The sequence below is a fragment of the Oryza sativa genome, chromosome 10 (genome assembly GCF_034140825.1).
Source record: "Oryza sativa Japonica Group chromosome 10, ASM3414082v1".
Lineage (NCBI taxonomy): Eukaryota > Viridiplantae > Streptophyta > Magnoliopsida > Poales > Poaceae > Oryza > Oryza sativa.
Window position 1 is genome coordinate 20,813,647 of NC_089044.1, and position 117,411 is coordinate 20,931,057.

Here is a 117,411-nt window from a genome sequence, read left to right on the forward strand (position 1 = left end):
ATAAGACAGCCCCAATAGTATGAATCTTAATAAGACTTAGGCTGTGTTCGTTTGGACGTTTTTCCAGCGCGCTACAGTGTTTTGCCCCCGCGCACGCTTTTCAAACTACTATACGGTGTACTTTTTTGCAAAAAGTTTCTATACAAAAGTTGCTTAAAAAAATCAAATTAATCCATTTTTGAAAAAAAAATAGCTAATACTTAATTAATCACGTGTTAATGAACCGTTCCGTTTTCCGTGTTACTGTAGCGCGCTGGGAAAACGTCCAAACGAACACAGCCTTAGAAGAACAAAAAAAAAAGCGAGCACAAAGAGTAGCAAACCTAGCACAAGATTGATTAGTGCCGCAAACTCGTAAACAAAGTATAGGAATAGTCAAAACATCTATTACTTCCTCCGTTTCACAATGTAATTCATTCTAGCATTTTCCACAGTCATATTGATGTTAATGAATCTAAACATAATATGACGTACTCCCTCCGTTTCACAATGTAAGTCATTTTAGTATTTCTCACATTCATATTGATGTTAATGAATCTAGACAACATTAATATTAACATCAATATAAATGTGACAAATACTAAAATGACTTACATTGTGAAACAGAGGGAGTACGTCATAAGTAGTAGTACTTGTTTCTTGGGTAATAGCCAAAGTGGTTCTCCAAGTTTCATTTGAGGCTCAGTTTAGTCCTTGATGTTTCAATCTATCCATATTAGTCCTTCAAGTTTTCATTTTAGTTCAAACTTATCCTTGAACCAACAACTCTCTTCATAAATGACACTTATACACCTCATCATCACATATATAAAAGAAAAATTACATGCTTAAATTTTTTATAGATAATACATAGTATATTATGTAAAACGAAAAAAATTATGTACTAACGAGTGTATACGATAGCAATTGCTTAAGTTTCATGTGCACATGTTAAAATAATAGGAAGTACATCTGTAATGTTGTTTATTCATGTTGGCTTTCTCTTTTCTAGTATATAGATGTATACAAATTAAGGGCAAAAATGACATTTTCTAATAGAAATATTGACTAGAAATAGCCATATGGCATATTAAGTGGACCCAAAGATGATTTCAAGCCAAAACAAATATTTGAAGGACCTATGTGGACAAAATGAAACGTGAAGGACCAAATTGAGCATTCGCTGAAACTTGAGGGACTAAATTAGCTATTCACCCTTGTTTCTTCTACAGATTGTTTGGCAATGCATTCACATAGCACATTTCAATCCACAACATAACAGGAAGACCAAAACAGTGCATCCAAAATTGCTTTACGTGAGAAGTTCTAACATAATACCTACATGAATAAAGTCTACCATACAGTTGGGTTGAAAGAAATCAAATAACTGATAGCATGGGCGTTGCACGCCTTCAAACAACACCTCGTATCATAATTAAATACTCCAGCGTAACATGGATGTTAACTGCAGAGGATAGCAAGGAAAAAACCTGGAACCATTACACGAAGTCACACAACCAAGCATCATGCCTGGTAAACTGCTAAAAGAAAAAAACAAAAGGAAAGTGCGTATTCATATTCAAACTGAGTTAGTTTAGCAGTAGAACTAATGGTTCTCATGAGGGGTCTTAAAAAAGTCACTCAAAAAGTTTTAAACTGATAGGATAACAGCTCAACAGAAAAGAATACAGGCAGCTTCATAAGAACTAGTAAAATTTCATAGATGAACATGAGACACTAACTAGGTAGAAAGAACATAATATGGGCTATTTCAGAAGCCAGTAGGTAGAATATTAACTAAACAGTGATTGGTCCTTGGTAGTTTGGTGCACTGGAATTACATCAAAACAAACATGACAGATAACAAAGAGTGGATCAAACTGCAAAAATCACCACAGCATATTCTTGTAGCACAAATAACTCCAACTAACATTTGCAGCAACTCAGAACCATCAGATAGCACAAGTGACAACCTACTGAGAATTGCAATGCCAAAAATTGCCGTTTATAGGTGGTGCTGCCACCCATGCAGCAGGTCCATAGTCTTGGGCTGACAATCCAGGTGGAAAAGGTATGACTGATACCTCATTTGAACTGATATCAAAAGCCAAGACCCTTGCATTACGAACAGTTCCATCATCATCTTCAACATAGATTGTGTTCCGACGGCGAATATATTAATTATCCTCAGCAGGCAACACCAGAGGCTGATTGCTACCTAGATAGATAGCAAAGTCCCCAACATCATTTGTTGGAACAAAAGCATTCTCACCATCAATCTGCTCGAGAACAAATACAGATGATCTCACAGAGCTCATGTCCTGTCCAGACCGAAAGAACACACATAAGTAGATCTTTTCTGAGCATACGAAGATGTGATTATTGTTCAAGTTCCAAAGGTAAAATCCACCATTCTCAACAATAAAAGCACGCAGGATCAACAAATCATGCCCAGGTTCTCCTCCCACAACATCAATGACAACTATATTACTAGCAGTAGCTCCAACAAAATGAGTTCCACTATGAAAACCCACTGAACTCATATGGTATTGTCCAGTGCCAGGGTACTCATCCCATCTTGGAAGTGCATCCATATTAATCCTCTCAAAATAAAGCCTCGGATAATCATCACACACAATAATTGCTCGAAGTTGAGTTGGGTATTCATCAAAGTAGATCCCCATTGGAGTCATGCCATCAGAGAGAGGTGGAATCCAGGTATCTCTGCCACAATTCATGCAATACAAAAACACATTATTGGTTCCATCATGCCTTGGTGTGAGTGAGCCATAAGCAGCACCCCAGCAAGAAGATGTGGCAGGTGGTGGACATAGACATTTGAGTAAGGCCAGCCTAGGATCTGCTCCATCTCCATCAGGTGCAACTATCTCAACAAATACAGTCTTGTCACTCCCACGAGGTAGATCCTCCTGCAGTCGCGACTTACAAGCCAAGGGCCGCTTGTCTTTGGGATAGCTGCTCTCCACCGTGTACAAACGGAGCGCATTGCTTGGACGTCACGACGGGAACCCCGAAGACAGATATGCAATTAGAAGCAATAACTCAGGCATCAGATATGCAAAGTTTGCCTCCATATACTCCTTGACCTCAGCGGATGACTCAATCTTAGGCTGGACCTCGTAGTATGCAGTCCCATCATTTGTCTTGAAAGTTTTGATGGCAGCAGTGCCAGCGGAGGAGAAGACGTGGTTGCTGGTGGCTTTGGACGCTGAGCCATGGACGGTGGAGGCGCCAGCGGCAGGGCCGTGGATGTCCGTGTGGTCGCCCATGGCAGCGAGGTCGGAGGCGTGGACTCCCTCGGCGGCGAGGTCGGAGGCGTGGACGCCCGGTGGCGGCGAGGGCAGAGGCGAGGTCGCCCGCGGTGGCGAGGGAGGAGGCGAGGTCGCCCGCAGCGGCGAGGGCGGAGGCGAGGTCGTCCGTGGTGGTGAGGGAGGAGGTGTGGATGCCCGCAGCGGTGAGGGCGAAGACGAGGTCGGCCGCGGCGGTGTGGGAGTAGGCGTGGACACCCGCGGCAGCGAGGGCGGAGGCGAGGTCGCCCGCGGTGGTGAGGGAGGAGGCGTGTAGGCCCGCGGCGGCGAGGACGGAGGCGAGGTCGCTGTCATGACCGGCAATGGTGACACTGAGAAAGAGGTTTAACTGTGAATGATAGTGTGTGTGTTTTGGGCTAGACTTTATCAAATAGAATGCGGCCTGCGTGCCTTAAATCGTTTGGGCCAACGGTCCATGTAATCAGGAGATAAATACTCGAGAGAGAGAATGGCTGTGGCCAACCTGGCAAAAAGAAATCAAATCTATCTCTCTCCAAACTCTGTCTCTCCTCTGCCTCAGCTCTGTTTCTCTTCGTCCCCAACTCCGATCTCGTCTAAATATCTCTCTCTCTCTCTCTCGTCGGCGGCGAGTTTCGCAGTGGCGTAGTGTTACAGTGGTATCAGAGACAGGTTGTGGGCGTCGCCGTGCGTTGGATTCTTCCTGATTCGCCACGGCGCCCGCAAAACTTTCAGCCCCTTTGAAGCAAGCTATGGACTCCATGGAGTCCAAACTCTTGGAGAAGTTGGAAGGCATCATAAAGTGGATGCACGAGATTGATCAGTGGCTGGATTCCCAAGGTGGCAGTCTCGAGAAGGTGACTACCAAGGTGGATCTCGCCATGGATTTCGTTGGCAAGGTGCAGCAAGAGTGTGCTGAGTTGGCCCGTTCGATGAAGCGGGTGGCCAACTGCTCTGATCAGGCCGGGATTTTGGGTTCGCCTTCCGGGATCTCGCAGGTTAGTGCAAGTGGTTCCGCGACTCCTCCGCCGTTGAATCCACCTGTTCCTCCTGTGTTGGATGGGGTTGATTTGGGTCGTGGTTTTGGTGATGGGATTTATCGGCGTCATCAGCCACTTCCTAAAATGGATTTTCCTCGTTTCGATGGTTCTGATGTGCGGATTTGGTTGAATATGTGTGAGACTTATTTTGACATGTACCAAATCACTCAAAATTTCAAAGTCTCTGCTGTTGTGTTGCATATGTCGGGAAATGCGGCTCAATGGTATCATTCTTATAAGTTAGTGAATGAGGTTAACTCTTGGGATCAATTTAGAATGGCAGTCGCAACAGAATTTGAGGGTGTTGTGGAACGTGAGAAAATGTCTGCACTAGATACTCTGACTCAAACTGGTACAGTGACTGAGTATAAACAACAATTTGATTATCTTGTCTATCAGATCAGAGTGTTTGATCCATCTGTGGGGGGTAAAATGTTAGTGACTCGTTTTATGAATGGTCTTACTGAAGAAATTCGAGCTGCTGTTGTTGTTCAATTGCCTGACACTGTACAGCAATCATCTGCTATTGCTCTTATGCAGGAATCTGTCTTGGCTAGTAGAGCTACCAAAGCTCTCAAAGGGAAATTTGTGAAACTTCCTCAGTACAAGAGTGATGTCAGTTCTGATACTACTCCAGGTCAAGTAGATAAAGGGGATCTATGGAAGGCTAAGCAGTTGAAAGACTATCGACGTGCTCAGGGTCTTTGTTTTAAGTGTGGTGACAAATATACTCCTGAACATCGTTGTGCTGTTGGAGGCCAAATCAAAGCTATGCAGTTGGAAGAGGTGCTCACTGATGACATATTGGATGCTGTTATTGCTGCAGAACAATCTGATGATGAGGAGGACTGTCATATTTCTCTAAATGCATTGACAGGAGCTCACCTTCCTACTGCTATTCTTTTGAGAGCATTGGTTCACAGTAAAGTCTTGTTACTTTTGGTGGATTATGGCAGCTCTCACAGCTTTATTGATTACAACTTTGCACAGATGCTGGGTTTACCTCTAAAACCAATTCCTTCTACTCTGGTGAAAGTTGCTAATGGTGATTGCTTACCTTGTCAGTATGTGGTTCCTGGTTTTTCTTGGTGGATTCAGGGGCACACATTTACTTATGACATGAGGGTGGTCACTTTGGGGGTTCACGATGCCATCTTGGGTATGGACTGGCTTGAGCAATGGGGGGAAATGTCGTGTCATTGGGCTAATAAAACACTCAAGTTTCAGTATCAGGGGTCTTGGATTTCTCTTCAAGGAGTACAAGATGCTGCAGTCCCTTCTGAAATTGCTGCTGTCACTCTACCACAACTTTTGAAATGGCATAAGGGTTGTGAAATATGGGCTACTGCTTTGTTGGAACATTCCTAGGATGATGTCCAGCATGTGATTCCTTCTTCGGTGCAACAATTGTTAACTGACTTTGACGATGTCTTTCACGATCCTAAGTGTCTTCCCCCACACAGGGTTTTTGATCATGCTATTTTTCTAGTACCTGATGCTACTCCTGTCAACTGCAGACCTTATCGCTATTCTCCGTTACAAAAAGACGAGATTGAGAAACAGGTGAAAGAAATGATTGATGCTGGTTTAATTACACCTAGTATGAGTCCCTATGCATCACCTGTTTTACTTGTCAAGAAAAAGGATGGTAGTTGGCGTTTTTGTGTGGATTACAGAAGATTAAATGCTCTCACCATTAAAAGTAAGTTTCCTATGCCGGTTGTTGATGAATTATTGGATGAGCTCTCAGGCACTAAATTCTTCTCTAAACTGGACTTGAAAGCTGGGTATCATCAAATTCGAATGGTGGAAACTGATGAAGCCAAGACAGCCTTTAAGACACATCATGGGCAATTTCAGTTTAGGGTTATGCCATTTGGTCTCACGAATGCACCCTCCACCTTTCAGTGCCTTATGAACTCAGTCTTTGCACCATTTATCAGGAAGTTTGTGTTGGTGTTTATGGACAATATCTTAGTTTATAGCCCTGACCTTGATAGTCATTTGCATCATCTTCAGCAAGTTTTTGTTATTTTGAGGCAGCACCAGTTATTTGCTAAGAGGTCTAAATGCACTTTTGCTTGCACTCAACTGGAATACTTAGGATATATCATTTCTGACAAAGGAGTTAGTACTGATCCTGAGAAGACAGCAGCAATGCTGGCTTGGCCTGTGCCTACTTCTGTTACTGAATTGAGGGGATTTTTGGGACTGACAGGCTATTACAGAAAATTTGTTCAGGGTTATAGTATCATAGCACGACCATTGATACTCTTGTTGAAGAAGAAGGCCTTTCTTTGGACTGATTGTCACGCCCAGAAATTCCCGAATAGAATTTCAAGTAGAATGTGCATTAAAATCCCCGTCCAGGACCAGCCGGGGTACACAAACGACAATGTTGACATTCAGATCCACGTCTTACAAACATTACTAAAGTTTTACATAAATGCAGCGGAAGAAAAGAAAGACAACAGGAGCTAAGCCTTGACTAGAACTGCAGCGGGAACACCACTCCACAGGCATCCTCGACGGCACGGACGAAGCCTACTCCTCAGAGAAACCTCCATCTGACACATACTCGAACTCTGGGGTTGGGAAAAATAGAGCAAGACTGAGTACTACCCACTGTACTCAGCAAGTCATACCGGAATAGGGGTATGATGCAGGGAATTATCAACGGAGAGCCAGAGTGATTCATTTGCATAAAGCGAGCATTTATAAACAGAAGTTGAGAGACTTAAACAGTTGTAATAATTAATTAATATTAACTATCCACTGTCCAACGCTATTCCACGTTGCAACAGGCCCAACCATCCACCTAAACTATCCAAATTCAAAAGATTACACTAGGGTGAAACTAATCACGGTGAATCTGGTTGACCGCCCATAACCGCGGGCACGGCTATTCGAATAGTTTTACTCTGATCAGAGGTGTACAACTGTACCCACAAGACACAGCCCCACGACACGTTTCTGTGCGCCGACATGCCACCACGACATACCGGAAAGAGGCCGTGACAGGACCCTTCGCATAACCCCCTCTAACCAAGCACACCACACCTCAGGTTTCACCCCCACTCCTCGCAAGGCAGCGGGCAGTCCCCTCTCGTGCCTAGGTGAATCCGGAAGCCGCATAGGCCGTTGCAGGGCCCATCCAAACTCCATCACGCCCACCCTTGCCTGGATGCATCGGCTAGAGGAAAGCTACGTTACAAGCCCAGCCGTTGCCCACGCTGGCTTGTGGTAAGTACGATAAGTTCTTCCAGGGCATCCCGCGAACCGGTCCTTAACTGCCATGGGTGCCACCAGCAAAACCATGCACCCACAGCCCACCATGTGATTTATTTTAATTAACCAACACCAAAGCGGTGGCACTAATCCAACAAAACCATTAGAACCAACAGTCTAAACATTAATAAGATCTTCCCCATTGTGCACTAGTTGAACTAAGCATGGCTAAGCAATCCCTAGTCCAAACTCTAATCATGTTATAACCCCAAGCTGACAAAGAGACATGGTACAACAATAGCATGGCTATGACAATAGGTAAACATCCCATAGTAACATTATAAAACAATGCAATATTTGAAAGAAAACAATAGAGCATTTGCAATATAGGATCAACATGTTCAAGTGACAAGCATGACTTGCCTTGCTCTGCTGCTGGAGGAACCTCGGCGACTATTTCGAAGTACACCGGAGCGTCGGAGGAACCGGAATCTAGCGACATACAAGGCAAACATTGCAAACAGACTATAAGACTACTGAAACAGGGAACAAAACCATTTTTAATGGATTCTACACATTTTTCTTGATTTACTGAGACTTGAATGGGCTTAAACGGAGCTCGGATGAATTAGTTATGAATTTTAGAAGATACACTGTGTTTATTACTATAAAAGAAAAATCTTAAATCATTTATTGCGCAATAAATCCCAGGGCTGACGTCAGCACGGAGGGGGTGCGGCGCCGGCAAGCGGGGCCCACCGGTCAGCGACTCGGGAGAGGGAGGAAAGGGGCGGCGGCACGCGGGCCCACCGGTCAGCGGCTCAGGGGGAGGGAAGGAAGGGGCGGCGGCACGCGGGCCCACCGGTCAGCGGCGCACGGGAGAGGAAAGGGCGGCGGCGACCCGGCTCGGCTTGGCTCAAGGCCGGCCGACCGGTCGCGGCGATGGCGACGGCGCGCGCGCGCGTACGCGCTACCGGCGATGGCATCCGGCGGCGGAGGCGACGGCGCAAAGGCGTCGCGAAGGCGGCGGCGGACGGCGGCGGCGACCGAAGGCGACGGCGAGCGCGGGTGGCGACGACGCACGGGGAATCGGGGAAGGAAAGGAAAGGGGAGGGAGTCCTCACCGGAGGGGACGGCGGCGACCGGCGACGAGGAGCGACGGAGGGAGGTCGACACGCGGCGGACGGCGACCGGGACGACCTAAAGAACGAAAAGAAAAAGATTAGAGAGGGAGAGAGGGACCATAGAAGGCGGGAACGCCGGCCGAAGGCGGCGGGCATGGCGGCCCTCACCGTCGCACGATGGGAATGGCACTCCGGCGGCGAACCTCGACGAAGGAGGGGTGGACGGGGTGGATCTCGGCCACGCGAACCCGACGGTGGCGACGGCGCGGTGCGGCGGCGAGCCTAGCGGCGGCTAGCGGCGGCCGGAGTGGCGGAAACGGCGGCGGCAAGAGGTTGCACGGCGCGGGAGCGATGGGAGGCTCGGGAGAGTTCGGCGAAATGGGGAAAAAGCGAGAGGGGGCGACGGCGGAGCTTAAATAGGGAGAGAGGGGGCCGGACGTGGCCGGGAGAGGCGGGATTTCGCCGGCCAACATGGGGGAAGTGGGGGAGGAGAGAGAGGCGGGATTCGAAAATCGAATCCCGGCCATCTCGGGCGCGGGCGCGGGCGGGAGAGAGAGGGGAGTGGGCGCGGGGAACGCGGCGCACGCGCGGCGTGGGCGACGTGGCCCGGAGGAGGCGGAGACGTGGGCACGGCGGCGGTTGCGGGCGCGGCGGGGCGGCGGGAGCGGCGGGAGGTTGGGGGAGGACCCGACAGGTGGGCCCCACCTGTCGGCGACCCCGGGAGAGGAGGGCGGCGGGGTGGCCTGGCTGGGCTGGGGCGCGGCCTCCGGCCGGGGGAGAGAGGAGGGGAAGTGGGCCGGCGGCCCACTAAGGAAAAAGGAAAAAGAAAAAAAAGAAAAAGGAAGAAAGGAATTTCGAGGGATTTAAATATTGCTTATGCTCAATTTTAATTGGTTAAAATTATTTCGAGAGCTCTGAAAATTCCACTAAAAATCCTGTTAGTGAATTTCGACATGTAGAACTCAAGAAAAATTCCACATGCCCATTCCGATTATTATTTGCATTGATTTAAAAGGGTTTACTCTTGCTTTGCACCGGTATTTTCTTAGGGCCTCTTATAAATTAAATTTTAGGCTTGGGAGGAGAACTTCGGGGTGTGACACTGATGCTACTCAGCTTGCTTTTGATCAGTTGAAGACAGCTATGAGTAACACTCCAGTGTTAGCTTTGCCCTATTTTCAGCTTCCTTTTACTTTGGAGACTGATGCATGTGCTTATGGTCTTGGTGCTGTTTTAAGTCAGCAGGGTCACCCTATTGCTTATTATAGCAAAACTTTGGGTCCTGTTAATCAGAAATTGTCCATTTACGAAAAAGAGTTTCTAGCTATTATGATGGTTGTGGATAAGTGGAGATGTTATCTGCAGAGAGGTCCATTTATCATTAAAACAGATCACAAAAGCTTGTGTCATTTGGATGATGAAATATTGGGGACTGAATTACAGCAAAAGGCAATGACTAAATTGATGGGTTTGCAATATTCTTTTCAATACAAGAGAGGGGTTGATAATATTGTTGCTGATGCTTTATCTAGAATGCCTTCCTCCTCTCAATTTTGTGCTCTTTCTGTGGTCCAACCGATCTGGATTCAGGAGGTGATCAATTCTTATACAGTGGATCCTCAAGCTCAGCAGCTACTAGCTGAGTTGGCTGTGCATTCTCCTAATTCTCAAGGGTATTCATTGACACAAGGGATTATTAGATTCCAGAATAAGATTTGGATTGGATCCAATGCAGGACTGCATACTAAGTTGATTCAAGCTTTTCATGCTTCTGCACTTGGTGGCCATTCTGGGATTGCTGCTACTTATCATCAGATTAAGAAATTATTTGCTTGGCCTGGTCTCAAGTTGGATGTTGAAAATTTTGTGAAGCAATGTCAGGTTTGCCAACAGGCCAAACATGAACACTGTCGGCTTCCTGGACTGTTAGCTCCTCTCCCAATTCCAAAAGAGGCCTGGCAGGACATCTCCATGGATTTTATTGAAGGTTTACCGCGCTCTGATGGTTATAATGCAATTTTGGTGGTGGTGGATCGTTTTACTAAGTATGCGAATTTCATTCCTTTGTGTCATCCATTCACTGCATCACAAGTGGCTCATCTGGTGGACAAAACTGTATTTAAAACTCATGGCATCCCTCGTTCTATTGTGTCTGATCGTGATCGTCTCTTTACTAGCAAGTTCTGGACAACTCTTTTTGCTACTTGGGACACTCAATTACAGATGAGCACAGCATATCACCCGCAAATAGATGGCCAAACAGAGCGTGTCAATCAGTGTTTGGAAATGTATTTACGATGCATGACTCAGGCTAACCCTAAGAAGTGGAGCCATTGGATTCATTTGGCAGAATTTTGGTACAATACAAATTATCATACATCTCTTGGCTGTTCTCCTCATAAGGCTCTTTTTGGGGTGGATCCTCATTATTCTCAAGTTCCTGATCTGACATTGGCTACTCTGCCTGATGTGGTGGATGTTCAGACTGAAAGGCAGCACTTGTCTGAATTTTTACAGCAGCAGTTAACTCGAGCCCAGCTGCGTATGAAGAACAAGGCTGATAAAGGTCGTTCTGACCGTGTTTTTGCTGTGGGTGATGCTGTTTTCTTGAAGTTACAGCCTTATGCTCAGTCCTCAGTAGTTAATAGACCATATCCTAAGTTGGCTTATAAGTTCTTTGGCCCTTTTACTGTTTTGGAGCGCATTGGAGTGGCGGCTTATCGTTTGGATCTACCTGCCAGCAGCACTGTGCATCCGGTGTTTCATGTTTCTCAACTCAAAGCTCAGGTGCCAGATCATACTCCTGTTTATACTTCTTTGCCATCCCCAGTGGTTCTTGATGCTGCTGACGTTGTTCCTGAGGCGATTTTGGAGCGTCGACTAGTGAAGCGCGGCAATGCAGCTCATGTCCAGGTGTTGCTGAAATGGTCTTTATTACCAGCAGATCATGCTACTTGGGAGGACTATCATGTTGTGAAGACTCGCTTTCCAGATGCTCCAGCTTGGGGACAAGCTGAAACTCCTGCGGGCGGCACTGTCATGACCGACAATGGTGACACTGAGAAAGAGGTTTAACTGTGAATGATAGTGTGTGTGTGTGTGTGTGTGTGTGTGTGTTTTGGGCTAGACTTTATCAAATAGAATGCGGCCTGCTTGCCTTAAATCGTTTGGGCCAACGGTCCATGTAATCAGGAGATAAATACTCGAGAGAGAGAATGGTTGTGGCCAACCTGGCAAAAAGAAATCGAATCTATCTCTCTCCAAACTCTGTCTCTCCTCTGCCTCAGCTCTGTTTCTCTTCATCCCCAACTCCGATCTCGTCTAAATATCTCTCTCTCTCGTCGGCGGCGAGTTTCGCGGTGGCGTAGTGTTACAGTCGCCCGCGGTGGTGAGGGAGGAGGCGTGGACGCCCGCGGCGGCGAGGGCAGAGGCGTGGTCGTCCGAGGCGGTGAGGATAACCGCCGGCTTCGCGGACTGGATCTCCTGGAGTGGACTCTTCTCGGAGCCATCGAGCTTGCTCGGGGGATCACCTTTATCTTCCATAGCTTAGCCGACGGGCGGAGTATCCGCCGGCAGCGAGAGAGGCGACGCGCGGCGCGGTGGAGTGGCGATCTAGGGTTTAGTTAGGGTTTTTGGTGGAGGCGGAGACGGCGGGGGAGAAATGGAGATCGCGTTCGCATGGAGGCGGATTTGTCTGGGCTTATGGCGAGTACGGGATAGCTGGCACTTGGCAGCACAAATCACAAAGCAGCGCACTCGCGTTCCTCTAACGTGAACTGCCACGTGACGTAGTCACTGACAGGTGGGCCCGCGAGCAGTGGGGCCCACATGTCAGTCACCACGACCCTCCGACTTCACATAGAGAGGATCCCAATCCCAGCTATGGATAGGTTTAACTGTACAATATCACCTCTATCTTCCACAGCTTCAGCAAAATGTGGTACTCGTCTGTGCAGTATTCGTCTGTGCAGTATTCATCTGTGCAGCCGAAAACAATTGTAATTGAGATCCGATTACAATTTTTTCTCATAGCTCAATTGTACATTGAGGTCCGATTACATTTTTTTCTCATAGCTCATGTTTGAAGTCAGACGTTGGGTTGTGGAGACCCTGTATTTTTTTTTCAAGACCCTAGCACGTTACATACATACTCCCATGTATTGAGTAGATTTTTTTTTCAAACAGTTGTTTTCCCATTGTTAAATCACGCGTATACACTTCATACTAAGGCATGGAGAGCCAAACTCTTGCCAACAAAATCAATTTCAAATGTATCATTCCGTCTGCTGCATTTAAGATCTCACTCAATACCACGTACTAGAGGACTGAGTCTCAAACATGGCCACATAAACGTATATTTACAAGAACATTGCTCAAGTCAGTTGATCTGGGTGAAGGTGAATTTATTGAATATAAATGAGAAGCACAAAAGAAGATTTGCATCGAAGACATTTCTCAGTATAATGTCATACAAGAAGTTCCTCACTGTTGTTAAATAAATTGTAAAAGGAGCACCTATACCTGCAGGTTTCCGTTCAGAACTTACAAACTTAACACCTCATTGTTCTATCTCAATAAACAAGCTCGCCTGCGGATGCAAACCTGCTTCCTCCAGCGTTTGGGAGAGTTTTTCTGGACCGTATGTCACCCTCGGGAAGTTCGAAACTAGGCTGTACTTCTCTGCTTTCAAGCAGTCCAAAGAATCAACATAGTCATACAGTGAAGTGATGGTAGTGGAACTGTTGAATCTCCTTTCTTTGCGCTCTCCAGTTGGAAATCTTATAAGAACCTACAAAATCATCAGCACGGTCCTTTATTAGTTCCAAAGAATTTGCAGATACAACGCAGATCATCAGCAGTTTAGAAATATCTGTGCTAACATCTAAAGAAAATTACTACTAAACAAACCACCTATACGTAGAATGCATGGTTTGTGAAGGTACAAATCAAAAAATTAGTCATGATGTGTTGCGTTCAAAGCTATCATGTAGCTCCACAGAGATGAATAAGCTTACTGAAGCCTTCTGCATCACTAATAAAAGCAATCTAGCATAGCTGCTACTGTATTGTATTTAGTCATCAAAAGTAGACAAATGTGGTTGTAACTTGTCAGCACATTATCCTAGAATAAGATCATAACAGGTTGATAAGGAAGATGGACAAAGAATGTGAACATACTCGAGTAACATCTGGTCCTTTCTCAGGTTCTGCTCCAAGAGCCATGGCCTTCTCTTGTCTCCTCCTTGCAAGAGCGGCTTCTTTCTCAGCTGCTTCTTGGGCAGCCCTTTCTTGAGCCTCCTCTTCTTCTTTGCGCTTTCTCTCAGCCTCTGCAGCCTCTCTTTCACGCTTTTCCTGCTCCTCTCTCCGTTGGCGTTCCCTGGCCTGGTACAACAACATCCATTAGGACCAACCAAAATCGTTTTCCCCTAGACTGGTAATTTTACCAAAAAAAAAGAGAGAAGGAATTGCTCAATAAGTTGGTGCTTCAAAACATTCAAATACTGGCAGAAAATCTGTATGCACCGTTCTATGGTCTGCTTTAATCAGTTCACTAACTAATGTATTAGTGTGCCCATTACCATGCACAAATACTGTCCTTAGAACGGTACAATGCCCTTAGCTGAAGAAAATGAAAACAAGGTGTAATATATAGATAAATTAGTTCCCCATTGTCATGTAACTACCCCAGACCCTATCGTTGAACCCATATTACACAGCATGCATACTCTTGTACTAAAGCGCATCAATAATATAAGAACAGAAATGGCCTCCAGAGTTTAGCATACCTGATCAGCTTCAAGTGCAGCTCTATAAGCAGCATCTTGTTCCTCACGCAAGCGTTGATTGTTTAGCCTCTCTTCAGCATCAATCCTAGCAGCAACGAGTGATGCACTGCATTCTTCAACTGCCCCTTGAAGAGTTGTTATCATCTCTTCAGGTGATTTGGGCCCCTCAATCTTCGGAACACAAAATGAAAATGCATGAGCAATATTGATCAACTATATAACTGTACGGTAGCAGAAAAAAAATACTAAGGTACTTTGAAACGACAAGAAAAAAGAGTACAGAGCTTTGGATCCATTAATGACTAATGTTATGCCAGTAACGATGTGGGGCATAGTAACTGCCTTGAGCTGATGAGCTCTAGGGGTATAAATATAATCACGCATGATGCACAAATGCTGGGAAGGAAACAAGATGTTTGCACGATTTTGATCTAGAATAAAACATCGTTAAGGACTTAACATAAGTCCTGGCAATAGCATTCAAATACTAATGAGTGGTGCTAACAAACAGTAGGATTACTTGCGAGTAAGCAGCAACACTGCCTTGACAGAAGCTGGATGATTATATTATTGCACAATGTATTGTTGATAGAGAATACACGCACTACGAATTCTATGGACTACAATATTAAATAAAATGGGGTATCAGAGAAAAGCAAGTACAGCAAGTCAAGTTTTAATAACAATGCATATATTTGTTAAACAGCACAGTGAACAAAACCTGATCTTTTACTCTCACCTATCAACGTAACAATCTAGAACAACAAAATATATCACCTGCTAGTTTCAACACAGTGCAGTAGTCAAGCAAACAGAATTCGATACTGCCATAATATTATGTGTGAAATTTTATCTACAGGAAAGTTTTGTGAATGTGTACAAATTTAAAAGAACATAAAGGAGAATGCCTAAAAAATCTAAAATGAAAAGGTAATGATGAAAATTTGGAATTTGTCTTGCTCATTGGTAAAACATTTTTTCCCCAAAGCACCCTTCACACATTCAATTCAGATAAAACTCCAGTTTGGGATATGTATTAACTTAGTTTTCTAGGGTACTTTAAGAGGAAAAGATAATTACCAAATTTCTAGTATCATCAGCAGTAGTTGCTGAAATCCATGAGTATTGCACAAAATTCCAGCTAATGCAATTATCAAGGATGATGTAAATGAGTAAATGACAGAGTGTCCTATATCATGTTTTGCACATGATAGTTGGTGGGTGGGAATGAGATAAGGGATTGTAGTTCTTAAAGTGAGGGGATTTTGGCTTAGAAATTTGAATGCCCAACTCTCACCATTTAATCCCATAAAATAGTTTGGGGACTAGGAATTTGAGTATATATAAAACAATTCCACTAAGACTCCCATCTAAATCTCATCCTAACCAAGCAAATCAATGAGAAACAAAATCAGCTCCCAAAGTCACAACAACTCTAATTCATGAAACAAAATCACTTACAGAACATATGACACATCTAATTTAAGAAAGCATATTGCAGACATACCAAATCCACAAAATGGATTTTAAGTTATAACAACATAAACACTTCGAAAACAATAAGCTGAAACAACTATGATATAGGAAGCAACTATACTCAAAGTTAATCCTACTGTAAATGGCAACCGGGTCTGTATGCATAACAATGGCCTAACTCTCGCAACTGCATCTCAATGTTCTCAAAGCGCAGGAATGGCATGTCGTAACCAAATAAAACATCGTAATTAATACAGATGAGAACTTTGTAACAAATGGTGCATAACAAGTTGATCTAATAATGGAAAGCATTGCCGGACTAAACCCCCAACAAATTGAATTGTTTCACACAAACGCCTCTCTACACTATAGTCAATGTGATAATCCACAGTCAGAAACCACATAAACTAAGGAGCACAGCAGCTGATCTTAGATAACAAATCCAACATATTTCTCAGACATTATAAATAGCACATCAACACCATACCTGCCGCAACAACACAATTCTCTGGTTCGTAGACGCCATGACCACCGCGCAGAAAGGGAACCTCGATGCATTCAGGCTGTTGCTCATCTTGAACCCTTCAGTCCTCCTGATGCTACCACCCCACGCAACGAAGTTCTCATCTATGAAGGCCGCGACTGGCTCAGCGCAGAGGCAGCCACCGCAGAAGGCAGGGGTGTCCGGGTGATCAGGGGAGTGCAGGTACACGAAGAGAAGCTTGTACTCGCGCTGCGCACGCTGCAACGCATCCGCGAAGCCCTCGGCGACGAAGTGGGGGCCACGGCCGGCGCCGAACTCGCGCTCGAACTCCGCCACGAAGTCAGCCGCCTCGGCCGCCGACGGGGGCAGCTCGAGAAGCCGGTCGCCTCCTCCGCCCCCGCCCTGCGCGAGGCCGAGGATGGAGAGGGAGCGAGACAGCACACCTCCGGCGACCCAGGCACCGAGACGGATCGAACCGGCGATGAGCCCAACCCCACCGGAGACCACGTAGAAGGGGAGCGTCACGAGCTTCCACGCGATCCCCGGCTGCTGCTGCTGCTGCTGCTGCTGCGGAGGCGGAGGCAGGTGCGGCGCGACCAAATCCGCCTCCCTCGGTGCCAGCGGGGGCAGGGGCGCGGAGGGGGCCGGGTCGGGGGAGGAGGGGTTGGCGGTGATGGAGGAGACGGCGAGCTGGAGGTCCCAGTTGTGGGCGGCGAGGATCTCGGTGCAGAGGTCGTGGTCGGAGATGCCGGTGACCGCCTGGAAGTAGCTGACCTTGTCGTCGACGGTCTCCGCCATGGCGGCGGGCGGCGGCGAGGCCGAGGGCGGAGCTAGGGTTTGGGGATTTGGCGTCGGCGGCGGCGGCGGCGGCGGTAGTAGTTAGCACGAAGGAAGAGGCGAGAAGGGGCGGAGTTAATCGTGGGGCGCGACCGAGGTGGGAGGAAGACGAGTCAGTAGTGGTGACGTCTGATCTTCCTTTGCTCTCGTCTCGCGATCGGATAAAAACCACGAGAAGCAACGGAAAATATACGCGTATAAAGTAATGAAATAATCGTGCGTGAAAACACATTGAAGTAGTTTAAGTTTCCTTTAAATTTTGGGAAAATTTTGGTAGGATTCCAAATTGTAATAAAAAAAGTCCATGTTTGGTCTTTGAAAAAAAGATTGGATTGAAACTTCTCAGGTCTTATGAACTTCCTTAAAAATGTCTCAGTGAATATAGATTTTCACGGGAAATTAATAAGAATTGTAATCTTTTGAAAATTTTGTTTTGATTAGTCTGTTTCTTTCCGTCCAATTCCTATGTTGTGTTTTCATGTGGTTTATTCAAACCACTACTATCATTCTTCTTTGCGTTTTGTAATTTTTCTGTTTCCTTTATGTTTGCTGCGTTTTACCAAGTTTAAAGGGGGCTTATTGATTGTTGGTTAAAAATCTTCAAAGTTGACTTTTTAAAATCAAAACACGTCCTACAAAAGTGAAAAGGGTCTTGACATGTTTAAAAACAAGATGTAAAATTTGACTACCGAGTTGATGACTAGTATACGGTTGTACCCGGAACAGAAAAGTACTTTGTACTTATACTACGGTTTCGTGCTGACGCCGATTGGAATCGGTTGAAGCTTACCACCAATCAGCATCAGCCAGCAGCGGCCACAAGCGTCACAAAGGCGCAAACTGTGGGGACTAGAACCAGAATTTGCTTGCCTCTTCTAGATTGTTCTTCTTTTCATGAAAACTACGTAATGCAAGTTTGCAACTAGCCAGCTACTCGTACTGATCAACAAGCAGTACGAGCGAAACTGCCACCATAAGGTTCAGAAATAGTTTTCAAACACAAAATCTGCCAATAGAACAGACAACAAAACCTGATCAACAATTCAGAATTGCAGAATTTGGCATCTGAATTCTGCCAATATGGCTTTCATATCAGGATTTCAGAATTGCATACAACTCCTTTAACATATCAGATTTGACATCAGAAACTCATGGGGAAGTAACATCCGAAGTTCTTTACAACAAAGATTATACAGCCATACATGATACAGCTGATATAGGGGTAAGAAGATTATGAGTATCACTTGCATCAATACATTCTCACGCTCAAATCTCCTCAATAAGAACCTTGGATTGGGCATCGTTCTTTCTACCAGCCCTTTGAAATTGACTCCCGCAATCCAACTCCTCCAGAGATGCTTTCTGCACCTCAACGAGGCGAGCTAAAGACGACCATGCCTCATTTGGTTGCTCATGAACCCAGCATGTCATGAAGTACAACTTCCTATCTGCGGCACGAAGCTTTTGGGTGCTCCGTGATCGCTCCGCCTTGCCCAATTTCTCTGCCTTGAGCATCCTCTCACCGATATGAATGAGCCTGCGGAAGTCACAGAGGGCACAAACAAGCGCATTGCCTCCTAACGTGAGAAGGCTGATGATATCATCCACGAGAGCTATAGCAAACCTGAAACCTCCGGTGTGCCTGTAAGCCGGTGAGCATGTCTCCTCTATACATGCCGTGAGGGCTTCAGATACTGTCTCAGGTTTAGCATCCTCCCCCATGACTTTTGACACAGACAACGCAACAGTAGAGGCACCAAAAGGATCAGAGCGCCAATCGCCATTGTGGAGGCGAAGTGTGAAGCAGTAACTGTACAGTATATCAACCAAGTGAACCGCAAGCAGCGGAGATGGCTCCGCTCTGGTTAGCTGTTCGAGTGACGGGAGAGCAGATTCTGGCCCTTCTGGGATTTCACTGATGCTAGACTCTGGGTCAGCCATTGGATCTGACGTATCAGTGTCTTCTACACTCACTTGTCTGATAAGCTGGCTTCCATCTGGACTGAGGGAAATCGATCTAGCGGAAGGTTTTTTCCACCATGGTGTCCATGGCTCGATCATCTTGCTGAGTTCACCTGAAGCCAGAGCTTGACGAAATCGTTTGATTTCATCATCAGAGAGGTCTTCAAGCTTGATCTCATCTCCTGTTTGAAGAACAAACAAATATTAATCTAATGAGAGCTCAGCAGAAAACTTGAAGTACATAACAATATTTGCTTGTTTAGAAAAGTTCCATCCCAAAAATGACAAGGCCAAATTATCATCCAGCATGAAAATTGAAAAAATGAGCCACATGAACAGAACTTGAATACTGTATTTCAAGAAATGAAGCAATTACTCAACATGAAAATACAATAATCAGAGGTAAATGTAAAAATGACAAAAAAGGACAGCTTGCCAGCATTTGGCAGGCTAAGTTATCCTTATACTACAGATGCAATTTGTTTGATCCACAACCTTTTAATGGAAAGGAATACTGAACGTAATTCTCACATGAAAATTTACATTGGTAAGTCTAACTCTGAATTCCCTTCACAAGCATTTGTCTATCTTAAATCAGTTATTTGTTTTTTCTTATACTAGTTGCAAAAAAAATTTAGTTAACAAAGGTGTTAAGAAATGATTGGTTAGTGCAATTGTTTAAAGAATACCTAGGTTTTCATAAATAAAAATAAGAGCACTGTGAAATGCTATGGTTTATTCACATTAGGAAGGCATGAGAAGTACACACATACCAGACATAACTTTTTGAATAAGCTCCTCTGACAGAATTGACTCTGCAGGACAAAACATGTATGACATGTCAAAAGAAAAGATCCTCACATATCAAAATATAGCATATGCACCACTCAACAATCATAATCACCTCAACCAATTCACAACAGGTAGGCCCTCATAACTCATTAAATCATAACCAAAACTAGACAAGCCCAAAATCTGCTAGATGCGCCAAACAAAGATTTGATTATTGAAAGAGCTATTGCAAAAATTTATACAATCCACATAATCACATAGTTAGCAAGGGGATCATCCTTCCTAATAGTAGGAGGTAATTGTAATTCAGTACTAGGCTTTTGTTCATAATATTTTAGTGATATAGAGTACAATTAACTGGCAGGAGTCACAGCCTTCCGTGTCTCTGGTAGGTCAGCCCGACCATAACATTTTATGTATAAAACAGAGATGACATAACAGAATAATCTCCTTATGAAACTGAACAGAAATGGTAACTTTCACAACTAGTAATAAGCACTGACCAGACAATATATTATCACATATTATCTGTGTTAGAGAAAGTATGATCTTCTAGAAGAGTACTCGAAACCATTTAGATGACAAATAGGTAAACAGAAACCAGTCAGGCCTTAAACTAATGAAATTATAAGTTTAGATGTATTACAGTCGTCACATCTTCTATTGTTTTCCATGATACAAACATCCATTCCTGTACTACCAAGTTCAGCAGTAAGAGTACAAATATTAATGCTGACAAACTAGTAGATGATTTTTCTACCACTACCAGCTTTGAGAGTGAAATAGCATGCAAATAGAAAAATTAATAATAATATGTTTTCAGAGCAAACAAACTAGGAGAGAATGATTAAAAATTCAATTTGACCATAAAATCTTAAATAGTAATACTTCACGTAAGCGCAATATAAATAAGTAGAAACACAAGCAATAATTCACGCTTTATAAAAATAATGGTTTCAATAAGAGTGAGGCAGATGCAATCCTAAGGTGGAAAATCTGAGCACTTGCAACATCCTCATCACCAATAACAAATCCCGATCATTTATATTTACAGAAAAGGATAGCTAATGGTTTATAGACTATCAGACATAATGTAAAAGAATGCATATCAACCATACCATCTTCGCCTTCTGAATCCATATCTTCTTCTTCCAAGTGGAACCTTTTAAGTATGTCTAACATCTTCTTCTTTGATTCATCTTCAGGTTGCATCTGCTTAAGCTCATCCATAACATTCTCACGCATGAAGGATTCAGTGCACTGAACACTATGCCCCTACAGAACAAGAATTATATAAGATATAAGAGGTTACAAAAGTAAAAGGTGCAATAATGTAAACATCATTATTCCTTGAGATCAATATGCATAAATTCACTAGTCAATTATGTAGATGGTAAATTCCTCGAGTTAGATATATTGCACCCATATAAGCAGACCCCTTAAATCGATGTTGTTGTTTTGTAGATAAACATGTATTCTCTTTCAACAATCATTTGACAGTCTCAGTCACACTGGTACAATCCACTCAGGGTAGCATTAATGCTGTTGTATGGTATATTGGTGGTATCTAAATGAATGTGAGAAAAATTCCAACCTCCTCAGAAAGTTTACACCATGTGGCCATTTGAAATGTTAACAGACCCATAGTGAGGAACTAGAATAACCTATGCCGTTGGAAAGGACAAATGCGCTTTCAATTCATCTTTTCTGTTCCATATGATAGTTGAAATTTCTTAAGTTCAGCACATTAGCCATCCAGCTAGTAATGCAACCCTTTTCATGAAACTACATTGGACAGCACAAGGAGGGAATTTCTGCAGCCTAATTAGCAACGGAAATGCACCATATCAGTGTGACTGCAAGTAACTTAACCATTTCCATTTGTACCAGACTCAGATATACGCTTTTAGCATATAAACCAAAATTACTCTTCCAAAAAGTATACGAACTCATTGCTGCAATTCTACAAACACCTTGTGTGCGTCAGCACTAACTCACTGAGACACCCACGACACCAAACCAACACGAGCATGAACCCTCCCTGGAGGTGTTCTACAAGCAGCGAGCCTCGAAGAGCACGAAGCCCGCAGTACGGGAGCAGCAGAAGCGAGAGGGAAATCGCACGCACCTTGTAGCACGGGAGCGAGCAGTACCGGGCGTTACAACGGGGGCAAGTGTACTGCGCGAACTGCTTCTGGCACCTGCAACAACCGTAAGCTCACACGATCACGATTAGGCACGTAGCGCGAGACCGGGGAGGAGGAACGCCGAGGCTTACACGCGGCAGATGACCCTGGTTTCCGCGAGGGAGAACGAGGCGGCGGCGGCGGAGGAGGAGGAGGAGGAGGAGGAGGCGGCCGCGTCCTCGGAGACCACGACTTCCCTCTCCATCGCCGGCACCTCGCCTACGACGCTTCTCCCCCGCGTTCCTCACCCCCTCCCTCGGTGGCGCCGGAGCGTCGGCGGTGGATTCCGGTGTGCGCCGCGGCGGGTTCGGAGATTTCTCTCGAAGCTGGAGGAAGAGGAGCGGAAGTCAAGTGGGAATAGGCCTCTGGCCCAAAAGAGCGCAACTTTTTGGAAATGGGCCGTGAGTATAATTAAGCAGTAAGGAAAAAGTCCACTTAGACTCCCTTAATTGTTCACCGAATCTAATTCGTGACCCTTAACTAGAAAACCGGGTAAGACGACTCCCCCATTTAGTAAAACCGGTACAAATCGACTCCGAAGGCAGTATTGTGGGCGGTATCCGATGACGTGGCACCTTGACCGTGGTCAACACTGCTAACTCAACTGAGGATGGTGAGAAATAGATAGCTGACAGTGGGCCATCGTGAGCTCAGTCAGATCAGGACTGGCATGTGGGCTCTTTTTTTCATTGACCGATGGGGCGACGGCTTGGGCGGCACCGGGGGGCGCGTGCGCGTCGGTAGCAGTGGACTGCGGCCGTCCCTCCTCCTCTTCTCATCCAGATCCAGTGATGGCGGCGGCGGTGGAGAAGACCGGCGCGAAGGCCGGGTGGAGTGGTGGCGGCGACGGTGGCGGCCCCCTCTCCCTCTCCCTCCTGGGGGCCGGCGTTGCATGCGAGAGGAAGAGAGGGGTCGGGCTTGGCGACGGCGGCGACGGGCGGGAGTGTGCGCGCTGGAGCGGAGGTGGTGGTGTGAGGGGCCGGAACAGTGGTGGAGGGGCGCGGCACCGTCGTCACGATCCGGTGATGGCGGCGACGGTGGAGAAGGCTAGCGCGAAGGCCAGGCGGATTAGTGGCAACGGCGGTGGTGGTGGTGGCGACGACGGCGGCGGCCCCCCCTCTCTCTCTCTCTCTCTCTCCACCGTCGCTCGAGAGGAAGGACCCAGCCTCTCCACTTCAGGATGTCCGCGCCACCTCGCCGGCGACCTCAGCCCCATCCACCCCCTCTCTCTCTCTCCCCGTCCGCGCCGGCCGCCGCCACCTCCCCCCAGCCGCTCCTTGTGCCTTCCTCACCGCCGCAGCTTCCTCGCCCCGCCGCGCTGCCTCTCCACTTCACCAACCGCTCTCATGTTACCGCCGCTGACGGTATCCTCTATCCCGTCGCCATGTCCTCCGCCACCTCCTCTCCCCTCTCCCCTACACGAAGATGAGCAGCTGCGCGCGGTGTCGGCTGGCGGAGAGGCCGATCTGCATTTGTGTCGCCGTCGTCGCCACTCCGGCCCTCGCCTGCCGTCGCCGCTGATTCGGCTCCCGCTCCCGGGGTGCGTCGAAGGGGAAGAGAAAAGAGGAAGAAGGGAGAGAGAGGGAGGAGGAAGAAGGGAAGGAGAAAGATGACATGTGGGCCCCATATGTTAGTGGGTCTCACAATATATTTTATGTGTGAATGACAGATGGGTCCCATAGATTTTTTTTAATTCTAATGCCATATAAGCGCTACGTGGGACGAAGACCAGGTCAGCGCCGCCACGTAAGCGCCACGTCAGCAAAACCGCCCTCCAAAACCGCTAGAGGAGTCGATTTGTACCGGTTTTAGTAATTGGGGGAGTCGTCCTACCTGGTTTTCTAGTTAAGGGTCCGAATTAGATTCGGTGAACAATTAAGAGAGTCAAAGTGGACTTTTTCCAAGCAGTAATTAGGCCTAAATGGGCCAATAGTAGTTTGGATTGGGCCTACGATATGGCTCCTCAGTTGGACCAACCAAGAAGTCCAGAGCCAGGTCAGCGGGTCAGCTTCCAGTTCCCTCTAAAAAAACTCAGCCTCCATTTGGAACAGGAGTTTTACGGGGAAAAAAATCAGATATAAAACGGAGTAGTACTCCACTAAATTTCCGGTTGAACTTTGAAATGCAGAAATTCACAAGAGATTATTCAATTCCCTATATTTCAGATATGTTGTAAATTTTTCTCACGTTTTAATTAAACGCAAGATGCAACCGAAGATAGTCCGGCGCAGGGCTTTCAAAGCACAGCCCGTGGAACAAACATAGGACCAAAGTAATGATGTGTACCACAATTTCTAGAGTCTAAAAGGCCATATTATGTTATAGCTCGTGCTTTGGTCCAAAGACATAGCAAAATTTTAGCCTTTTTGAAAATGATCTTCTTAATCTCTGAACCGAAGATGCCAAAGTCCATATTTTGTACCAAGAAAATTCAGTGACAAGTGACAACCCCCGCAAAGATTATCACTGTAGAGGTGTCAACTGTCAATCTTTGATTGTGTGAAGTGATACATTAGAAATTAGTAGCTGAAAAATAATTCTAGACTCGCTGTCAATGTCTATTAGTTAGTGCTCCCAAAGAGAGAAACTTCACGTATAAGAGAACTTCTTCAAAATGCTGTACTTGTACATCGCTGACATGCCTAATCGAATTCTTGATTCTTGATATTCGGTCTCTATATTACATAGTATGTCTCAAAATATAATAATTTAAGATTTCATTAGATACATTTCAGAGTGTTACTTCTTTCATCTCAAAATAAGTTAACATAATACTGGATGTGGCATATTTTAGTAATACAAATCTACATAGTGTTTATCCAAATTTTGTAGTACTATGATATATCATATCGCATATTAGATTAACTTGTTTTGGAATTGATACAAAATGACAGTTATTTCAGTATGTTAAGGATACATATGTATCCATAATTCATTTAGAGTTACTTAATAGCCTATTTCTTATACCATAACTCTACACCGTGAAATTCTCGAGCTAAGAGATAGATGCAATATACTATGTTTCATTTTGCTAAATGATATCAATTAAACGGGATATCAATTCTATAAATTGGATATAGCAATAAATAAAATCAGCAAAAGTCTTTTATTTTAAATGGAAGAAACTCTCCTTCCATCTAAAATAAAAGAATGAGAAAGTAATACAATTTATTATTCTTATATTTCTTAAGGGATTTGCTATAGAACAGCCTGCTGAAATTCTTTGTTTTTACAGCCGAATTTGTGGTCGTCCGATCGATGCCAAGATTCCTGCTCGCGTTATCCGGCCCGCCAAGGCTACTGGGCTGAGACCCGTTTGTTAAATCCAAACCCGCGAGAAACACAAGTCCTTGACCGGTCACCCGGGCCCACCCGGCCGATCAAAAGCGACAACGCGATCTCTCCCGCGTCTCATTCCGCGAAATTAACAAACGACACGCCGCCTCGCCTCACATCGCGCTCGCCATCACTGTGCCTGTGCGCGTTCGCGCACGGTGTCAGCCACCACCGCGATGCCGGGAGCGGCGGCGGGGGATGAGGCGGCGGCGGCGGCGGGAGGGAGGCGGCCGACGGCGTCGGAGCGGCGGCGCATGTACCGCGACCTGGCGCAGTCGCTGCGGTGCGGCCTCCGCGACGCGTCCGCGGGGTTCTCCTTCCTCCGCCTCCGCGGCCTCCGCGCGCTCCTCCGCGCCCTCCGCTCCGCCGCCGCCGCCGACGCCGACGCCCGCCTCTTCCGCCACTCCCAGGCCCTCCGCGACCTCCAAGGTGAGCGACACATCTCCTCCTCCTCCTCCTCCGCCTCGCCGCGGTGATCTGACCGGCCGACGTCATGGAATCGATCGATCGATCAATGCATGGGTGCAGTGGTGCCGGTGCTGTTCGAGCACAGCCTCCGGAGGGCGCAGGGCGACGCGGTGGTGACGGTGGGGCAGGTGCTCGGCATCTCGCCCGCCGTCAAGCTCAGCAACCCCGCCACCGACTCCGAGGTGGCGCTCGCGCTCCGGGTGCTCGAGGGTTGCTGCCTCCTCTGCCGGGACTGCGCCGCCGCCGCGCATCGCTACGACGCCGTCAAGGTGCACTCTCTCCTCCACTCATTTGCTTCCATCAGATAAAAATTAAAATAAAAATAAAAATCATCACGCACAAATTAGAATTAATTTCTGCTGCTGATAATGCATACGTGCAATTATCAATTTATCATTAGTTGGGGAATTGCTGTCACGTAGGGTTAGTCGTCTTAACTCTGATGGTGTGTGAGCGATCAGTACGGTAGAACTGTGCAAGTACGACCCTTCGCTTGCGAAGTTGGAGAGAGTCCTCGGAGAGGTGGGCCAAAAGAACATCTGATTCATTTTTCTGGATGCTTGCTTTTCTTCAGGATTTGGTCCATTTGGCCGAATGGTAGTACAGTAGTACGGTCTTTGCGTGTTGAGGCACAGGGATTTCGTGGTCCTGGGGCTCCTAGCATGAGGCGTTCTGATCAAATTCACTTCTGGTAGGAACTTAGGATTAACTTGTAGAAGGGAGGAGATATCAGAGATTCAGAACAGCATATCAACTTTGCATCAGTCCAGCTTTGTTGGGTAGTTCATGGCTTCATGCCACTTGTAATTTTGTGAAGTTGCAATGACTGGTATATCAGTGTATGTTACACTGAACATGGTTTGGGTTTTTTCTTGAACACAAAGCCATGGTTTCCTACTCTAAGAGCTACTGAACTGGTGTGAAACTTCAGGTTACGGTATCTGCCTTTGATTTCTGAGCACGTTTCTAATTTATGCATCAGTCCTGCAGCTTCTTTTTAAACATATCTAAGGTAAAACGTACAGGATATGTCACTAAACTAAGCAAGGAGTACTGGACCGATAGATAGATAGTTATGAAAAGTGTGCTGCGAAACAATGAAAATAAAATAAAGAAGCGAAGGAAGGGCATACATGAAACTCTGGTTTTGGCATGTAATTCTGCAGGTTAATTTTAGATGTTTACAGTATAACGAGTGGTCTTACTGCATTCAGTCAAAACTGTTTCTTGGGGAATCGGGTCCTTATTTGAAGTGAAAAAAATGTCCAGCTCCTTGGGAAGTACAGTCACAACGATCAACAGCTCCTATATCAGCATCAGAGTTGTTCAGGCACATGAATGCACTATTGTACCATAAGGAGAGTATGTCCGTTGTTGCGTCTATGTGCCATAAGGAGAGTACAGTCCTGTCATTTGTTGAAAAACAGAAAAGGCAGATCATTCATATACGACGACGTTTTAGGTAGTGACCAATTGACCTTAGGCTTATCATTTGTTGCGTATTATTGCGCCAAAGTGCACTGTTGCACTTTCATTGCTGTTGATGTTCCATCAGGATCAATCGATTAGAAAAATACTGTGATTTTTTATCCAATTTTCTTAACAACAATTTCCGTGCATTTCCTACCCTTTTCTTTTTCAAAAAGGGTACAGGAGATATTTTCTTTTGATTCAGAGAGATTGATATAAGGTTTTAGATATGCATTTCGCCGGGCTTTATTTGAAAGAATTTTTTCGAGGTATGCATTTCCATTTCCACTTTTGTGTGAAAGCATAGCTGGTTGGGTCACTTGTACTATGGTTGCTTGTTTTGTTGCTCATTCTTTCTATCAGCTACGAAAAATTGTTCTTGCCGTGATCATCTCATACTTATCCTATAACTTCCTCAGGTACTTCTGAACATTCTGATGACTCGGGGCACGCTTGAACAAAAAGCTTGTCTGGACACCCTTTTGGCGTTGATGGTGGATTCTTCAGAAAATTTGATGGTACCCTTTGGGCAGCTCTGTGTGCTGCATCTCTTCTTCCTATCTCTTTTTTCACCTCTCGTCATTTTCTTTTTATAGGATTTCAAGGAACATGAAGGACTAGATAAAATTGGTGATCTTGTTAAGGACACACAAAGAGATGACAATGTAAGGTCTGTCCATACAATACACATTGCATTATAATACCATATGATACTTTTTACATAAATTTGCAATACAATTCTCGCCTCACATTCTTTCCCCCCCCCCCCTTTTTTCAGGCTAAAATGTGCAGAATTTTTGCTTCTGTTCTCTAGAAGTGCAAGTGAAAAGGGTGATGCTACCTTCGTTTCATGTATGCAAGAGGATCTTAAGAATATTGTAGGGGAGAATTGTGCATCTTTTATCTGCTCAAAGATTTTTTTCAGCTCAACACTAGATTCAGAGGTGACAGAACCTGAACTAAACATTCATGCGAAGCATGTATTGGATCTCTTAGACGGCCGTCAATATGCTACTGTGCCTCAACAGGGTGTGGTCTCACCTTAACACTGGGGATTCATTTGCGTCAGAAACCCATCGTATATAACTAATTAATAGCAAAATGCATCAAATTATTACTTGCTCTATAACGGACCACTTATTTATTTCATTTTGATAGATGTTCATGCGACCTATATGTACTAAAGTACATCGAGCGGTTTAATGGGTCAGGACTTGCAAAAAAATCACTCAGGTTTGATATTTACATTATTTGCTAACAACTTTAAATATGTGCCTACTTTGTGAGTAATAAACATTTTTCCTTGTTTGTCCAGCACAACATCAATGTTTTCAAGCGACAATTATTGAGATAGTTGTTGTTGTCTGATAACAACATGGTTGAAGATATGAAAAAGGAACTAAACAAGATTGTCGATTCGCTCTAGATTTTATATAGTACAACAATAAATCTTATTTATTTATTTATTCAAGGGATACAAGTTATTTATTTATTTAAGGAAGTGATCATATTTACTTGTAATAACACATTTGAGATTTTCACATTTATAATTTATGGATTTTGGTTAGGCCATATTCGGTTTGGCTGGAATCGGCCGGGGTCATGGCCCAACCCCCGTGGATCAACCCGGCGAGGAAACAATCCCGGCCCATAGGAAAAGTTGTATTCGGTTAAGCCCTGTCGCTTATTTTAACCCGGCTCACCACGGGGTTCCCCTATTGTCCAGACCTGGGAAAAGATCATCTAGTCCGAAGGCGTGGAAAAAACCCTCGAGAGGAGTGGAAAAATCCAACACTTTGGCAAGCGCAACATCTGATAACCTCCGACGAACCTATAAAATCGAAGCTTCAGTCGAGAAAAGCACTCCAATAAACAAATTCATCTCGCTGAGGACAACAACAATAAAGAGAGTTGTTCTTGGACCTCATGGAGCACACGGTGGCACGCGGCATAGATGGCCAGCATCCGGGAGGCAACGTACGTGACCGTCTCATACTCGCGATACTGAAGGCCAATATCTCCATAGGCATACCGCACCTTCCACCGCGCGGCTTGCTGCTCAGAGCCCGAGGGCGCACGCAGGTCATCGATGAGCACGCCGCCCGTGGCAGTCGCGGCTAGCTCGGTGCAGGTTCCCTTGGTGCGCTCGAAGGAGGCCGAGAGCAGCAACACCTTCAGGTTCATCTGTGCCTTGTCCTGGTCTACATAGTCAGTCGTGCAAAGTGTCGTCAGTGAGGCCAAGCAATTCATCGAGCGGGTGATGTGTGGGAGAGCGGGAGGGGGGTAGCGGAGGGTGTTACCTCGAAGGTACCGCTTGATGGCGTGGCGGAGGGAGAGGGGCACGAGCTGGATGCCTTGGGACTGCTTGCTTTGGCCGCCGCGCGGATGGTCTTTGGTGTCAGCAACCTCGGTGTCGGGAAACTGTTTTATTGCATGTCATATAAATGGTTGTAAAAAAATATGAAAAAAAAGAACAAGATAGACCAATATGTAATATATCACTCCACAAACATGCAAGTTAAAATTCAACTTCTATAAATTGTAACAAAAATAACAAACAAGACTCAAATTAATATATGTATATTTACAGTTAAATTTGTTATTTTTTTTACAACTTGTATAAGTTGAATTTAAACTTGCATGGTTGTGGAGTAATATATTATATATTTATATATCTTGTCAATTTTTTTGGAAATTTTGCGCAACCATTTAGTTGACATGCAATAAACGGGTGGACGTCCACTCGAGCTATCAGAATCCATCTCCCCTCGGTGCCGTCTCCGTAGGAGCGCCGCCGCCATGTCTCCCCTCTCGTGGCGGGTGGCGTTCTTTAGAGCTAACCCCCTTTTCTCACCCTTGTGCGAGTATCATCTTGGTTAGGAGTGGGAAATGAACTGGTTCCATACTCCGATTTACCGTTGGACGTCATTGGACGGTTCAGATCAAGAGGTTGAAAAGTGTCACGGCCAGTTTTACACAAGAAACCATAGTGTGTGATTTTTGTAGGCGTCGATATAAATCAAGTTGATCGCATATGATCGCTAAATAGATTGATCATAGCACCTTTTCTATATAGACCTACCACTTTAGTTCATGCACAAAAATATTTCAAATTAGGTTTTCATCATTGGTACTGATTCTAGTGTGATCAAGTTTTAACCATCCAATCTAAATAGCGTGACTTAGATTGGTTTGATGAGTGTTTCCCTTTATCTAAATACTACTAGTATTTGAGTTATGTTATGGTAAATATTCTAAATTGGGTCATTACCATTGTTAGCGACTTATGTTATTGAATATCCTATTCTAAATCCACATACAACTTTTAGTGCTCAAGTCCATGTTAAAAAATATTCTAAACAGTATCACTAAGAATGCAAGCGACTTGATTTCAAGAATATCTCAAATTGTCAACCATCTATTCAAATATAGGACTGCTTATGTAATTTTGGCAAGAAGACCCTTCATCCCAATCAATTTTCACATCCATCTGATCAAAATCTAACCGTTCAGATCAACCAACACATTCATTTATATACCAAACCCTACCCCTCCCCCATCTTACTCCCTACTATCGCCGCCGCCACCCCCACGCCTTCTACTTCAATTACTCCCTACTATCGCCGCCGCCACCCCACGCCTTCTACTTCAAGCGCGTTGCCTCCAATCACACCTGCCAATGAGCCCTCCACCAACCATCACCCACCATGGTTTCTCGCTGAGCTACAGCGAGCACCCCCATCCCATCCTTCTCCGTCTTTGGTGGCTCTCGCCGCTGAATCCACCACCACCGCTCGTCACCATCTAACCAATGGTTGAGTTTCTTTCGCTGCTACCACTGCCTACCACCGTCCTCCATCCCTGCGGCTCCACTGGCACCCTCTTCGTCCTCCTAGCACCAGCGCCCACAAGGCCTCCCCCGCCTCCCTCTAAGCCGAGGAACCCTCCTTTCTCTAACCCTATCCCCAAGATCTAACCGGTCGGAGTCACCACCGTCGCTCGTTGGAGTTTGTCAAGATCATCAAGAGTTGAAGGAAAAACTTAATAGAGCATGAATCGTGAAGCAGATCTGAAGGTCAGTAATCTACTCCCTCCGCTTCGAAATGTTTGACACCGTTGACTTTTTAGCACATGTTTGACCGTTCGTCTTATTCAAAAACTTTTGTGAAACATGTAAAATTATATGTCTACATAAAAATATATTTAACAATGAATCAAATGATATGGAAAGAATTAATAATTACTTAAATTTTTTGAATAAGACGAACGGTCAAACATGTGCTAAAAAGTCAACGGCGTCAAACATTTTGAAACGGAGGGAGTATAAAATTTTCACCTTTAATTTTCCATGAGCATAGGTTAGCATTTGCATTCAAATATAGGCGGATCTGATCCATCCAAGGTGAATTGGCAACGGCACTTTGCAAAACAATCCCCTTTGCTCGGACATCCCGCCTCGCCGCCGGCGCGCCGCCATGAGCCCATGACCAGGGCCATGCGCCTCCTTCCTCGCTGGCCGGCTCTGGCTCCTCCCCTCTGCTCCTGCGAGGCACGAGTGCGAGCTCGCTGAGAGATTCTACCGCGTCCGCCGGATCGCGACCGGCGGCGGCGTCCATCAAAGCGACGCGCTGCGGCCTACTTGTTTGCGGTAGTGACCTTCGCCGGCAGCGCCCTACTCCCCGGGCCATGGTTTTGCCGAGGCAGAGGCGACTGGAAGAGCGAGTAATAAATCAACTAGATATGTTGTTTGATAGTTTCAGAATTCAGATACAAATGTACAACATATCAGATACATGAAGATTCTTCTTGCTTTGAGCTTTGATACGAGTTACAGCAAAGGGCAAGTTACAAAAAAAGAAAAAAAAACACAGTTGCGGGTGATGCTCTGAAATCTGAATGCAAATGTTTGTCAGATAAAAACTACAGCAGAATTGCAGAATGCCTCTTCAACTTTGCGTGTAATGCACAGCCGTGTATATACAGTTGCACACAAAAACACCTGCCTAGCCTAGCCACATTCTGCATCTGCGAAGATGGGGTTTAACATTCATCATGATGACTAGCAGTCTATCTTCTTGTCCTGAGGCCATCCAAATTCATCCAAGAATGATAATATCACACCGTTGGACCAACCAAAACCAGTCTGCGAATAGAGATGTTCAACAGCTCAAATTAGAAGAAAAGGCAGGGTAAGAGATCACGGTTTCTGCTTTTATTGGTGTCGTAATCATTGTATGAGAGGAAAAGGGAGTCACAACATGAGTAATTCTGTACTCATGTTGTGAGTCACAACATGAGTACAGAACTGTACAGAGATGTTCTATTGATGCGTGAGCACAACACAGGAAGGATTTTTACTTGAATTTAGAAGAAAACAACCATACCTGGGGTTTGTATTCACCCCCACCTCCAGATTTTCCACAGGTCACCACATCGTACTTCTCATGCATCGCGCCGGTAGCCTTATAGGCATCATAGTTTGTTCTCACCCACCTCGTGGCAATGTCCTCAGCAAGTTCCCTTGCCTCTCCTGAACCAGACCTCAACAATCCCTCGACTATCAGATGCTGCAACGGGGCCCATCCGTTTGGAAAATCCCTGTTCAAAAATAGAGGAAACCTGTTTAAGCGAAGGAAACCACATGGTTTCAGGGAGAGAATGCTCTTCCAGTGAACTGACCATTGTTGCCCTGTGTTTGATAAGGAAGTTGCGATTCCTGCAGGTTGCAGTAATCCTGATTTCTGGAGGCTTCTCATGACTCTCACTGATTTTGCCTCATCGACAAATTGCTCCAAGCCTAATTATGTTTCAGACAATATTATTCAGTAACTATGCAAGAAAAGGGTGAAAGATTTTTTTTTATTTTTTTAAAAAAGAGTAAGAGCTGTGATGTGATCACTAGAGTTATAATACTAACTACTAAGAACAGCTCCAGCAGTTATAAACATGTAATGAAGAAAGCAAGTTGTAAGATAAATGACAGACCGACGCACATCATGAAGTATGAGCATGATACAGAGACAAACGTGTTAGATACTTTCTATAAGATTTGTCTGCATTAACTGTTCAGTTTCTAGCCATTTGGTGGTTAAAATTTCATGGGATACTCGTACTAGACCTCATAAAAGGAAATTCAGGACAAGGCAGCCAACTCATGAAAAATATGTAGACAGATACTACCGTGTAGTTTTAGATATTCCCAGAATAAAGCATTACACCCTGGCATTAGAAGATAAGCACAAGGATGGGGGGTCTACAGGACAAACCTGAATGTTGAGCATTTAACCACAAAGGTACAAAATTAGAAGCAAAGATGGCGCGGTTCTGTGAGATAGATTTCCATTGGTAGACTCCCTGTAAAATAGTAGTGTCATCAAGTTAATAAAATCAAGGTTGCTTGCACAAATGGAAAAGAATATAGGAGATCAACAGATATCAATTGGGAAAACCTGGCAGTTTCCATCAGTAGGAAGCCAGTAGTCAAGCCATTGCTCCATGTCAGCGTTCCACAGAACAGAATCAATTGCATTATGGCGTGCTTTTGAAGCCTCTGAAAATATTTCTGATGTTGTGCTCTCTCCAATGAGTTTAGCAAAGAAAGCTATGTCCTGTTCCATCTGAGTTGTGTACAAAGTGAGGACCATGTCAAATTTCTGAGCATTGTTGACTTTACCAATTAAGGATATTTTTCCCAACAAGCATCTCTAGCTATTATGGGCACATTAATATTGAATAAGCGAACTACAAAGCATTCTAAACCTGATGCATACAAATCATGCTGAATCTATAAACTATGTGTTCAGAATTCGAATATCATGACAAACTCCATACTTTGCTGAATCTGTATGTCATGCATGTTTGGAAATCAAATATCGTGACACGCTATATGTCATACCTTCAATATGAATGTGTTCAAGTCCACAGGTATTATGCAAGATGTTGTCAGAGTTGTCATGTCAGTAGAATCCCTGGATAAGCAGTTAAAGAAAAACTGAAATCAGCATGTGGCATCACAACAGTGAATTTGATATCATTGGAGCTCATAATGTCTTCTTTAGTACTGTGCACGTTAACTAATTAACAGTCAAACAAATACATTTCTATCGGTAATAACAAGTTTTTTACATCCAACCTCATCCATCGAGAGCTAAAATCCCATCCTGTTTCAGCTGTAGAAGCAACTTGGTGGTAGAATTTTTCTTTAGCAGCCGTAGAAAGTTTTGAAGCAAATTCCTCATCCTAAATTCAGAACAGACCATAGTTAGTTAATCCTTGAGAAGCTGCCATTGCCACCAGCAAGTTAACATCGTGAACATCATCAAAACTTTACAATTGTTGCACTTTCTGGCCTAGGTTTGTTCCACATAGCCTGGTAGCGACTCAAATTATGTACCCGTCCATGATTGTCCATTACTGCCACATTGTGAACCTCTGCATGAGTACATGACAGGATCATTGTATAGGGAGATTGGTTCAATCATGCAAAATTGTAAATATGCTGTAAAGTGGCTTCAGTCATCTGTTACCTGACATCCAGAAACTATGCTCTTTCAGCAGTGAGGGAAATACCCTCCTCACAAAAGCCATATCACCAGTTGCCATGTATATGTCTAAAACCATGGAGCTTAAAAGTGGTGGCTGGCTGCACAAAGAGTCAAAGACAAGGTCTCAGATAAGGACCATATAGTAATACATTGCATTCTAAGTTATATATATTTAGTTTGCAGTATTAAGACTGGAGGTAATTCTCGGTGAAGGAAAATTAATGAAGGTCCATTAAACTTCACATAAAAAAAATGTATTTACTTCCTTAGCAGCAGATAGACAACATGACAAAAATGAACTACTTTGTGTTGAAAGCACAGAGTACAGACCATATTTACCAAACAGTATGCTATGGCAGAGAGGCTATCACCTTCGGTTAGTGTAGTACGATCTTGCCCCGTTCAGAACAAAACCATATTTCTCAACAAGATACACAAGATTAAGCACGATATCCTTTGCCGTCTCATACATTTTGCTCACCAGTAAACCTCTGCATCCAATGACATAGCAAACAAGAAAAAACATTGTAAATCAATACTTTTATCTGGGAGGCATATTTGATCAGCGCGTACTGTACACTTGTACGGTACTACGGTATTAGCAAAAATGTAAGCATGAAGTCAAGACCTGCATCATTTTCTGTGGAAGCCACTGAATTAGAAACCAAGATCTTCAGTATTTACTGACACTCTGAGAGCCACTATTACATTGCCATTTCCATGAAAATGCTACTGACAACAACCTTTTTTTTTTAAAGAACTACGTCATATCCAAAAAAAAATAAAAATCCTAGGGATGAATCTGATTTTTTTTTTGATAGAGGGGTAACTCTCACAGCAATTTCCTAAGAAATCTAAAGACAGATCACCCTGAGCTTTGTCAACGCCGGCGTCAATCAACAACCTCATTCTGGAAAGCTAAAATATATCCCCATAGGCCATGGGCACAACCAGGCCGGTCAGGAAAGCGCAACTGCCTGTAGAATATTCAGCCGCCCCCAGTATCCAGCAGGTCGTGCCATAGAAAGAGACAAGTGAACCTTTGGAGATTCGACACTTGCATGTTCCCCCGAAATGGCCATACCTAACAAGACAACAAGTGCAAGAACACGTGTTGTGTACTATGTTATGCACTATTGGTGGAAACCTGGATTCATCAATTATTCCTCTCCACGCAAAGATGTTCATCAATCATACGTGATGATCTAGCGCATTCGTGATGACCAATAATGGAGCAAAGCGGGACGGAATCATGGATGGATGCGGAGATGCAGGGTGTACGGTACGGACCTGACGACCCAGTAGGAGTCCCAGTAGTAGACCTCCCGGAACCTGGAGCCCGGCACGACCACCCTGCCGGGGAGCGGCAGCAGCGTGTGCCGGTCGGGGCGCGCCGCGACGGCCGGCGCCACCCGCCGCGTCAGGTCCTTCCACAGCGCGTGCACCTCCAGCGCCCAGGCCCGCGCCTCGGCGCGCTCCACCCTGGGCAGGAACCCGGGGGGGTCGCGCTCGAAGTCCGGCGGGTCGGCGGCGGCGACGAGGTCGGACCCGGCCAGCGCGAAGTACCTCGAGATGTAGGCCTCCATCTCGCCCCTCGACGGCGCCGCCCGCGGCAGCGACGCCAGCGCGGCCGCCGCGCTGGCGTCGGCGGCGAGCGGCAGGTCGACGTAGAGCTTGGGGTCGAAGTCGTTCGGCCCGAACGCCCGCAGCGCCTCCGACTGCACCCGCTGCAGCAGCCCCAGCAGCGCCTCCGCCTCCACGCCACCCCCGGCAACCGCGGCGGTGGGCGCCATGTGAATCGGCCGGAGTAAGGGGACAGAAAAGAGGAAGAGTACGAGGAAAACGAGAAGTTTGTGAGGACGAGGAGGCCGAGGCGGCATTCGCTTCCGTTTTTAATCACCCCCGCGGCTGTGGGGTGGGGACAAACGTGGCGCGCGTGAGCGTGAAACCGCTCGAATTCGAAACGGTCGCGGTTGCGTTGCGTTGGTTGCGTCGGCGAGCGAGACGACGACGAACGACAACGCGCGCGCGCCGCTCCTCTGCTGCTGCCGGAAACTTGGTGCGGGCCGATCGGCGGAATATTTGGGCTAATGGGCTGCCGTGCCGCGTGGGTTTCGGCTGGTTTTTGAACCCCCTCGGGCGGTAGCACATTGGCACATCGGCATCGCCGATGCCGATGGATTCGAGATGCTTTGCTGCTTGTCGCAACATGCCGACCACCGTAAAAAAAAATTGCAGCCTCATTTTCTCTTATACTTATACTCCCTCCGTCCCACAAAATAGCAATCTAATATCGGATGCGACATATTCAGTATCCAGTATTAATATTAGGATGTGTCTAATCCGGTCCTAGGTTGCTATGTTCCTAGACGGAGGGAGTACTTATCATCTAAAATTTAAATTTTCAAGTTTAAATTTGAAGTTTATTTTAGGTTTTTTTTATTGAAGTTTACTTTTAGATCGTTAAGAACATTTACAAATTAATTTTTGTTTGTAAATATGTGTTTTGGCTTATTTGGTACCAAATGATGGGGGCCCTGGTGTGATGGGTGGCCTTGCCGGCGGCCACGGCACGGCACCGCACCGGCCATGAACGGTACGGAGTACGTGCCTGGGTGGTCCGTCTGTTGGGTTTCATCAGAGCCGAGGTTGGAGATCTGGGTGGCAATGCACGAGTTGATGACCACCACCACCACATGCTCGACAGCGACCGCCTTTCAAACTTTTTAGTGATCATCTACCGGTGGTCGGTGGTTCGTGTCGTCACTGGAGTAGTAGTTACAAACAGGTCATGTCTGCTCGTACATTTTGTATACCTACAGTAGCTGTCTGGTGTTTTTGTCAATTTCGTGGGCTGTGGCTATCGAACTATATATCGATGAAAGCGTGAAGCCTCGGAACTACATATGTGCAACGCTTACTGGAATTCATATGTTAAAATACCTATGGGAATTTTGAGCATAATTTAGAGAGAGAAAGAGAGAGAGAAGCAGAGTACTGTATACTGTTGAGTACTTGAGCATATACGTTCCAAAAGAAAACATTGTTCGTATTTCAGACGAAGAGAAACAATAGTCAAAAGCATTCGTCCAATTCCACACGTGAGTACCCGGAGAGGTCGCTTAAGATAAAGTAGACAACTAATCAGGCTATGTGTTTGTCAAGTCTGACGGCCTGACGCCACGTTGCCGGCTAAAAAAAAAAACAGAGAAAGAAGAGTATGCTTCCATGTTGATCAGGGGACGCCACATTGCACGTTATTCTTTTCAACATTATGAAATTACAAAATTCCAGGTTCACACTACGCATGGTGCATCCAACACTTGATAAGTAGCAATACTACCTGAGAGAGAAAAAAAATACTCCCTCCGTTTTAAAATATTTGACGACTTTTTAAGTACGTGTTTAACCATTCGTCTTATTCAAATATCATTTGATTCATGGTCAAATATACTTTCATGTACACATATAGTTTTACATATTTCACAAATTTTTTTTAATAAGACAAACGGTCAAACATGTTTAAACATTTTAAAACGGAGGGAGTATACAGACATCAGAAATCACGATCCACAACTCACGAGTGAGGATTCAGAGGTGAAAACACTGAAACCAAACCAGAAGGTGATCAATATCAAACAGCAGAAATACAGTATATTACAAATTTAGATATAACAAGGCACAATTTCCATATCATATTAGAGGGAACATATATAATTAGACAGATATCAGAAAGATGTTATCTCTGTAAAAAAAGAAGGTAAAACTGCAATGCTGGGGTGTGATCAGCAGCTTGCTTATACATCATGCACCCGAGATGCATTTTCAGCAGCGAGCTACATATTAAAGTTATGCAAAAGAAGGCTAATTAACAAACTATCGAAGTCAATCTCTATCAGGTTCTATTAGCACGGCCCCTGAGAACTTCCAAATCCATGTCATCAGGGTCCGTGGCCTGAATCTCAAAGTGCACACCGTCAAGCTCGTGCCGAAATTGGTTCCTCGACACGGCGTATATGGTCTTGGCTCGGATGCGGGAAACAGAAGGGGACCTGAAAAGAAAAGGAGCAACGGTAATATGGCCGTGTTCTAAGAACTTGGTTGCAGTCCTTTTGTCACATAAAACCTGGAGAACTTTGGAACAAAAACTAAGTTGTTCTGTACCATGAAAAACCCATGAGCCGCATGCATTTGACAGATGAAAGATCACTTCTTTTTGTCATTTAGTTTGTTTTCAGTACTAGTAACTGTTGCTATGAAGTCACTTCATCGTTCACACATCTTACTGGATAACATGTCATTAGTCAAACTGCTGAGTAAAGATGTGGCTTTGTATTTATCCTTACAATAAAGGATATGTTGTTCTTATGTATTTATTTATCCTATCAATAAGAAATCTGTAAAACAACAATTAGACAACCACCAGCTCATTGCATAGGCCACAATGTACTGAGTATAATTGTTTAACCAGCTCTGAGTTACCGCTTTTGTTGTTATCCTAACAAGAAACTTATATAGGCACACCAACTGAAAATGAAAGGAGACATCAAGCAAGTCCCAAACCTAAAGCCCCAAAACTGAAGCTGAGAATGAGGAGAAACAGGTTGCAAAAGAAAGACTGACCATGAGATGAAGAATATCTTGCTCTTCCTGCAGTTGTCGTCGCTGACGAAATCCAGATCGTAGACGGCGTACCGGCAGTCGTCGGCGGGCAGCGACGCCGTGAAGTCGTCGTAGCTCTCCCCCGGCGCGCCGGTCTTCTCGACGACGATCTCCTCCCGCCTGTCGTCGATCTTGAAAATCACGTAGCGGTGCACCTTCCTCCTCTTCAGCTCCCAGAACGCGCTCTTGCTCTTCTCCGGCACCTCGATCCACGCCGGCGAGCCGCCGCCACCCTAAACACCAAAGTTCACAAATTCCCCCGCCATTAGAACACACGTCTTCCTCCTCCTCTCCTACTTAGATCGAAAAAGAACAACAGAAGGAGGAAGAGCAAAGGCGACAACCATAACAGTGAATCCAAGAATCTCCATGGACGGTCAGACCATACACCCACACCCACGCTACACTACCAAGAAAAGCAGAGGCGGATGGGGTTTAAAGGGAAGAAGGTGAGATGGGAACTCGTACTAACTCACCCATGGCAACACCGCCGCCGCCGCCGCCACCATGTGCCCCGGCGCGCGCGTCACGATCCTGGTCTCGCGGCGGAGGGGGGACTGATCCGAGGGAGGCGCGTGCAAGAAGGCCAAGGATTCCCACGGGCCGAGGGGAGGAGATTGGGTCGGAGGATTATTCTAGTGGGGTTTTTTGGGGTTGGAGGTGGAGTTCAACGAGGGCATTGATGAGATCATGGGGATTCGTGCGGGGCGGCGTCCCGCCGCGTCCCCTCGAAACTCAGGGCCTGTTTGGTTTCCAGGACTTATTATAAGTCCCTATCACATCGGATGTTTGGACACTAATTTGGAGTATTAAACATACACTAATTATAAAACTCATTCCATATCCTTGGACTAATTCGCGAGACGAATCTTTTAAGTCTAATTACGTTATGATTTTGACAATGTGATGCTACAGTAAACTTTAGATAATTATGGATTAATTAGGCTTAAAAAATTCGTCTCGCGGATTAGCTCTCATTTATGAAATTAGTTTTTTATTAGTCTATGTTTAATACTCCAAATTAGCGTCCAAACTTCCGATGTGACATGTGCTAAAAAGTTTTAGCCCCATCTAAACACCCCCTCAGCTTCTCGATCGATCTCTCTCCACCGCCGCCCCGGCGCCGTCCATCTCCCACACGGGCCACGGCCCATGGTGGATGCCTATGTTGGGCCCAGCCCATTAATGTTGTGAAGTTCGTGGAGCTAGGCCAGTCCCGGAATAAGTCCATTTTGCCTCCCTCATCTCTTGCGCTTGCGTGAATAACATCCCTCAACCGAAAAACCGGGTATAATGCCTCCTCCTTCTCTAAAAACCAGAGCAAATCACCTCCTTCGGTGGTTTTGCTAGCGGTTTCGTCCGACGTGGCGTGTTGACCCGGTTGACAAGCTGACTCAGCGTGATGGGACCCACATGTTAGTGTGTAGCTCTCTATCCCCCTTATCTCTCTCACCCAGCGTTTCTCTCTCTCCTCATCTCTTGCGCGTGGGAACGGCGGTGGGGAGCGGCACAGGCGGTCGGAAGCGGCGGCGGCGGGGACGGCGGTCGGAAGCGGCGGCGGAGGCGGCGGCAGTGGCGGTTGGGACGGCGGTCGGGAGTGGCGGCGGTGGCGGTGGCGACGGTGGTCGGGACCGGAGAAGGAGGCGGCGGTGGTGGCGGTGGGGATGGCGGTCGGGAGCGGAGAAGGAGGCGGCGGCAGTGGTGGTTGGGATGGCGGTCGAGAGCGGAGACCTCCCGGCGCCTGGCGAGCACCTCCCCCACCGCCGCCGCCCACGGGGAGAGGATCTCGCCGGCCTGCTGCCACCGCCGCGTTTCCCCCTCCGATCCGCCACCACCGTCGCCGGCCGATGCCTCCCCCGCCACCGCCGCCGCCCACGGGGAGAGGATGTCGTCGGGAGGTCGCGCGCTGGGAAGGGAGCTCGCCGATCGGTCCGCGCACAGGTAGAAGAGCTCGTCGGCCGGCTGCACGAGGGGGAGGAGCTCACCGGTTGGCCGTGTGTTGGGGAGAAAGCTCGCAAGGCGGCCGAGCGCTGTGGAGGGAGCTCGCCGGGGTGGCCTGCTGCTGTTGCTGCTTCCACACCGCCGCCGCTACCCGTCTCCACTCCATGACCACCGCAGGCGCCGTATGCTGCTTCGGCCGTCCCCACCGTCACTACCGTTCCAACTGCCGCTCCCAACCACCGCCGCCGCCTCCTTCTCCACTCCCGACCGCCATCGCCACTGCCACTGCCACCACTGCCGCTCCCGACCGCCGTCCCAACCGCCACTACCGCCGCTTCCGACCGCCGTCCCCGGCGCCACCGCCGCCGCTACCGACCGCCTGCGCCACTCCCCACCGCCGTTCCCACGCGCAAGAGATGAGGGAGAGAGAAAAAGGCCGGGGAGAGAGATGAGGGGGAGAGAGAGCTACACACTAACATGTGGGTCCCACCACGCTGAGTCAGCTTGTCAACCGGGTCAACACGGCACGTCGGACGAAACCGCCAGCAAAACCACCGAGGGAGGTGATTTGCTCTGGTTTTCAGAGAAGGAGGAGGCATTATACCTGGTTTTCCGGTTGAGGGATGTTATTCACGCAAGCGCAATAGATGAGGGAGGCAAAATGGACTTATTCCGCCAGTCCCTCTGGGTGGAAAAAGTACACCGAAGGTCCCTCAACTTGTCATCGAGTTACAAATTTGTCCTCAAAGCGCAAAACCAGATATCCCACATCCCTTAACTACTCAAAACCGGTCACAATAAATCCCTCAGTGGTTTTGATCCCGGTTTTGTCCTACGTGGCTGCTGAGTCAGCGTGGGATCCACGTGGGCCCCACATATCAGCCGTCCAGGTCAGTCTTCTCTCTCTTTCCCCTCTTCTCTCCCTTCCTCTTATCTCTCTCTCACTCTTCTCTCTGGTGCTCTGGGCAGGACCGCGCCGCCAGCCGACGGGTGGGGAGGAGACCGACGGGGCGAGGCGGGAGAGGAGGTTCGGCGGCCGGCGATGTTGTGGCGACGACGACGACGACGACGCGGGAGCAGGAGAGCAAGGCGGCGGCGACGGCGACCACGTGACGGCGTCGGAGATTGCCCACACCTGCAGCGCCCGCCGCATCCGTATCTCCCTCCGTGTCGCCGACCCGCCGGCCGCCGGCCGTCTCCCACCTCTACATCCACCGCCTCGACGCCGACGACCAACATGGCCGAACGCCTACGACCTCCGCCACGCCGAGGTCGTCGCCGCCCACCACGGCTCTATCCTCTTCCGGACCCGCGTCCCCTTCGCCGACCCGGACTTCGTCGCGCCCGGACACTTCCCCGTCGACTACTTCGTCTACACCACCGACGCCGCCGCCGCCTCTCCGCCGTCGCTCACGCGGCTTCCCCCTTGCTTCATCGACGGCTTCTCCGACCCAGTCGAGGACGAATACTACAAGCCGTACCAACTCCAGCGGCGGCAGATCATGCTAGACGAGAACATCGGCTTCCTGTCCTACTCCAGCAACGACGGCGACGAGTTCGTGGTGGCGGACATCAGGAACTACCACTGTGATTCCCTCGAGCTCTGCATCTTCAACCACCATGCCAACTCGCCGTCATCGTCGCTGTCGCCAGAGCAATGGAGGATCCAACATCTTGAGATGCACCATGCCTCGGCACGCAAGATCGGCCGCAGCAAGAAGTAGCTCAACGATGGGTGAACGATGTCGTGCTCACCCTACACGGCCGCTACCTGTGCTGCGTCAACTTGTACAACAGCATACGCCTCATCGACACCTCGTGGGTCCCACGCTGACTCAGCAGCTACGTAGGATAAAACCGGGATCAAAACCGCCGAGGGATCTATTGTGACTGGTTTTGAGTAGTTAAGGGACGTGGGATATCTGGTTTTGCGGTTTGAGGACGATTTTGTAACTCGATGACAAGTTGAGGGACCTTCGGTGTACTTTTTCCACCTCCGGGTTGCCCAAATTTGAGAGCTCGTTTATGTTTACTTCCGGAATCCGGACCCTGCAGCTGGATTGTTAAGGCCCATACAAGATTAAGGCCCAAAATTTGCACCAGTTCAAGGCCCAAGTGTCATTCCGGCCCGCACACTCCCGCGCCGCCGTCGTCGTGGTCAGTCAGTGTCAGCCGGCTTCCCCTCCTCTCCCCCTTCCCCCCCGCGCGCCGCCTCCCGACCCGGCCATGGCGTTCGCGGCGCGGAGAAGCCTCGCCTCCCGCCTCTCCCACCACCTCACCCGCCGCCTCCACCCGGCGACGGCGCCCCACCTCCTCGCCTCCCACTCCGACGACGACCCCTCGCCGCCACCCGAGCTCCCACCATTCCCCCACTCCCCGTCTCCGCGCCACCCGCGGGCGGGCCAAGCCCTAGACCGCCACCTCCTCCCCTTCTCCCTCCATCACCTCGCGGGGCTACGCCGCCGCGGCTTCTCCTCGGCCGCCGGCGAGGTCGATGCTGCCGCGGGCGTCCTCGCCGACGCCGCGGCGGCGGCGGAGGCTGTGCCGGCGCCGTTCCCGGGGGAGGTGGCGGCGGCGGCCGCTGACTCGTTCTTCCCCGTCGCCGCGCTGCAGCACGTCATCGATTACATCCACACCTTCACCGGTCTGAACTGGTAGGCTTTTGCGAGGTTGCTTTTACGATTTGGGATCTGTCTCGTTCGATCGTATGATTGATTGCTTGCTCTCTTCCTTCTACTCTCGTGTGGGATGCGGTTAGGTGGGCCTGTATTGCGCTGGCGACAGTGCTGATCCGGAGCGCGACCGTGCCGCTATTGGTGAACCAGTTGAAGGCTACACAGAAGCTAAATGTAAGTTGCTCTTAATGTGATTCAGCTACATGTTTATAGCCATAGTGTTTGCTTGATGTTTTTACTGTGTGCAGTAAAAGAGCTTTGCATATACAGACATAACAATTTAGCTTGAAATGTTAAATAGAGCCAATGATATTTTACTGCTCTAAGTGCTCATCAGTGTTATTGTTCTCTTAATAATGTTTAGAGCAATCATAATTCATAAGAAGTAGGAGAGCGCTCACACCACCTTATTGTCTGCCTTTTAGCACTTGTGCATTATACGTCCCTCGGTCCAGTTCATCCTGTTGAACTATGTGATTATTGGATCATAGCATTACCAAATGCATTATCATGGCACTCAATGTTCAACTATGTGATGAAAGGATCTTATGAAATACTTACTCTAATCAATATATTTGATGCTGGGAGTACTAAACTTAATATTCCCAACGCCAAATATTGTTGACTGGAGGGAGTATATTTTTATGGCACTCAATGTTGGAAGCATAATTTTGTTGTGCATGTCATCACCTGATAACGCAATACTGTAATATGTTACTCCATGCTATGCATAAGTTCTCATCTCATGTCATTGTTTGTCAAAACTCTGTAAATTTGACCAGTCATCTTAAGTATTTGGATTGGCGCTCTAGAAACCAGTGTAATAGGCTCTGTCCAGGGGAGTTGAATGATATAGTGCTGTTTCCCTCCATCCAAACAAGTTGGTTCATTAAGCATGCTAAAGTAACACAAAATTGATGCATAGGACAGTTGCCACCTCCTTAAACCTGCAAGCATTAGACTTATGCAAAACTAGTTCTTTTCAGATGGAGGATTGAGGGAACAAAAATTGCAAAGAGAATATTACTAAAAACATAGTTTTACAATATATATATTTGAAATACTTTTTGTGGCATGCCTGGACAATCTTTAAGGTTTCAAATCATAATAATTTTTTTAAACAAGGTTAGGTTACTTATATTGATATAGTAAGGATTTGATGTATTTGAATAATGGTTTGGAAAACAATTGAGATTTAATCGGTAATATATTTAGTTAAGGGGTAAGTAGTTTAATTCTTTAGTTTAGTGCACCAAGTGATCAAGTGAAAAACCAAAATTCCTTAATCTTGTGAGTAGTTCTCTAGATCCAAAGCCAGGTTTGCAATCACCGAACAAGGTTATGCATAATGCAAACATTGCATGATATCAAGTACATGGTGTCTTATACTTATTGTTGCTTGTCCTACTTTATTTTATTTGAGCAATTGAGTTGGATAATTGCTGCGTGCTTTTACTTCATGTGAAGTTTTCAGATTAATATTGGACTCTTTCAAACTTGCACATCTTGCAGGCAATAAGGCCAGAGATGGAAGCCATCAAAGAAGAAATGAATGTGAGATTACATTCTTAGCTTGTCTAGATTATAATTTGTAAGATAATTGACCATGGAGAAGATTCATTTAATTATTATTTTTTAAATGCATGCTACGCCTAATGGAGCATGGTTTAACCTTCACAACTATTCCTTGCAGGCGATGGATCCAAAATCAGCAAAGGAAGGGAAAGCTAAAATGACTGCACTCTTTCAAAAGTATATGACTTCACTAGATTACTCATATATATGTTTTAGAGGGAATGCAAGGCTGAGATTATTTCCTTCCTGATACATACTGGTCCTAATGTATTAAGAGTCTTGAATCCTTTTTGTGACATTTACTGGATGCTAAAATGTTGTGGAGCACATATCCATCTTTCTTAATTATCTTTCTGTGTACTTGCTATTGAACACATAATCAAAATTGTATCAAGATAGTTTTCTTATGGTGTACACTGTTATGTGGTGTATATGGAAATAATGCTGTTTTATTTTCCGGTTGCTCAAACAATCTAACCTATTTTGGCCCTTCTACAGGCATGGCGTTAGTCCATTTACTCCACTTAAGGGACTCCTGATCCAAGGGCCAATATTTATGAGTTTTTTCTTTGCTGTAAGTTGCCACATGGTCTTACTGACCCTTCAATTCTTCTCTTGTTCATTGTTTATGTTGTTTTTTTTTTCTTTGTGTCCTTATTTTCTTCCATTTATAGATAAGAAACATGATTGACAAAGTACCATCGATGAAAGGAGGTGGATCACTTTGGTTTACTGATCTAACAACACCGGATCCTCTTTACATCCTTCCAGTTTTAACGGCATTGATCTTCTTGGTGACAGTTGAGGTATACACTTTGTCTGGTGCATTTGTTGTGTTTGTCATTGTGGAAGTAACCTGGTGCACTGCTGCTTGTTGATACGCTTATATTGGTAGTGCAATAGAAGTTCTTATCTACCCCTGTAGGCCGTAAGCAGTTTTGACTTTTGAGGTCATCATGTTTTTATGCTTGAATTTTTTTTCCTGGCTGTATCATCCAGTCCACGTAAGTCTGTTCCAGTAAATTGTGGATTCATCTGTAAACCTACCTCTTCAGTTACATTCTTTGTAAGTTTGCATATAGTAATTATGCTTTCATGGACATTTCTCTCCTTCATAACACCTTGAAAGTCAAACCATTTACTGTGCTGGTTATTTTGCTTAATGTAATGAATAACATGTGCTACCTCAGCTTAACTTGCAAGAAGGAATGGAGGGAAATCCTATGGCTAGAAAAATGAAGAACTTTTCTAGAGGAATGGCTGTTTTGACAGTCCCATTCACAATGAGTTTTGCCAAGGTATATCACTGTGCTGATGACTTATTAGTCTTTCTGCATAGACCTGAGCTTATGGATGCAAAATGATCTGCAGTGAGTTGTATGTAAATATTAGAAATACTTCTGGTGGAATATGTTGTTATTTCTTAATTTACCAGCATTAAGGTATGCATATTATATAGCAAGATCTCTTGCAATTCTGTTATGTCTTATGAGCTCACTGGCTTAATGGAATAGAACTTCTGTGAATACAAACAAGTTTCATACAGAAACCTTGATTAAGGAGAAAAGCCTGAAAATGTAACTTAGAAAATTAATGAGTACAGAACAGATTGTGTTTGAGGCAATTAATGAATAACGACCATATAAGAGAGATTGCCCCACTTGACTTGACTGACAAAGTCTGTGACTCTGTAAGGCAGATCACCTCATGTATCTGTTGGGCATTAGTTTGGTTTTAGCGGATACTATGATATTTTGCTCAGATAAAACAGTAGTAGTTAAGGATATTCAGGTATTACCAGTAGCTCATTGATAATCACAATATCAATATGCATATCAAATTTATAGAGACAATGCCCATTGATTGGCAAACATATTTCAAGTGCAACACTTTTTATTTCAACTAACCAAATGAGTTTGATACTCTTGTTTTCAACTGTACCATATTGTTGTCTCAAACATCTCTCTTTATTTCTCTAGGGAATTTTCTGTTACTGGATTACATCAAACTTGTTCACTCTGACATATGGTTTTGGTGAGTATGGCCCATGCCTCAAGATATGATTTCTCTTGGACCTTGTACTCTTTTTTATAGTCATGTCGTATGTATTTGAATTTTTTTTTCAGTTATCCGGCGACCGGCTGTGAGGAAATTTTGTAATCTTCCTGCTTTGGAAGCTCAGTCTGCATCTGCAAAGAAGCAAATGTTCAATCTATTTGGTGGATCCAAGGCATTAACTACAGCAGAGTCACCTGTAGCAATTACGGGAGGTCCGCAATCTAGTTTGGAGCAACCTGATGCTGCTGCTCTGGGCTATCGGGTCAAAAATCCTGAGAAGAAGGCAAAATCCAGAGGCAAATCTCGGAGGCGCAGGTAAATTGTCGGCACACAAGAGCCTAGATGAGCAAACTGTCATTTGGCGTTGTGGTCAGTGGAGATTTGACATTTGTGGTGGTAAGATTTGATTTTGCATGAGATAAAGGCTGGCATTGCTTTTTTGGTGGAATAAGCCAGTTTAATTTTGATAGACAATAGCTTATACACAAATGTAACTTGAGTTATTAAGTAACTTTACAAAGATCAACGTTGTTGTTCGTTTCCAAGGATTTAGGTGAGAATAGCTTGTTTCTTGGAGTTTTAGTAACGCTCATTGGCACCAGAGACCAAATGTTGTAGTTCAGTGACACCAGTGGTTCGGACCATCAAGGGGTAGGAATGCTTGTTTCTTTTTCATGACTAGATATTTTTTTTATGATTAGATCTTTTGTATCTGCACATATGTGGAGGTCCTATTCATGATTGTTTAGAGGGCTTGTGCAGCAGTTGTGCGCCTGAATAAAAAGGTGAACAGATCGTGAAATGAACCGGTTCCACTTGCGCTGTGGTTTGTTCATGAACCCACTAAAACATTGCAGTTGAATTTCTCATTGATTGTGAGACCTGAAGGGTTGTGATTTCCATCATAACCTTTGATATACATGAGCCAGTAGAAATTGTTTGTTATTGGGCGCCCGTGGTATTTTATTGGGTAAATTGGCATGTATGGCCTGTTTGGAGATCTTGCGGTTGCAATTTCTTATTGAATCAGAAACTTCCCCCAAACAGTTCAACTTTTTTAGCTTTATTATTTTGTTTATTCATATGTTTATCTGAATCGCTTATTGGCAAATAAAAATCATTTATGAGTAAAACTTTTATATGTGTCCTTAGCAACTCAAAATCAAATGTTGTAAAATAAATTACGAGATGAAAAAACCAAAAAAATCCAATTCAAAATTTAGTTTTATAAGCATAAGCATAAGCCAAACAATGAGGTTTTTCGTTTAGATTCTGAGAAGATGTAGTTTTAGAATTTAGAAAATGAATTAGAAGCTAAAAGCTGGGAAACACAAATTTTTCAAATTCTCAAAAGCTGACTACAGACTAGTTGTTTGTTTATCAGAATTTTAAGCTCTTCCAAACAAACTCTTACCCTAATTTATTTCTCGTACCCTGCATATTAGTTTTCACTATCTTTGTTAATTGTTATAGTTTCTTGACTGGTGATCCGATAACTGGTGGGAAAGGAACAGTCTTGCCGTTCTGCCAATCCTTGTTTACTTCTTTTTTTTTTTCGAGAACTAATCCTTGTTTACTTCATGTTCCAGTCTTCCTTTCAAAACAAAACTTTTTTTTTTATTTTTGCTCAAAAGAACCTTCACCTACTCTGAGATGTGACCCAAACACTGCGATTCGCTAGCTTGTGAAGGGTAAAAAACGTGGCTCATAGATCAGCCTTTCTGGGAGATTTTCTCTGGCCTGGTTTACAGAGCCAGTCACTATAACTTCACCTGAAAACCGTCCTTCGATATTCCTACCCATTTACACCCTGGTTGTTTTCCCTAACAATTTCACGGTTGGTGCTCAATCTCGTCTGCGTTTAATCCCTTGTCAATTGTCAATTTGTCATGTTTAATACTCCCATATTCTTGCAGAATCATGTGCAGATTGGATAAATACTCTCTCCCTCTTGAACCATATGAAAATGGATGGCACAAGTGGGGGAAAGAAATTTGACGAGCACGTATCGACATTGTCATGCCTTGCGTGAACAGTGACATAAAATGATCCAATCAGTTTTCACTTTATACCGCTGAAGTTGACGCCAACCAAGAATGTTTCATCTTTTTCGTAGAGCTAATCAATTCAGATTGATTCAAACGACAATTCTCCAAGGACTGAGTACACCAAAGTGCTATATATCGTTGGTATGAAGAGAACCAAATATACCAAGGAAAAAACAAAGGATGGCACGGCAGTTCTCCAAGGCCAACGGTTGGTGCCAGAGTAATCATCGTTGCGATGGATTATCTGATTTTTTTTATGGAAGCTATTTGAAGGTATAAATGAATTAATTAACTACTACAAAGTTAATCGTAAAAAAGACTAATACAAAATTGAAAAGTTGATTTAGAAGTCCAAGAAAATTTTACCCGAAACATGGTCTCAAGTAGCAGTGAATGAGATGAACGCTCTCTGAATTCTGTAGGCCTTTGTTGTCAATTGTCATCTAGTTGCGCGTGTATTCAGTTCTGCAAATTCCATATTTCCATACGATTGTTAATGTCAAACGAGTAAACGACTAAACTTGTCAATTCTTCCTTCAGTAGTGCTATCATGCATGTACAGCCGTACAGGCAGACATGTGAATGCAGCAATGCGCAACGCCGACACAATACCCGAACTGAACCAAACTCTCCACACACCAACTCCCAAGCCTAGAACTTGTTTTGACCAGGGAGAAAGCGTAGAATCAACCACACGGTTCACACACCAACCCATGAGGCCATGAAACATCAGAACAGGCATGTTTGCACACTGTACAAAACAACAAAAATACATCAGACCAGAGTCCATCGGCCCCATCGTTTGGCTTATTGCACAAGTAATTTATGAGTAAAACTTTTATATCCGTGTCTTAGCTATCTAAAAGTGAAAGCTGAAAAATAAACATCGATGAAAAAAACCCTAAAAACAATTTCAAATTTAAAGTTAAAAATTTAAATTTTAGATGATAAGTATAAATATAAGCGAAAAGATAAAACCGCATGAATACCACCAACACCAACCGATCCAGCCGGTCAAGCCGGGTTCGGTTCGATCGGTGGCCCAACCCAACTCCACCGTCCCCTCCGCTACAAATAATCCACCTCCAATCTCACCGCCAAAACACCCCCCCCTCCAAAAAAAAAAAAAAAAACTCACGATATCATCGTGCATTCGTGCAACGCCGAGACGAGCCAGATTTTAACGTTACCTGACGTGACGCGATGCCGCGGGAGTGGGGGCGTGACGAGGGGCGAAATGGCGGCGGCGGAGGGGCGGCGCTGCTGGGGTACTCGTCGTCGGCGGCGAGCTGGCTGTACCGGCGGGCGGCGGCGCCGGCGAGGGCGTACTGCGGGGCGGAGAGGGGGCCGCCCCCGGTGACGGCGGCGAGGGTGAGGCTCCGCGACGGTCGCCACCTCGCCTACCACGAGAGCGGCGTGGCGAGGGAGGCGGCGCGCGTGAGGGTCGTCTTCTCGCACGGGTTCACCGGCTCTCGCCTCGACGGCCTCGGCGCGTCGCAGGTAAAACTCGCAAGCACTCACGCATGATTGCATGTGTAGTACAATGCTCCGTTTTTTATATTGGTTACATTTTTTAGACGTTTTTTATATTGGTTACATTTTTGTAGACGTAAAATTTACTTCTTCCGTTACACGATGTGTTATAAAAATCATTTGGTAAGAAAATACTTTTGAAGATAAATCCAACGGTATATCTTTATTTTCAATGGTCACGAATACAAGTATATATAAAGTATACCTTATCCATAACCAACGAAGAGAATTGACTTTGGTATGTACTACTACCTCTATCCTAAAATATAAGATCGAACTTAGTACCAAATAAGATATTTTCGCATCTGGTCTTAGTTTTTTATATTTTGAGACGGGTGGGTATTAGTTAAATCAGTGGATTAATCACGTGGTTCTGGTTAGCTATAACAAAACTATCGCTAATTAACCAAAGACCATAGGCAGGCATCATGATCTCTTAAGACTTGCAGCTGCTGTCCAAGATTCCAGAGGTACAGGGCATCAAAAAAGTAAAAGATTCCAGCGGTACAGCTCTTCAAGATGTGTATGTGCATGGACGAAATTAATTTATTTGCATGGGACGTACATATCGCTGCTCTTGTACACTCGGCTAATTAAACGACACTCAACAAGCTGTGTAGTCGGAATAAAACTATACTCTTCGGAATGATCAGTTCACTTCAGCAGTACTGCCGGAATATTTTGGTACGTATTTCACATGAGTGTTATTGTGTATTTGTGTTAGTGGAGGTTGGATTAGCGAATAGAGTATATATGACGACGCATCCTATGTTTAATTATTTAACGTATGATTCGTTGAAAATCAGAAGGCGAGAATGTTATGGCTGCGATGCCACAAGTTCAGATCAATGAACACCACACACAGACAAATAATTAACTTGGGGAGTAGGAAAAAACTAATGCAAACTTGCAAAGGACACCTTCAGGCTTCAGAGAGTCCATCATGATGGCAAAATATAAAAGGGAAAAAACATTTTCGAACTGAGTAATTTTTGAGGGAAAAGGTTTAAAATTAAACTTTTGCAGTCTTTCTAATTTGCCTCCTCAACTTCAAAACCATATATATTTATAATCCCGAACTCTTAAAAATCAGATGAATGACCTCTCTATCTGGTGATTTTTAGTCTTACATGGTAACCGATTGACAGTGTACTCTACAAACGTATACTACTTTGCAACTTATAGGAACAACATAACAACATCACATCACATGCATCACATGGACTCTAAAAATAAACCATAGAACACTATACTATGCAACTAACATTGAAGGAGCCACCACCCGAGTATTTCGGACGACCGCCCAGGTTCCGCCGCTGCCGTCTCCATTGTCAATAGCCATCGACACATATAAAAATTAATCGATAATAAAAAAACACTATTAGTTGTCCGGACTTGATGACGCCGCTGGCTCCATCACCGACAACTAAGATTCACACTTGAGAGGTAACCGAGATACAGGTCTAGCTAGACACAGGCAACCAAACACACCCTAACACTCACTGTCAGAGTCGCCGTTGGTGGTTTGGTAGCATGACTCTGCCATATGACGCCGTTGGTGGCCCGGTTAGGTGGCGCCGAGAGCGCCCAAGCGAGCGAGCGAGTCGCGCGACGTCGCTCGCCAAAACACCCCGTAAAACCGCGTAACCCAAGCCAACCAACAACCCACAAACCACCACGCCGCGAGCCACAGCGCGCGCGACCACGTCTCGGTCTCTCACGCCGTCTTCCCGCCCCTCCCACTATAAATCAGCACCCCGCGCGCACTGCTTGCTCGCCATCGCTCCCTACCTCGCTCCTCCTCTTCCTCCTCCGCGCTCGCCGGAGACAGCCACATCACAGCACAGAGATCGATCGATCGAGAGAGCCATCGCCGACAGCTCGACGAACACTACTGTGTGGCATGGCGGAGAGGTTGCTGTGGGCGTCGACGATGAGCGGCGGCGAGAAGACCAGGGGCATGGGCGCCATGGGCACGCTCGTGGGGCAGCTCGGGGAGCTGCTGTCCAGGGCGGTGATGCCGCCGCCGCCGCGGGTGTGCGGCGCGCCGGGTGGCCCGCCGGTGACGGCGCCGCGGGTGCGGCTGAGCGACGGGCGGCACCTGGCGTACGAGGAGTCCGGCGTGCCCAAGGAGGCGGCGCGATACAAGATCGTCTTCTCCCACGGCTTCACCGGCTCCCGCCTCGACAGCCTCCGCGCCTCGCCGGTAATTAGTTCGTCGACCGATTCTTCTTCCCAGAGCATTTGATGATAATTTAAACTTCTTTCAAAATTTTGCTGTTCCAAGTGAACTATGATGAATACTTTAGTATTGGAAACCAAATTAATTAGCATGGAATCGCATTTCTTAACGATGTTTTTGAGTCAATTAAATCGGAAACTGGGTGGTTTTAGTCAGATTATCACGAAGCTGACAAAAGCGTGTACACGTAACTTACAAGCCGTTTATTTTGTCAACGCGGCCAAGAACGAATTTTTATTTTTATTTCTTGATCGTACCACATGCTGAACTGCTCTCCCAAGAAACGTCACGATTATATTAGTTATAAGTTATAACAAGTCAAGAGCAACGAACGATTCTACTAAATGTTGAATTCTCGATCCAAATCATGATTGGTTCTCGTATAATTTACCGCGCAGATGCTGACTTATTTACTAACGTGCACGTACGGTGTTTGTGAAAATCTCAGGAAGTGGCTGAAGAGCTGGGCGTGTACATGGTCGCCTTCGACCGCGCCGGCTACGGCGAGAGCGACCCGAACCCGAACCGCACCGTCAAGAGCGCGGCGCTGGACATGGCGGAGCTCGCCGACGCGCTGGGCCTCGGCGACAAGTTCTACGTCGTCGGCGTGTCCCTCGGCAGCCACGCCGTGTGGGGCGCGCTCAGGTACATCCCGGAGAGGATCGCCGGGGCGGCGATGATGGCGCCCGTGGTGAACTACTGGTGGCCCGGGTTCCCGGCGGAGGACGCCGCGGCGGCGTACGGCAGGCAGTCGTACGGCGACCAGTGGGCGCTCCGCGTGTCGCACCACGCCCCGGCCATCCTCCACTGGTGGATGGACCAGAGCTGGCTCCCCACCTCCACCGTCGTCGACAACACCACCTTCCTCCCCAACAAGCGCGACGCCGACATCCGCCGCACCCTCACCGCCGACGGCACCCTCCAAAAGGTGACAACTCGATAAATGGGTTTTTCTACGTCTTTGTATCATGGCACCTATTATTTGCGTGCGTCTCTAATAGTTAAAGAAGAAGCTAAAAAATGATAGTATAATTGGGATGAAATAAGTCTATAGATAAATATATAGGACTAAATTTAATCTACAACTAGAGAAACAAAGATAATAAAATTAGGTAACGAATAGTAACGGTAAGACGCATATAAATTTTGTTATTTTTGTTTCTTTATGTGTAGATCAAATTTAGACTTTCATGTTTGTATATTATCAAATCTATTATATTATTAAAGGAATAGAAAAAAGAGTCTCCACGTTCGCTCTCATGGCCTAAAAATTCTCACATTAACCGGAGAAAAAGAAAAGGCAGAGTCCATATAGAAATACAATTTAGAAATAGCTAAAATTCGAAATTAAAAAATAAGGAATATTAGAAGAGGAGACTAGAGTCCATATAGAAATACAATTAGGAAATAATTGAAATTCAGAATTAAAAATAAGGAATATTAGAAGTAGAGTATGGAGTCCATATAGAAATACAATTAGAAAATAACTGAAATTCAGAATTAAAAATAAGAAATATTAGAAGTAGAGTATGGAGTCCATATAGAAATACAGTTAGGAAATAAGTGAAATTTGAAATTAAAAATAAGAAATATTAGAAGTAGAGTATGGAGTCCATATAGAAATATAGTTAGGAAATAAGTGAAATTCGAAATTAAAAATAAGGAATATTAGAAGTAGAGTATAGAGTCCATATAGAAATAAAATTAGGAAATAATAGAAATTTGGAATTAAAAATAAGGAATAGAAGTAGAGTATAGAGTCCATATAGCAATACAATTAAGAAAAAAAAATAGAAATTCGGAATTAAAAAATAAGGAATATTAGAAGTTGAGTATAGAGTCCATATAGGAATTTAAAACTAACTAAAATTTGGAATAAACATAATAAAATTAAAAGTAGAGTTTAGAGTCCGTATAAAAATACAATTTACAAATAACTAAAATTCAAAATTAAGAAAAACATGGGAAGAATAGTTTAAAGTCAATATAGAAGTACAATTTAGAAGTAACTAAAATTCGAAATTAAAAATTAAAGAATATTGAAAGATAAATTTAGAGTCCACATAGAAATACAATTAGAAATAAAAAAAATTCAGAAATAAAAATAAATAATATTGGAGGAAGAACATAGAGTCTATATAGAAATACAATTTACAAAAAATTCGGAATTAAAAAAAGAAATATTAAAAGACGAGTCTAGAGTCCATATAGGAATATATATAATTTACAAATAACTAAAATTTAATATTAAAAGTAATTAATAACTAACACGTATATAAAATATAATATGAATATTACACATTAGTATTTTTTAAAGTTATTGCAAAATTTAAATTTATGTTGTCATTTTAATATATTTGAATAATATAATAAGAAAACATATATGCTATTATATGAGAGAAAATATAATGATACTAGCCGCGCAATCTGCGCGAGCCACCATACTAATTTTATATAACTATTTAAACCACATGCATATACCAGATCTCACGATACTTAAGTGTAGAAAATATATACCGCCGCCGCCACCATTGCTGTGACCTCCATGGCTGACATAAATGGCGATTCTTTTTGCAGAAGAAGGAGATGGCGACGCAGCAAGGGATCAACGAGTCGTACTACAGGGACATGACGGTGATGTTCGGGAAGTGGGAGTTCGACCCGATGGCGCTGCCGGAGCCGCCGTGCCCGGTGCACATCTGGCAGGGCGACGAGGACGGCCTCGTCCCCGTCGCGCTGCAGCGGCACGTCGCCGGGAAGCTCGGCTGGGTCAGCTACCACGAGCTCCCCGGCACCGGCCACTTCCTCTCCGCCGTCCCCGGCCTCGGCGACACCGTTCTCCGGACACTTTTCGGCTGATCAGCAACGATAAAATACAGAAGAAGAGTGATGCAAAAATACAGTAGAGTAGTACTACAGTGCTCAGTTAATCTCACATGACTACATGAGGCAGCATTCAGATTTTTTTTTCCTTTTATTTTGTAGCAGATTTGTGCTGCCAAGAAACCCTGCTAAGTGATAATGTTAACAAATATATATACTGATATTAGACTGTTCTCATTACTGTCACAATCTGTTTCTGCATTTCAGAGGTCTGGGATTTTTTTTTCGTTCAAAAAAAAAAGAGTTTTTGGGACGTGGTACATGTTCAACTAACCATCTCCATCCTAGATTCTTTGAACAAATAATTGGGATTTGGTAGGGTATTATTCTAGGAGGAAAGCAAAAACCATTGATAATGTTATCACTTACCAATGCAAAGTTGCGAAGTCTTTTGAGCGTTCCCCAATAAAGAAAAGGAGGAAAGCCAAATCCATTGATGGCCCGTTTGGTTGGAGAGAGTTTTTAAGATGGATTGGGAGTTTAGAGGGATGAGGCTATTAAGTGTTTTGTTTGGTTGGGAGACATGGGAATTTAGGTGGGATGGGGATGGGGAATTGAGGAAGGAACTCCCTCATTTTCAATACCTGGGTAGGAGCAGGTAATTGGGAGGGAATTCCTTCTTTATTTTGTCTAAGCAAATCTCAGCCATTCGTTTTTCTTATTGACCTAATCTTCAACTAAACTCCCTATCAATTTTCATCACCTCTACCAAACAAGATATTGGGATTAAAAATCAAATTCCCATCCTAATCTCATCATCAATTCCCTCATGTAAACTCCCAATCCCCTTCCCTCGAGTTAACAAATAAGCCGTGATATCCTTTACTCATGTTCAGATGATGCCATATAGTAATATGAGTGCCTGATCGGACTGCATATTGAAGTCTTGTTTGCTTTTGACAAAGCAAGCGGGTCGGATTGGAGGTTGAAGAGGTTTCGTTTCATTCAGAGAAAGGGACTTGGCCTGCAAAGCCGTTCAGTCTCAGTGACTTAGCCTGCAAAGCAATTCCGTCTAAAGAAAAGGTTCTTTTTGGCAATGACAAAATCATTGGTGTTGTACTGTACAACAACCGGAAAAGTAATTATTCCCTCCTTTCCAAAATAATTTCATTTTTCACCCATCTAGCCATCCCACACATACCAATACAAAACAAAAAAAAAACTTTATAATATATCATTATAAATTGTATTTCTCCTTCTATGTTGGTGGCTTTATAATGTGTCTTCTCTTCATCCTTGGTTAGATACTTCATTCTGATTTTTTAATTTAGGTACATTGCAATAAGTGGATGTAGCTTTTGTTTAAGCAAAGATGGGATTTTATCCATTATGTAGGAAAAAAACCAAAAAGATTATAATATCCCTATTTTATCAAATCTCAATACAATTATTTCTTTCTTTATCTATTTCCAATACATTTATCCCTACTTTCATAAACTTCAATACAATGATTACCTAAAATAGGCTTATTTTAGGACAAATGGAAGGGGTAAAAAATGATCTTATTTTGGGATGGAGGGAGTAGTCATCAACAAGACCCAAAAATGTGGTCAAGGATAATAACTAGCATGGTTCAGAGAATTTCCAACTGTGTCAGATTAAGCCATGCCTTTATTACCTAAAAAATGTCAATACGCTGTTTTCATATATAGTGTTCCATTAACGTTTAGTGACCCAGTATCCTTAGACTCTATCAGGAAAGGACTAATTGTGCTTAAACACTAAAACCCAACGAAGTTAGGCCTAATACAAGGGATTTGGTCTAGTCTAAAGAAAGACTCTAATATGCAGACCGGTCATGTACTCTGCATTTCTACCAGAACACAAATAAGCATTGACAAATTATGTGTAAAGAAGAGGAACTTCTGAAACAAGTCTTTACCTACCAAGGTCACTACTGACCCAGAAGCGGAGAAGATTAATCTCACCTCATTTGGTCACTAGCCTAAATTAAAAGCACTCTCAGTCTCAACCTCAACAGATCAGCGTTTGGAGTTGGTGAGATGATTCTAGATATGTACTGCTTTGACATGCATGAGATGCCAAAAGGAAGAGACTGTTTGTGATCCATTCATACTGATCTCCACCCACCCCAACAACAAATTTGAAGGATTTGTCCTGAAAAATGAGGCAGCAGGTGAGAGACAATTTCAAGGGGTGAAGAAAATAGATTCCTGGTGCCACCACCACTCCATGAAAAAGAAGAAGAAAAAAAGCAACAGCGATTGTAGCCTTTGATGAAAACATCATCACCTACGTCACTACCACGTAAGCAATATTTTTACATTTTCATATTGTTTCTAGTACGGTAATTATTCTTTTAGGAGATTCAAGTACAGAAGACACACAGGTACACTGAGTTTGATATTCCAATTGGCATAGCGTCTATTGGTTTATATGTCTGAAAGTTTGGGAAAAGCACGTTTGCGACATAAACAATCCACAAAATCTCAATCATTTGCACAGGACAAACTGTTTAGTATGACCCACATGTGTACATTTTGCAACAGATCATGTACATGTAGGTGAGAGAGATCATGTTGTACAATCTGATTTCAGTTTCAGATCCCTTTCAAATGCGTGGTAGGTGAGAGAGATTTTGCTACTAGTTGGCATTTGCAAAAAATTAAAGCAGACGCACCAGCTTGATGGATCATGTACGTTTATATAGAGGGGTGTTGGTAGGTTGCTGAAAGGGTTGCTTCTCCACTAAAAAAATTCATCAGCAAATGCTCCACTACTATACTATTCAGCTCGATCGCACTAGCTTAGCTAAGCTTGCTTAATTAGCTCAATTACCTAACTCGTATTAAGAACACTAACACAAACACATACACAATCCGAACACAGCTGCTTCTTCTCCAACTAGCTACCTACCTAGCTCGCTTCCTTTGGCTCTCAAGCTTCTCATCGTACGTCTCCAATGGCTGCTGCTTCTACTGGTAACTTACTGCAAGAAGTACATGCAAAGCTGAAGATTAATGCAGCAGATGAAACCATTAGTGAGATGATACTATGCGTGTTCATGTGTTTGCTTTTGCAGGGAATAATGGGAGCCCGCCGGTGGCGCTTCTGGTGCTGATGGCGGCGGCGATGGTGGCCGGGTGGTTCGTGAACGCCGTCCGGCCGCCGCCGCCGACGCCGTGCGGGGCGGAGGGCGGGCCGCCGGTGACGGCGGCGAGGGTGCGGGTGCGGGACGGGAGGTTCTTGGCGTACGCGGAGTCCGGCGTGAGGCGGGAGGCGGCGCGGTTCAAGGTCGTCTACTCGCATGGCTTCTCCGGCGGCCGCATGGACTCGCCCCGCGCTTCCCAGGTTTGGTTACCAGAGCGATCCATCCATCCTTTGAATTGATCGGACGGTTCAAAACAGGGTAAATTAGTGCACTTCTTGGGCCGTTTTTTTTTTTTTTTTGGAAATAACGAAATAGTCCCTCCTCCATCTACATTTGATAGTCATATTTCATCTTGGCACACAGACAAAAAAATAAGTAATTAATTACTTATCATCCATTTAAACATATTAATCATTCCTCGTAAATAAGCGATTCATTAATATTTACATTTCTCGATGCCCATGTAGCCAATCTTGTGTGGAGAAATGGAGAATCGCACATTAAATCCGAGAAAGTCATTAAAATGATAGATCGTTGGATTGAAATATGCCTATCAAAAATAAATTTTTTAGATTTAGAAATATACATATCAAAAGTAGATGGAAGGAGTATATATGATGGCTTTTTAAAGTGATTTTAGGATGTTTGTTACCAATATTTTGAGTGTAAATTAATTTGGTATCTCGGTTGTATATATCAGTTTGCATATTTCTTTCGAGGTGATCGATAGAAACGACATCTTGAAATATTTAGGCCTGAAATAATTCAAAAATTGAATATGTTTTGGCTAGAATTTGAATATATTATGTTAAATCTAAGAAAAAAAAAGGAAAATAAATTTTCGGACGGAATAGTTTCCTAGGGACCAAAATTTTAAAATTTTCAAAACTGGAATATCTACTTCTCTGTATTTTAGAGACCAAGAGTAATTAGAATTTTTCATTTAAAAAATTTAATATCTCTTAAGAACAGTAAAATTTCTCTTCTTTTAGACAGTGAATTTTCTAGGTTTTCATATATATTTTTTTTTCAAGACATACACATTTAAATACAAATAAATACTCCATCCGTCCTAAAATATATTGGATTTTAGATGGATGTGACACATTCATCTAAATTCTTTTATATTTTAAGACATGTATAAGCAGACAGAATACACGGGTGATGTCATGCAACGATTATACATGCAGAAATGTTACAAAGGAAAAAGAAACCGTCCTCTCGTGCCTGAAATGAAAGTGGCGGTGGCACCAGCTGCCGCGCCGCCCCAGCACATGATACACGCGCGGCAGCGCACGCACGCAGACGCCGCTAGTGCGCGCCGCCGCCGACGCCGATGCCGATCCACCCATCGTTTCGCCGAAATTTTGGTTGTGTTGGGTTGGTGTGGCTGACTGGTCGGCTGTGGCGTGGATGGATGCAGGCGTTGCTGAAGGAGTTGGGGGTGTACATGGTGGCGTTCGACCGGGCGGGGTACGGCGAGAGCGACCCTGACCCGAGGAGGTCGCTGAGGAGCGCGGCGATGGACATCCAGGACCTCGCCGACGCGCTCCAGCTCGGCCCCAAGTTCCACCTCATCTGCTCCTCCCTCGGCTGCCACGCCGCCTGGGCCTCCTTCAAGTACATCCCCCACAGGTAAATTCCAACACGACATACGGCTTCCGTCAAAGTTGCATCTAAAGACCATATATAACTGTTTACAAACAACAACAATACTATAATACGATATAATACGAGTACAAAATAAAGTACTCTCTCTTATCAGTATTATAGACCAGACCGGAGTGAGTATCAGTCATACACATTTGATATTTGCGATAAGATCCAATCAAACTTTTATGTCGTTTAACTATTGAATAATTGTAAGTCAATTTTATAGAACTATTGATGTTATGACTAAACTATTATAAAACTTTTAATATGTTATATCACAAAAATATAGATTTAGCATCAATTTTATCACAAACCGATTTAAGTCTAAATATCACAAAACTACGAATTTCATATTGAAGTTACCACGCAAAACTATATATTTTAAAATATGAATCCCTAACACTACCATTATATTCGAGCTATAAATGTTGTACTTTTATGATTAAATTTGTTACTTAATTTGTAATTTTATGAAATTTTATCTTAAATCCAAGTTTCATGATAAATTCGATTCTAAATCTGTAGGTTTGTGATACAATCTTCTTAAATCTATAATCTTATGACGGTTTGCACAAAGTATATATATATATATATATATATATATATATATATATATATATATATATATATATATATATATATATATATATAGATATATATATATAGTTTTGTGAAATTCACTAGAAAAATTTTAAATCTTTTAATTACGATCGTAAAGAGCACGAAGTTTGTGCTCAATATACTGATCGGCTGTGCTGCCATTAATTGGTGTATATGTGAGTAGGTTGGCCGGGGCGGCGATGATGGCGCCGGTGATCAACTACCGGTGGCCGGGGTTGCCGAGGGGTTTGGCACGGCAGCTGTACAGGAGGCAGCCGGTGGGTGACCAGTGGTCACTGAGAGTCGCCTACTACGCGCCATGGCTGCTGCACTGGTGGATGAACCAGACCTGGCTGCCCACCTCCACCGTCATCTCCGGCTCCGGCTCCTTCCCCAACGCCCTCGACGAGAAGAACCGCCTCATGGCCCTCTCCACCGGACTGTTCCAGAAGGTCCCAGAACCTTCCACAATTCTTCTAGCTTCCATGGCTGATAGCTAGACAGTGACACAGTGTGCATGCATTTTGATTTTTGCAGAAGGCGAGGATGGCGACGCAGCAGGGGGTGCAGGATTCGTTCTACCGGGACATGGCGGTGATGTTCGGCCGGTGGCCGGAGTTCGAGCCGGCGGAGCTGGAGAAGCCGCCGTTCCCGGTGCACCTGTTCCAGGGCGACGAGGACGGCGTCGTGCCGGTGCAGCTGCAGCGCCACATCTGCCGCCGCCTCGGCTGGATCAGCTACCACGAGCTCGCCGGCGTCGGCCACTTCCTCTCGGCGGTGCCGGGCCTCGGCGACAGGATCGTCACCACGCTCCTGCCGGCGGCGGCGTAACAGCTCAGCGACGGCACAGGCAAAATGCTGAAGAGAAGCATTTTGTGTGAGCTCAGCTACACTGTACCGTACAAAAGAGATTGATGAGATTATGGATGATCTATATAGTATTATCATTAAGATTTAAGAGGGCAAATGACTGATGCCATTGTACATAGATTCTCAACATCTTTACCAGAAAACAAATCCCAACCAACTCCTGCAATTTACATACAGCTACAAAGAGGAGTAACTGGTGATTTTGGGGCTATCTAGGATCACAGGGACGACACACATTTGTAACCAAAATGCTACAATACAGTAAAAACTACAGCAGCCAAAAGCTGCAGGATTCACTTCACCAATCAAGAAAATCTTGGCTGCAAATAGGGGAAAGAAACACAGCTGGGGAGGCAAAAAAAATAACCGCTGCTCATCTCCCACATTGAGCTGCTATGAATCCAGATATATTAACAACCAGAAAGAAGAAACAATCAAGCATTGATCTCTGCATTACACTGCTCCTCCCTGTGGCAGCTTCTTCGGCTCCAGAACATGCCTGAGCAGCTAGTCCGGTCAAGATCCTGCTGTTCCCTCTTGTCCATCTCCATGCTTGCGCAGTGCGATGGCTGAGGAGATTGCACCTCGGAACCATCCTGTGTTTCTATGGCATCACATGGATCATCGTCACTGCACCTGCAGGTCGGGAGGGCAGACGATGGAAATGGGCTGCAGGTTAGTGGGCAGACTAGCTCTGAAGAGACAGCTGCAACACGGTTGCGCCTTATTTCTGCTTTGCTGATAGTTGCTGGTGAGTCTACAGATCGGGTGTTTAGCATGCATGGATTACAGAACGTGAGTGCTGAGCTAGATTTAAGCCCTTCTGTTGGCGTGCTTGGCAACTTGGTAAATGACATTATTCCATTCCGACAAAGAGGGCACGGAATCGATCCAGGTGGGCCAGTGAACTCAACACGGGTATTGCTCGTTGAGCAAAGATAAAGAGCACATTTGATGCAGAACTCATGACAACAACCTGAAAGAACAGAATATAATGTCAGGGCAGCATTACATTTTTCAGTGATGCATCACTACGTGATATGCACGAATGAGTGAAAAATCATACAAAAAAAGCATATATGGAATGGAAGCTTCCAAACACTCCGTGCAGACAAGTTTCAGGATAATACAGGTAGTTTTTTCTTTACTCTCACTGTTTTCTAACATTTTTTTTCTGAACAAAAATGTGGTTCACAAAACGGTTACATAATATGCATAGAACCTTCACTAGATAAAGGAAAGCGATAAATTGCACAGAACTAGAAAATTGAACATCCCTTTCATTGGATGGTAGACTAAAGGTATAATTACAATTTACAACAGCGTTAATTTGCTAAGGCAAATCCTTACCCTGAATAGGTGTTCTGTCAGGTAGAATACTAACAACATCTAACATGCATTAAGTTTTACTTTGGATAGAAACACAAACAATCACCTGCCAGTGCATATTATAATTTACAAATAAAATGAACATAAGCAACGTTCTCAACCTATGAGCAGAGCAGAGAGAACTATGAACATCTGATAATCATTTTCTACTTGTAGTTAATACAGCAGACTGAAATTTATCCGTTAGTAAGTAAAGGACTGAAATTATGAATTTGCAAGTGTGTAAACCCCACCTTCAGCAGCTACTGAACAAGACCTTTCAAGGCAAACTGCACAAAGATCACTATCATCCACAGAGGCTACGGTGTGCAGCAACCCAAATTCTCTGCAAATGCACAGAGAAAATCTATAAAGGTTCCAATAAGGCAATAAGTATATATTTATCATTATCAATCTTTTGACAGGAAGATAATATTATTAGTACCGTTATATAGTAAGAGAAACAAAAAACATTTCTTATCCAAGGTGGAATTGTAAGTTAAATTGAAATATGCTTGGTTTCAGGTAATTGGAAGCCAAACATAATTCATAAGGTAACAAAAGGTTAACTGTGCCATGACCCATGAGCCAATGAAGATTAAAATCATTGAAGCCAAAACTGTAGTTACCTTCCTAACTTAACAGTTTCTGAAATTATTGCAATTCTACAGAGCACATAATCTGGCCTGAAAGATTTTGATAAGTACCGGATCTGCTAGTGTATAATGAGGCTGCTTTCATCACAACCTTATGTGCTTTCTAAAAAAGTATAAACATAGGTTTACATATCAAAAGCCAGCACTCATTGTTTTCCACAAAAGCAAGAATTATATTTATACTTTACTTCCATCAGAAGAAAACCGATTAGTGAGCAGTGAGTTGTTAAGCACTAACCTAGCTATATTAAGTATGCTCATGAATGGCAAGGCAAGATAATTAGATGGTTGATATGCAGGGATACTCGAGTTTGAGTTTGGAGAAAGTAATGGCTCCAAGAAACGGCGTCCAAACATCCTAGCAACATCAATGGGAAGCCACCTAAACAACAGGGTACATGTTAATATGAAACAAAGATGGTCATGTGGATCTAATAATAACTGCAACAGTAATAGTATCAATATTTTGGACCGGTAACATAGGTAGTACATAACTCTTACCCATTACAGTTCAGTGTCAACTTGCTAGCGCCTTTTGACAGAAGTAGCTGCAATAATGGCATCACCAATTTTCAGATTAAATAAATTCATTACGCGACAACCGACCGTTACAACTGAAAAAGGTACTTGCGCAAAAAAAGCGATTTGCTTTTTGGCGGCAACTGACCTGGCAACACTCAGCATTTCCTCCACCAGCTGCATAATGCAAAGGAGTACTGCCAGCTCCTGTTCCATAAACACGTAAATATAATTCCGTTTGAGATAACAAAAATATCATTATTTAATGCATGCAAGCTGAAGCCAAGAATTATGACTTGCCTATCAAATTTGCTGTAGTGCCATACGGGAATGTGACAGCTGACACATTAGCACCCAAGTCAATCAACAATTGCATGCAATCAAAATGACCATTCAAAGCTGCCATATGAAGTGCTGTAACACCGCCATCAGCAGGTTTGTTGATATATCTCAAACGAGCACTAAAAGAAAAATAAGAAATGTGACAAGACATTAACTGTTAGCTGCTTCAGACAGGATAAAACCAATACTCGTTTGAAAATACATACGATTCATTAAATTTCAGTCCCAAAGAAGAACAAGGACTGCTCCCACTATTCGTCTGACATTCACCACCATCCACCGTCGAAGAAGCACCATCCTCTAAGGGAGCACTTGGGACAAAGTCCGCGAGTAAAAGACGAACGCACCGAACAAGTCCATCATGTGCTGCGAAATGCAATGCTGTTCGGCCACTCAAGTAATCCGCCCTGGTAACCTTCACAAGCCACCCAAACACACAGAGAGGTCAGCACCTTCCATGTGTCAGAAAATATGGAACTAACAAGAAATGCCACGCTACAATACCATACATTGCATCTGAAGAGCAGAAGCATCTGAACCACCTCCCAGTGGCCATGCCGGCATGCGTGCATCAACGCAGTCTTCATCCACCATTCCAAATAAACGAAGAAAAATATCAACAAAATGTTCCAACTCGGATAAAGATAAAATGGATGAATAGAAATGGAACACCTATACCAGTGTGTAAGCATAGAGCAGGAGCCTCAGAAGGCACTAAAAGACTCAAACCTTGCTCAGGTCCACAGATTACAAATAAATTTATGTATCCATAGCTAACTATAGAGCTAAGAAATCAACCAAAAGACTGAATCTTCACACTCCTTTTACTTGAGATACGACATAAGAACTTCTAATTCCATTACTTCTAGACGATAGATCTCACATTAATTCGATTCCTACGCACGAAATAGCACTAAAACACAAGGATCAACCCCCATAATATCCCCCAAAGATCTACCTGCCCGCAGTAGTTCCGTACGTTCACATCCGCGCCCTTCTCCAGCAACAGCGTCACAATCTGCATGCAAAACCAAACCAAAAAAAAAAAAAAACACACACACACACACACATCAATTCGCGATCAAATCGAACAAAAAAACCACCAGCGAAAGAAATCAAAGGACGGCGTGAAGGGGGTTGTCACGGACGTCGAGGTGGCCCTTAGCGGCGGCGAAGTGGAGCGGGGAGTTGAGGCCGCCGAAGGTGGAGTACCGCGCCAGCGCCGGGCTGAGCTCCAGCAGCATCCGCGCCTCCACCGCGTCCCCGTCCCGCGCCGCCGACACCAGCCTCTCCCCGGAGGCGGAGCACCCCAGAGAGTTCCCCATCGCCGCCGCCTCCGCCTACGCCGCTCGCCGGCGACGGCGAGAGCCACCTCACGAGGCTAACACCTCCGGCGACGGACCGCCGGGGCTCAGGATCGCGCTGGGGCTCGCCGGCGGCGAGGGGGCGCGTTTGAAATTGCCGGAATTTCGGGGTCTCGAATTTTCCGCACGCCGGAGGAGAGGAGGGGGGAAGTGGGAGAAGAGAGAAGTGAAAAAGGCGAGGTTTTTATCGCTTATAAAAAAATATTATTTTTTTAAAAAAATAATCTTTTTGGATTTAACTTAACCCGGGCTTTTTCTCGTTTGGCTCATGTGCAATTATGGAGAGAAAGAACATTAGTGGTAGCAGCAGTACAGTAAAAGGCTGCTTAGGTGTGGATGTGATCATGTGAGCTGCGAGCGGTTGTGATTGTGCTTAGTGTCAGTGACTGACAGGGTTGATTAGCATGATAGCACTCACGTGCCAAACCCTTTATTTAGCTTTTTGTTTTTTGGAAGAAAATTTTGTTTTTCTTATGAGACACTGTACTCCTTCCGTCCTAAAATATAATTATTTTTAAATTTTACTCTCACTAACAATATTTATGAAAGTAAGATATTTTAAATAAAAATAGTTGCATATTATAATTTGACACTATTTTAAAAATGTCGTATTTTGGAACTGAGCTACCATACGGTTCTAAGGCTGTGTTTGAGGAGAGGAGATAAAGGAAATTGGGAAGATACGTAAAATGAGGTGAGCCATTAGCATATGATTAATTGACTATTAAGTATTTTAAACTTCAAAAATGAATTAATATGATTTTTAAAGCAACTTTCCTATATAATTTTTTTTGCAAAAAACACACTGTTTAGTAGTTCGGGAAGCGTGCGCGCGAAAAAGAACAAAACTCACTCACAATCACCCGCATCAGCCAGGAAAGAACACAGCTGCGTAATAAGATGGTACTGGGCTACTGGCCTTCTTAACTCTCTAATTAAATAGGAGTAACTCCTTTTTAGGTAGAGAGGACGACGCGGCGGAAATGTGCTTTTTTTTTCATTTTTCTTTCATATTTGTTGGTAGAAATATTTGTACTACTTTACGTTCATAAATATAAGACCAGAAATCATTTTACTCCCTCGCCTAAATTATATGGCACTCCATTTTCAAGGAAAATTAAATTCGGTAGCTTCTGACTAATAATCATACTAACTATATATATATATTAAGTATTATACATGTTATATAACTATATTTATATTTTAAAGTTCTTTTATGTTATGCTTATTTCATATTTGTTAGGATCATATGATGAAATAAAGTATTAATCAAAATATATTATTGAATAGACCGTGTAAAAAATGTAGGTCTTGTAATTTAGGACAGAGCGAGTATTTGTGGATGGATTAATGTCTCGTCTTTTTCAATGTGGACGGAGTAGTATGAATGAAGCCAACGTACTATTTTCTTAATTCTTGTGCATAAACTGAAATGGCTTAATAGTATTTAGAATTGGAGAGAGTATTGATTGGGCTAATTCATTGTATACCAACTAAACATTTATCTCGTCTATTGTAAGTACTCTACTCATTAACTCACCAGCTTGTCGGTGAGATACATCTTGCAACTATTGAGTAGCATATCATAAATGGATTTATTTTCTAATTCGATAGGAGAAGTATTGTTAGGCATCCTATCATCCATACTACTCCTACTACGTAACAACTGAGATGGTGAGACGTGTGATCAATGCATACCAGAAATGTTAATGAGTACTTTCAGCTCGTCAGAAGCAGAGAAACCGTGGACGACTGATCAGCTGAAAATCCGTATTTCATTTGATACAGAAGACGTGCATGTGTACCTAAAGCGTACTTTATCCACTAACCAACTTAATTTGTCGGTTGAAAACATTGTTCTTTTTCAATAATCCCTTGGTTCCAAAATAAGTAGATTAAGGTTTGTGAAAAAAAAAAGACTATAGCACCTTTTTTGTAAAATCAAACTGTTTATGATTCTTATTCTGTGATGAATAATTGGCATCTGTAATTATTGGTTTTGATATTTGGATATTATTGACGAAGTGGTTTTGGAGATGATTTCAGGTGATGAACATGAAGGTGCACTTAAACTCCCTAGTGGGTTTTGGTGATTAATGACAAGGTGGTTAAAGGGGACTAACGTGTTTATTAAGTTTATTCACAAGAATTTAGTCCCAAAGCAAGTTGTGATGGCTAAGAATGCAAGGAGACCCCTCAATTTGAATGTTCCTAAGTGCGAAAAACACCGAAGGTGATTAGACTAGGTCTTTCACTTTCGAAATTGAGTTTAGGAAAAACCGTACTATAAAGAGGGGTTTCAAGTGTGGTTCTAGGGTATACAAAGTGCTCTGAGTCATATCCATGAGTCTAAAGGTTTTTGGAATCTTTTTTGGAAATGTTTTTCCCCGGGACAGAGAGGCCTACCCGGAGGTTCTGGCCGGAACCTCCGGACGCCAAGGTTTATTTTCTCCCCGAGACAGAGAGGGCTACCCGGAGGTTCTGACCGGAACTTCCGGGCACCGAAGTTTAGCTAGATTTTTCCTAAGTGCTACCCGGAAGTTCCTGGCACTTTTGCTCGGAACCTCCTGGCAGGTTTCCAGTTCAAACTTGTGAGTAACGGTTAGATGACGTCACCTAGCCGTTATATATATGGATTTCGTCCCCAGGTCACCCTTTGGCCATTTCACTTCAGTTCTTTCATGTTCTAGGGTTTTCTAGCCACTCCCAAACTTCCTTTGCTTCCTCCACTCAAATCTAGAGCCTATCTTGTGAGATTGAGATATTAGATTAGAGTGTAGGAGTGTTTTGGAGATGGCTTGAAGATTATGTTTGTTTGAGCACTTTGGATACCTTGTGAGCTGTCACTTGGGCTTATTACTCTTGGATAGGGATGAAACCGGAGCGGACAGTTTCCGTCCGCTCCGGATAAAAACGAATACGGATACCTCTCGAATCGGATAATTCTCGGATAGTTCAGATACGGATACGAATATGGATATTTTCTCTCGGATACGAATACGAATATGGTATCAGGGTTTCCGTTGGATACGGATAATAATTCGGATATCCGGTGAACAGTGCTATTCGGATATCTGCAGAAGCCACAAGACATACCCCATTTCTTTATAACTCTATGACCTTCAATATACCTTTTTAGATTTTAATAGTAGTTCATCTCTTAACACTAGTCCACATTATTAATATTATTTAAAATTTTAAAAATATTTATAAATTATACTATATTTTATATAAAATGATCTAATTATATATGTTGATATTTGTTTCTATTAGAAGTTGAATTGGTTTTCGTGTTCCGAGAAAAATTTGTTTCCGTATTCGTGTCCGATCATATTCGATTCTTATTCGTATTCGAGATAGTCCGTATTTGTTTTCGTATTCGAGCTATCCGTATTCGTTTCCGTATCCGGCAAAAAATATGAAAACGAATATGGTATGAGCATTATCCGTCCGTATCCGCTCCGTTTTCATCCCTACTCTTGGAGATCTTCTCCTAGACGGTTAGGTGTCGCCCGTGAGCTTCCAAAGATCTTGTGGATGTCCCGGGAAAGTTTGTGAAGATTTTCCTCACCTCCGCAAGGAAACGAGGTAAGTGAGTAAAGATTCTTGTGCTGAGTTTTCAGAGGTTGTCCTAGGTAGAGCAACTTGCACTTGTGGTCTTTTCTAGAAGGAATTGTGAGTTGGATCTTGGTGGTCACTCAATTCTAGAAAATGACCTAGAAGTGTTGAGTTGAAGGCTGTGGACTTCTTCTGGGATCTTTGCATAAGTGAGGCAAGGGGTTAATCAAGACCCGGCTCTTTGAGCACCTCAACGGAGAGTAGGATCCGTGTGATTCGAACTTCGGGAAAAAATCGCCTTTGTCTCTCTTGTGCATGATCTGTGTTTGAATCTGCTGGTATCTTGTGATTTACATCTTGTGCAACCTTGTGCCTGATTGTCTATAGCTAGGACCTGTTTTGCTTCTCCAAATTTTGATTTTCTCTGTTGCCCGGAAGTTCCTGGCTCAAGAACTCCCGAAGTTCCAGGCTGCTCATCTCTGCCAGGAAGTTCCGGTGTTCTTCACCAGGAGGTTCCGGGCCCTGTTAATTTAACCGCTGCGATTGTTGAGAAAATTTCAGGAAAGCCTATTCACCCCCCCTCTAGGCTACATCTCTGCGCGTTCAGAACAAGGTTACTGTTTTTGTCGGGTCCGGTCAGACCGGGCATGTGATGCCGGTCAAACCGGCCGACTCTGTGTCGGTTTCAGTTTCGGACTGTTTGTTTGGATATCCGTGATTGTTTCATGTTTATGGCTTCTAGATGGATACTATACGTATATAATACTGTTGTTTGCTAACAATGAGTCAAGTTAGAGATAGCTTGGTCTCGGAATATGATTTCTTTGTTTGATTCATGTGTAGGTGACTTGATGCCTCGGGAGAGTATTGCCAGTGATGGATCGGGAGTCGACTTGGGGATAAGACGATGTTCGTGACGGTCAAATATCATGCAGGATACTTAGGCTAGAGTTTAATGCACGTGGTTGGTGAAGATTCCATATGGCATACGATGGATGTATTGTGTGCGTATGGGATGCGGAGTCGAATTTAGAAGGAGTCCAAATTTGATATGATTGGAGTTTGTAAAGTTTGTTTCTTGTACGAGAAGGTTTCCTAGGTGGATTAGGACTTCTAGTATGAGTTTGGTTCGTGGCTTTAGGCTACCTACCTCATGTATAAATAGAGAGGGAGCGTGAGGCTTCCCGGTATCGCTTTTGAGAGCATTGAGTTGTAAGTTTAGTTAGAATTTCGAGTTTAGTCGAGATTTCCGTGAGGAGTGCTGTTGTTGCACTTTGTGTGTGTAAACACACAGAGAAGTAATAAAGTTGTCATCTATTTTGAGAGTTCTTCGATTAGTGTTTTCTTGTGTTTGGAGGTCTAACCAGCGAAACACCGGCGGTCAGACCAGCGGCGTATCTGTGGTCAGACCGGAGGCGGCTTTAGGCGACGGCAGCTAATCTCGGCGGTCCAACCGGATGATCTACTTCGGTCAGACCGACGGTTTCCAGGCGGTCAGACCAGCGCGACTACTTCGGTCCAACCGCGATCCACTTTTAATTCCGCAAAAAGTTTGGTTTTTTGGTATACCAACCATTCACCCCCTCTCTGATTGACTTAGTTCTTGCTCTTCGATCCTACACTTTTATTGAAAAAATGATGTAGGTTAGGAGTGGAAAAATATTCCTTCCGTCCTTAAATAGATGTCTTTCTAGAGTTCAAAAATTTGTTTCAAATCACCTTACATCCAAATTTCTTCCCATTCTACCTCTATTCACCCTACCACTTTTATATTCAAATAAGGGATAAAGTATGCAAAACAATATTCAACAGTAGTTAGGTAAGATCAAGAGAAATTTGAAAATTTTGAAGGAGAACTGATTGGTAGGATAAGTAGTACTTAAAGGAGCATTTTAAAAAAATAAATAAATTTTAATACTAGAAGAAGACATCTATTAAAATATCATTTTATCAGCCAAAAGTTTTTATTTTAAAATTTTATTTTTTTTTAAGTAGTTTGCTTCTAATTAACTCGGAACACATATATCAATGTTTTATTTACAAATATTTTTTATTAATTATAAGCATTTAGATTTATAATCAGATATGCATGAAACGATGAGACTGAAACACTTATTTTGATATACTTATTTTGAGAAGGAGTAATAAGTAAATAACTCGGGAACACCCGACTTCTGAATCAAAATACAGATACACGCAATCATAACACGTTTCCTTTCTCTCTTTTTTAAGAAGAGGTTTTTTTTAGGCACAGTAGAAATGAACAAAATGGATACGATGTGAAACGGAAACAGGGTCAATGGGGTAGGCGAGTGGGGTCAGCGTGGCGTGTTTGCAAATCGCAGGTTTTGATACGGACGGGGTGCTTGTCTGTCCCCTTGCTGAGGATGGTGCCAAAGAGAAGAGAATGCAGAGCTCTCAAGACAAGTTTTTTTTTTGGTTGGCACATTTTGCCCAATGGACATCTGTACACAAGATCAATATTTTTGGGGGGACCCAGGAGCATTGATCTACTAGTGTGATTTAAAAAGTACTACAATAAACATGTCATGATCGATGATGGTTCATTAGGCATTCCATCAAGTTGTATTAAAACTTGAGGGACTCCTTGCATCACATTTGATAGGTAAGTGTCAGTGTCACTGTTGACTTGCATCTGTCAAAGTGAGTTCACCACACTACCAACTCTTGTGGTTTTTTTCTGGTCGATGGAATGGCTGTACTACTAACCTGCCATCTTTGCATGCAATTATCTAACTCAGGATAAATATCACTACCACTGCTAGTCTACCACTACCATGCCAACTTGACACCAACCAACAAAACCTTACCCGGTGAAGACTTGCATGTTCTTGGACTATTTTGGTCAGGTTTCGTTGAGCTACTAAATTGTCCTCTTCCAGTTGCAGATCAGTGGCCACAAAGTTAAATTAGCCAAACAAACATTTTTTGCATGTCTGGCCCGATGCAATCAGCAGGAAGCCACATCTAAGTACTACGGTACTAGTAGTAGAATTAGGTTGGAGTTATTAATTGGAGTCAATTTGTGAATACCAGATCTGGTCTTAATGCACTTGCAGGAAGCAATGCCTATTTATGCAGCCTTGATGGGCGAAAACAGAACTGTCAGCCTTGATAAGTCAACTGTGTCAGTCGTAAGATATTCAGATATCTTTGCTCCAAAAAAAGTGAGATTAAACATGAACTTTAGGTTACCCTGCAAGTGTCACCGTCGGTGCATTTGTAGTTAACCGTAAAACCTCAGGGGTTGTTTGATTTGCTACCAAAATTTGCCAAAGGTTACCACATCTCATGTTATGCAAGTTTGTCCAAGTTAGCATATTGTTTGGTTCATAGCCACACTTGTGGCAAGATTCCTTCTCATCTATTTGGGCCCCACATGTCATCAACTCAACAAAGTGTGGCACAATCCAATTTTGCTAGCTAAGGTGTGGCTCACTTTTTGTAAGCCACAACTTAGGCAAATGTGGTACAAATAGTATGGTGAATGGTGGCAAACTTAGTATAGCATCCAAACAGCCCCTGAGTCATGCAAGATGAAACCATCAGCTAAGACACCATGATTGAGAGAATTTGATTAGACTTCTGAAACATAAAGGAAAGGCCATTGCGTGCACTAATCAAAATTGACATGTTCCGGGCAGGCTTTCATGATAGCAAAGCAAGCACTTTGGAATCTGGATTTCTCTCATCGCTTGTTCAGGGAAACAAGTGTCTACAAACAACTGCAAACTCAGCATGTACCTGATTATACAACAGCAGCCTAGTAGATAAACGTCTCTGGTGGCACATGATGAAAATGTGCGAGTTGCCGTGCCAATCTCAGTTGCTCATTACCTCTTGGAATTGCATCAGAATGAGCCACTGCCTCGCTCTTTATGTGAAGTGATGATGAGGAACTTCTATAGCATCCCTCTTTCCACATCTAGCAAGGCAGTGAATCTAGTCTACTCCTGATCCATCCATAAGTTATGGATGTTTGCATCAACCATCTCACTCACACCTATCCGCTGTTCTAACAGCGAAATTGTGTTTTCCTGCCATTCCGTTTCACTTCCTCATATGTTCAGGAATGATTCGGTGGACTAGCTCAACAGGAAGGCCTTCCAATTCTGTAGACCACCATTCCAATGGTTGGATGAGGGATAAGACAAGGGTTATAATAGAAATTCAACTTTTCAAGTAGAGAAAATTCTTACCAGCAGCTGAGAAGTCGAACAAGGGTGGTAATGATCGTCCATTTGACAAGCAGGTCTTGGGATCCCGCAGTTCATCAAAGAATGGATGAGCACAAGCATCAACCTGGAAGAACAGCCAAATACGTTTAATCAGAACAGTAATCAAGATTTTTTTTGTTTCTTTGTTTCCCAATCTAGGACTAATTAGTAGATACAAACATAATATATCATATGTAGTACAACACTTTCTTATGAGGAAATTAGATTATTGTGCTCATGATGATCCACCTAATACCGATCTGGTTCAATAATTAGTTAAAATGGCTCAAATCCAATATTAGTCTTACAGCTGTGCAACGCAAATTTGGCGAGTACTGCAGCAACCTTGACACAAGATCAACAGCTTCAGGTGGCATGCGCTTACCAAAAAGCTGCAGTTGGAAAAATTTTGTGAGAAGGTTACATCAGTGTAGAACTAAAGTGCTATGGAATTAGAGATCCACCAACCTTGTGCCATGGATGAGCTTTTATCTGAGGGAATTTGAATTCAGAATAGTTTGGATTCATGCACCTGATTTCTTCTCTAGTTGGTGTACCCAAAATCTATAATAAGAAAAAAAAACAAGAAATGGATCAGTCCACAGACCTAAATTACTGTCTCTAATGGATGACAGGAGATAGAAACCTTTATTATTTCCACCAGTTGATCAACACCACTTTCTCCAGGGAACAGAGGCTGCAATTGTCCATATTCGGAAAAAAGATCAGCCAAAGCAGGAAAGAGTCTTGCAGCACAGCATCCATTATTAACCCCCAACCCCCATAAAATGAAGTACTTGCATTCAAATGGAAATGCTGAGTTATGTTATTTATTTTTTGGTAATGGTGTGACTTAAGATAACAGTAAGTTCGATACAAAATTATTCAATCAAGTATATCCTCGGGTCATGAACTTGACTAGAAAAAAACTGAGCTGCTAGAATGATTCTATACCTGACCAATCAGAAGCTCAGCTAGTACACAACCAACAGACCAGATATCAATTGCTGTGGTATACTCTGTAGCTCCAAATATTAGTTCAGGAGCCCTATAATACCGCGAGCAAATGTATGATATGTTAGGTTCACCAGGAACCTGAAATGGAGTGTCTGCATTGTCAAATACATGTGCAACACAGAATCAACATGCTAGCAGGACAAGAAGCATACCAATTTCTTAGCACTTCCAAAATCACAAAGCTTCAGTTGATGTGTATGAGGATTGACCTGAAAAATCGATCAACTTGCAATGAGACAATTGCTTGTACAGCAGGTTTACTTATATCACAACACATAAACAGCTGAAAATATTGCAGGCAATCATGCTTTTGCACAAGCTGCAAATGCATGTTTCAATCTTAAACTCCATCATCTGTTTACAAGTACCCAAATAGTAAAAAAGGGAAAAGAACACTTGCAAAGCATGCCCTGAGGAGGGGTGCCTGATAAAAATGAGTCTCATGATACATACCAGTAGATTTTGAGGTTTAATATCTCGATGGCAGACACCAACAACACGATGGATATATGCAAGGGCACGGCACATCTATGAAAAATAGTAAAACACATTAGAACAAATAATTTCTTTAGAATCATGGATTTAACAGTTTGAAATGATCTACAAAGCTAAAATTATAACTTATACAGACCTGATATGCATACAGCTTAACATGCAATATGGGCACACGCTGGTTCATCCGATTGTAGTATTTAGCAACACGATAAACTGTCTCTGAGACATATTCAAGTACAAGGTTGAGGTAAACTTCACCCCTCTCAGTCGTCGAAAAGAAGTGATGCTTTAGCTGGACCACATTAGGATGGTCAAGCAGTTGCATTGTTTGGAGCTCTCTGTTCTTATATCTTTTATCTTGCAGAACCTTCTTAATGGCAACAGTCTCTCCAGTTTCCAAGCACTTGGCCTGTTTGTATCAATAACTGGTCAATAACTTTATGCCCAAATATTGTAAATTTCCATCATGACGAGGAGTAGCGATACAGAATGGCAAAATGTGAAATAATATACCTGAAAAACTACACCAAATGAACCAGTACCAACTACACGTTCTGCCATGTATGATACCTTCTGTAAAACAATTAGCACACATTAATGTTTGACCCTGCCTGTATGTAAAGAATGTAGTATAGCAAACATCCAAGAGAACGCTACTTTTTCCTAAGCAAAAATACACAACCATCAGGAAGAAATAACACCCGCAATACTGATGGAATGCATTGCATCATAGTGTGTTTTTTTTCTTTTTTTTTGGGGGGTGGGGGGGGAGGGGGGTTGAAGGAAGGAATCTCCCAGTTTTCAGGGCATGAAGATATTTTCAGTGCTGATGCATTGTATTAATATCCAGCAGATCCAGCAGAACGCATGAGAGAGAATGGTGCAGATAAACATAATGGGTTGATGCATCACCTGCTTTGGCTTCCCATTTTGACCTCCAATTGATGTCACAATAATCTGACCTGTTTCTGTTCCATTTGCATTAACAATAACACCTTCAGATTCCTATAATCAGAAAAACTACGACATAAGTAACGAAAGTAGGGTGGCATTATGTCAAGAAGTGACAAGTCAAATGGTATCAAAATAACCTTATCATTATGGCCATCAACTTTATCATCACTTATTGTCATCTCATTCATTTCTTTTGGAAGAATATCCGCACCTGCTTCTTCAGTTCTACCAGGATTCTTACTAGTAGATGTGCTTGCCTCAGCATCTCTATGAGATGAAGATGATTCTTGGTCTACGCGCATAGGTTTGTCATCAGTTAGATGTGGCTCAATGACTATATCTCCTGCTCCATCCTGATCGAATTTTGGTCTTTTGGTGCCAGAATCACCACCCTAACAAGAACAATATAGGTTATCAACTCAAGCTCATAATAGGGAGGAGAAACTAATCCTACTTTCCTTATTCTCAAGCACAGAATTCATATTCATCCGCTAGAAGTCACATACTATACCTATTAGCTAACATTGTGCATCAAACTCTTCCACCAATTCATTCTACAATATACACTGCCCAGTGCCCAATTTTTTTATTGTGATTGGTGAGCAATGTTTTGTTCTCAGTATTATGAGACATCAACTACGTCATCAATCACATCCTTCTGAAAAGCTGTTCAACGCTCAACAAAGCAAGACTACGATTAAGGGACATGACCAAAGCAGACCCATCATGAAAAGTTACACATTGAAAAGCATTTCCTTGATAACTTCCCAATCCAATAAACCTATTATTGGCAGATTCTCTTTTTCTAGTAATGTCGGACAGCTATACCACCGTCCAGCCATCGCCAATGCAGCATCAAATCTCCTCATGAGCCCATGAAGCATGAACACCAGGGAATAAATGTTCCACATTGCTACAGCTCTGCAGACAAAAACGCTATCCTCTTGAACCAAACTAGACAAAATAAATAGTCGGGCAGAAGCAAACAAGCTGTCGCCTTTAACCTTTATTAAAGCGCAATAATGCTAAAGAAAAAAAGAAAGAAAAAACTAAAGCGCTTTGCCATGCCACCTGGTAGCGCGACACCCTTCACCCAATGCAATGCCCACTTCCCCCCCCCCCCCCCCAAATGCAAAGACCCAATAACAACAACAACACCAAACCAAAAACCAACGCAACGAATCCACGATTCGGTTTCCTTCCACACAAATGCGGCTGCGGGAAACCGAATGGCGGCGCCCGGAGATCGAGCCCGCTCGCTCGCTCGCTTCACTCACCGGATCGGAGACGGACGAGCGGCCGGAGGCGATGCTCTTGAGCCGCCGCATCATATGCATCCTCCTTCTCGAACCCACCCGCTGCCGCAGCACCCCCACCCCACCACCCCCGGATCCCTAACCCTAGCCGCCCCCACCCCGGCTCCTCCTCCTCCTCCTCCTCCTCCGCCACCCGCGGCCGCCCCCGCTGAGCTCCGGAGGGCGGGGCGATCTGGGAGGGGAGGACCCTGGAAGCTTCTGGAAGCTTCGGGGCCCCGTCGTCGCGGGGGGGTGGGGTGGGGAGAGGCGAGAGGCGGAGAGGCGGAAAAAAATTGGGAGGGAGAGAGAGATGGAGAGGGGGGGGAGGGGAGGTGGTGGTGGTGGAGAGGAGGGGGAGGTGGGGGGGTTTGCTCGCTTGCTGCACCACTAGATTTCTCGGTGCTTTTTTTAGTAGCTTTTGTGGTGTTCTCTCTCTCCTTTTGGTTGTTGGTCGCCGGTATGGCAAAGTTTGGGGCGTATTTGTGTGCTCGCCCCTGGGCGTTGTTGTATTTGTAAGGAAGGGGTTCGAATTTCAAATGTTTTTGTTTTTACCTCCCATATGACCTACTAGTAGGGGTGAAAACTGTAGGAGGCAGTTGGATTGGTAGCATCTTTTAAAAAACGACGCTTAACTGGTTGGTAATTGATTCATTAAAACTACTCAGTTTTAATATTAATATAATGAGGAAATAAATTAAAAAAACAAAATTTTTATATAGTAAAAAAAGGCAATGGTTGGAAACGACCCTCGGTCGATTTGGAATTTTTGTGACCATTTCCATCCCTAAACCTAGGCCATGTTCATATAAACCAGAGATTCTAAAGGCTCATTTGAAAAAAAAAATAGAAATTCCTATCAAACCTCTTTCATATCAATTCCTTTAAAAATCTTATGGAATATACCGTTTTAGAGCAATTTTGAAGGAAAATAAGTATGAGATTTCACCTCGTGTTTTTCTTTTTATGTGTCTAATATTTCTACATTTTTCCTATATGCTAATCAAACAATAGTTTAAAACTTCCATTTGTTTCAAAAGCTTATAGAAATCTTATGAGTATGACATTCTATTTCTATTCTTGTGTTTTCTTAATCACATGTTTCAAAAGATACTAAATAGTCGGTGATAATCTTTTTTTAATAGCTAGATTAGTTTATATTTTGAATTATATACCTACTTATGAGCCAAAAGATAGTATAAGGGGCTGTTCAGATTGATGCTATTTGTTGGCATAATTGCCAAAAATATGTCTACGTTCAGTTTATTGCCAAACTTTGGTAAATACTCCATCCGTCCTATAAAAAACCAATCTAATATTGGATATGACACATTCTAGTACTACAAATCTGGATATATATATATATATATATATATATATATATATATATATATATATATATATATATATATGTCTAGATTCATTATACTAGAATATGTCATATCTGATTCTATATTCGTTTTTTATGGGACCAAGGGAGTGCATAAAAAATGCCAAAATTTTAAATATTGCTAACTTACAAAAAAATCACTAAATAAATCGGTAGACCACTTTCATGAGCAAGAAACCAACTATTTCCTCTGTTCTAATACGCAGCAAACTCATTCCATCCTAGATTGTCATGTGTAGGGAGTATAATCCATACAGTAACAAGAGGAAGCAGCGGAACATTTTACAGTAGAATATCAGAATTTCCCAGGGTGCACAGCGCAAAAGCAACCCCATCCAGAATTTTTGGGCATGGGCGAGGAGGGGGGGGGCCTCCAGTCAAAGCCCCGCAGGTGCGAGCCTAATCATTGCCACCACCGTCGGGACCCGCGCGCAGGGGCCCACACGGTCAGAGCCGTCCGATGCTCCGCGCCTCCTGATCCGACGGCCCGAAGCGGCGATAGGTGGCGCTCGCGCGACTGCCACCGATGCGGGAGTTCCGCGCCGCTGTCTGTCTCGCCCGCGATTGGATTTGGGCTCGAATTCTCCGCGCGCGCGTGGCGCCCGGTCCGCGCGTCCCGCTCCCCCGGCCCAAGTAAGGCTGTCCCCTTTACTGTTTACTCCACGTTCCCAGCTTCATTACATGCGCACACTTCCCAAATTATTTCCGAAATTATTAAACGATATATATTTCACAATCTTTTTAGAAAAAATACTTTAAAATTACATTAATTATTTTTTAAAAAAGTTAACAATTAATTAGTCGTGTGCTAATAAATTGCTATGTGTTGCATGCGTGGAGATGAGTTCCCAGCTACTTCCTCCGTTTCATATTATAAGAATTTCTAGCATTGCACACACACACATACCAAACAGGACAATATGTTAATAAATATGTTAATATATATATATATATTAACATATATATATTAACATATATTATAGGACAATATGTTTATATATATATATATATATATATGTTAATGAATCTAGACATATATGTGTGACTAGATTCATTAACATTTATATGAATGTGAACAATGATAAAAAGTCTTAAAACCTAAATCAGTTGGAGTAATTATGAAGAATGCAGCCTAAACCATACCAAACAGGAAGACACACGTGCATATACACCACTTCACATAGCCACACGTATACCCCCGTTGTAAAAAATAATAATTCCGAGAGTGAATTTGGATATCAGTTGTCCAATTCATCTGTAGAAGTTGGTTTTCCAGAACGGTACACTATAATTGTACTTGCACATGTGTTTTGATCCTCAGATCTTAACTTCGGGTGGTATGGCAGTTTTCGTCAATTTTTAACTAACTTTGATTAAAATTTGGCCAAATTTATCGTTTGATTTTGAATTCTAAAAACCATTTGAAATTATCACACGGAATATTTTTTTCACTATATATTAAAATCTCGCGGTTTCGATCAGTTTTCGTCGAAAACGTTAACCTTATATAGCTGAACCATTTTTTGTTAGCGGAAGAATTACAGTTTGGCAAATGCTAATCACTGACGTGATTTTATTTTTTTCCCGCGGTAACAGTATATAAACTAGTACCAAAACTCGATCAATGTTATTTTGTTTTTCGCCGGGCAAGAGAATGTTTTCTTGTGCCTAAGCTTCCAAGAATCATGGTAAATCTCGGAGATGATGATCTCCTCGTACTCCATCCGTTCCATGAAAAGCCGTAGCGAATGTGATACATTCTAATACTATAAATCTCAATATATATATATATATATATATATATTTATAGTAATAAAATATGTCACAACCGACCTTATATTCACTTGGGAGTTGGGAATACTGGAACAAAAGGCCAGCAAACGTCCACATCCAAGCTCAATTATTCGATCCACGGATCATGGGTGGGCGAATCACCAGCGTTGAAAATCATGTCAAGGCCGAGACAATCAAACGACCGGCAATCATTACGGGAGGAAGAAATCAAGAAATGAAGAGATGACAGGCAGGCGGAGTATAGGCAAAAATGCCAATGATGCAGGCGATAATCGCAGACAGACGACAGTCACCGCCGTTGATTGGGACGAGCTAGAAGGTGACATGGTGACAGCGGCGAGAGCAAGCACGGCACGTAGCATGTCCGACGAGTGATGATGATGAGTACTACTCCAGTCTGATGAAACTCCGATGGGATGGCTGCTTCTCTGTGCGAGCAGTGGTAGGCTCCGATCGGTTGCCCATTTTATTTATTAAAAAATAAAAATTAATTTATAAGTAAAACTTTTATAGATTTATTTATAGCGACTTAAAAGCCATCATTAACAAAAAAAAATTATGTTAGAAGCATCTCAAAATTAACTTCAAAATCAACTTCAAAATCAAGTTCAAAAATTTAAATTTTAGCTTATTCAAATTAACTTTAAAATTAAATTCAAAAATTTAAATTTTGGATTATTTTTTGGCTGTTTAGGCCAAACGATGAGGCGTGTAGTAGCTGGCTGACAGATGCCTATTGTCTAGATCTTGTTCGCCGCTGGTGTCCGGTCAAGCCCTCTCGCCGCGGCCGCTGCCTTGCCGACGCCGTGGACGAGTTCTCGTGGCCGCCGGCGTGATGCTCCGGTGTTTCTGTCGCATCGCCTTGTCAGTCAGGCGATCGAGCGGTCCGCCTGGGCCTGGGCCATGTCATGTGGTGCGCGCACAGCGGGCCGGCCGAATCAACCGGTCCGTTTCCACTGGGCCGCGTGGCGCTGGCGCCGTGTGACGGCCGCGTGGGTGGGGAGTCAACTGGATGTCAGATTAGGTCCTAAATTTGATTTTTTTTAATTTTTTTTTTTTTGCTTGTTTCACTATGTAAGCTGTAAGGCGAACTGTTTTTATTTTCATAAAATTATGGATTAAAAATTACATCGGATATTCATGTCAAAAGATGTTAGTATTGGCAACACGAACCTCATCAAAATTATGAGAATCAAGATCAGCAGTGTAGTTTTCAAAAAGAAATAAAAAGAAGATCAGCAGTGTCACCGTCGTCATGGTGACCGTCTCAGTACTTACGTTAAGATTTTGACTCTTACAGTAATAGTATTGAGATTAAAAAAATAATGTTGTTAAAAAAACAGATACGTGTAAACCATTGAGATGGAGATAAGAACACAAGAGGAAAATCACGCGTAAATTAGAATGGCAGGAATCGATTTTCCAAGTGACAAAAACGGAAAAAAAAAAGTAAGGTGCTGACAGCCTGGAAAGGAGTAAAGCATCATCGATTTTGCTATATCTCACTCGAAAGATTTTTTCTTATCTCTCACTCGATTTTCTCACTCAAATTTACAGTGCATTTTCTTATAAGTTACAGTGTAATTTATAAAACTTACACTGTAACTTTTGTAAGTTGCACTGTAATTTTTGAATCTTCGCATGTAAATTTTAAATTTTGTATTGGATTTGGTCTTTTTCTTGAGGATATGGTAATTTAGTGTCCATTATGGTGTTTCTTAATTGCTTTTTGCTTTTTATTATATCTATCGGATTTTAATCCAAAGATTAAAAATCTGTGTGATACGATCATGAAAATCTTTCGAAAGATATATAGGTACTCCCAAGCATCATCAACTGTTGATTAATGTGGTTATAAAGCATTAATTAACTACCAAAAAGAGCAAGAAAAATAGTGAGCTATATAAAAAATACTATAAACTTAAATGGAGGAATGTGTAACAGAAAATAAAGGGGTGGCTCTTATGCAAGAGATAGCTTAATATGTACTCCAAGACAAATGTATTAAATGTATAAGTAAAATAAAGAGAGAATAGGAGAAAAATTAAAACCAACTTTATAACTAATCCATTATATATATTAGCGGTAAGATGAGCTAATAATCCCACCATCCGAAGTCTAAGTCGTATTACGTTTTGCACCGAGACCAAGGATCCCCTCCTATGCATTTAACCATCGTTGCATCTGAAAGTCTCAATAGTATTCACTTCGTACTAAAATAAACTAACTTTATAATGTCTAAATTCGTTGTTACACTATAGTATGAGATTATTTTATTTCGGAACGGATGAAGTGATCCCTGGTGAGTACTCCTTCCGTTTCAGAATGTAAGACCCTATTTAGATGAGTCCCTATCACATCGGATGTTTGAACACTGATTATAAATATTAAATATAGATTATTAATAAAAACCCATCCATAATCTTGGACTAATTCGCGAGACGAATCTATTGAGCCTAATTAATTCATAATTAGCCTATGTGATGCTACAGTAAACATTCTCTAATTATAGATTAATTAGGCTTAAAAAATTTGTCTTGCAAATTAGTTTTCATTTATGTAATTAGTTTTGTAAGTAGTCTATATTTAATACTCTAAATTAGTATATAAATACAGAGACTAAAGTTAAGTCCCTGTATCCAAACACCATCTAAATCATTCTAGCATTTACCACATTCGTATTGATGTTAATGAAACTAGACACATATATATATATATATATATATATATATATATGTATGTATGTATGTATGTATGTATATAAAGATTCATTAACATCAATATGAATACGAAAAATGCTAGAATAATTCATTAACATTAATATGAATATGAAAAATGCTAGAATTACACTGTGAAACGGAGGAAGTACTGTTAAACTTGCTCTTGCATTGCGCAAAAACAACGAGGCCCCCCTAATTTTGGGCGTCCTGGCATCTTCCGCCGCTACGTCCGTCCTCGTGCCAGCTCGCGCGGCGGAAGCTGGGAAACCGAACGGAACCACCAGTCCGCGCCAAACCGCGTCGCGCCCCTCCCACCCCACGCGCGCGCCGGAAACAACGCCCCAACTACGCCCCCATGTCGCCCTCCCCTCCCACCACCCGCCCGCTTATTTACCCGCGTCGCCACCACCACCACCACCACCACTCGCAGCCGTTTCCACTTCACCATTCACCAACGCAAACGCAAACGCAACGCAGCGGCGGTAGACGAAGCAGCAGCAGGTAGCGGTTCTTGGTCGGTTCGCCATGGCAGCGGCGGCGGCGAGGTACGACGTGGAGAAGGGAGGGAGGAAGAGGGAGGGGGAGGAGGAGAGGTGCGGTTCGCCGGCGGCGGTGGCGCAGTACCCGCAGCGGGAGGGGGAGAGGGAGTGGGTGCCGTGGCTCGTCCCGGCCATCCTCGTCGCCAACGTCGTCGTCTTCGCCGTTGCCATGTACGTCAACAACTGCCCCTCCCACGCCTCTCGCGGCGGCGCGTGCGTCGCCGGATTCCTCCGCCGCTTCTCCTTCCAGCCTCTCTCCGAGAACCCGCTCCTCGGCCCCTCCTCCGCCACGTAAGTGCTTTATTCCTTCTTCTCGGAGACTTGGGATGTTGTTCGTGATGAAATATGGGGATGGTTCTTGAATCAGTAGAGCGTTTTCTTGTGCACAGATTGCAGAAGATGGGAGCACTGGTATGGGACAAGGTTGTTCATGAGCATCAGGGATGGAGGCTAGTGACCTGCATCTGGCTGCACGCCGGTGTTGTTCATCTGCTTGCCAACATGCTAAGCCTCGTGCTCATCGGACTCAGGCTCGAGCAGCAGTTTGGATACAGTAAGCACAGCTTTCTTTGAGTACAAAATTACTCTCCAAAATTCACTGACACGATTAGTGGAGTACTGTATCTGAATCTGAATTGACACTTACGTTTTTCTTGCAGTGAGAATTGGCATCATCTACCTTGTTTCTGGCATTGGAGGCAGCGTTCTTTCATCGCTGTTCATCAGAAACAGCATCTCCGTCGGTGCTTCTGGCGCTCTCTTTGGTCTTCTTGGAGCCATGCTGTCGGAGCTTTTCACCAACTGGACCATATACACGAACAAGGTGACATTTTCGCGCACATTTTCTGCACCAGAGAAGAAAACATGCATCCTCACATTAGTCATATTTCAATCTGTTCATGCTGCTACATCCATTCGACTGGTAGCTCAATCTCATATGTATCGAAATTGCAATGCAGGCTGCAGCTCTAGTGACGCTCTTGATCGTCATCGCGATCAACCTCGCCATCGGCATCCTCCCTCACGTCGACAACTTCGCCCACATCGGAGGGTTCTTGACTGGGTTCCTCCTCGGATTCATCTTCCTGATGCGCCCACACTACGGATGGATGCAGCGATATGTCCTGCCTTCCTCTGTCAAGTACACCTCCAAGAAGTACCTGGCTTATCAATGGATCTTGCTGGCCGTGGCCTCGGTCCTAGCTGTCATCGGGTAAGCAATTTATTAAGCATTACGTCTTCACAAAGCAAAACCTTTTTTGTTTGTTATGATCTTCCACTGATTATGCCGTACAAAATGGAGCCCAATACGGCAATACCAATCACCATCATCCTGCTTGTAACTGAAGCAGTTAAACTCAATTGCAAATTGCAAGAATCGAGACTGTTTTTTTTATTATAACATTGGATCATGTAGATTTCAATGTGTTTGGTATCTAATTTAGTCAGGTGGGCGGGCAGCAGAGCCGTTGGTGTTGCCTCCTGCCTGTCCCATGTTCAGAGATTCATGTGAAATCCATAGAGCATTTCAATGCAGCACTAGATAATCATTTTCCCCATGCCATTGCCGGCCTTTTGTTTCAAGGAGTAACATGCTCAATCCAGCCTAACATGCAACCTGCTAATATCTTATTGTGCTCCAGTTAATGCAAGTCTTTTGCCGGCCTTTTGTTTCAAGGAGTATATAATACTGGCTATAGCATTTGTGTCAGTATGGTTGGTTTGATTCAATTTTTCAAGTTTGAACTGACGATTGTGCTGCTGACCTGTGCAGATTCGCCGTTGGGCTGTCGATGCTCTTCAGAGGGGTGAATGCTAATGAACGCTGCCATTGGTGCCACTACCTGAGCTGCATTCCTACCTCGAGATGGACCTGCGGGAACTGAAGATTTAGTAGAAACGCAACAAACTGAAGACATTAAGGAGATTTATTGAAAGTGTTTGATGCACAGACATACAATTTTACTGTATATAACTTATACAGACATACCCTCCCAGGGGTTTAGTCAGTTCACTTGATTGATTCATTCTGTTCGTTTGTCTGAATTATTTGGAATAGAAACATCTTCTCCTTGCTCGCATAGGAGTGATTAGCGATCTTGAGATTCGATGCATGCAGAACCGAGTTGCCGTTACCGTTCTGGCATAGCCAAGTGTGGGTTGCGGACAGAATGGCAGTCTCGTGTAGATTTTACACCGTGTTTAGTTCCAATTTTTTTCTTCAAATTTCCAACTTTTTCATTACATAAAAACTTTCTTACACACACAAACTTTCAATTTTTCGGTCACATCGTTCTAATTTCAACCAAACTTTCAATTTTTGTGTGAACTAAACACAGCCTAAAGTATAAATTGGTTTGAATGGAATGCAAGCTGTCCAAAAATAATTATGCCATTAGACCAGCAATGCTTTACACCGTAGTGTTGCATGCTTTAGATGCCTAAAAAGCCTGTGACAACACAATCCAGCCACATCATCAATAAAACATATAAGCTCTATGGAGTTGCATCACTATGATTTCATCATGTTCAAATGAATGGAATTGATTTCCTGACCTATAAAACAAAGCACCTCAAAAGCGTATCTACGGTAACATTAGTGCCTGGCAAATCTTCTCATCCTCCATTGTACTACTTCCCTTCGGCTGCACCATGTGCGAGCAGGTTCGCCCTCAGAAGGATGGACTTCACACCTCTCTCAAACTCACTGAAAGTTTGCAGGACACGCTGGAAAGTTTCATTTCTTTCGTCAGCACGGATTGCGTACAGAATCATTACAAACACGTTTGCGAGCAAGTCCTTTGAATAATATCGCAGGGGACTATCTATACATTTATCGACAAATTTTTTCCCAAAAATTTGATAGATGTAATTATAGTACAATCGTAGTGTAATTATACTGTAACTTATATGTAATTATACTGTAACTTATATGTAACTACAGTGTAACTTATATGTAAGTTTCACATAATTTTGAATCGTTAGATCTATTACACGATTTGTTTTGGTGAGGAAGAAAACAAATCATATAGCACACATATGTGAAAGAATTTGTTCCCACGACCTTCATTTTACCGAAATAACATGTTACGGAGAGATTTTTGAAAGTTACATACAAGTTACACTATAGTTACAGTGTAATTACATACAAGTTACAGTGTAATTACACTATGATTGTACTGTAATTACATCTGTCAAATTTTTGGGGAAAAAATTGTCGACAAATATATAGCAAAATTGATATCGCAGGCATCAAGCACCGTAAGAGCACGCACAAATCCAAACTCACCGATTAGTATAGTAGGCCAAATGGGCCACCTGGCCCAGCACGGCCCAGGCCCGGACATGCCTGGGCCGAGGTTAGTCGGGCCATGCCGTGCTTGGACCGGGCCGCGGGCCATATGGCCATCTATATCGATTAGGCAACTCCTTGAATGAATCCCACTTGTTTAAGGACGCATATGTCAGTAACTCCTACTACATAGCAGTTGAATCCTCAACTTTCATTTTGGACCCAATTCCATTGCGAATGTGGTATGTATGAACGGTCATGCTCCAAAAGAAAAAAAAAAGGCGCATCCTGACATTATGTGCTTTACAAATCACAAATCAGTCATACAGCGTACACAGTGTATCAGTGTATGAATGTGATCATCAATCATCTGTCTGTATTTGGTCATCCTAGATGATCATGCTCATTGCTCCTGATCTCGATCCTCATCGTTACAGCACGTCTTCGCTGCAAACAGGATCTTCTCACGATCGTCCGAGCCATCCTCGCCGTCGAAAATCTGGCAATCCCACCTCATCCGATCAGTTAAGAAGTTCTTGATCCTTGCTAAAATGGCGATGTCGTCGCGGATGATCACGGCGCGCCCGGGCCGCAGGATCCTGTCCATCTCCAGCAGGATATCCTCCATGTCGCACCTGAATCATCACAATTGAAAAAAAACGAGATTAATTAGAACAAAAATTTTCAAATTGTACAAGAATTGCCTCGATTTTGATGGAGGGATGTGGCATGAGCTAGGAAGCACCTGTCTCTGTACATGGTGAAGAGGGAGTCGGCGTGTAGGAGGTCGTAGCTCAAGGCGGGAGTCGGCAATGGCTCACACCTGCAATGTCAGATGCCAATGCAGTTCATCTCGGCGACACAGAAAAAATTAAAAATGCAAATTCGATGTGATTTTGAAATGTTTTGAGGTGTTTCGTGCTGACCAGTCATGGTAGGCGCCGATGAGGCCGCGGTCGTAGATCGCCGGGAGCGTGTCCGTGTCCGTGTCGCCGCCGCCGGTCGCCGGGACGACGCTCATGACCCAGACGGGGTCGTCGGCCAGCGCCGCGGCGAACCCGCCGCGGCGGGCGTTCATGTCGAGCAGGTTGCGGAGCCTGCCCTTCTGCCCCAGCTGGGTGGCCACCGCCTTGTACCGCGCCACCCTCCGCGTCCACGTCTCGCTGTCGCGACGGAGCGCCTCCGCCGCCGAGGCTTCCCGTGGCGGCGCCGCGCCTTCTTGGATCGGCGTGATGCACGGCTCGACGTCGCTGTCCCTGAAATCGCACAGCGTTTGTCATGGCGAAGAAGAAGCGTTTGAGCAGTGCCTTCCCGGCGACGGCGACACGCACCATTTGAACTTCTTGTTTTGGCCGGCGCAGAACCGGGGAGAGTTTTCGCCGGCGTCGCAGCCGACGTGGCCCACCGGCTTCTGCCACACGGTGAAGCCGTTCTGGTCCGCGACGCTCCTCCAGCACATGCTCGCCGCGGCGGCCTCGATGGCGGCGCGCTCATGCGTGCCGTTCGCCGGCGCGCCGGAGTGGACCCAGTAGCCGCCTGGCCGGAGCACGCGGTCGATCTCCATCAAGAACCGCCCGCCTGAGCCCACAAACCACCGCGCCGCCATTAGCGACCGATCGCCAACAACGACGATGCAGAACTACCGTGTGCGCGAGGATGGAAAATGTTTACCATGGAGATGCCACGGCACGAGGCAGCGACCGCAGTGCGCCATGTCGAACGCGCCGGCCGGGAACGGGAGCCGGCGGCTGGGCGCGCCCCCCGCGGCGGCGAGCACGGCCGGGACGCCTCTCTCCAGCGCGAGCTCGACGAGCGCCGCGCCATCGGACGCGCCCCATGGCGCCGCCACGGACACGGTGACCACGCCGCGGGACATCAGCTCCGCCGCCCAGCTCCCTCCATGCTGGTGCACGTTTCGCCATTGACAGAAGTGTCAGATTTTAGTGACAAAGTCAAACATAGACGACGGCAAGTGACAACGAGGGTTTTCAATAACCGTCGGTAACTGGGTTCACTGACATGGACGGAAATATTTCAACCAAGTTCAAAAAAGAAAAAAACAGACAGAATATATATTGAAAACTCTGTTGACAAACAAACCACAAGTATATGGTCTTATCTTTTTGCTTATATTTATACTGATCAGCTAAAATTTAAATTTTTAATTTTAAATTGAAAACTGATTTTGAGATTTTTTTTCATCGAAGTTTATTTTTCAACGTTTGTTTTAGATCTAAAAGAATATATATATATATATATATATATATATATATATATATATATATATATATATATATATATATATATATATATATATATATATATATATATATATATATATATACACATACATATATATATATATATATATATATATATATATATATATATATATATATATATATATATATATATATATATATATATACATATATATATATATATACACATACATATATATATATATATACACATACATATATATATATACACATACATATATATATATATATACATACATATATAAAGCTTTATTTATAAATTACTTTTTGTTTACAAATATGCTTATGAATAAACCAAATGAAGAGGTTGATATTCACATTTCTGTACAAATTAGAAAATGACATGTTTGCTGGCATGCTGAATTGCTGATGCAAATTAATAAACCAACCTACTCATCTGTTTTTTAGCATACCTACTCAACTGTTTTTATTTCACCGGAAAATATCTAAGTCAACGGTTTTGATTGACCACATCACTCTATGGTGCACATTGGTTTGTCCTTGCCAGCGACCATTTCTTGATTAGGCCGCCCACTAAAGCATAAGCTGATGTCAGAAATCCGAATATACGCATCAGGCCAAAGATAATATCCAAATCACTCCTCTTTTAGATCACCTAAATTCCAACGAGTCCTTTTCGGTATTAAGATCTTTTTGTGCAAAACCCCCTAAAGTTTTTCGTAATCCGAAAGGACCATGCGTTGACAACGTCGAGGGCGAGGGCGCGGGCGAGGCGGCACTCACCATGGCCCCGACGTCGACGGCGGCGCGCACGGGCGCGGCGACTAGCCGGAGCACGACGTAGGCGTACGCGCGGACGGCGGCGGCGTCGGTGAACCGGAGCATGTCGCCGTCGACGCGCGCCCACTTGTTGGCGGCGGCGGCGGCGTCGGCGGCGGCCTTGGCGCCGCGGGCCGAGTTCCCCGCCCAAACCACGCCGCGGCTCGCCGGCCACGGGAACGGGGCGCGGTACCGGCTCACCGTCGTCCCCGCCGCGGCGGGCGCTGGCCCCGACGAGCTCAACGCCCGCCGCACTCTCGAGTTCGCCGGGCCCGAGGACACGGACAGGCCGGCGTCGTCGGCGGCGTGGCGCGCCTCGAAGTCGAGCTCCTCGTCGGCGTCGCCGCAGACCGTGGCGCCGACGACGAGGCCGAGCACGCTGCTGTCCGCGGCGCCGCGGCTGTTGTGCCAGATCGACAGGGTGTAGGACGCCCAGCAGAGCATCGCGGCGAGGACGACGGTGAGCAGGTCGACGTGCGTGGCCCTGCCGCACCTCCTGGCGGCGCCGGCGTTCGGCATCGCCGCCGGCGACGGCGAGAGGCGGAGCGAACGGAAGAGGCCTCGATCCCTCAATCTCTACGTGTGTGTACCTGGTCAGCTTGGACTTTGGAGAGAGATACTATGTTCGAAAGAAACAAAGGACACAAGATAAAATTATATATGGTTCTAGATATACCATAATTGATTAATCAATTGTGTTAGCATATGGAGTACTAGTATAGTACTCAGTACATAGATGGATCGTTCCATTTACAATTTAGAATTCGAAGCAATCAAGTCGTCCATTTGGATATGAATCGTATTTTAGGAAATCGAAACACAATTTTGTTTAAGTTTTGATTCGTGTTTGATTGCCAAGATGAACCAGGCAGTGATCGGAGTTGGAAGTTGGAACTGGTCAATTCTGACGTGCTCTTATCCCGTACGGTCACGTTGCTATCGGAGCCGGAACGTGATCTGATTCTGCTCGACCGTGACCAATTTGTGGGCCTTGGGAGGTCGTACATTAAATTCGAAAATAGTCCAATTTATGTCCCTTGTCTTTTCAGATTAATGCTACAATAAACCTTTTTGTCAAGTATGCAACATTGCCAAATTTTAATAAGATAGTCTAAATATGTTGTTACCAAAATTCTTAAGGCATTACCACAATAAACTAAATGAACGTGTTTGAAAATGGTATTGTTCAAAATGGCACCAATCTAAATAGGCTTTTAATCTAGTTTAAATCGCATCCCTGAACCATAATACGAGAAATCTTATTCCCCAACTTACAAAACCAGGTTAAATTAGGTCCTCCAACAGTACAAAACACTGGTTTTGTTGACGTGGCAAGTTCACTATAGTTAACTCGACCAAATAAATGTGGGTCCACATGTAAGTCACACGAAAAATATAAAACAAAGAACATGTGGAGATGGGGGAGAAAAGGTTTTTTCTTTTATAGTTTTCGTGAGATCTACATGTGGGGCTGTCGGTGACATGGGACCGGGAGTATCATGACTAGAGGCTTGAGGCAGACACAATCGCCCACGTGGCCTGGCACCCTCGGGGGGCGTCGGGCCCGAGGGTGATGTGTTCGCCCTCCTCTTTGTCTCCCCGAGGGGGTCGGACCGCTCCCGCCTCGGCCCCGAGGGCCGAGGCGCCCCGACCCCTTGTGGGTTTTACGCCGCGTGTATGGGTTAGGTGAGCACAGCGGGGCTCACCTAACCGCATTTATTGCGGTTTGGGTGAGCACGTCACGCCACACGTAATGCAGTACAGCGCGCTCGTTTATCCGGTCTGTGACTGGTCACAGACCGGTCAGATTGCGGGTTAGGTGGCGACAGGCGGTCTGACGCACGCCTCGCCCCATCCCGTCAGGACGAGAGCCTCCAAGCACTCGTCCCTAGCTGGAGCCGGCGTGTTAGCTCCTGGAGATGGCACGTTGGTTCCGGTATATGCCAGGCTTCATCCTAACCATTACAAGCAAGATATTGTATGAAGAGGGGCGAACATGCAGATTGATAAACTGACGCGTGGTGGACAAGAATGACCGATTTGTGACCGGTCTGACACTGGTCATGTCGTCAGCAGACAGCCATGTTCCCACGTCGCGCCTGCTTCCGGCGGAAGTGGAGGTAGGTATGGGCCGTCCCATCAGAAGGTCATTCGGATGGCAACCATACAAGTCTCCGTCTGTTTATGAAAAGATAGGATAAGTCCCCACAAAAAAGAGAGAGATGGTGCATGTGGTATCCCCTTGAGGTATAAAAGGAGGACCTTGCCCACTTAGAGAGGGGAGGAAAACGATCCCAGAACGATCGGGGGCTGGCTCGCACTTTGTAGCTTCTTCATACACAGATCCACCAAAACACAGGAGTAGGGTATTACGCTTCTCAGCGGCCCGAACCTGTATACATCGCCCGTGTCTTGTGTGTTTCCATTCTCGCGAACCTTCCACACACAGACTAGGAGCTTAGAATCTCACCCAGGGCCCCCGGCCGAACCGGCAAAGGGGGGCCTGCGCGGTCTCCCGGTGAGGAGCCCCCACGCTCCGTCAGGGGCCCACACTCACTTAGCCATATTGACCTAGTCAAATTGCCATTTCAGTGAAACCAGTCATCTATATATTTGGAGGACCTAATTTAATCTGATTTTGAAAGTTAGGGGTTGAGATTTCTAGTATGAGCGGTACAGAGATACAATTGAAACTCGATAGAAAGATAAAGGATGTAAGTTGTACTTACTGCAAATAGGAATGCTTGATGCAAACTAATGGGTGCCCACCCTATCCCTCATTTTCTCTGGATCTGTTTGGTAGAACTCTCTAAGCGTTGGTTATGGAGTGGAATTGTCTAAACCCAGCTCTACCTCTATTGTTCATTTTGTGAGAGCACTCTAAACTGTTTAACTGGGCTCTATCTCCAGGAGAGGTAAAGCTGAAGCTGTGCCAAATAATCTCTCTATTAGCGTGACGTGACTACGTGAGATTTGGCTGACATGGCTGGGGAAGTGGAGAGGCAGCAAAATGTCTTGTATACAGCACCAGCGCATTATTTATCGCGCTAGCTTATAAGAACTTGTGTTGTCGATACATTTTCCATAGAACTGGATAATGGATTTGGTCACACGTCAGCAATTACATTGGCAGGTCGTTATTATGATTATGCACACAATCGCGCGGGAAATAGATTGGTTCATTTAATTGCAAAGCCGTTGTAGTACTATAGTCGTGACCTAATTAAAATTAGTAAGCATAAGGACTCCTCCTAATTACGCGGGAAATAATTGTCCGATGCTATGGTCTTTGATTACAATCGTTCTTATGGTTGAACATAATGGTTGATCCAGGCCAACGGAACCTAAGGTACAAAAGAAAAAAAAAAAGCTATGTATACGCGGACTACGATCCGGCCCGTGACACACCACGGCGTGGGCCTGTTTGTGCACAGGGCTAGAACTAGGAAAAAGTACACCAAAGGTCCCTCAACTTGTCATCGAGTTACAAAATTGTCCCATAACCGCAAAACCAGATATCCGACGTCTCTTAACTTACAAAACCGTTTACTTTAGGTCCCTCGGCGGTTTTTACCCCAGTTTTATCCCATGTGGCAGTTGAGTCAGTGTGGGGCCCACATGGGCCCCACATGTCAGGATGCCACGTCATCTCTCTCCCTTCCTCCTCCCTCTCCCTCTCTCACTTCTCTCCTCTACGAGCCAACCTTTCTCTCCCGCGCGCCGGTCACTTCTTAGAAGATTGTTCAACGAGACGGTCAGTTCAGTTTTGAGATATCAACTACACAATCCATTTAGGTGGACGACACCGAAGTCAGGGCCTTTTGTAAATCCGACGAGTGTTGGCTATTTTTTTTAAGGACAACAGTTCAATTGTTCCCAGTCAGGCGAAAGTAAGACTACTTACGTAAGACTACTCACTGTAAGGGGGTAGGTCTCAGAGATGAGTTTGGCTCACCTCATCGCTGTTTCAGTTGAAGGTTCAACCCAGTGCAACAATCCGGGTAGTACTTGAAGAAGTTAGTTGCAAGGTGTCAGCAGAGTTACACCGATCTCAAGTTATCTGATTGAATTCTGAGGTACACCGGTGACGCCAGGTCAATAGCTCAGCTTTGAGAAGCAGCATCAGGAACAGTGCAGTGTGCAGATAAGTCAGATCAGTCAGACCGCCCGCTAGCACCAGCTTTCTTTCTAGCCATCCCAGAATCTCGGGACGAGATTCCTGTAAGGGGGGTAGATTTGTAACATCCCGATTTTCGTTCCTGATTAAAAATCGTTTAATAATGCATTTTCTTGAAATTAAATAAAAGTTAAGCAAATTAATCAAGTGAAATAATTGGAGAATTAAAAATTTTCCCTTAAAATCATGGCCAAGAATATTTTTTAATATTCTTTGTGCCCTAAAATATTCTCCGGATTTTTCCGTGAATTTTCGGAGCTCAAGAAATAATTTAAATAACACAAAGTTCATTTAACAAATTAAATAAAAAGAGAAAACAAATAAATTCCCTCTTCCTCCTTTCGGGCTCGGCCCAGATCCCCCTCCCTCTTCCCGGCCAGGCTGCCCTCCTCCCTCCTTCGGGTCGGCCCAGCTCGTTTCCCCTCCCCCTCCAAGTTCTTTTTCTCTCCCCAAACTGTCTCCTCCTCTCTCCCTCGCCGACAGGTGGGCCCGACGACCCCACCTGTCAGGTCCTTCCTCTACCTTCGGCCTCTAGAGCCGAAGTCGCCATGCCGACCGTTGCCGCCCACGTCCCGCCGAATCCGGCGCTCTCCCGCCCGCGCCCTCGCGCCCAAACCACATGAAATCGGTTTCCCTCCACCTCCTCCCCCTCTTCCCCCACTTTTCCCCAATTTTCGCGTCGATTCGAGCTCCACCTCGCCCACGTCGCCGGCGCCCCTTCCCACTTCAAATTCGTCATGCTCGGCCACGATCTCCACCACCCGAGCCTATCAAAAGCCTCCCCGTGCTCTCATATTCCGTTTCCCCTTCCTCCCCGAGCTCCTCGCGCCCTCTCCTGTGCTCCCCACGCGAGCCCAAGCGCCGCCGCTCGCCGGCGACCCTCCAGCCGGCCGTTGCCGCCGCTGCCGCCGTCCCCGCGCCGCTCCGTTTGCGCCAACGGCCTCGTCGCGCGTTGCCGCACCCCGTCCACCGCTCCGCTTCCGCAATAAACCACCCGGGCACCGGTTTCACCGTGCACCCGAGCCACAGCCGCCTCTCGTCGCCTCCAGCCGCGCGCCACCGCTGCTCCCGTCGCTGTCGCGCTGCGCCGCCACCGCCGAAAGCTTCATCGTGCCTTGCCGCACACCGGCCTCTGATCCATTTCCCCAAATCGCCACCACAGCCGCCCCTCCACCTTCGACCCGAGCCACCACCACCATTGGCCGACTCCAGCCACGTCGCCCCGCTGCTCCGGTCGTCACCGACCCACGCCGTCGCCTCCCTCGGCTCCGCAAGGACAAGGAGAACCTCGGCCATCTCTTCCCATCACCGGAAATTCACTGGACGTCCGTTTTCCCGTGCGTCGATGAGCCCTTCCTCCCTTCTTTTCCTCTCCGGCCGGCCATGTCGCCGCCCCGTCCTCTCTAACACCTCTCCTCCCATCCCATTGTGCAGTCGCTGCTCGTCCACTCCTTCCCGAGCGCCACCCGTCGCTGGAGTGCCGCCCTCTCCCTCCGCCCCGAGCTTCACCGGCCGCCTCCCTCCATTGCCGTACCCCATGGTGAGCACTCCCCCTCCCTTTTCCTCTTTCTCCCCTTCGTCGGCCATCTCCCATGCTCGCCGCCGCGCCACGTCGCCGGCGGCCGTTCGGCCATCCTCCGCCACTGCCTTGCCAGGCTCCTCCCTTGCCGATTTGGGGTGCCGCGCGTGGACCGCCCGTGGTTCTGGCCCACGGCGCACCCGAGGACGCGGTCCACCGTGTGCCTGCCTCTTGACCCGATGACATGTGGGGGCCACCTGTCAGCGTCGGCCCTTTTTGATGACGTCAGCAGAAACCATTCCCTTTGAGAAAATAATTGATAATTGCGCAATAAATCGGTAATATATATATATATATATATATATATATATATATTCATTTAAATGGCTCAAAAATTTTAAAATTCATCTCTAATTCATTCGAACTCCAAATTGGGCCATTCAACTTGCAAAATTCATCTAAAATTGAGATCTACATGTTTGTTTACTTTTTATGTACTGTTTCCTTGGTTTTTATTAGAGTTTTTTCTCGTTTTGCGTGCCAGCGAGTAGATTCCGTCGTTTCCGAAGTTCGCGGTAGCGAGGATCAGAGTTCAGAAGATCCAAATGAAGAAGCAAGGCAAGTCACACATTCCCATTGAGCATATTGAGCCTATTTTATAAATGTTTTACCGTTTGCAAATAAGCATGCATTGTTTTGCTAATTACATGGGATTAGGGTTTACCTATCTGCTCGCTTGTGTCATGTTTACTTGATATCTGTCCTTTGTCAACCTTGGGTAATAAATCGACTAGCTTGTGTTACTTATGTGACCTAGCTAGAACTATATGCTTAGCCATGCTTAATTACCACTAGCCCAGTTGATGGGATAATTGTAGTATTAGACCTTTTTAGTATTAGAACGAGCTGCATGCTCGAGACACCCGACCATGTTGCATTGGTCGTAATTATCCAACTAAAATGCGACTGAATGGTGGGCTGTGGGTGCATAGTTTTGCGAGTCGCACCCATGGCAATTAAGGACCGGTTCACGGGAAACCCTGGAAGACTTACAGTGTTTACCACAAGCGGGAGTGGGTAACTGCTTGATCTGAAGTATAGCTCGACTTTTTCCTAGGCACCGGTGGCGAGGGTGGGCGTGATGGAGTTGGGTCAGCCGGGGTGTCCGGTTGTCCAGCTGCCGGATTCATCGCGGCGCACGAGGGGACTGCCCGCTGCCTTGCGAGGAGTGGGGGTGAAACCTTAGCATGGTGTGGATGGTTAGGAGAGAGTTATATGAAGGGTCTTGTCACAATCACTCGACGTGGTGACGTGTTCATCATGGGCACATGATAACACGGTGACATGCCGGTGGATTGTGTCTTGTGGATACAGTTGTACACCTCTGGCCAGAGTAAAACTATTCGAATAGCCGTGCCCGCGGTTATGGGCGATCGACCAGATTCACCGTGATTAGTCCCACACTTAATAAATCGACCCAATGCACTGTAGTTTAGGTGGGTTGGTTGGGCCTGTTCAACGTGGTGTAGCGTTGATCAGTGGAGATTTAATATTAACTTAGTTACTCAACCGTTTTACTGTTTTACTCAATAAAATGTTTTACAACTACCTTTATGCAAATAGCCACAAGCCATTCTTGAATCCCCTTGCAACGTTTGCATCATTGGTGTGGCTTGCTGAGTACGGTGGTTGTACTCAGTCTTGCTATTATTCCCCCTTTTCAGAAGTGTAGTACTTCTGAGCTGAAGACGGAGTTAGAGGACCAAGGCTCAGACCCCAGCTGAGTTTTGCTTGTGGAGTGGAGCTGAAGCCCCGCTAGGATCGCCTTTTTCCACTGCTGCTGCTTTCGCTTCAGTGTGAGGACTAAGTGCCTCTTCTGTAAGTATTTTACGCTTTATTTACATTTGGAACTGTTTATTACTTGTCTTTTTGTGTACCCTGGCTGGTCCTGGACAGAGATTTAATACACAAAATAGTCTGGAAATTTGGGCTAAATTTCTGGCTGTGACATACACCTTCCTCCTCCCCTCCGCCTCGCCGCCGCCTGAAATGGCGTCGGCTGGGGCACCCGACGCCCATGGTGGAGGCGGCTGGATCCGGCGAGGCGCACCGGCGGGCGAACGGTGGGCAATGTCAAGCAGGCCGCAGGCGACGGTGGCCGGCGACGGCATGAACGACGACGGGCCTTCGGCGGCGGCGGTGGAGGACACGGATCTGTTCACCGGATGGCAGGGAGGCAGCTGGCGGATCCGTCCTGTGGCCGGATCCGAAGCTCCTGCGTTGAATCTTGCCGATGGCGGTGCAACAACAATGGCGTTAGTAGCTGGACGGCGGGGAGGCAGCTGGCGGCGGGGCTGAGTGGTGGTGGCGGCGGTGGCGGCGTCTGGCGGTGGTGGTGGCAGCTGTCGCCGACCTCGCCGATGGCGCCGGGGGGGGGGGGGGGAGGGGCTACAGCGAATCCGAGGCGGCGGCGCCGTGCTCGCGCTCATCCTCCTCCTCGTCCTCCTCGTCGTCGTGGCGCCGCGCGGCGCGGCGCGGGTGAGGGCCATCGGCCGTCGCCTCGGGCACAGCAAGAGTATGACGTCACCTCCGCCGCCGCCGCGGGGCCCTGCGACGCCTACCTCGTGTTCCGCTCCTCCCCACCGCTCAACGCCTCCGTCGTCTCCATCTCCAACCTCCTCAACATCACCACCACCACCGTCACCGAATCTAACGCCGTCGACCCGGTCGTCCCTATTGCCGTGGACCCCCTCGTCTTCGCGCCTGTTGTCGGCGACCTCATCCCCACCTGCCGGCTAGCCTAGCCGAGAGGAGAGAAGTGAGAGAGGGAGAGAGAGAGGAGGAAGGGAGAGGAGGGGAAAGAGATAAAGGGTGATGAAGTGGTATCCTGACATGTGCGGTCCACGTGGGTCCAACGCTGACTTAGCCGCCACGTAGGATAAAATCGGGGTCAAAACCACCGAGGGACCTAAAGTAAACGGTTTTGTACGTTAAGGGACGCCGGATATCTGGTTTTGCGATTATGGGACGATTTTGTAACTCGATGACGAGTTGAGGGACCTTCGGTGTACTTTTTCCCTATAACTATAGCATGTGGGTGAGGACAGATAAGGCCTAGGCCCATCGACAATGATATGAGCCCAATTCTCACCCTCTCAACTTTTTAGACGAAAACTTGAAGCCCGGCAATCGTCAAGCTTTCTGTTCAAGAGAGGCACTTGCAATTTTTGAGTTGAGTTGGATATGCATACACCTTCATTCCATGATGCAAGCCGAAATCTGCCACGCACACAAGATTTTCTTGTTCTTCAGAGATGGGATTGGTATTGTCCTCCTGGTGGCCTTTACGTAAAAAAAAAATCATACTCCCTCCATCTCATTTCATTTTATAAGTCATTTTACTATTTCTACGGTTAGTTTTTTTTAAAAATTTAACCACATTTATTTAGAGATATAGCAAAATTTTTAACATAAAACAAATATATTATCAAATATATTTAATAAAACTTATTTAATATAATAGAGTTAATTTTACTTTGGGCCACCTTTTATTACCGATGTTTCGCTTTGGACCACCTTAGGACCAATATTTTCACTTTGGACCGGGTATTTTTACCTTTATTTCACATTGAACCACCATCACTTTTTTATCCATCTACATCCAACTTGTAATATGTCGAAGAAATAGTCTTACATATAGCTGTGACAGTTCATTGACGAGTAGGAGACGGCGTAATCGAGATCGTTCATATGCTTGAGAAGAGAGTTGGGTGGTCCAAAGTGAAACAAAGGCAAGTTTACCCAATCCAAAATGAAAATATTGCTTAAAGGGTGGTCCAAAGTGAAACATCGGTAACAAAAGGTGGCCCGAAGTGAAATTTACTCTTAATATTATGGATGTTGCAAAACTTTTTTTATAAAATTAATTAAACCTAAACAAATTTGACAATAAGAAAAATTAAAAATAACTTATAAAATAAAACGGAGGAGGATTACAAATAATGCGGTGGTGGTGCGTGCGAGCAGGTGACCATCTGGACGTCAGGTCCTTTGCTCGCAGCTTAGCTTGCCGCCCGGAAACCTTATCACGAAGAATCGTACGTACGTACGTACATGCCCCCAGCCTACCTAGCCGTGCCGAGCCAAACCAAACCGATCGATCGCTGGTCCCGTCCAAAACCCACACACCGCACAGCACAGAACAGCACAGCGGCGCCCACCGAAAGCGAATCGTCCCAACCGCGACGCGAGGCCTTGGTGTGTGTGGCTCACCGGAACACAAGGGCACAGGAGACGACGAGGACAATTGTACTACTAGTAGCAGGCTAGTATAGCTAGCTGGTGGCCCACGCATCCGCACGGAACGCGTCGGCGCACATGTGAGCGAGCCGAGCGACGGATCGTGAGACGAGGGCGCGGTGATCAGATGAGATCAGATCTGGAGCACTAGGAGGAGTACTGCTCCTGAGCTGAGTCGTACGCCTCCTTATCACGGGCCTCCTCCCTTGAAATTCCCGGCCATTATCATTCATGCTTCGACCAGCGGTTGGCGGCTCGTGCTTATCGTCTCGTCTCCCGTCCTCTTCCTCGCAAACAGCGGCTCTCAATCATCCGTAGCTGGATGGATTGATTCGGATTCCCCGTTGGCGCCACCATGGGCTTCTTTGCCAATGCTACAGTGTACTACTAGGCTACACTTGCATAGTGTCAATGGATTGCGAGCACAGTAGCAGTACACCCGAACTCGCTGGATATTGATATTTTCCATCCATCGGAGTACGATGCGACGAGGACGTATGATGGGGTGATGGTCTGATGGATGGATGGATGGATCGGACGGGTCATCGGTATCCTGGGTGAGTGGAAGCCGCAACATGAGATGGCTACCTCTCGATCGGTACGTGCACGGTGCACCTGCTCAACCAGCGAATCAGCCTACGGATCTGGATCCTGGACGACGATTGGGAGGGCCACTTGCCTTGTGGATTCCCTCTAATCGTCGTGCATTCGTGCGTAATACCTCCGTAAAAAAAAAAAAGACAAACCCTGGTTTCCGTGTCTAACGTTTGACCGTCCGTCTTATTTAAAAAAATTATGAAAAAAATTAAAAAGATAAGTCACACATAAAGTATTAATCATTTATCATCTAACAACAATGAAAATACTAATTATAAAAAAAGTTTCATATAAGACGGACAGTCAAACGTTGGCACGGAAACCCATATTTTGCCTATTTTTGGGATGGAGGGAGTACTTACGTGCACGGTGCGGTTGCTGCCGATAGAGAGAGATCGACGCTACCTACGCAGGTGAAATCGTGAAAGATCTCGATCGTCTTGTCGCCAAAGTGTAACTCACGTAGTAGGTCAGAGATATATTTTGTAGACCGTGTCATTGTCCAAAACGTCAATTAAAATAAAATTGGAGGGAGTACGGATTATCAGAGTCAATTTGTTGTTCCCAGTAGGCCGAACTGTAATTTTCGTAGTCTTGCTACTACGGAGTACGATGCTAGATTTGCTTATGTACATGGTGTTGTCATTACAAGGACACTAGTAGAAGATTGTAACAGCTGCAAATGTATCTGGAATTTTATGTTTCTATCGAAATTTGGGCGGGATGCGTACCATATTTCAAATCCTAATTAAGCTAGCTTGTTTTTTTTTTTTGACCAAGGGCACAAAGCCCCCATTTCCATTACTAGAAATGATCAAAGCTACAAAGTTCAGGAAAAAAAAGGACATAAAATCCCTTACAGAGTTGGTTTTGTAACATGATAGCTTGATAGCTGACAATGGTAAACCCCAGCAACAGAGAACTGAAAGTGAGGACACACAAAAGCCTATCGAAGACTAACATTCAGTCCTACAGCCTAAAAACAACGCACACATAGCAGCAACAACTTCAGCAACAGATTTCCTTTTTCTTCAGAATCCTATTCTTCTGACATCAGCTCGCCATCCAAACTTGGAATTGAAGACGTCACTTGCCACTTGTCTTATAAGTCGGGCCCCCAAGAGCAGCCTTCTTTGATCGACCTCCTGTTTCTGCAACACAGCCCAGATTTCCACCCAATGGCAGACCAGAAAAACAACATCAGTTGGATCTTTGGGGAGTTTTTTCTCAAAGCAGGCTTTATTTCTGGTTTTCCAGATTGCCCAGAGTACAGCAGCTACCCCAGTGATTACTAAAAGTTTCAATTTTTCCCAAAGGCAGCAAGCCAAGAGCCAAATAGATGATTGCTATCTGTCACAGGTTTCAAATCAAAAGCACAGGAAATAATGTACCAAATCAACCTAGCCATAGGACAATCGAAAAAAAGATGTTGGATGGTCTCTTGTTGATCACAAAACTGACAGTTTGTGTCTCCTTTCCTCCATCCTCTTTTAAAAAGATTATCCTTAGTAAGAGTCCTTCCTTTTAAGATAAGCCAAATGAAAATTTTGATTTTCAAGGGAATTTTGAACTTCCAAACTTTCTTAAAGGGTACATTTGTTTGTTGAATACATAGTGCATTATAAAAAGATTTAACAGTGAAAGTCCCCTGTTTGGTCAGGTTCCAACAAAGTCTATCTCTGCAGTTAGGGATGAAATGTAAGTTATCAAAACCCTGTTTGATCTTATCCCAATCTCTCAGTTTTTCACCAAAAAGGGTCCTTCTGAATTTGATCACACCCCAACCATGTTCCTTTATCATGGCCAGAGAAATGTTTTTTGACAAGGTAATATTGTAAAGGGTAGGGAACTGACTAGTTAGAGGTCGACCACCTAACCAACTATCTTCCCAAAACATGATGGACCTTCCATCACCCACTTTTTTTGAACAAAACTTGAAGAAATCATTCCTTACTTCCATAAGACCCTGCCAAAAGTGGGAGTCACCAGCTTTAGTTTTGAGGACAGACATGGGTTTTTTCTTCAAATATTTATCCCTCAGCATATCCTGCCACCACCCATCCCCATTTTCCAAGTTCCAGATCTATTTTCCCAGCAGAGCTTTGTTCATAAGTTCTAAATCTAAGACCCCCAGCCCCCCTGATCCCTGGGAGAACAAATAACCGGCCACTGCACCAGATGGTATTTCCTAATACCCTAATCTTCTTGCCAAAAAAATCTCCTCCTAAAAAAATCTAACCTCTCTTTTACACCCTGAGGGACCCTGTAAAAGGAGAGCATGTAAAGTGGAACATTACTTAAACTGGAGTTGATGAGGATCAATCTCCCTCCAATTGATTGGAATCTCCCTTGCCAACAACCTAGCTTGTGTTCCATTTTGTTTTCAGCTGTTTTCCAATCCCTTTTAAGAATCCTTTTTTTATCAATTGGTACCCCCAAGTACTTCATAGGCAAATCACCTATGTTACAAGTAAAGAGTTGACTATACATATCCTGCCTCTCTTTTTCCAAACCAATACAAAAAATTTCACTTTTATTAAAGTTGATTTTGAGCCCTGAAAGCTGCTCAAAGAGACAAAGAATGAATTTGAGGTTTCTTGCATATTCCAAGTTATCAGGGATAAAAAAAATGGTGTCATCAGCATATTGTAAAATAGCCACCTTGTTTTCATCATTGATTCCTAGACCTTCTATTAAAGAATTCTCCTCAGCTCTCTTCACTAAGAGGGTCAGAGCTTCTGCTGCTAAATTAAACAGCAGAGGGGATAAAGGATCACCTTGTCTAAGTCCCTTGAAAGTCTGAAAAAAAGGTCCAATTTCATCATTAACTTTAACTGCAACTTTCCCCCCTCTAATGACTTTCATCATCCAGTCACACCATTGGGGAGGGAAATCTTTTGCCACTAGCATCCTATGAATAAAAACCCAATCCACTTTATCATAAGCTTTTTCGAAATCAATTTTGAAAAGTATGCCACTTTGTTTTTTTTGGTGAATGGAATTCAGGATTTCATGCAGAATGACCACCCCTTCTAAAATAAATCGATTTTTGAGAAAAGCAGTCTGGTTTCTAGAAATAATATATGCCATCACATTATCAATCCTATTCATCAGCACCTTGGTTAAAATTTTGAAACTTACATTTAGTAAGCAGATGGGCCTAAACTTCTGAATTTGTGCAGCATCCTTACACTTTGGTACCAAAGTAATGATCCCAAAGTTAAGTCTCTCTGTGTCTAGAGTTCCACTTTGAAAATCATTGATTAAATCAAGAAGGTCATTTTTTATTAAGTCCCAAAATTTGACATAAAATTCTCCTGGCAACCCATCTGGACCAGGAGCCTTGTTGTGTTTCAAATAAAAAACTACTGTCCTGACTTCTTCAAGACAAAAAGGTTGGACCAATTTAGCTTTATCCTCCTCAGAAACTTTACAGGTCCCATTAAGGTCAATGGTTATACTGTTTTCTTTTGAATGACCAAACAGATTCTTATAGAACTGAGTGATGTACTGTAATAAATTACTTTGGCCTTCTATTTCTCCCTCTTCTTGGCTCAGAGAGTGAATCTGACTTTTCCTCCTCCCATTTGCCTTTGCATGGTAATATTTTGTGTTACAATCTCCCTCCAAAGTTTCCTTCACTTTACTTCTCCGAAACCACTTTAGTTTTTCTTCTCTAATGGTATAGCACAACTTTTGCTCTAAAGATCTTCTCTCTTCTCTATCACTGCTAGTCATACCAGCAGATTCAACTTTGATGTCAATTGCATCAATCTTCCTTAGAATGTCCTCCTTTTCTCTCTTATATAGTCCTTCCCAATTCCTATTCCAACCATTCAACTTTTTCCTCAAAACCCTAAGTTTTTTTTGCCATCTTTCATTACTACTCCCAGAATATTGTTTATTCCAAACTTCTGAAATCACATACTCCAAATCCTCTCTCAAAAACCAACTCAATTCAACTCTAAAGATAGGAGATCTATGAATCTTAGAATCAGCTTCAACTAGAATGGGATTATGGTCAGAAAACGCCCTGACTAGGACCCTAGAAATGGTGAGAGGGAACTCCCTTTCCCAGGAGCTATTTATAAAAACCCTGTCTAGTTTCTCCAAAGTGGAGTTAACTTGGTTATTGCACCAGGTGTATTGCCTGCTACCTAAACTCAACTCTCTAAGATTAGCTTGTTCAACAATGGCATTGAAGAGAAAACTCCACTTATTATACTCCCCAGGTTTGTTTTTTTCACTCTCTTTTCTGATAATATTGAAATCCCCACCAACTACCAACGGACTGTTTTGTGGTTGAATAGCCCTAGAAAGCTCAGCTAAGAAGGTATTCTTGTGTTCATGTTGAGCTGCTCCATACATAACTATGAGATCCCAATGTTTTTTGTTGGCAATCCTTTGCAAAGTCACTCTGATATGAAAATCTCCAATGCTTGTGTTAACTATTTCATTTTTTTCATCATTCACTCCCACAAGAATACCTCCTGAATGTCCTGCAGCAGAGAGCCATCTCTAGCTGAAGTTTTTTGCTCCTGCTAAGCTTTGTAAGAAGTTATCCGAGAAGTTTTGTTTAATAGTTTCTACAATCCCAACAAAGTCAACACTATGATCCTTCATAAGATCTTGAAGATGTCCTTTTTTTTTCTAAATTCCCCAAACCCCTGATGTTCCAAAACAGACCTATCATTTGTTTTTTGAGTTATTTTTCCCCTTTACCCTTTTTAGCCTGGGAGTTACCTTGACAATGTCAAGGTTTCCCTTTTTCAGTTTCCTCTTCCCTTGTGAGAAGTGAATGTTTTTAATCATCAATTCAATTTCATCAAGCTCAGAGTCACTGTTACTGTCTGAGGAATAAATTTCAGCCAATTCAGCGTGTTCAGGGAAATCACCACCTGATTTACTTTCTGCTTTATTTTTTTCAGCATTTTCTTTTTCTTTCAAAAAAAGACTTATTCTAGCAAGTTCAAGCTTTTTAATCAAATCAACATTATGTTCAACATCATCTAGAGCACATCCTAGATTTACTCCCAAAATGCATGCCATATTGATAAGAGAAACATTTGATTCATCAACTATAGAGGGAATTTGTGCCTGACCTTTATCGAGGAATGCATTTTGAGCTTCTTTTCTCTCCATTGCCAGATCTTGGGGCTTCTTGTCCTCCTTGTCCCTCAGTCTCTTACTTCTTCTAACATCTTCCTCTTGACTGTCAGTGATATCTTCAGCTAATACCACCCCAACCTTTGTGGCAAAGTTGTCATCTGACTCCTGAGAGTCAATGAGTTCTTCACTATCCCCTAAATGCACTCTTTCCCCCTCCTCCTCCAAGTGTCCCATATCTGATTCCTCCAACAATTCCACACAGCTTTCCTTGCCTTTATCTCCATTGTCCTGTGTTTTATCATCTTTTGTCCCCCCAAGATCCACCAGCATATTAGATGACAGCATGACTTCAGATTGTTTCTTGTTTTCCATCACAGGAACACCTTTGGATGGCAAATCTTTCAACATCTCCTCTTCCTGCATCTGGACAGCCAGCTCTCTATCTCTGAGGACTTGTGAAACTTTGTCTGGGATCATAGCTTCAACAGGGGCTTGTCTAGCAGAGCTTCCTCCAACAAATTCCTGACTACTTTTGCTGCAAGAGGGACTTTGCCCATCTTTGCTACCATCATGTTGCTTCCCCTCTCTTTGGATACCTTAGTTGGGATGAGATCACTCTCCTTTCCTTCATCAAACAGCTGCTCCCTAAACCACCCATGTTCCACAACCTCTTCCAAATTAAAGCAAGCTTGAAAGAGTAAGCCCTTTGGTGTTGTCAGGATAAGTTTCATGGGTAAGGGTTCCAGCTCCATCATGCCAACCTTGATTCTGACCCCATTATGAGCTCTAAGCGAGGCCATATCCACTGCCATAACTGGACCCAAATTTGAACCCACCTCAAACAAAGCAAGATAGCCTTTCATCTCATCAGGTATACCTGTCACCCTCACCCAAACAATGTGCATTTTGCCAATGGCTTCAGATTCTTGGGTCCATTCCTTAACATTAATCTGCACATTGGTACCTTTGACACTAAAATGGTCAAAACTGGATAACTCCTCAAATCTCATCTTATTTGGGAACCTCATCTGAAAAGTCCCATTTGGCATTGCCTTAGCTTTCCAGTTCCAATTCCACTTAAATTGCTGAGTAAATCCCTGCTCCAACTGTGCCACAGTCAATCCCTCACCAATAACAACTGAGATCATGGCCAGTGGATTAATATGCTCCCTTGCGGGTTCAGCCTTAGTGTTCTGAATCAAAATGCAACCAAGTCCTGGAGCACCATAACCCACTAGCTTAGCTATCGGTCTCGGTTACTTGTCATACAAACAATCCTCGGTCCTATGAGTAGGCTTAGCACAGTTGGTATAGAAAACAGCAGCTGGACAATCTCTAGCCATGTGACCCAAACCCTTGCATCTGAGACAAAGAGTGCGCTGAGTAACTTGAGAAGATTGATTCATACCATGTTTAGGGTTGGCTTGTGGAGGAGGATTCGGCATGGGTGCCTCGTCCTTTGGTTTCTCCTGAGCTTGGAGATCAGGAGCAGAGTCCTTCTCTTCCAGGGACTTCTGCAGCAAGCTCCCCTCCTTAAGCTTGATCTCTGCTTGATCTCCCTTGCTTCCCTCTCCTCGAACCATGTACTGTCGATCCACTCCTCCTCCAGCTTGCCCTTGCTTCCCCTGAAACACTTGCCCCGCCGGACGCCGCGCTTGGAACGCCGGCCTTGGCTGGAATCTTCCCCTCCACCCACCGCCTTGATGCGCCATTTCCGGAGGTCGAGCTCGAACAATCTTCGCGAAGCGCCTAGTGTCTCCTCGGATGGTGCCTCTCCACCACGATTCACCGCCGCCAATCCCCACCCGCGGCCACTCCTCTGCCGCAGCAGAAACTTCTCCCGACTCCTCCTTGCACCACCCTGCTCGAAAACCTAGCTCCCGAAGATTTGCCCCCCACAAATGGTGGAGATGCCGATCCAGATGCGCCAGCTGTCGGGAGGGAGGGTACCCACACCCGTGGCTACAGGGATGGGCTAGAAAGCCCAAACTCCCACCGCCATGGATGCCCTTGGGCCCCTTGTTGTGCTCAAAATTCGCGCCCAAATCACCTCCCGCCAAGCAATTTGCCGAAATCCGAGTAGCGAGGCCTCTCCTTGAGGTATACTCCCGATCATCTTCTCCACCTCGCCCGATCGCCAGAGGGGTCGCCGCTTCTGACGATCGCCTCGGCGTCGCCCCAAAAACCCTAATCGCCTCACCCATGTAGGCTCGTTTTGCGTCAACTGTGATTAAGCTAGCTTGTTAATTTGTATTTCCTGATTTGAGAGATTCCTGAGTTGATCGGTGATAAACCAGTACTCCGATTGTGGCGTTTAGCATATCTCGTGGTAGAAATAGGCAAGCGAGCAGCTGTCTTGCAAGGATCGATAGAGGTAATAGGATTATTATTGCGCCAACCAACCTTTTTGTGAAGATTTGAATTAGTGCATGCAACCAACTTGTACTATGTAATTGTATATTGTCTAACGCACGTATCGATGACGTGCATCCTGTTTTAAAACAGCAAGTCGCCTGATCAACATGTAATTAACTTAATCACAAGCTCTATGCATTTAGCTAGTACGGCTGGCACTAAATTTCTCCGTCCTACTCGAACAGGCGACTTACGAATAAGAAACTCACAGGCAACAAAGATAAAACAGATGATGACACACTGGTGGAGAAACTATTTTTTATCGGTCGGCCGAATTCCACAATAGTCTCGGATGCAATAAAAACCGGGGCTAAAGATAATCTTTAGTCCCGGTTAAAAAGGGTAACGGGCATATTTGATCTTTAGTCCCGGTTGGCATCTTTAGTCCCGGTTCAAATGCTGTCAGGGCCTGTCAGGCCCCCCCGGGATCTTTAGTTCCGGTTGGTAAGATCGTAACTTTAGTCCCAAGATCTCGGGGATCTTTAGCCCCGGTTAGTAACACCAACCGGGACTAAAGTCCCACCCCTATATATATGTCTTCTTCCTCCTCCAGCTGCCCGAGCAAGCTTCAAAATTTCTTCAAAAAAGAGGGGAGGTCATGCCAAAATTTCCAGTGAATTTATTTTGGTGATTACATACAAATCGGAGGTGCCTAAAAGGTTTGCAACTTCATCCTCCAATGTTTTTTTTTGTCATATTACATTTGTAGCTATGTTTTGCACACTTTTTTGTCTCCAAAATTTAGTTGTAAGTTGATGAGAGAGAAAATTTATGTGGGGAATAAAGAATATATAGAAATTTAGTTCATTTGCTAAAGAAGGTTTTATAAAATAGTTGAGAAGGAAAATATAGTGAAAGTTAATCTTAAATAATAGAAAACAAACTAAAATGAAAATTAAAAGAAGTAAAACACATTAAAATTAGTTTAAAACTTTAGAAATAGTAAATAAGAATTATTTGGTGTAATATTTTATGATTTTTGTATGAATAAAGATATGTCATTATTGTATGACTGTTGAAAGAGTATGTAATTATCTTATAATTATTGTATGACTGTCATTATTGTAAGAATAATTATTTGTGTATGATTTTTTTTCAACTCATGTAGATGGATCGGCAATGGATGTACGCTGACCGGCGGTCCAAAGAGTTTATTGACGACGTGCACTATTTTTTGAGAGTGGCCGAAGCTAACAGGCAAAGGGGTTTTATTTGTTGTCCATGCAATAAGTGTAAGAATCAGAAGGAGTATTCTGCATCGAGGACTATTCATTTCCACTTGTTTGAGTCGGGGTTCATGCCAAGCTATAATTGTTGGACATCCCACGGAGAGCAAGGTGTTGAAATGGAAGAAGATAAACTGGAAGACGACAATATTCCGGACTTTGCTCAGTATGTTGGATTTGAAGGAAATCAAACGGGTGAGGAGGAAAGAGATGCTTGTCACACCCTGAAGTTTCCCCCCTTTTCTTGCTTTAAAAATTGGTTAAATAAATTGCCCGAAGAAATTATCTTAATTAACCTAGAGCTAAATCCCTAGTTAATAAATGCAATTAATAATCGGAAATAGCGTGGTGGAATTTTTCTTGAGTTCCCCATGCTCCAATGCATTAACAAGATTTTTAGTGGAATTTTCAGAGCCTTAGAAATAATTTTAACCAATTAAAAATCACCAAAGTGCAATTTTAAATCCCAGGAAAAATCATTTCTTCTTTTTCTTTTTCTTTTCCTTCTTTTTTCTCTATTGGGCCATCGGCCCACTCCCTCCCGCGCTCGGCCTCCTTCCTTTGGGCCGGCCCGTTCCCCTTTCCCCTCTCTCCGGGACGCTGACAGGTGGGGCCCACTTGTCAGGTCGTCCCCTTCCTCCAGCCGCCCGCCCCACAACGGCAACCGCCACCGAAACCGTCCGCGCCGCCGCCTTCTCCGCTCCACGCCGCGCCCCCACTCCGCGTCCCCACGTCGCCGCCCTCCCCGCCATTCCCGCCCGCACGCGCACCCGCAAATGGGCGGGATTCGATTTGAATCCCCCCCACTCTCTCTCTCTCCCCCCACGTCGCCGGCCAAATCGGGGGGTTTCCCGGCCATGTCCGCCCTTCTCGAGCCCCTATAAAGCTTCCCCGCATCTCCCTCTCCCTTTTCCCCTTTTCGCCGCGCTCTCCCGTGCCTCCTACCGCCGCCGCGCCGCTCGCCACTAGCGCCGCCGCTTGCCGCCACCTCCGGTCGCGCGCCGCAGCCGCTAGAGCCGCCGCTGCGCCAAGCCGCCGCAGCCATTAGCGTTGCCGCCGCGTGAGCCACCTCGGCCGCCGCTCGGTTTCCGCTAAACCCCACCGGAGCCCGGTTCTCCTCGCACACCGGTGAGCTATCCATTCTCCTTCGTCTCCGGCCAACAATGGTGGCCGCCGTGGTCACTCTCTCTACTCCTAATCCTTCTCAACTCCCTCCGTAGGTGCCGCCGCCGCCCGTCCGCCCCTCCTCATCGCCAGGTCGTCGCCGCCACCTTCATCCTCCGCTCCGGCCGCCATACTCGCCGGTGAGGATCCCCCTCCTCCCTCTTCCCCTCTCTCTCGTTTGCGCCGCCTCTCTCCACGCGCTCGCCGTCGCCTTCGGTCGACGCCGCCGTCCTGTACCCCGTCCGTCGTCGCTTCCCGCGCCGCCGATTGCCGTCGCCGGCGACCGTGCGCGTCGCCGCCGGTTGCCATGGCCGGCCGGCCGGTTTTGAAGCCGAGCCGAGCCGTGCCTAGCCGCCGCCGTGCCGTCCGATCGGCCTCCCGGCCGATCCGGACCGTCGGTCCCGTGGACCGGCGGTGGACCACCCGCGTGGTGCCGGTCCACGGTAGACCGGCCACCTTGAGCCACTGCCCGTGGGGCCCATATGCCGGCGCCCCCTTCCTCTCCCCTTTGAGCCGCTGACCCGTGGGCCCCGCCTGTCGGCGCCGCCCCCCCTGGATGACGTCAGCCCTGGGTATTATTGCGCAATAATTAATTAAGGACTTTTTCTTTATTAGTAAAAACACACTTTATCTTCTAAAATTCATAAGTAATTCATCCGAGCTCCGTTTAAGTCTATTCAAGTCTCAGTAAATCAAGAAAAATGCAAAGAATCCATTAAAAATGGTTTTGTTTCCTGTTTCAGTAGTCTTATAGCATGTTTTGCTTGTGTGCTTTGTTTGTCGCGTAGGTTTCGGCCGTTTCGTCGATCCGCGGTTTCTCGAAGACGTTGCTGAGGTCTCATCAGTTCGAGAGCAAGGCAAGTCATGCAATACGTTTGATCATATTGTACCCAATTTACCAATATCCCGCATTTCTATTAAATGTTGCATTCTTTTACAATGTAATGTGGGATGGGTCCTATTCCTCAGCCACATATTGGTTACCTTATGCCATTGATAACTTGGGTATCAAAATGACTAGATGTTGGCTTAGGAAATGCTTAGCCATGCTTAGTTCAACTAGTACACAAATGGGATCACATTATTACATAGACTCTGACTATTGGCATAGCTTTAGATTGGTGCCACCGCAAGGGTGTCAGTTAATTAAAATATTCTGAATGGCGGGCTGTGAGTGCATGGTTTTGCTGGTCGCACCCATGGCAGTTAAGGACCGGTTCACAGGAAACCCTGGGAGACTTACCGTGCTTACCACAAGCGGGAGTGGGTAACTGCAGTATCACGATTTCCCCCTTTGCAGTATCATGGTGATACTTCGGGGCATGGCGACATGTGTGGAATCGTGTCTTGTGGGTACAGTTGTACACCTCTGGCCAGAGTAAAACTATTCGAATAGCCGTGCCCGCGGTTATGGGCGATCAACCAGATTCACCGTGATTAGTCTCACTCCTAGTTTAGCTTAATGAACTGGTGTAGTTCAGGTGGTTGGTTGGGCCTGTTGCAACGTGGTGTAGCGTCGGACAATGATTGGTTAATATTGATTAATTACTACAGCTGTTTTACTGCTTTCAACTACTGCTTTGAAATGCCTGCTTTATGCAAAAGAACCCCTAGCTTCCTTTGGTTATATCCTGCATCATACCTCCTTTTCCGGTATGACTTGCTGAGTACAGTGGGTAGTACTCAGTCTTGCTCTCTTTTCCCCCACACCAGAGTTGAAGTTCTTCTCAGTTGGAGCCATCTCAGAGAGGTTGGTTTCGTCACTGCCATCAAGGTTTGCCTGTGGAGTGGAGTCGCCCGCTGCTAAAGTCAAGCTTCCCGGTTTAGCTCGCTTTTATCTTTCCCGCTGCATTTGTAATCTTTTATATTTTTGTAAGACGTGGGTCTGTATGTCAACAATTGTCGTTTGTGTACCCTGGCTGGTCCTGGACAGGGACTTAATGCACCTTCAGCTTAGAAATTCTGGTTCGAGAATTTCTGGGTGTGACAATGCTGATGGTAACGCTAAGGAGGACTGCGAAAGTGAAAAGGGGGCCCATAAATTGGACAAGATGTTAGAGGACCACAGAACATCGTTGTACCCAGGTTGCGAGCAGGGGCACAAAAAGTTGGATACCACTCTGGAGTTCTTGCAATGGAAGGCAAAAAATAGGGTTAGTGACAAGGCATTTGGCAATTTATTGAAACTCGTCAAGAACATTCTTCCGGAGGGAAACAAATTGCCCGAGACAACGTACGAGGCTAAGAAGATAGTCTGCCCGCTAGGACTAGAAGTTCAGAAGATTCACGCATGTCCGAATGATTGTATCCTATATCGCGGTGAGGAGTACGAGAATCTAGAAGCATGCCCTGTTTGCAAAGCACTACGATACAAGATTAGACGAGACAATCCAGAAGAAGTTGACGGGCAGCTAACAAAGAAGAGAATTCCTGCTAAGGTGATGTGGTATTTCCCTATAATACTACGGCTAAGGCGTTTGTTCAGGAACAAACGGAATGCTAGAATGATGCGATGGCACGCTGAAGAGCGTCAACAGGACGGGATGCTGAGACACCCCGCCGATGGTTCGCAGTGGCGAAACATCGACAGAAAATTTAAAGACTTTGGAAAGGACGCACGAAACATACGGTTTGGTTTGAGTACAGATGGCATGAATCCTTTTGGAGAGATGAGCAGCGGCCATAGCACTTGGCCCGTTACGATGTGTATCTACAACCTCCCCCTGGCTATGCATGAAGAGTAAGTACATAATGATGCCGATTATTATTCAAGGCCCCAAGCAACCTGGTAACGACATCGATGTGTACCTAAGACCACTGGTCGAAGATCTTAAACTGTTGTGGAAGAAAGAAGGTGTCCCCATGTGGGACGAGGACAAACAGGAGGAGTTTAACCTACGAGCGCTGCTGTTCATAACTATCAACGATTGGCCTGCACTTAGCAACCTATCCGGACAGTCCAACAAGGAGTACAAGGCTTGCACTCACTGTATGGATGAAACAGAAAGTACGTATCTTAAGCACTGTAGGAAGGTTGTATACATGGGTCATCGTCGATTCCTTGCAGCAAACCACCCGGTATGGAAGAAAGGTAAGCACTTCGAACATAAGGCTGACCACCGTACGAAGCCTAAACATCGCAGCGGGAAAACAGTGTTTGCTATGGTTAAAGATCTTAAAGTAGTGTTCGGAAAGGGGCCTGGAAGCCAGCCTATAGAGAGCGAAGATGGTCACGCGCTGATGTGGAAACAGAACTCTATATTTTGGGAGTTACCCTATTGGGAATTCTTGGACGTCCGCCACGCAATCGACGTGATGCACCTCACTAAGAACCTTTGCGTAAACCTTCTTGGCTTCCTAGGTGTATACGGAAAGTCAAAAGATACACTGGAAGCACGTAATGATCTGAAGCATATGGAACAACGCGGCGACCTTCACCCGGAACCAAAGGAGAAAGGAAGCCATTACTTGAGTCCAGCCAGCTACACTCTTAGCAAGGCAGAGAAGGAAAGTATGTTTGAATGCTTGGAGAGCATAAAGGTACCGTCTGGATACTCCACGAATATCAAGCGAATAATAAGCACGAAGGAGAAGAAGTTCACAAACCAAAAGTGTCATGACTGTCACGTGTTGATGACACAACTGCTACCAGTTATAATAAGGGGTATCCTTCCAGACAATGTCCGGGAAACAATAACAAAGCTATGTACATTCATGAACGCAATTTCGCAGAAGGTCATCGATCCAGATATATTAGAAGCCCTTCAGAATGATGTGGTGCAATGTCTCGTCAGTTTTGAGTTGATATTTCTACCTTCATTTTTCAATATAATGACGCATCTGCTTTGTCACCTTGTCAAAGAGATCAGTATTCTCGGACCTGTGTACATACACAACATGTTTCCTTTCGAGAGGTACATGGGCGTTCTGAAGAAGTATGTTCATAACCGTGCTTGTCCAGAGGCAAGCATCGCCAAGGGTTATGGAACAGAGGAGGTCATCGAATTTTGCGTAGAATTTATCGAAGACATTCACCCAATCAGGGTACCTGAATCACGGCATGAAGGGAGACTACGGGGAAAGGGAACTCTCGGAAGGAAAGCAATAATGACGGTAGACAACAATTTATTCTGTAAAGCCCATTTCACGGTTCTGCAACAATCTTCATTGGTAGCTCCTTACATCGAGGAGCACTTGGCTCTAGTTCGCGCCAGGAACATCGGTAAGTCCGATGCATGGATTACAAGGCATCACATTGATACTTTCCCCGCGTGGCTACGACAACATCTCATGGGTAACGAGTCGATCAACCAACAACTTGCCTTCCTGGCGAGGGGACCGTCTGGGTCGATCGCGACATTCCAGGGATATGAGATCAATGGGTACACATTCTACACGAGAGCCCAAGACATGAAGAGCACGAACCAAAACAGCGTTGTTCGTGTCAATGCCATGGGACACGATGGAACAATTGGCACGTATTACGGTGCCATCGAGGACATATGGGAACTTGACTATGGTCCTCTCAAGGTCCCTCTGTTCCGGTGCCAATGGGTTAGGTTGACTGGTGAAGGCGTAATGATTGATGACAGTGGGATGACAACGGTTGACCTTAACAAGGTTGGATACTCGGACGAACCTTTTGTCCTTGCTAATGATGTAACGCAAGTCTTTTACGTGAAGGACATGTCTAGCAAAGGAAAGAAGGGCAGAGGGCCTGACGAGCCTAAGCGTCACGTGGTTCTCCCACGCAAAAGAAAAATCGTCGGAGTTGAGGACAAGACTGACGAGGATTACGATCAGTTGGATGGGCAACCCCCTTTCACGGTGACGATTGACCCTAGCATCCTCCTATCAAATGAAGACACCCCTTACTCACGTAGCGATCACAAGGGGGGAACAATAGTGAGGAGAAAGTACGTGCGGTCAACCGTCACCGCCGATGTATTGCCGTAATTATTGTGTACACGATGTAAACTATTTTGGATGTATTGATTATCCATATAAATCAATTGATGTATGGCATATGTTAATTACGCACGATTATTAGAGGTTTTAACAAGTTTAAATCATGTATATGCAAGTTATATGTGATACTTACAATTTTTAAAAGTTTTAAATCACACAGGTGGCAATTTCATATGTTAATTAGAGTTTTTAACAATTAATTTACTATCATTCATATGCTAATTATATATGACTATTCGAATTTTTAAAAGTTTTAAATCATGCATGTGGCATTTACATATGTTAATTAGAGTTTTTAACAATTAATTTACTATCATTCATATGCTAATTATATATGACTATTCGAATTTTTAAAATTTTTACATCATGCATGTGGCATTTACATATGTTAATTAGAGTTTTTAACAATTAATTTAATATCATTCATATGCTAAGTATATATGATTATTACAATTTTTATTAATTTTAAATCATGCCGTATGTATA

At 44.6% G+C, this 117,411-nt stretch overlaps 13 protein-coding genes and 1 pseudogene across 17 annotated transcripts; 6 read left to right on the forward strand and 8 right to left on the reverse strand.

Annotated features, from left to right (window-relative positions):
• Window positions 1-13,046: 13,046 nt before the first annotated feature.
• On the reverse strand, window positions 13,047-17,372 carry LOC4349139 (plant UBX domain-containing protein 10). The gene is made up of 4 exons (XM_015759528.3): window positions 16,408-17,372; window positions 14,445-14,615; window positions 13,837-14,040; window positions 13,047-13,447 (listed from the first exon to the last, which is right to left on the reverse strand). The coding sequence occupies exons 1-4, from the start codon at window positions 17,200-17,202 to the stop codon at window positions 13,217-13,219; spliced, it is 1,401 nt and encodes a 466-aa protein (XP_015615014.1). The 5' UTR covers window positions 17,203-17,372; the 3' UTR covers window positions 13,047-13,216.
• A 918-nt stretch (window positions 17,373-18,290) lies between these two features.
• LOC4349140 (uncharacterized) lies at window positions 18,291-22,523 on the reverse strand. Its single transcript, XM_015757318.3, has 5 exons — window positions 22,274-22,523; window positions 22,124-22,196; window positions 21,114-21,270; window positions 19,977-20,018; window positions 18,291-19,385 (listed from the first exon to the last, which is right to left on the reverse strand). The coding sequence occupies exons 1-5, from the start codon at window positions 22,384-22,386 to the stop codon at window positions 18,508-18,510; spliced, it is 1,263 nt and encodes a 420-aa protein (XP_015612804.1). The 5' UTR covers window positions 22,387-22,523; the 3' UTR covers window positions 18,291-18,507.
• Window positions 22,524-25,637: 3,114 nt separating this feature from the next.
• On the forward strand, window positions 25,638-29,027 carry LOC107276299 (uncharacterized). Of its 3 annotated transcripts, XM_066304483.1 has the most exons (7): window positions 25,638-25,946; window positions 26,046-26,254; window positions 27,875-27,973; window positions 28,052-28,125; window positions 28,234-28,533; window positions 28,614-28,688; window positions 28,771-29,027. In XM_066304483.1, the coding sequence occupies exons 1-5, from the start codon at window positions 25,694-25,696 to the stop codon at window positions 28,499-28,501; spliced, it is 903 nt and encodes a 300-aa protein (XP_066160580.1). In that variant the 5' UTR covers window positions 25,638-25,693; the 3' UTR covers window positions 28,502-28,533; window positions 28,614-28,688; window positions 28,771-29,027. The 3 variants fall into 3 exon arrangements, with proteins under 3 accessions (XP_066160580.1, XP_066160579.1, XP_015613438.1); XM_066304482.1 differs by having other exon boundaries at window positions 28,234-28,688; XM_015757952.3 differs by having other exon boundaries at window positions 28,052-28,120; window positions 28,234-28,688.
• Window positions 29,028-32,223: 3,196 nt separating this feature from the next.
• On the reverse strand, window positions 32,224-37,079 carry LOC4349141 (probable trehalase). The gene is made up of 11 exons (NM_001423089.1): window positions 36,290-37,079; window positions 35,371-35,490; window positions 34,982-35,097; window positions 34,786-34,886; window positions 34,588-34,694; window positions 34,351-34,423; window positions 33,905-34,072; window positions 33,722-33,809; window positions 33,135-33,252; window positions 32,840-33,053; window positions 32,224-32,598 (listed from the first exon to the last, which is right to left on the reverse strand). Exons 1-11 carry the CDS (start codon window positions 36,877-36,879, stop codon window positions 32,515-32,517), a joined length of 1,779 nt encoding a protein of 592 aa, NP_001410018.1. The 5' UTR covers window positions 36,880-37,079; the 3' UTR covers window positions 32,224-32,514.
• Window positions 37,080-38,606: 1,527 nt separating this feature from the next.
• On the reverse strand, window positions 38,607-40,266 carry LOC4349142 (actin-depolymerizing factor 10-like). Of its 2 annotated transcripts, none has more exons than XM_015757901.3 (3): window positions 40,138-40,266; window positions 39,623-39,894; window positions 38,607-39,051 (listed from the first exon to the last, which is right to left on the reverse strand). In XM_015757901.3, exons 1-3 carry the CDS (start codon window positions 40,168-40,170, stop codon window positions 38,895-38,897), a joined length of 462 nt encoding a protein of 153 aa, XP_015613387.1. In that variant the 5' UTR covers window positions 40,171-40,266; the 3' UTR covers window positions 38,607-38,894. The 2 variants fall into 2 exon arrangements, with proteins under 2 accessions (XP_015613387.1, NP_001410017.1); NM_001423088.1 differs by lacking the exon at window positions 40,138-40,266 and adding an exon at window positions 40,006-40,071 and having other exon boundaries at window positions 38,636-39,051.
• A 3,543-nt stretch (window positions 40,267-43,809) lies between these two features.
• On the forward strand, window positions 43,810-48,712 carry LOC4349143 (mitochondrial inner membrane protein OXA1-like). The gene is made up of 9 exons (XM_015757295.3): window positions 43,810-44,256; window positions 44,361-44,451; window positions 45,790-45,831; window positions 45,971-46,029; window positions 46,351-46,426; window positions 46,527-46,658; window positions 47,043-47,150; window positions 47,832-47,886; window positions 47,979-48,712. Exons 1-9 carry the CDS (start codon window positions 43,829-43,831, stop codon window positions 48,227-48,229), a joined length of 1,242 nt encoding a protein of 413 aa, XP_015612781.1. The 5' UTR covers window positions 43,810-43,828; the 3' UTR covers window positions 48,230-48,712.
• A 2,367-nt stretch (window positions 48,713-51,079) lies between these two features.
• Window positions 51,080-56,791, forward strand: LOC4349144 (uncharacterized). 2 transcript variants are annotated; one of them, XM_015757433.3, is made up of 3 exons: window positions 51,080-51,458; window positions 54,182-54,661; window positions 56,311-56,791. In XM_015757433.3, exons 1-3 carry the CDS (start codon window positions 51,162-51,164, stop codon window positions 56,590-56,592), a joined length of 1,059 nt encoding a protein of 352 aa, XP_015612919.1. In that variant the 5' UTR covers window positions 51,080-51,161; the 3' UTR covers window positions 56,593-56,791. The 2 variants fall into 2 exon arrangements, with proteins under 2 accessions (XP_015612919.1, XP_015612918.3); XM_015757432.3 differs by lacking the exon at window positions 51,080-51,458 and adding an exon at window positions 52,953-53,697.
• A 2,517-nt stretch (window positions 56,792-59,308) lies between these two features.
• LOC4349145 (uncharacterized) lies at window positions 59,309-63,030 on the forward strand. Its single transcript, NM_001428220.1, has 5 exons — window positions 59,309-59,558; window positions 59,660-59,928; window positions 61,152-61,363; window positions 62,166-62,433; window positions 62,519-63,030. The coding sequence occupies exons 1-5, from the start codon at window positions 59,540-59,542 to the stop codon at window positions 62,810-62,812; spliced, it is 1,062 nt and encodes a 353-aa protein (NP_001415149.1). The 5' UTR covers window positions 59,309-59,539; the 3' UTR covers window positions 62,813-63,030.
• On the reverse strand, window positions 62,913-67,268 carry LOC9266159 (probable E3 ubiquitin-protein ligase XBOS33). The gene is made up of 10 exons (NM_001428219.1): window positions 66,885-67,268; window positions 66,695-66,754; window positions 66,246-66,317; window positions 65,943-66,151; window positions 65,695-65,855; window positions 65,543-65,601; window positions 65,377-65,423; window positions 65,114-65,257; window positions 64,474-64,565; window positions 62,913-63,827 (listed from the first exon to the last, which is right to left on the reverse strand). Exons 1-10 carry the CDS (start codon window positions 67,059-67,061, stop codon window positions 63,286-63,288), a joined length of 1,563 nt encoding a protein of 520 aa, NP_001415148.1. The 5' UTR covers window positions 67,062-67,268; the 3' UTR covers window positions 62,913-63,285.
• Window positions 67,269-74,242: 6,974 nt separating this feature from the next.
• Window positions 74,243-78,941, reverse strand: LOC4349147 (shaggy-related protein kinase alpha). The gene is made up of 13 exons (XM_015759163.3): window positions 78,640-78,941; window positions 77,500-77,754; window positions 77,321-77,413; window positions 76,922-76,981; window positions 76,545-76,817; window positions 76,367-76,441; window positions 76,066-76,122; window positions 75,851-75,991; window positions 75,543-75,593; window positions 75,365-75,460; window positions 75,205-75,288; window positions 74,879-74,981; window positions 74,243-74,791 (listed from the first exon to the last, which is right to left on the reverse strand). The coding sequence occupies exons 1-13, from the start codon at window positions 78,697-78,699 to the stop codon at window positions 74,730-74,732; spliced, it is 1,410 nt and encodes a 469-aa protein (XP_015614649.1). The 5' UTR covers window positions 78,700-78,941; the 3' UTR covers window positions 74,243-74,729.
• Window positions 78,942-84,977: 6,036 nt separating this feature from the next.
• Window positions 84,978-87,178, forward strand: LOC4349148 (RHOMBOID-like protein 2). Its single transcript, XM_015759164.3, has 5 exons — window positions 84,978-85,388; window positions 85,487-85,650; window positions 85,757-85,920; window positions 86,057-86,310; window positions 86,872-87,178. The coding sequence occupies exons 1-5, from the start codon at window positions 85,084-85,086 to the stop codon at window positions 86,981-86,983; spliced, it is 999 nt and encodes a 332-aa protein (XP_015614650.1). The 5' UTR covers window positions 84,978-85,083; the 3' UTR covers window positions 86,984-87,178.
• A 1,401-nt stretch (window positions 87,179-88,579) lies between these two features.
• On the reverse strand, window positions 88,580-92,078 carry LOC4349149 (probable methyltransferase PMT15). Its single transcript, XM_015757341.3, has 6 exons — window positions 91,416-92,078; window positions 90,061-90,292; window positions 89,721-89,967; window positions 89,316-89,645; window positions 89,135-89,212; window positions 88,580-89,024 (listed from the first exon to the last, which is right to left on the reverse strand). Exons 1-6 carry the CDS (start codon window positions 91,968-91,970, stop codon window positions 88,793-88,795), a joined length of 1,674 nt encoding a protein of 557 aa, XP_015612827.2. The 5' UTR covers window positions 91,971-92,078; the 3' UTR covers window positions 88,580-88,792.
• Window positions 92,079-93,204: 1,126 nt separating this feature from the next.
• LOC136353569 (formin-like protein 14) lies at window positions 93,205-98,185 on the forward strand. Its single transcript, XM_066304577.1, has 3 exons — window positions 93,205-93,231; window positions 96,112-97,168; window positions 97,692-98,185. The coding sequence occupies exons 1-2, from the start codon at window positions 93,205-93,207 to the stop codon at window positions 97,033-97,035; spliced, it is 951 nt and encodes a 316-aa protein (XP_066160674.1). The 3' UTR covers window positions 97,036-97,168; window positions 97,692-98,185.
• A 9,440-nt stretch (window positions 98,186-107,625) lies between these two features.
• LOC136353570 (uncharacterized) lies at window positions 107,626-108,864 on the reverse strand (annotated as a pseudogene).
• Between the last annotated feature and the right edge of the window lie 8,547 nt (window positions 108,865-117,411).

Coding starts and splice junctions, on each gene's coding strand:
- LOC4349139 (XM_015759528.3), bottom strand. CDS start 17,202: ATGGCGGAGACCGTCGACGACAAGGTCAGCTACTTCCAGGCGGTCACC. Junction 14,041..14,444: donor CTGCACTTGAAGCTGATCAG/GTATGCTAAACT, acceptor TTGTTGTACCAG/GCCAGGGAACGCCAACGGAG. Junction 13,448..13,836: donor AAGGACCAGATGTTACTCGA/GTATGTTCACAT, acceptor ATGATTTTGTAG/GTTCTTATAAGATTTCCAAC.
- LOC4349143 (XM_015757295.3), top strand. CDS start 43,829: ATGGCGTTCGCGGCGCGGAGAAGCCTCGCCTCCCGCCTCTCCCACCAC. Junction 46,030..46,350: donor ATGACTGCACTCTTTCAAAA/GTATATGACTTC, acceptor GCCCTTCTACAG/GCATGGCGTTAGTCCATTTA. Junction 47,887..47,978: donor CACTCTGACATATGGTTTTG/GTGAGTATGGCC, acceptor TTTTTTTTTCAG/TTATCCGGCGACCGGCTGTG.
- LOC107276299 (XM_066304482.1), top strand. CDS start 25,694: ATGCCGGGAGCGGCGGCGGGGGATGAGGCGGCGGCGGCGGCGGGAGGG. Junction 25,947..26,045: donor GGCCCTCCGCGACCTCCAAG/GTGAGCGACACA, acceptor GCATGGGTGCAG/TGGTGCCGGTGCTGTTCGAG. Junction 28,126..28,233: donor CAAAGAGATGACAATGTAAG/GTCTGTCCATAC, acceptor CCCTTTTTTCAG/GCTAAAATGTGCAGAATTTT.
- LOC4349145 (NM_001428220.1), top strand. Junction 59,929..61,151: donor ACTCGCCCCGCGCTTCCCAG/GTTTGGTTACCA, acceptor GGATGGATGCAG/GCGTTGCTGAAGGAGTTGGG. Junction 61,364..62,165: donor TTCAAGTACATCCCCCACAG/GTAAATTCCAAC, acceptor ATATGTGAGTAG/GTTGGCCGGGGCGGCGATGA.
- LOC4349144 (XM_015757432.3), top strand. CDS start 53,038: ATGACGCCGTTGGTGGCCCGGTTAGGTGGCGCCGAGAGCGCCCAAGCG. Junction 53,698..54,181: donor ACAGCCTCCGCGCCTCGCCG/GTAATTAGTTCG, acceptor TGAAAATCTCAG/GAAGTGGCTGAAGAGCTGGG. Junction 54,662..56,310: donor CCGACGGCACCCTCCAAAAG/GTGACAACTCGA, acceptor TTCTTTTTGCAG/AAGAAGGAGATGGCGACGCA.
- LOC4349142 (XM_015757901.3), bottom strand. CDS start 40,170: ATGGTGGCGGCGGCGGCGGCGGTGTTGCCATGG. Junction 39,895..40,137: donor CGGCGGCGGTGTTGCCATGG/GTGAGTTAGTAC, acceptor TTTGGTGTTTAG/GGTGGCGGCGGCTCGCCGGC. Junction 39,052..39,622: donor AAGATATTCTTCATCTCATG/GTCAGTCTTTCT, acceptor TTTTCTTTTCAG/GTCCCCTTCTGTTTCCCGCA.
- LOC4349140 (XM_015757318.3), bottom strand. CDS start 22,386: ATGGAGAGGGAAGTCGTGGTCTCCGAGGACGCGGCCGCCTCCTCCTCC. Junction 21,271..22,123: donor GCTCGCTCCCGTGCTACAAG/GTGCGTGCGATT, acceptor CTTGTTCTGTAG/GGGCATAGTGTTCAGTGCAC. Junction 19,386..19,976: donor TATTCAAAAAGTTATGTCTG/GTATGTGTGTAC, acceptor TTCTTCAAACAG/GAGATGAGATCAAGCTTGAA.
- LOC9266159 (NM_001428219.1), bottom strand. CDS start 67,061: ATGGGGAACTCTCTGGGGTGCTCCGCCTCCGGGGAGAGGCTGGTGTCG. Junction 66,152..66,245: donor TTCTGCTCTTCAGATGCAAT/GTATGGTATTGT, acceptor TGGCTTGTGAAG/GTTACCAGGGCGGATTACTT. Junction 65,602..65,694: donor CACTACAGCAAATTTGATAG/GCAAGTCATAAT, acceptor TTTATGGAACAG/GAGCTGGCAGTACTCCTTTG.
- LOC136353569 (XM_066304577.1), top strand. CDS start 93,205: ATGCAGTACAGCGCGCTCGTTTATCCG. Junction 93,232..96,111: donor ACAGCGCGCTCGTTTATCCG/GTCTGTGACTGG, acceptor CCTCGCCGACAG/GTGGGCCCGACGACCCCACC.
- LOC4349141 (NM_001423089.1), bottom strand. CDS start 36,879: ATGCCGCCTCGGCCTCCTCGTCCTCACAAACTTCTCGTTTTCCTCGTA. Junction 35,098..35,370: donor TCGTACTACACTAACCGAAG/GTGATAGCCTCT, acceptor CTCTTTGTGCAG/CCAGCCACCACTTTTAAGCT. Junction 34,073..34,350: donor TGAACACATTCATATTGAAG/GTATGACATATA, acceptor TACACAACTCAG/ATGGAACAGGACATAGCTTT.
- LOC4349149 (XM_015757341.3), bottom strand. CDS start 91,970: ATGCCGAACGCCGGCGCCGCCAGGAGGTGCGGCAGGGCCACGCACGTC. Junction 89,646..89,720: donor CAAAACAAGAAGTTCAAATG/GTGCGTGTCGCC, acceptor GTGCGATTTCAG/GGACAGCGACGTCGAGCCGT. Junction 89,213..89,315: donor ATCGGCGCCTACCATGACTG/GTCAGCACGAAA, acceptor CTGACATTGCAG/GTGTGAGCCATTGCCGACTC.
- LOC4349148 (XM_015759164.3), top strand. CDS start 85,084: ATGGCAGCGGCGGCGGCGAGGTACGACGTGGAGAAGGGAGGGAGGAAG. Junction 85,389..85,486: donor CTCGGCCCCTCCTCCGCCAC/GTAAGTGCTTTA, acceptor TCTTGTGCACAG/ATTGCAGAAGATGGGAGCAC. Junction 85,921..86,056: donor GGACCATATACACGAACAAG/GTGACATTTTCG, acceptor ATTGCAATGCAG/GCTGCAGCTCTAGTGACGCT.
- LOC4349147 (XM_015759163.3), bottom strand. CDS start 78,699: ATGCATATGATGCGGCGGCTCAAGAGCATCGCCTCCGGCCGCTCGTCC. Junction 76,982..77,320: donor AAAATGGGAAGCCAAAGCAG/GTGATGCATCAA, acceptor ATTGTTTTACAG/AAGGTATCATACATGGCAGA. Junction 76,442..76,544: donor TTAAGCTGTATGCATATCAG/GTCTGTATAAGT, acceptor TATTTTTCATAG/ATGTGCCGTGCCCTTGCATA.